The sequence below is a fragment of the Festucalex cinctus genome, chromosome 9, assembly GCF_051991245.1.
Source record: "Festucalex cinctus isolate MCC-2025b chromosome 9, RoL_Fcin_1.0, whole genome shotgun sequence".
Classification (NCBI taxonomy): domain Eukaryota; kingdom Metazoa; phylum Chordata; class Actinopteri; order Syngnathiformes; family Syngnathidae; genus Festucalex; species Festucalex cinctus.
Window position 1 is genome coordinate 7,898,614 of NC_135419.1, and position 113,916 is coordinate 8,012,529.

At 37.9% G+C, this 113,916-nt stretch overlaps 1 protein-coding gene and 1 long non-coding RNA gene across 3 annotated transcripts; both read left to right on the plus strand.

The window, feature by feature from the left end:
• Nucleotides 1-32,536: 32,536 nt before the first annotated feature.
• On the plus strand, nt 32,537-39,989 carry LOC144025737 (uncharacterized). Its single transcript, XR_013284943.1, has 3 exons — nt 32,537-32,565; nt 35,739-35,776; nt 36,552-39,989. It is a non-coding gene; the product is annotated as an uncharacterized LOC144025737 (long non-coding RNA).
• Nucleotides 39,990-40,927: 938 nt separating this feature from the next.
• Nucleotides 40,928-111,533, plus strand: spock1 (SPARC (osteonectin), cwcv and kazal like domains proteoglycan 1). Of its 2 annotated transcripts, none has more exons than XM_077532051.1 (12): nt 40,928-41,066; nt 41,479-41,616; nt 74,811-74,856; nt 84,228-84,308; nt 93,630-93,744; nt 96,789-96,921; nt 99,499-99,619; nt 105,053-105,172; nt 105,446-105,667; nt 106,329-106,391; nt 107,803-107,940; nt 110,310-111,533. In XM_077532051.1, exons 2-12 carry the CDS (start codon nt 41,482-41,484, stop codon nt 110,495-110,497), a joined length of 1,362 nt encoding a protein of 453 aa, XP_077388177.1. In that variant the 5' UTR covers nt 40,928-41,066; nt 41,479-41,481; the 3' UTR covers nt 110,498-111,533. The 2 variants fall into 2 exon arrangements, with proteins under 2 accessions (XP_077388177.1, XP_077388178.1); XM_077532052.1 differs by having other exon boundaries at nt 40,931-41,066; nt 41,482-41,616.
• The last annotated feature ends 2,383 nt before the right edge of the window (nt 111,534-113,916 follow it).

Here is a 113,916-nt window from a genome sequence, read left to right on the forward strand (position 1 = left end):
ATGGAATGGAGCCATTGGATTGTCTGCTTTAAAAATTCAGAAATATATGCTTTTATAAAGCCAGTAGGAGATAGATTTTTACACATTCATTGCACAGTTAGCAGCCAGCAGGATCGTTCATTTTTAATGGCTTCCACTGATACCCTAATGCCCACACAGCCAATGCGCACTCTGCCTGTAGGTAATGCAAGAGGTGGCCAGACTTCATTAATGTGAACTGTTTTCTACAGATTAACACAGGGGAAACTGGCAGAGAAACAAATGAGGTAAACTGCAAAACAAGCGTGTTTTCGCAATATTTTTCAGTCCTATCACGACATCAATAAAATTTTATTTGCATGACATGACTCAGAAGATGGCATGTTTGTCAAGTAATCAGACATTTCCAACAAATCCTAGCACCTCCATTTTTTCTTCCCAGAAAAGGCACTTAAGGAAAAGTAATTTTCTGATTGTGGCGTTTTCCTGAAGTTATGATCTTCGCCAGTAGTACGCAGCAGCGCGTCATTTTTGACTTAAGCAGATGGGAAAAGTATGCTCTTAAATCCTTAATAGCTCCTGACGAACAGGTTGGCAGTGTGGATGACTCCGCCACCAGTGAGTGAGTGAGTGAGTGAGTGAGTGAGTGAGTAAATACTTAGACGAAGGAACATTATAAAGCACTTTTAGCGCAGCTCAGGTGGAAAGGTGCTGCATAAACGCTGTCACTTACTGCTCTGTAACTGAACTCTTAAAAAAATAAGAAATGTAAGTGTTTTTATGAAAGACCTTTTTTACTGTGATATTACTTTTGCCAATTGAGAAAAGTGTGGCTAAAAGACTTGAGGCATTATTTGGATTTACTGCAGCAATAGCACGTTGTGGTCTAGGAAAAGGACTGCACTATTCTTGCTCTTTTAAAATCACAATCATTAGCTCCAACAACACCACTGCTAGATAATAGCATGCACTCAAAGATAATATTAGAATTGAAAATAACAATTGCAATATGTGTTATTGGAAAGCCTTTGCCTGTGTGCTCGTCAGACAAGCTTTAACTTTTGTTGCTGCCAACAATAAATGTTTTAAAAAGAACTACACAAATCAATATCAAATAGTTTTTGATTTAGGGTTTGAATCTAAGCCTTTCTGAGCGGAATTTGCAACTTTTCTTTGTGCTTGTGTGGGTTTCTCCGGCGATTCCAGGTCATCCCACATTCCAGAAAAATATGCATGTTCGGGTCAATGAAACTCTAAATTGGCCACAGGCGTGAATATGAGTGTGAATTTTTCTATATGTGCCCTATGAATGACTGCTAATCTGTCCAGGGTGTACCTTAAAAAAAATAGCTCAAGTCTGGACAAAGCTGTTCACATGAAAATGTTGATGTTTAATACTGAAACTACTTACTTTGACATTGATTTTGAATATGGACTCATTAACTTGTCTATAGAATAGCTACATTATTGTATTATCTCTATGTTTATGTGCTCTACAGTGTGTGCCTCACAATAGGCTACAAAATTAGCTTAGCTCACTTAGCTTGATTTCAGTTAGCACAGCTAACTCTATCCCATTGAGATTTCACCGCCATTAACGGTTCCCTCGGTTGGCAGTTTTCTTTGACCCCAAACTCAGTTGGTGGAATTTGCTTTTGCCCCAGTCTGATTTGATTGTAATTCAGATTTTAATGCAGTCAGTGGTTTGACTGGCTCAAATAGCTTTTTAGCATAATTAGCGTTCATCTCACCTCCTGTTTACATTTGCCAATGGTTATGACAGTTGGTGTTTATCCCAGCTAGTTCACTTTCATACCAATTAACTTTTAGCACATGTAGCTACTATTCTATCTATGTTATGTTGCCTGACTGAAGTCATTGAGTGCACTAGTCCAAACTCAAATGTGTCAATATCCATTGACTTAAACAAATGTCCATTCTGACATGAAAACAAAAGCATTACGTCATCACATGAGAATTAGATCTGCGGCAAATACAGGTAGGCTTACAGTACATGCCCCACCCACTCATACTCCAACCCTGGATCAGGTGGTGCTGAGCATAAGAGAACACTAAGAGGGAAGTGTTTTCATGCCTGACTGGTAGCTTTGGCATTAACAACCAAAAGTGATTTAACATCCTAATTCATCCAGCTTCTATATTTATGCACCAGCAAAGCTATTTAGTTGAGCACTAGTGGATCTTTTTTACTTGTTATTTTACACTCCTGAGGATCTGGTTGCAGCATTAAACTGAAATGGAGCGAAAAGTGAGATGGCAGGAGTGAGAGAACAAAATAATGTTGTAGAGCTGCGGCAATGTCACGCTTTGTTTCCAGACCGCCAGAATGATAAATTGCACTTTAGGAAAGTTGTCCTCTTTCCTTGTTCCCTGTATTCCTTTTATTTCTGTCATCTTGGCACATCTTCTAGTACATTGTCAAATATACGTTTTCTTATCAAGAAGGGACTTTTCTCTCGAAAAGTTATGCTCACTTTTTTTTCCTCCAAAACCATTAATAGTGTCCCTTTACACACACGCACACACACCCCAACTACTATCAGTAATTCTTGTTTCACTTGTGAAGAAATTAGTACACTATTTTCTACTGCACTAATTCATAATACATAAAGCAATTACTGTGCATTTTTCTACAGGTTTAGTTAAACAAATGGGCCCATACCTCGCAGCGTGCTAATTAAACTCGGCAGTGTTGAAAGTCCATCATTCGGCACACGTGTGCGTGTTAATTCAGTTGAAGTGAAGCATCTGAATAATTACGCGTGTGTGCGGCACTTAAATGCTCCCAATTCAACATCTTCCAGTGGAAACAAGTTACACATAGAAATTTTAATAATAATGGATCAAAGGGTGAGGCATTTACACGGGCATCATTTCAAGGTAAAGTTTGACCTATATAAGCCATTAATTTGTATTCGCTGATAGGCTACTTTCAAATGTGTAATTTTTCACAAGTTACTGCATTACTAAGTTACTACTATTACTATTTCTAAGTATTCTACTCTCTTATTTTTATACAAAATATGTTTTTAAAAGAAAAATTAAAAATTTAATCAGATTTATACTTGCTGTTTTCTTAGCTTGATTTAGTTCAGTGTATTTTACTGTCACTAATCTGATCCTTGGGAATTTGGCCAATGGGATTGCTTTTTTGATGTTATTGCTTTTTTTGGGGGGGTTATAGTTATAGTTATAAAAATATAATCACGTTGGTTTTCACTGAAAAATCTGCATGCAGTACTTCATATTTTTCCAAATATGTCTCATCCACAGTCTTGTGCTCAAAACAGACTGAAAGAGTTTCTTTGGTTTCACGCTTCCCTTCAATAGGCGATGCTTGTTTCTTTTTCTCATTTCATTCGCACTGTCTGGGTCTCTGTGCCAGGATGAGCTCTTCTGGACCAGCTGTGATAATGAAACACTGACTTCTATTTAATCCTTCCTTTGGCTCCCTTCACTTGATAATTTTACATGAGAGGGAAAAAAAAGGCCTAATACAGCCCCAAAGCTCTGAAATAACCAGGATGAAGTTTATAAAGTTTTTCAAATAGTTATAAAATAAATGTAAGCTCCGGCCTTCTGGACTTAACTGGAGTTATCACCATTTTTCACTCTTTGTGCTTCTGTGTGGAGGTCAGGGTTAAGGTTAGAGGCAATTTCTCGAACAACAAGTTTAATCAGAATTTCAGCAAAAAATGTGCTTTCAGTAACCCGACAGAACTTCCACTGTGTCTGCCTGTCTCACGTCACCGAGCTTCAATCGCCACAAGGATGCGCCTGTGGACACTGCTACCTTGGAAAGATGATCTGGTATCTGCCTCTGGCACAAAAGCTACAATTCATAACCTTTCAGAGATTATGTAAATCCTTGCTCCTCATCCGGGCTCAGTCGAGAGGAGCAGTGGCAGAGAAATGAATGCTTGGATGATCTGATGGGAGTTGAGCAAAATGTCTGGTTTAACCACCCGCAGGGTGAGCTCTGGCTGCGAGATACAACCCAGGTTGACCTCAGAACTGTCTGTCATCTTTTCTCCAGTTGTAGCCACACACTTGACACTCGACAGTGTGCGAGCATTAGCATTATCTGACAGACAAACAACAACAAAAAACAACCAAGTTACTTTACCCAACTAAACGAAACTTGATTTAAAGTCTTCATCAGCAAGCTGCTACCTCAGCTACTTAATTACACACCTACTAGTCTCTTGTCCTGCCTCACCCACTGACATCTGGATATACTGCCACCTCCTCTCTCGTCACCATTTCTTGGAGATAAATTAAGATTAATTAACTTTTTTTTTTATTTTTTATTTTTAGATAATTTTAACACAAACCTACCAAATAAACCTTATACGATACATATTCCTTAGAATATGGATGGATGGATTAATAAAGTACATTGTTTGAATTGCATAATAATCAGGTTAAATATACATAATAAATATACTACTATATGAAAAAACACTGAGGCTATGTCCATTCACCCCCCCAGCCCCCATTTTTTTATTTTTTTTTTATTTTTATGTTTTTAGGATGAAACTGAATGCAGACGTCCCAAAAACTTATACTTTATTAATACTTAATTAATTAATAGAAATCACAAAATACTCCTGCATGAGAACAGACTCTACTCAGCTCCTCAATTACTCATGCTATAATTAAATGTATATCAAATTGTAGGCAATGACTTCAAATGTCAGAAGTCATAGAACAGGCTATAAAAGAAGAGAGTTAGTGAGGAGCTAAAAAGGAAACAATTGCAGTATAAAACTTAAGAGTGGACCAAAGTATTGAAAAGATGTATTCAGGACATTGTGAGAGAACAAAGGAAGAGTGATTCTACTAAGGGAAAAGAGACGAGAGGGGCCGCCGGTTTCATTCAGTGTCTCAACACTGCACAACACAACAACCAGCAGAGTAGCCCTTGCAATGGAATTACCGTTTGCTTAATGAATTACCTACCTTGCAATGAATACTGTATGATTATTTTCACAATACAAAACACTATTGGGTGAGAAAAGCAATTAAACTTGCAGCACAAATAAGATGCTGATAAAAGCAGAGTGCCTTTAATTGCAAATGACTGCTTAGGAAAGAGGCACACTGGGTCGATACAGAGACAAAGGAAAATTAAAAAAAAAGAAAGAAAGAAAGAAAACAGCACAAGAATAGCATGATGAACAATTGAATTTCCTTTTATACTAGGTGTATTAAAACTATAGGTTCCAACTTCTTGCCTAATGGGAAGTGATTACTTATTTATTGTATTTAATGTAGTCACAACTCAAGCCAATCATCCGTGTTGTCTCCTTTACCATTTTTTCGGATACATACATTTGAACTCTATCCTTTAAGTAGCATTAGACAAGGCTATAAATAAACTTATTTTTAGTGTCATTGGACACAGTTGTGATTGAGCACAATGGATTCTGCCTAGCAACACGTGGCACTGCAAAGCTATCATGTGACCAGGAAAAAGTTAAAAGAAGGATGGAGATCCATCCAGATGTTGGGTGGCAACCAGAGGAGAGAAAGGGAGGAAGAGTATAAAAGATGGAGACGCTCATCTGGATTTGATCAAGTATTCATGTTTCAGACTTTGCAATTGGCAGGCCTTGTTATGAACACGCTGTTAATGCTAAATATGAATGGTTTTGGCTCACACAAACACATGCACACGCAAACACACGTTTTCTTTCATGGTCTGTGTTTGCGGGCTTTAACATTTTGTAATATATTCAGTTTAGTTTTTTGCTATGATTTCTTTCTCAATATCCCATGTTCATGTTGTGTCAGCTTTATTAGGTTTTCATGTCTGCCTGTTCCTTGTGATTACCAATCAACTCCCTCCAGCAACTCATGTCTTGTCCAGGTGTGCCTCGTTGTCTCGTCAATTTGTTTACGTTCTACACGGCTTTATTTCAGTCTTTGTTGGATCATTGTTGCTAGGGAAGAAAAATCTACTTAAAGCCTCTGGTGGTTGTTGCGGTGTTTGACACACCACCAGCTAGCTCGCTCCTTTCAACCGGCAGGCAGGTGGCTCATCAATTTATATAACGACACCAAGTTGTTCTATAAATTGTGGCATCCAGGTAAGAAGTATTTTTTGGGGTGTACATATAGCTCGCTAGCTAGCTAACTGCACGTTGTGGTAAAAATGGGCCAAGTAGTTGTAACAAAAGTAACACGCAATTGCACTGTATAAATAACAACTAATGCTAATATAGGTACTCAACTGTTATAATGCTTTACTGTAAGTAGACCCAAAAAAATTGAAAAAAAAAACAAAACAAAATGAAATGGTGCAAATCAGTTTAAAATCTCCACAATTTAGTACTACATATTCTCAGTCTTTTCTTTGCATGATTTCAGCAATTATATTCAAATGTGTAAATTAATTTGGAAATTCAATCTCTGAATTCACTGTATAGAGTCTAAAGTGGCTAGTCAAAATAGAGCACTCACATCACACCTCACTATGACATGATGGGTCAGTGCACATCTCGGCCAATCAAAGAAGAAAAAATAAATACAAATACAATAATGCACTTATAATTAATAAGTTATTTTAATCACTTATAATGTGTTAACTGTACCCAAGTAGCTGTGTATTCAAATAGAAAACAAAAAAGTGAACTTTCTCATTGTTTGTGTTCATTTTGTGTTGAGCGAAATGCACGCTGATAAAGCGGTAGCAGTTGCTGTAATTGAATGCATACATTTGCACGGATGAGATGGGAGGAGGCCCTAATGAGGGGGAGATAAGACGTAACACCAGAGGAAGAAATGGCAAATGGTGTGGGGGATTTGCAGCAAATGCAATATTGGGATGACATAATAGTCCATTTCTTCCCATTTCACAACTCTAATAGGGCTTGGTGATGAGCCAAGTACTTGATTAGCTGTACATTCAATAAGGAATGCAAGGGAGGAGCTCAAAGAGCAGCAAATGTTTTCTCCTCACTTCGAGTGTGTTGTTCTCTTTCAATGCATTGTGATTTCCTTATTTGGATGTCTTCTTTTTGTTGTTGGTGCTGCTGTGTTTCTTCTTGTGCTGTATTTTATGTACATATTGTGTATTTATTATGAATGTATATTTTGTATATTATCATATAAGCATTATTTATTTCTCTTGTAACTATTCTGTTAGATTTTATCCGTCAAATACTATACTATTGTATTTATTTATGAAAAATATGAAACTGACTGTATTTGGGCACAAGGGGTTTCCACCTGACAGTGACGACATGTAATCTGTCAACACCCCTGCTCAAAAATGGATGGATGGATATATTATTTGATTTGCGGCATAGGTGGATGAATCATTTGAGGGGAGGGATGACTGATGGATGGATGTTAGAGATAAAAATTACTTAATACCGTATTCTGGGAGACCTGGATATGCACGAAGATGATTTATTATTCAAGACGGAACTACTGTAGAGCAGAAGCAGCTTCCACCGTGTTTTTTCAATGTGATGTGAAAATAACACCCTAATTATCTTCATTAGACATGGACTGTGCTCTAACTACCACTTTTTCCTCTTATCCTTGGTCTTGTTTGACTTTGTCATTCTTGGATTTAATCAAACAGGAGCATAGTCAACAATTTAATCAATCAATCAATTTAGTCATTAAAGCACTACTATTAAGTAAGCCACTACATTTATGTAAGATCTAGTCATGCACAGTAGGAATACAGAGAAACCAACCATGATTGTATACATTTTCCATCAATGTCAATTGTAAATCCTAATCTCATATCCCCCCACTTAACTATTGATCAATATAACTATTGATTAAAAGTTCACTTAAATGTATGTATGTCAGCGATCAATGCTTCTTTGGCTGTGGCCTATTATCCACTGACAGACATCGGCAACTAAATCAGTATTTCTTTTCCTTTTTTTTCTTTCTTGTTCTTAGATTGATCTGAAATGATGGATAATTCAGATTATGTATTCACAGAAAAAGGCTGCTGGCGAAGAGAACTCCTCATGCTCTACCTCCTCCTTCCTCTCCCTCCTTCCTTTCCCTCATTTAAATAACTCATTACAAAGGCACATTTTGTGTAAATGTTGAATGATGGTTGTTTTGATGCAAAGTGCTTTGATCTAGTCTAGATTATTAATAAATGTAGTGGGAGTTTGTGACACCATTTGCTCTACTGCAACATAGAAAGTATTCATTTCATGGCAAGCGGATGCATCCATCCATTTTCTATTGCGCTTGTCATCGTTAGGGTCATGGCATGGGTGAGCTTGGAGGCTATCCAAGATTACTTGAGTGGAAAACCTGGTCCTGGCCTAGTCGCCAACCAATTGCTGGGCACGTTTAGAGAAACAACCATTAACGCTGACTATCCCATCAATGGACTACATTCAGCAGTTAGCCTAGCGTGTTTCTTTTCTTTTTTTTTTTTTTTTAATGTGGGAGAAAGCCCATGTAAGCACGGCAAGAACATGCAAATAAGCAAGCCATGTTGATCATTTCTCCTGTGACTCAAAAAACAAAAAACAATGACTTTGACACATTTCCAGGGTGACATCAATCATTACATTTTCATAAAGGCATGCCCATTTGTCTATTTTTTCCCACTCACTCCTCCTTCCTGTGACCCAGAAAAAAAGTCATTTCGGAGGGTGGTGGTAGAATACTCAGACATATTCTTCCCATATGACACTAAGCACAGACTGAACTGTCGTATGTGATATGAGTTAAGTTAAAGATCCAAAACAAAAACAAAAGCAACCACGGCATGTGCACTGATAAGTTGGCTGCTGGCATGGAAGTACTGTGACGAGTACTTATGGTGACATGTTTAAAAAAATGAGAGTAGTATTGAAACAAATAGGGATATTTTCTATCAAGGCCAAATACTAGCAAAAGACAGAAAAGGCCAAATTTGAGGTTCAGAAAGTCCCTACGGTAAGTTTGGCAGACATGGACATTCCTTAAAATGATTGCCTATTTGGCTGTAGTCTGTCAGTTTTTAGACAACAACACATGTCAAGTCTACTACTTGAAATTCCCGCTGGCAGCTTCAGCTACAAATTTGACCTATGTGAAATAATCCCTCATGGAAGAATGGGAAATAAAATCAAAATCCAAGTCTAGCTACTGATGACCCATCTAATATGATTGCCTGTGGCAAGGAGCACAAGTGGTGCCATGTGGTCAGCATTGCTCAACTTGAACATCAGTTTACACAAAGATAAAGGAAGCTGGGGGGCCATTTTAGAAGCAGCACAACTGCCGAGTCTATAATGTTATTTCCAAATTTGTTTTAATGTAACCAAAAATGTGCACACACATGCCCAATTAAAGGAATCATTGTCATGCTGTAAAGAGGAAAAAAAATGACTCAAACATAAAAGTTGGAGATAAAAAGTACAAGATGGATGCATGGCCATAGAACAAAGAGGTAAAAGAAAGGACAAGGAAAGAGCGGGTGGGGAGAAGACATAAGTGCAGAAGTGGGGCAAAACACTCTGCAACAAGAAAGGAAAAAAAAAAAAAAAGAGACATTTCTGCTTGTCTTTTCTTTCCCAATATTTCATCACTCTTATTCATTCTTTGTTCAGGTTCGGAGCCGCTCTTCTACTTTGATTGCTCCTTGTGTACATGATTTGTTCACTTCACAGAGGGTACAAATTTGCCCTGGGATTGATACATTTGTGAGTGAGGGCATCAGCCAGGTACTGAATTCATAAAGCATCACTGTCTTGACTATTCACAAATTTTCAAAACGACCATATGAATAATCAAGACATTCAAGTATGAAATGGAATGGGAATGACAGGAAATATTCATCCATCATTATTATTGTTTTTGTTACAGTCATAATTAATTTCTGAGGGTTACAATCTAGGCTCCTACCTTTATGTGGACTTTGAATGTTCTCCTTGTCCTTGCATAAGTTTTCTCCTGGTATTGACAGTTTTTCTCCCACATTCCTTAAACATACATGACAGGTTAAAAGGTGAGGTAAGTCGTCAGCAAAGTTCCTGCCCATGTGTTTTGTGTTTGTTTTTTAAAAAAGACCAAACTGCTAAACGACAAATTAGTGACGTCTGACAGCAATAATGTAACTTGAATCCATTGGGATTGTTCAACTTCAATTCATGTTCAAATTACTGACGCATCAAATTGTATACATGAACACTAATCAGAAATCTCAATTGAGGATGACTTTGGAATGGCAATAACAATATTTGGAAGAATTGAACTCAGCACAGTTTTCTGGTCACATCATTGCGTGTGCACATGGACTCATGGACAGAGACACCCCCACATACACTTTTTTTTTTTTTTGTATTTTTAACAGCAAAAGGCCGATTGTGGAAGAGATTTGAGCTTATAGCAAAAAAGATAAGAAGCTATTTAGAATGTTTACACTAACAGTAGCGAGAACAGGGGACGAGGACTCGCACAGATTACAATTACATAGTACAAACAATCCAAGATGAGAATCAATACTGTAAAACATAAAACGCCTGTGTTTACTTTTTTTCTACACGTTTGCTCTGGCTATCAAAGTGTAAAACCTTGAAAGGCTGATGGATTTGCAGAAACACAAGTACAACGAAGCGCCTGGTCTGTCAGCTTACTCAAACTGAACAAATACTGTTTGTACTTTCTCTCGATTGGAACAAGACAGAAAACAATACAGAGAAGAAACAGAGTTGGAAGATCCAAACAACAAAAGGTCTCTCAAAAATGTAAAGATTTACAATTGTCTGCCCATGGCAGCGTGCAATCTCTTTCATCACTAAAATCTAAAGATGTCAATTGGTGTAGCATTTGTTATGCAGCACTAACAAGATATTATTGGTGCACAATATCTATCTAATATCTATCTAAAGAGGCTGCAGTAAAGGCCTGGAAAAGCATTTTGAATGAAGAATGCAAGTTTGGTGAAGTCAGTGGGTTGCAGGCTTGATGCAGTAATTGTAATTGCTGAAGCATTCCCACATATGTTATTGTGATTTTTATTCTCCACATTTTTTTGCCGCCAGCAACTCCCACATTACACTTCCAATTTGCATTTTTCAAATGTCAACTAGCTTAAAACATCCACGCCACCTGCGGTATATATCGTCTAATTTCACATTACTTAGAGTATTTGCACAATTTAACATTTAATATCAACTTTTCCCCATTCATTTTCAATGGCACAGTCATTGAACTTTTCTAAGTATCACTTTCCACGGCCACTTCCATATATATAACTTATTATCATTACCAGGTGTCTGATACTGCTTGGTGGCACAGTTGGTGAAGCGCATTGTCCAGGAACCCGGAGGTTATAATTTCATAATTTATCTCTCAATATGCTTTCAGCATTCCTACACAATTTCTCCAGAAATTGCACTTAGTTTAGTTGCGCCTAAGCGTTATGTCACCAAATATTCACTTTCAATTACCCGTTCCAATACTTTTGCTCATTTGAAAAGTGGGTGGTGCTTTATGCGGAGCTGTTGAATAAATTTAAATTAAAATATAATAAAGTAAAAGCGGGAATTCCAAACTTTTGTCTCATATTCATCTGACTGAAGCACAAATGTCTTCAGCATACAAGTGTACAGTTTACATACTAGAGTTGATTCTAATAAATGAGAATGGACATAAAACGTTCAGCACATGACTCATACTCATGCTACTTATTCAAGAACATAAAGTAGATCAAAAAGAAAAATAAACATGAGCTTAGCTCTGACTGTTTATGAGTAAACAACTACGAGCAGAACCCAAACAGAGTGGATGCAGCCATTTCTCGTGTTTCCTGCTGTGACCGTGAGCATTAATTAAAAAGTTCCGTCAGGTCAGGTTAGTGCTCATCAATACTTGGAACATTTTGGAACTGTAATTGATGGGGATCTTTGATTTTCTTTGCACATCTCTTTGCCAGCGGGCCACCCCAGCCAGCTTCTTTAAAATAATGGATTTTCTTTGCTACACAGGGTAAACTTTTGAGACATGTAAATTAATGCTGGAGAAAGGATGCAAACATACTGGTAGATATTCATAGTCTCAAAAGTTGCAATTGGCAGAATTGTCCTATAATAATAATAACTTTCTGGAGCTTATAATAGAAAATTCTCAGCAAATATACCCGAGTGCAGTTGGCTCTGCGTAACTTTTTTTTTTTTTTTTTTTTTTTTTTTTTTAAATTGCGTTTGCGGTATCACTTGGACAGACATGAAACCATCATTATTGGCTCCAGCTTTGCAGTTTTTGTAAGAAAATCGTTCCCTTTCCCATTGCTCACGATTGACATTGGAATGGAACCGTGTTGCAAAATTGCCACCTGGCAAGAAATCCAGTTTAGAGGCTTTTTGAAAGACATACTGCTCCAATGTGTAGTACAATTTACCTCATCCAATAAATCCACACTTTTCTCAAAACGGGATCTGTTCTTGACAAAACACACAGCGATCGGCCTGCTACTACCGTCACTGATGAACTCTGAACTCCTAGAGCAGCCATCACTGCCTCAGCACACTGGTTGTTTGGTATCCTTGCCTGGACTAAAGTTAATAAATAAATAAATAAATAAATAAACACATAAATAAATGAATGAATAAATAAAAGTAGGTGTCCATCTGCCATAGCTTTCACAATATATTTTTTTGTCATCAGACAAAAAGTCACAACCTGATTGATTGGACAACGGCAATTCCATTACATACTAAAAGGTTTCACATGCATCAATGTTAATTGACATAACGCTTTGAGATGTCCTTGAAGATGGTGCGCTGACATCGATTTCTGGGTCACATTCGGGAGGATGAAGGACAGGACAGGACAAACAAACAGATTAGTAAAAGACCATCTCAAAGATAACGCAAGACAGTTGACATGATCTAAATGGCGCTGATGATTCTTCCCAACCTCCAGACTGGCTACGTCACACTGGACCTTGTGTTTACTTTCAAGTCAAATCATTGTGGTTTTATGAGTGTAATTCAATGCGGCTGGAGCCAGTCAGCTCTTTCACAGCAATTCATCTGGCGCTGGGTCCTACTAATGTCTGAGAGATTGATAGTGATTCAGCTATCTGCAGGCCACGCCGATCCTTATAAAGATAATCAGAGAGGACACTGGCTTGGAGGTTTCAGCAGTAAAAATCTGCATCTTCATATTACAGCACAGACTAACAGGGGAGTGATACACTCAAACATGTTTTTATATAATTTTGACTTATATATAACGTTAACCTTTACAGCTTGCGGAACATACCTACACTAAAAGTCTTCAATTTAAAGATACAGTGCAATATAAAAAGTCTACACACCCCAAAACCACATGCCTCTCTCTCTCTCTCTCTCTCTCTCTCTCTCTCTCTCTCTCTCTCTCTCTCTCTCTCTCTCTCTCTCTCTCTCTCTCTCTCTCGTACATTATCCATGCCATCATTAAATATCGTAAATAGTAGTCAAAATTTCTTCATTTCCACTTAATGTTATGGTTGTTATTAATATTAATGCTTCAGTATAACGTTATGAGACTGATCTCAAGACAGAATCAGGAAATTTCCCTGTAACAGGGTGGTGCCACAGAGGTAATTTATTGCAAATTTAATCATTTTTTCTTCATGTATAATTAAGTTTCTCCATCTATTTGATAGCCTCTCAAACAGATTCAAATTGGTTCATCTTCTAAAGGCCAGCAATACAATAAGATTTGACACAATCAACCTAGTTGTGCCACCACAATAAATCGTATACTTCTTGTGGTGTATGAATTACTCACCTCCCTTTAATGCACACTCTATTCATTTCAATTTTTGAGAAATGTCATGGACAAAGACATTGATGTGCTAAGTTGGCGTGTCTGTGTAAATTCAATAGATCATTTCCTTCCACAAAATTGCATAATTGCTTCCTCAATTACTTCTTCAATTCTCGAAAATTAGTTACTCGATTAGTTGGTTGTTGTGCTCATCCCTATGGTTTACAAGAGGGATGTCCAACTAAATGACATTCCCAGCTCTTGCTGCATCGATGTTCTGATTTTTTATTATTTTTTGCCCGTTTGTGTTGATTGTATTCTGGCACTGTTTCGACTCTGTTTCCTTTATTTCCTCTCCAAGTGGGAAAACAGTTTTCTCCTTAGAGTTGAAGGATGTGGTGATCTATAGAACTACTGACGTATGCAAGCAAGAGTGATTGGCTGCCAAGATGAGTGGTTCCACCAGCATTCCATTTCCTCACAAGAATTGTTGTTTTGCAGCCAGGTAGCAAGAAAAAAAAAAAAAAAAAAGCAGTGTGCAATGCGTATGCCCACTCGCTGTCTTTTTGAACTGCGGAAACTAAAACCTGAACATCTGCTGGCTCTCTCAAGCCTGATGCTATTCTCATTAGGCATTAGCAGTCAGACAGATCAAACCATTATTTGTTCGTAAACAGCCACAGAGTAGAACATGCAGCCGAGCTTGATTTGTTATTTTGTTTCAGTTTCGTTGTAAATTAAATAAGACGGGAAATAATTGCAGCGGTCAGGTGGTACTATAACCTTTATCTGTCCTCAAAGGTGTTGCGTGTGTGTATCCCTCCACTTTCTCAAGCAGCTATTGATTAGTTTTCAGTCGAAGCTTCTGGTTTACACAGATTAATTGATCCCTCTGTGGTGGGAGTGCTGGGAGGGGTGGGTTACTTCCTTGCCCAGTAGCTCATTCATGCAATCATCGTATTGCTGTGCACTGAGCAGCACACACACGCACACACACACACACACTGGGAAATGTACTGCATATTAGCCCTTGTGCTTCAATTGATTTTCCGTTGTCCATTTTGCCGACCTAACGCAAGCCTAAATCTTTTACCTACTCTTTGTGTTAATCACCTGACTTTGTCCCCGGGGCACGGGTGACAAAGTGTGTTTGTTTGTGTGCTACATTACAGTGCAAATGGAGTGAGACAGGACGTACTATGGCCTTTTGTATCCCTATAAGGTTCACTTTAACCCTCTTTTTTTTTTCTTTTTTTTTTTTTTACAAAGTTCAGGATATAGTAGGTCAAAGTTGTTATGAAGTATACTGAATCCGATTTGTTGAATAATAAAGAAATAAAAGTATGGTTGTAAAAACATATCATCTGTTCTAAATGTACAATAAAATGCACAATAACATATTTTTCTAAATTTTCATACACTTAACATAAAAGTGGGAAAAAAAGGTTAAACTAAAATAAATTTGTCTGCCTCTTTAGTCATTGATACAGTAATTTCATAATTCATAAACTTTAGTTAAAATTATAAAGATGTACTGTACTGTAAAAAACGAGTGTGATATTGATTTGTGTTGAGGTTAGTTTTCTGCCACTAGATGGCACAGTTACATTTGTAAGGTGTTAGGTGACAGCTCTGTGCATTTTTCTTTTCATATTAAGAACCATCTAATCTTTAACATGAAGTAATTTGTGAAATTTTTCACATTTTTAAAATTGTAAAATACAACTTGAACCCAGTCTTCACAAATATTCTTATTAAATTTATTACAGATAATTTTTTTTTTCATGGAAGTGTCTGCTGCGTTGTGACTGGTAAGTCCAAGTAAGTCATTAATCACGCATTAAAAAAAAAAAAAAAAAAAAGTGGCATTAAAGGAACTTTAAATTAACTCAAAATTACCGCACTAATTTTGACACCCCAAAATAACTGTATAAGAAAAAATGGAGTGAGATAGGACGTACTATGGCCTTTTGTATTTCTTTTAGGTTAACCTTCTTATTAATTAATTTATTTATTTATTTATTTATTTATTTATTTATTTATTTATTACCAAATGTAAATACTTCATTTTCAGAATAATAAAGAAATAACGATATAAGAAAGTGACACCAACAGTGAGATGAAAATTATGGTTTGCATATATGGTATGTCTGCAATTTAAAATAACAATAATAGATCAAATCTCTATAAATTAAGTTAGTTACCTAAGGAAATACATCTTTCAAGAGAAGACTCTTCTGTCCAGACAAAGTGAATGTGATCATTTAAAGCCTTGCAATCAATAGGGCTGCATGTTCTCATCAAATAACTAACCCTAAAGATGAATATTATTTACATATTTTATCTCATTATCCTGGCTGGATGGATGAAACAGTCAGAAGTGCCTTGCAGCTAATCAATGCTGAAACGCTACATGGTCTTTGGACACAGATTTGAATCACTAAATGAATCAACAAATCAATGAGAAGCTGAATTAGGCCTCTTTGTTCCACTTTCATTTGAATTATGGATCTGACAAGACAATTCTATCCACTAACTGTTTATTGTTGCAGCATGACTGTGCCCAGTGTTCAAAGGCAGGTCCATAAAAGGCTGCTTGAATGGGTTTGTCGTAGAGGAAACTGGGGACCCGAAAGTCAGCCAATCCAGCACATTTAAGAAGAACTAGAAGAGCAATTGAGTGAAGCTCTCGCTCACTTCCACCAACATCAGTGACAAATGTGCCTGTGACTGATGTATGGAAGAAAAAAAAAAATCCCACAGGCAGACTCTAAAATATTGTTCCTTAAAGAATGGAAGCTGTTATAGTCACAAGAGAGGACCTACTCTATATTTCCTTCTGTTTTCACTTGCTGAGTCAATATCACCATAAGGTGCCTGGGAGGCTTTCCCATTTCACCCACCAAACTTTGAGGTTTTCCATCGAATGTTATATTCATTGTATGAAGTGGATGTTATTATTGTATAAATGAATACTGATTCATCTCTAACACTTTTAAATATGTGAGCTTGCTAACAGGGTGGACCTTATGAGCACGTAGTAAACTTTCACTAAAAGTTACATGATTCGTTTCACAAGCCGATAATCTACTATTGAAAACAGGATATTTTTGAAATTCTGAAAGGATTTTTATATATAAATTTATATTTCAATATGACAGAGCTAACATGTTAATCCTTAAAACTTCCAACTACCAGTAGATGATTAAAATTACAAAAAAAAAATATCAAATAACTTGTCAACAATAAAAGAAAATGTTTTTTTTTTTTTTTTTTTACCATTTAACCACTCATTAGACACACTGTAGTTATCGTTGCATATATTGAATAAAATTGTATAAAATAAAGCAATTACGTTTTAAGGACTTGTAATTGTATTAGTATGTAGGTTTGAACTATTTGAAAATAATGATTACAATTTATTTCCTCAATATTGTGATTGTGATATAAAATGTGATTATTTTTTTCAAGTTCCTCTTCCAATGTATTTTTCAACAAACACCAGCAATATATTAATTTGCAATAATATGGATTTATTGCACGTATACAGTATTTTCATCCTAAACATGATTTATATATGTTAACTTACTAAACACTTTGACTTGCAGTCTTTGAAATGTTCACTATGATAACTTCACAAAATTTTACCAAACAAATATGGCATAAAAATGTCAGTAAATCATAAATCAGATTAATTAATTAACTAATTATAAGAACAGTAATGTGGTAATGATATAGTATATACCAGATATATAAATTCATAATATATACAAAAAAAATACCAACCAACCGAAATTAAGTTGAGATTTTTTTTTTGTCTGTTTTTTATTTACAAATTGCATTCTACTACATTGATATGCCAATTTGATGTCACTTATGCCTGAGTGAGTCTGATGAGGACATTAAAAGCACTTCATCGTGAAACCGACCTTTGTGTAATGGCCAAATGCACCAATTCTGTTGTAGATCATTCGTTTTAAATACATATGCCGAAAAGGTAACAAAAGAGTCATCCTGCTATCAGTGGACAGATACAGTATGTGGCATGTTTCAAGAAGTTTTCACTTGCCTCCCTGCATATTAAAAAAAAAACGCACACTTCACAAACAGTCAGGTGCCACCAACAGTTCGTGATGTGGGCTTCAGACAAACACATCCCCGCTCAGAGCTGATGGAATAGGAACATAAAAGTCTGTCAGCTGGAAATAAAGACAGACAATAACTGGAAAGAATACTGAGAACCACCAAGCTGAGACATCAAGCTTTGTTCTTCGCATGCACAGCTGCAAGAACAAGACAGCAAAGGCTTCTGTCGGAGTCACGATATCTGGACTTGGCAGGCGGAAGCAGCTTAAACCTGACGCTGCTTTCTTTGCTTGTTCTCTTTACTTCGAACACAGCTTTCCTCTCTTTTCCTTTTCCCTAAATTTGCCTTTCTTGCTTCAAATAATGCAATGCTAATCACCATTTTGGCCTTATATTTTGCCATTTATTTGTAAAATATTGTCAATCGTTCAAAACCTAACCTCCCTGCTGAATAAAAACGCCAACAAAAGGTTCATTTCCATATTTATGTGTCTTCATGCTATTTTATGTATAGGTCAGTTCAATTCTGTTTGAATAAAAACATGCGTATTTGTCACATTATGCACTCACATCAGATTTACTTTTCATCGTGGACTCAATTTACTGGAAAGGTCACACGTTCTGAGCTTTCCTTTCAAAGACACATTTTGGAAATAGCAACTTTCAAATGCTTGTAAATGCAATCAGTTATGACTGTTAATTCTTGATTTCCACATTTCTATATCCAAAGAGACAAAAAAAAGAAAGTATATATTAGTGATGGTTAATACTACTTTTTTAGACAAATACCAGTATGAGTACTCAACTCTTGACAAGTAACACATTTCCATATCCATAGAGACAAGCAAAAATCATTGATGACATGGGAAGAAAGTGCATTCAACCATCTTCATTGTTTTGCTTTGTTTTGTTTTTGTTTTAAATGCAATTCAATATATTCTCTCGTGTGTGTTGTTGCATCTTCTATACGTGAACTACTTGATTCAGTCTCACTTTTAATGAGACCAGTGGGATGCATCTGGATGAATGTTAAAATATAGAAAGGTTAACCTTGCAGGGTATTAAAGCAAATTATGTATTACACTGTACCGCATATTAACGCAATTATAAGACATGTTATTTAACACATATACAAGACACACGCAAATACACTTTTCCTGAAAATTCACCTTTTGGGATGTTCAAATGTTTTATTTTTCTGCCTGTCTTTGTTTATCCTGACTTGATTCATGTGTGGTGTGTCACAAACACCCTTTTCTTCTGAAAGAGAGAGAAAAAACAATTCTGTTTTTTTGTTGTTTCTTTAGGTGGAGAGAGGTCAGGGATACTGGAGGCCTCCACACTGACACGCACACAAATAAAACATGTCTGCTGCAAGACAAAACAGACCATATATGAACTTGCAGGCAAAACCTGAAAATGATTGAAGGCCTACTTCAGAAAAGTCAGCTTCTCTTTCTCAGCTATTTAATTTCCCATTGAGAGAATATAATCAGTAAAACAAATGAGGAAAATATATGACATTAAAATCCTGTCAAGTAATTAATCAGAGGTTGCACTAGACGTCTTAGTTCCACTTATTAATTCTGGATTTGGTTTATTGAATGAGTTTGTGTGGACGTACCCAAGAGCCTTGAATTGAACTTCATCAAACATAATTAAGATCGTGTCATCTCAGGTCCAACATCAGTGACAAATATAGCCAACTGCATATTTTCTTCCATTTGAATTTCCTGTGCATCTAATGGTCATTTCTTTTGTCCATGTCTTCATTTTTAATTCAAAATGGCTACTAGATTATAAATGAATCAACCTGAAGTCAGTTAATGTTTTGGGTCTTCATCCTCTTGTAGGTGATGGTGATGTTGTGAAAATTAGTGAGGACAGTCTGAGGCAGCCCAGGCAGTGTATGTGGGCATTAAATCGAATATAGTTTGAAAACTGTTTGCACATCATTGTATTCTGTTTTTAAATTTTACACAACATTCTAACTTCTGTGGAATCGGAGTTTGTACTTACAAAAACAAGTTCTTTAGCGTTAGCCTAGCTTCTTTTGCTACTCTTTCTTCTTTGTGTTTTCAATCAGTCATCTATTTGTACTTACCAAACAAGTTAGTTAGCGTTAGCCTAGCTTCTTTTGCTACTCTTTCTTCTTTGTCGTTCCATCAGTCATCTGTTTGTACTTACCAAACAAGTTAGTTAGCGTTAGCCTAGCTTCTTTTGCTACTCTTTCTTCTTCTTTCTGTTTTTCATCAGTCACCTGTTTGTACTTGCCAAACACTTTAGTTAGCGTTAGCCGAGTTTCTTTTGCTACCCTTTATTCTTCTTTGTGTTTTCCATCAGTCAGATTGCCCCATGCTGCCTTTCATTGGTTAATCAGTGTGCCTCAACAGATATCGTTGCATTATGTTATGTAAAGGATATTTATATAATACTGTTCTAGATTGTTTAAAGCTTGTCGCCAGCTGAATCGGGAAGAATCTTGGCGTCATCTTTTAACAAAATTTATCATTCAACTCCGGCACACAGCAAGTGCAACCCCACTCCCCCCCACCAATTCCAAATATTATAATTTCTTGCCACTCAATGATGCTGAAAAAGTAGGGAAAGCTCTTGTGACACCAAGGCGGGTTTATTGGAAATTGCTCATGGCAAGCTCCAGAGACTATACAATAAAGACTGAGATTTCCACTCACCTGCTGTTCGAGTGCTGACAAGAACGAGCAGAAAAGATCATATTTATAAAGTGCTAGCATCACTGCCCTGGTTTGCTCTAAGTATTAGAAATAAATTTAAAATCTTTCCCCTTACCTAATAATAATAGTATTTTACACTAGATCATACCTTAAAGTGATTTTACTGACCTTATTAACTCACTTGAGCACCAGGCTGCCAAAATTCACATATACTAAGTTGTGCTCCCCAGGATAAAATAGAATGGGAGGCAGAAACTTTAATTATCTGGCTCCTCTGCTGTGAAACCATCTTCCAGATTTGGTCTGGGAGGCAGAAACACCCACATTATTTAAGAGCAGACTTATAAACTTGCTCTTAAAAAGCTATATATAATTATGATCAGGGAAATCTATAGTCATTGTGATGATGATGATGATGATGATGATGATGATGATGATGATGATGATGATGGATAGCTATGACACTCTCTTTTTTTTTCCTTTTCTTTTTTTTTCTCCAGTTTACTGTAATGAGTTCTAGGCCATCCCTTAGTTAAGCTGCTATGTCATTTTGATTTTGACAGTATTCAGTCAAATATATTTGCCAGTCATCATAAGAATTAAGGTTATGTGCAAATAAACTGAAGAACAGTGGCGACAAATCCAAGTCCAGAGAGTAAAAACCGTGCCACAGTTTGGCTTTATAGCCGCAGGTGCTAGCTAGCTAGTTCCCCTGGTGCTCGTTTACCTGCTAGGGAGCTAGCTAGCTAGCATCAATGGCTAAAGTCAAAAGTGTTGTAGAGTTTGTACGTTCTGGACCTGGATTTGACACATCTGCTGAAGATATAAACTAAAAGCCTGACATTACGGCTCATACTAGCATTAAATAGCGGGTTCACGTTTGATTCACAAACTGTTGAAATGAGTTCATAACTAAAATTGTTAAATCACCTAATGAAGTAAACTTCAGTTTGAGTTTCTTCTTTTTTTTCTTTTCTTCCTTTTTTGTTGTTGTTTTTTTCTTAATCTGTCCAATCCTACACATGGAGCTGCAAACTTGCCAATTACCTCATCAACCTGGTAGGGGTCTGGATCGACAACTTGCGGTCGTGTGATCAATACTTCTGTCTCTCAGCAGCTGCCACTCACGTCGTTATATAATGATTGTTCAGGCGCACCCTCAAGCATTCATAATTGCCAGGACACACTTGCGCGTACACAAACACAAAACACATCTAACCACTTTGTCTCTATTCACGAGCTGTCTGGTAAAGTATCACATTCATGACAAACAGGCACAGACAATGATTTGCAAAACATTTTTATCATTTACTTGGCTACATATTCACATACATACAGTTATATTAGTTAATAAATTAATTAAAGATGACAGTTTTTGTGATCAAGAATCTAGATAAGTTGAAGATAAATTTTGATGTAGTTAAATTGTGTATTAAATAATAACAAAGGGAATACTATTGGTGTCATAAGCTGTTTTCCATTGACTGTAATGTGTTGAGGTAAATCCTCTTAGATGAATGCAGTGACTGGGAGTGGTTGGGACTATATTGTGGGAAAATGTACAATCATAGATTGATTTCTGGATATATTTTGGACAATAATGTCCCATGCAGCCCCACTAGTCTAAATATGTTATATATATTAGGTTAATGGAGTATGAGTTAAGCAGCAAAAAAAACAAACAGCCGTTTTTATCCATCTCAGGGGCGGCCATTTTGCCACTTGCTGTCGACTAAAGATGACATCAATGTTGCTCAGGTCTCAGGTAACAACCAATCACAGCTCAGCTTCAGAAAACTGGTGAGCTGTTATTGGACGTTTCCTGAATCATGAGCAACTGTGATGTCATCTTCAATCGACAGCAAGTGGCAAAATGGCCGCTCCCTGAGATGGATAAAAATGGCTGCAATGTGTTTCATAACTCATATTCCACAAATGTAATATAAATCAGAATGTCATGATTAGACTAGTGAGGTCACATAAAACATATTATTGTAAAGAAATGTTTAAGGTTGACTTCCACTTTAAGTAAGTTTACCTTTAACATAACGCCATAGAAAAATGATGCCCTTCGTATAACTTTTGATGTTAAGTTCTCATGAGAACAGGTTGCCTTAGTTTAATGTGGGGTAAGGAGCAGGCTGTCGAACGAGACCCGTGGAGGTTTGAATGTGAGCTATGGGCAGGAGGGGGATCACAGGAATGCCAAAGTCTTCTCATGGATGGGTCAAAGTCGAAAGCAGAATAAGTAAAGCAGGTCAGAGAGTTCTCTTGAGGTGTCTGTGTGTGATAATGCCCGTCACTTAAGTCGGGTACTAACGAGCCTCACAGGACCCGGCTAAAATGACAAGCTGGCTGCTATTTAAAATGGAGGCAAAGATGGACCTAGATTTGTTTTATCAGCTTCAACTTAGACAACCTTGACCTTTAAATCCACAGATCGCATTAATATCTCTCCGGAGGCTCGCCGAGTCGACTCACATTCGTTCAACCTCCATGTGAGCCATCAATCTCCTGTCTTCTCATCTCCATCACCTACTCTTTTGTTGGCATATCAGTTCCAAACCTTTTCCCAACCGCCTGTCTTGCGGCCTCCATCCTGTCTCACTCACCATTCTCTGCTCTTTTTCCTCCTTTGCTGACATTTATCTCCCGGGTTTCTCATCACTCAGTTCTGCAGACAGCTAATTTAATGTGTTGAAGATGTGAAATAGTGCCGCGCCTTTGTCAACAAATGTCATTAAGCAGCATTAGCAGTGATGTGACAGGAGGAAAATGATGGATTTAAAGCAGAATGTGAGAAATGACAGCATGTGTGTGTACATTCCTATACTTGTCTCCTTCCACTTTGAATTTAAATAACCCATTTACATTTTCATTATTTCATTTTGAGTCCTTCTGTAATTGGATTTTCCATTTTAAACTGTATTTTCCATCAGGACCTTTTTTTTTTTGCTTTTGAAGTTGAAGTATGATTTGATTAACGCACCTTGTGCTATAGATGGCATTTTATCATGCTGACGTTCAAACTTTTGATATCATAGCACACATTACAGCCACTTATCTTCCATCAATACATTTTTTTTAATTCACTTATACCAGTTCTTCTCAAATAGGTTGGACCTCAGAGACCCTTTTATTTCCTGTATTTGAATAAAGTGTATTTGCACATCCACTACAGTAGGTGGCAGTGTTATTCTCAATGGGCAAATTGAATATTTTCTTCTTCCTGGGAGGTGAAACAAAAATTAATTGAGAAGCACTGGCTTAACCTTATTAAGGTATGTTCCGGGTGAGAGGCTACATCCTGGACTGATCGCAAGCAATTGTAGGGCAGATATAGACAAAAAAAAATCACTTTGACATTCAAAACACATTGCAAATAATCAGAAATAGTTGCAGTTCTCGCTTGTAATTGTGATATTGTTCCTTTTTTCTGATGAAAAGACAAAGCTGTTAATTATAAATACAATGTACAGTATGTTTAAAAAAACAGCAACACATGCAGGCAGATACTTGAGCAAAATGTTATTTTCTTCATGAGAAAAAAAAAATACAAGGCAAGGAGCACAAAAGCACTTAATTATATTCCAGAGTTGCTTGTCAATAATAATTTCATAGGTGTGAATTCTGAAATAAATTGCAAACTCTTTCATTATTTGATTGGAAAAAAAAATCAACATAACACCCACACAATTATAGAAAGACATTTGCCCACAAATGCCCACCAGCTCTACACAGTAAAATGCTCCTTGTTATTCCTGTCGTTTCTTTTATCCTTTCGCCTTTATCTTGCTCTGTGGCCAGGGAGCAGTGCTGGAGTGAGTTACATTATTTGTCAAGGAAATAAGGAAGGACAGATCCTGGCACAGAAGTTCAAAAAGAAATCATTAGCTAAAAGAATGTGTTATGTTACGTACTACTTGATTGTGCTCTCTCACGAGGGCTCAGGTGAATCGCAGTGCACTCCGATATTGTCTTTGCTGGATGCTGGCATGCGGCCTGCTATAATTTGAATTCACATTGCGCATGTTTGACATCTGATGCGTGTGGGAGGTGAAAGAGCTGAAAGTCATTCTTGTATGACTACAAAAGAAAGACAAGCCCACAGGAGGCACAAAAGAAATGCAGCTTAACCTGTAAAATTGCAATGAAAGGCACACTTTTCTGTACCTGCAGATTGATATGGATTTTTGTTTTGTGGATGCAATATTGATGTTTTTGCTTACAAAGAGGACCAGACGTTTGGACAGTGAATTTCTTTTTAAGTAGTAAAGTAATCAAGATGTGATTGAAGCGTTTCAGCAACATGTAGCATTTTGCACAGTGGTTTGATCGAAGCCCAGGGATTCAGTGAGTCAGTCTCAGGGGTTCGGTGGAGATCACCACATACACCCGACGCCCCGCCTGGCCATCATTGGCAGCAGATGATCACACTTCATTGTTTGGCCTATTTTTGCTACAGGGATTTTGGTGCACTCAGTAGTCGACCTTTGACTGGGGTGAATGGTATGTCGTGTGATTTACTTATTGTGATCCCTTCATACTAACTGTACTAATCAGATTCCTCAGCCACTCGTGGTCTTATCCACATTTTTTTTCCTTGCATGGGTGGGGGCTGGAGAGCAGCTGATAGAGTTGATTTTGGTACACTGGGCTTTTGAAACCCTATTGAGACTACTTTGTAATTGAAAGCAATATAAATAAACTTGACTTGAATTTATAGTCAATGTAGTCTGGCGCTCATGGACATCCCTGGAGAAGCTTCGCCAGGACTTTACAGAAACAAACTGCTTTGATTTGCTGCTCATTTGTGGGTCTGTTGTCAGTAAGCGAAAAGCATGCTCTCTTTGGCTGAGATCAGGGTTGTGGAAGAATATTCATTACCAGTCACAACAGAAACCGAAGTGCAGAATATTTTGGGCATATTATTGTCAAAATCTACATTGAATAGACACCTGCATGAAATTATCTTTCCCCATTGAAATGAATGAAAATGCTAATAATCTATTCCAGACTTCCTTTAAAAAACAGCAATGAAAAAAAAATTAATGTATATTTTAATAAGGAAAATTGCATTATTGTACTTGGAAAAACCCTACAGTATTGACATAATTAAATAGAATTGAAAAATCTTGTCACTGCATGAATTGAATGACCGTTGTATATTTCACATACATTGTGTATTCCTAGGAAATTAATTATAGTAAAGGCAGAAGATTTATATAGCACTTTATATGCATCAAACTGTATGTTGTTGTAGCCCCGGAATAGTTGTTCATTTAAGTTTCAAATTAAATGGCTTACCTTAAGTAGAATCTTGCGTTCATTGTGGCCGATGGTAGGATCTGGGTCGGTTTGTGCACACTTTGGTGTTGTTAAAATCAAAATAAATAGGCTTGGGTTATCCTGCATGCTCCTTAAACAGTAGCAAGACTTTAGCTATGTTAGCTATAGGGCTATGGCTCCAATGAGGTCATTATAACTCATTGAATTCTTTAGTGATTTTGACGCTATCTAAGTATTTTTCCCTGCTTTTTCGAAACAATTGCGTAGCATTTCAAATGAATTGCTCAGCTTGGCATCTTGTTGCACTGCTGGCGTTTGAACTAACAACCGGGAAGAAGAAGGTTTTGAGATCAGCATGCACATTTGTGTTTGCGTCACATCAAATCACTGGTTTGCAGGGGTTGCCATAAAAAGATTCAGAGCATTGTAAAAAGAACATCAGCTCTGATTTCATGTGTTTGGGCTCCAAACACTTTTCTCTTTTTCAGATGCGTCAACTGACATTCGCACATTGTTTAAGTCTGTAACTGTCAAACTGTCAAAAAGTGACTAAACACTAAAGAGGTGACGTCACACCATCTGATCCAAGTCCGCAAATATGATTAGAATTTTTTAATTTGACATGCCCACTCGAACAAATGACCACCAATTCATGCCCAGCAGCACCACAAAACTGCTATAAGATGGTGCACACTTCATACCGGCGATCGCAACATTTTTACTTCAAATCCTCAACAATTCAAAATTAAAATACTCATTGACCTCACTGTACAAGTGTTTAGGAAAAAACAAAAATAAACTTAGTGCATGTGCCTCTGATAGATTGGCAGGAGTAGAACAAAACACAAAGTATTTCCGATATTAATGTTCTTCTCTCCTCTGCCTCCCTCTGAGCTGTTGAGTGAAGCAGAAACAATGAGCCAAATTTCCCCGTGGGGATTATAAACAATTCATGTTGTTACCTCCGTCAGCGAGGTTATGTTTTCCTCGCATCTGTTGGTTGGTTTGTTTGTCTTCCAGCAGAATTATGCAAATTATGTTTTTTTTTTCTTTTTTTCTTTTCTTTTATTTTTAAACAAGTTGATGGAGGGGTGCAGAAGAGGCCAAAGAGAGCCACATTGCTAACATAACTTCTTGGGAATGTAAAGTTTATTTTGATTCTTTTTTTTTTTTTTTTTTTTCCTCACAATGCCCTTAACATTGGTTAGTTTAAGCTTCACTATAGTTCTTTAATGTGTTCTGATAGGACGTGCTGTATAGTTCAAGAGCACCCTCAAGTCTCTAATGACTGAAAGGAGTTTATCGCTTCTGCATGCCAAGCCTTCTGTTTTGAACATACGTTCGTCTAGGGGATTGAAAGCTTGTGTGTGTGTGGACTGTTTGTAATTAGCATTATGAGGGATACAAACAGATATCCCCCTCATGTTAATCCACAAAAAGGAAGTGTAGGAATCACAAATTATTGAAAATCTTTTGAAAAGTACTCTGCAGTCAAGTTTATAATGCTGAACCCTCTGAGACCCACAGCACACACACACTCACACACACACACACACACCCCCACACACACACACACCCACACAATCCCAAAACTCTTTTTACAGTCTGACTACTCAGTATCGAGCAAGATGCATGCAGTTCCATTCAGTTCTGCCCAGCTCATCCTGTGGCAGCTGTAGAACAGATGAAATAGTCAGGGGGAAAAAATAACTTTCAAACAGGAGTGACATAGAATAGAAAGTCCAACCAAGAAACGGGAAGTGGGAAAGAGGGGGAAAAAAAAGGATGACAGATTGCTGAGGAAAAATTGAACAGTAGACTGTGTCTGTTGAGCACGAAGTGAGAGAAATATAAAACGTTATTCTATACATTGACTATATATCCTATAGTTCTGATTATAAGTTAAGTTATCTTGTCAGATGCCCCAACTCATGACGTCCTCGAATCCCTATGCTAACAGATAGCCATCTTTTTTTGTCCGTAGGCTGAAATTGGTAACTCAGATATTAAAAATGAAAACAAACACACAGTAGCCTTTTGCCTTCTTTTTTTTTTTTTTTTTTTTTAAACAATGCTATGTAACTTCATTTACAAGCATGTGTAAATCTGAAATAAAGAAATAAATAAAGAAAGAAAGAAAGAAAGAAAGAAAGAAAGAAAGAAATAATCCAATTGGGCACCACATTACATAGGACAGGTTCTGCATGTACTGCATTCTGTCACTTATGACATGCACAAAATATCAACATTATTATTGATTTTATTATACATTAGGGCAGGGGTTTTACCTATTTTCTATGTCTCCCTCCTCCAACACAGCTGACTCAAATGATCAGGTCATCATAAAGCTCTGTAGAAGTCTTATAAGGATCCTGTTCATCGAATCAGGTGTGTTGGTGTAGGGAGACATGGTCCCCCATTAAAAAACAAAAATAAAAGCTGATCACAGAAGGTTGGCTGCTCGAAAAGTCGATCTTGGGGCCAAAAATGGGTGTGCTTAGAACATTATGTCATTATTTATTAATTCGAGAACTAAGATTTCGAAAGTTATATATTTTTTTGTTTAATACACAGGAGACATATGTTAAAATAGTTATATAATGTATGGCATTTTTAAGTAAACTTTGAGTATTTCTAAGTATCCTCTTTTGGGGGTGAAATAAAAACATGGTCACCCTATTATACAAAGTAAGTATTTGCATATAATTTTGAGGCACAGTAACTAACTTCAGTTTACAGTCTTTGTTACATAAACTGGAATAATACATACAGCAGACGTGGTGTTTTCTTGTCTTTTTTATTGAAACTTTAGAGCTGTTATCCTGACACAGTACAATGATTTTGATATTGCATTGTACTGTATATAGCTACTGCTTCACACTGTTATTTTTAGCTTTCCCATTGAGAGCAGTTGGCAGTTAGCATTAAAAGGCGAACCAGTAGAGCCACAGAGGACCCAGCCGACTCACATCTTTGTTTCTCAACTGTTCTTTTGGAATAAATCATTGCGAAAAATACGTCTATCCCTCGAGTCAGCTGGCACTCTGTGGACATTGCACAAAACAAACAAAGAGTAGGAGATCATTTGGGAAACTAGTGGAGCCAAACAACAAATGTGTGTCATGGCAATTATCCACGTGTCTAATTATCAGTCGGTGACATGAACAAATTCCCAGCAGGATGTTGTTGACGTGAGCAAAAAGGTCTGTTTACAATATTATGTTGCTCTGCAACAAATTTGGTGCGGGGAAATAATTTAGAATTTCATTTAGAATTTATGTATATATTTGTAACTTCTAGATGCATGAATGAACTATTTCTCATAGGTCTCAAAAAAGCTTAATCAAACAACCTCAATCTATCTCAGGGGTACTCAATATTGGCCGCCAGCTGTCTATTTGTAGCCCTCGAACTGTTATGGCCATTTCCAAGATGGGATGAGATCGGCCTTTCTCAGACTAGCAGTATGGCCGTAAGCCATACTTTGCACAGCTCAGTGTGCAGTTGACCAGCCCATTTTTTGTGTATGTGAGGCTTGCGGCAGGTACACCCAAATTGAAAAATATTTTCCTTCACTATGAGTTTGATTGTGTCAGATCATGTAGACTGGGAATTGTCTCCATGCCAACAATACATGAGAGCCTGTAGAACAGGCCCCAAAGCCATTCGTTGCTATGAGAAAAGCATGGCCATGTCCACAGGTGTCTTTAGCATTTATTACTTTTATGTTCATCTATTATTCATGTGGTGCAATTCACGTGCCACTCAGTCTCTAGTGTGTGTATGGGAGCAAGCATGTTCCAGGTGAAAAATGTGAAACATGATTCACGCAGGGTGATGATTTTGAAGCTAGAAATTGAAGGTGTGATGATAAATGTTGGAAGTGGTTATGCTGCACTGGTGAGCTGTGAGTAGAATGGGAAGGTCCGGAGTGAGTTGAATGATGTTATACAGAGAATTTCTACAGGGGAGAGAGTGGTGATTAGAGCAGAATTTGGGGAATTTTGAAGGACAGATGGTGAGAGATTTTGCAAAGAGGAAGGAAATGGCTGCAATGAATACATATTCCAAAAGAGAGAGGAACACCGTGACACAAGACGGGAAGCAGGTGCACACAGGTGGACTACATGTTGAAGATACTACCTGCATGTGAGAGATTGGACACTGCAAGGTGGTGACAGGAATATGCCAACATCAGATGATAGTGTGTAACTACGGAAGTGAGAAAAGGAGAATCAAATGATGAAAATTAACTCATTGACTCCCAGCCATTTTCATTGAAGAAACCCCCGTTTGACAGATTTTGCAAGGCCCAACAGAACATTGTGTTTATTTTTTTGCTCTAAAAAAAATTGAGCATACAAAAAGAAAGATTAGTCTCTTCTTTCATCAGGAAAAAAAGGTGTATTTGTATCTGTTTCCATTTTGCAGCCATTAGCATTAAAATATATCTAAGTTTCATTAATATTCACATTCCTGGTAAAAACACTGACAAACAGAGCTTGTTGCAACATGACCCTGGCTGATCTCTTATACTCTGCTGTCACCTGCTGGCTGTGTTTTAATAACTACCATTGCTTTAAGCCACTTCTTCATGTCAGAAGCTGACATGAAGCTCTTGCATAACCCCCCCCCCCCCCCCACCCCCCACCCCCCAAAAAAAACAAACAAACGTGTAAACACGTTTTTGGGAGTGAATGACAAAGTATTAATAACGGTTTTACACGTTTTTGGGCTTGAATGAGTTAAGAAAGGAAGAACGTTGTCAGCACTTTAAGAAGGCACTTTAAGCAACTGGAGAGTGATTGGTTGATGCAGCAACAGTGACTAAGGAGACAGGTAGGAAAGTGCTTGGTGTATCCTCTGGGAACAAGAAGATTCGGGAAAATGTCAAGAAAGGAATACAACAAGACAGCGAGGGAGGTAAAGGGCGAAGTGGTAAAGACAAAAAAAAGTCGAAAATGGACACTGGTTCAGGATATACATGTAAATGTACTGATGAATGATGAAAGGCTGGCGCGTAGGTGGAAGGAGAACTTTGAGGAGTTGATGAATGAGAAAAAAATAAAGCGAAAAGGAGAGCAGAGGAGGTGAAAATGGGACAGACATGGTCATATGAAATGAGGAACTCTCTGAGGTTGATGGTGGGTCATAATCCTGTTGATCCTGATGACATACTCGTGGAAGTATGGGAGTGCCTACATCTATATTTTCATGCTTACAAAGACCACCACAGGTGACAATATTTGCATATTCTACACGTGGACTGTCCGAAGAAGCCGGATTGCGTCTTTGTGAATTCAGAAATGCTTATGACAACCTGCCAAGGCAGTAGCTGTGACATTGTATGAAGAAATCTAGAAATACGTCCAAGCCAGGACATCATCAGACGAATTGAAGACGGAGACAGAAAGGCATCCGGGATCCGCTCTAAGCCCCTTCTTGTTTGCAATGGTTTGCATTAGATTGAGGTACCTTTGACTATGGTGTTTGTTATGGAGCAGGTAGAAGGGGATCTAGAAAGGTGGAGGTATGCTCTGGAGAGAGGATGAAAAGCAAAAGAGCTACATATGTGAATGAAGGTGAGTCTAGTAGTATAGAAGGATAGAAAATTGGTTTGGTTTGGTTCATTAGTTTGATGTGATTTTAAGGAAAATGCTACATTGGTATTGAAAGTTTTTAATGAAATTATCTGTCATTGTTTTTTGGGGGGAAATGTGATGTATCAAAAGTAGTTACGTCCATATTTTGTGTTGACTATTCAACGCCTACCATACTTGCGGCCACACACATTCACGCATAGACTCAAACTGACACACACTCACACAAAGGCGGCAATGAGCACCAGCCAGATTTAAGACATGAGTCAAGTCGTGAAAATAAAGAGCAAGACGTGGTCAGAATGTAAAAGTGTTGATTCTGTGTGTTCATTGCCATGCCAACGGACGCACTTTCTGCACATTCGAGCTTGGCCTTGACTGGGTCATGTAACACTGTATAATAACTTGATGCTGTTTTTTAATGTGTGTCTGAAGTTGCCAAAAATGTAAGAATGCTCAAGGATTTCTCAAAACCAATATTATCATTAATTTACACATGATGTTTTTTTCATGTTCGAATTGCCCCCAAACTGCAAATAGTTGTTGAATCTAGGCTACAAAATTCACCTGTATCAGCCTGCATGTCTGTTTAGCCTTCATTGCTACCTTCGTTTCAGCTCTATTCGAAAAGGACCAGCGAGCATGTGGTAGTGAACATTTAAAGCTATGATAAGACAAGGAAAAACATTTCAATGAATAACAACAAATGTTTGTTAAACTTCTGGTTGATGATCAAACAACCCCAACAAATGCACAATTATATGAAACTGCTCAAATCATGATCACAGTGGCTGTTGAAAGCTTTCAGATGACACAGATCCTGCTAAGCATTTTTTTTCAAGCTCTCAGATAATTGTCAACCAACTATGCTTCATTCTTTTGAAAATGTTATCTCCATTTTTAATTAATCTGGCTATTAACAAGTATAGAGACAGGAGGAAAAGTCTTCACGGGTCTCTAGTAACAGAAGGTGCTGGATTAGATTTCACAGCTTGTGTGCGTATTTGTTTGATAAATTATTTCCCCAATAAGCGACGAGAGAATACGGAGGATCTAAGCCAGCGCCCCAGGTAGGGTTTATCACTGCCTCCAAATCGGGCTAATCCATAGATAATTCATAGAGCAGAACAAATCCTCCTAGACTCCACTCTTCACCGAGCCAGGTACTCCGTATTTATTTTCTCTTTTATATTTGTCAAGCATTGCTCTCCTTTTTTTCTGTTCTTGAACAACAGTTGAAACGGATGTAAATACAATTTAATTCATTCCGGGATTTTACACACACAAAGGTCTTGTTTGTTATATCTGGGTCCAAAATATTCTCAAAGTCGGAGTGCTCAAACACTACTTGGCTTTGTGATAGCCGGAGATTTTAGCACATATTAAAATGAATATATTGGAATCTTGAAGGTCAATATAATTCGTTCGAGGGTGCTGGTTTGATCGTATTTCATCATGTTCCCCCCCATTGGTAATAATGGTAACATAAATGTGTTCAGGGTCAACTTAATAAAAACTCAAGTCCATTCTACTGTATCATGATTTTTGAATGTGTTACATATATTTTTGATACTATGCTAAACCTGTAGATGTCACACTAGATTATAAAGTACGGCATATGGCAACTGGCAATCTACCGTGCTCAAGCATACCTCGAGTCTCGGTTATTTGATTTGCTCTCTGCACCTTGCTCAGTCATGATGACTTCTTTGATTCTGGCACAGTTGGAGGCGTTAAGCTTTCTGAGCACAACCATGCACACGAAGACGTGACATATAATCGATGCATGCCGCCGATTGTGTGCAGCCTGATTAAATGGCACCGAGTGACTCAAAATAAGACACAGAATCCGAAAAGTTGAATTAATGTTGCGTGTTAATTTACATGATGCTGAGTCGCATCCATTGAGGTGTGGTGGGAAAAGCAGAAGAGGTAGCCGTGTTTGGGGCTGGGCGGATAACTAAGCATGCTTCAGCACACTACACAGCACTTGGACCTTGAATGAGTGTGCCCTTAATTGCATTCCGAAACTGTTGTATCTATGGGGTGCTATTAGTTTAAACCATTGGGACCAACAGAGGAACAGGTCGTGTATAGGAGAGTAAATAAGCAACTGCAGAGGTAATTTATTTACGTGAGCTTTACAGCAAAGGAAGGAGGGATGAGAAAGAAAAAACTTGGGAGTTTCTGTGCCTTGAAAAATTATGTCTGAAAAAGACATAATAAGAAACTGTTTAAAGTAAAATAAAGCTTGATGACACCATCAGACTTGCAGGATCAAGTGGACAGCAAGAGGGAACAGAAAGTGGAAAGGAAAAGATTCAGCAAAGCAGCACATCAATAACTCTCGATGGGGCGAAAGCGAGGATGGGAAAATGTTAGGGAAACAAAAAACAAACCTGTTCCACCACCTGCAGAGAGTATTGATGCCAGTATCAGTAGTTTAAGAAATTATTTCTTCGGAATTTCGAAACGTTCAAACCCAATGGAGATTGGAGGACTTTCTATTTTGTAAATAGATTAGAGCTGTCAAACGATGTTTTAATCAGATTAATCACATTTTAGAATTTTTAGATTTTCTTCATTAAAAAGGATTTTTATCACCATTTTTGCAGGCCAAATTTGAAGCGCACCTGTTATGTTAATTCTTTTGACATTTAATCTTAAGAGGACGTCTTCAACATTTTTGATCCACTGCATATGCTCGTCCTCCTGTTTGTCTAATCAGTTCATTACTTGAATAATTTAAAATGAAAAAAGAAGACCCCAGTAGTTTGACATGAACATATATTCTGAATGTAATACACAAACATGTATTAAATGCTTTACTTTAATGCATATAATGTAGTTATGTTTATTGCTCAAACACAACCTGAGCTACCTTTAACGTAACCATCCGCTGTCAAGATAAAGGATAATCTGTGGTCAAAATTAATAGTGCGATTAATCTGCGTTAAAACATGATAAATGCAATATTTTTTTGTGATTAATCAATGAGTTAACACTTTATAACTTTGACAGCACTGAGATAAAAAAAAAAGAAGAAGATTTTTTCTATTGAATTGGAGTGTTGAAATTTCAATGTTAAATTTTTAGGAGTTGATTTTAGCTCCTAAAGTGCAATATTAACATGTCCATAGTTTAATGGTATTCAGAGTAAGTGTTATTTTACAGAGTTGATCACCTATTGTTATTTTAACTGCATGTAGGCTATGGTCCAATATAGACACTTTTGAAGTGTTAAATTAAACTCGGTAGGTGTTGAATTAACAATGGTGATTTTGTCGTGTGTAAGATGGGAAAAACAAGCTGGCTAACATGTCTATTTATTATATTAATACAACTCATATACATAAAGTATATGTTATGCAGAAATGTGCCAGAATATCAATCCAGCACGCTTCTGGGCAAGGAGCAGAGGCAATTGAATTTCCTGTGTGGTGCAGCTGTATGCTGCAGGGCTCAAGCGTGATTTGGCAACACAAAGCATCTCCTGAATCCTGAGTTGGATCCCCTCCCCACGCCCCCACCCCCCTCCCTCGCTGTTGCTGCAAAATGCAATTAAAGGGCAAAATATCCTCTCCTTCTGCTGCTATGGACCACCCAAATAAGTTTTTTTTCTTTTGTCTGAAATATTTTTTTTTTTATCTGTATTCAGTGTTCATATTTCATTTAAATGTTGAAATGTTTGGAGTTATGTATAATATAAAGTGAAATGTTATTTTGTATACTAAATAAACCATGTGTACCAGTTCATTTAAACCACCAGTGCTAGTTGAATGTTAAAAGCCCCTTCTCTGCAATATTAATTCATTTTTTATTAAGCATGCAAGGAATTTGTTTTGCAGATTGTCTGGTATGATACAGCGTTCATCATGAATTCTTCAGTGATTATTCTCGCCTGTGCCAAGTAATGGAAAGAAAATACATGCTGACTGAGAAAAGTCTTTTTAATTGGCTGTCAGTGGCTGTCAGCGTCTGATGCTTGAAGGAAAGAGTGATTTATCTCAGGAAGAAAAGAGCAGGTTTGGGGCATTAATCTGACTGTATTAACAGTCTATTCATAGTCCAAACTTTCTCTATCCACACTCAGGCACAGACCTCTTTTTGCCTCACATGTGTAAGTTAAAAGTAACACAACATAATGTGATTACATGCTAAACATAGCTGCAAATGCTAAGTTGAGCACAAAGTCTTGGTGGCAAAGTTCAGACATAGTGAAACATACGGGATCAGCCAGTTTTTAAAGTTGTTCCCTGAAAGCGTAATTGCCTTCCCCTGCCTCAATTATCCTTTGAGAAACCCTTGATAAGAGTAATCTATTTCTTCTCCTCAGAGGCAGCTGGCGGCCCAACTGGGGTGACAGTCACAGAGGTATTTTTTTGTTGTTGTGTTTCTTGCTAACCGTGGTCATTTTGTCCCACAAATTCTGAAGCTTTCCAGTTCTCTCCTGCCGTCCGATTGTTTCACACACAAATCCAAACAGTTCATTTGAATAAAATTATTTTACTGGCAGTGGTTGCCATTATTACAACTGAGACATTATGAAAAACATTCAATAACTAAATTATTGAATTAAGTGGAGCATTTTTGCCACATTTTTTTTTTTGCTTTAATTCAATGGAAGTTTTGCTGCTCCTTCTCATCTCTTGTCATAACTTGGCCACCATGGCTCCAGCTAAGCTCAGTAAGCTAAAGTAATACCAGTCACATTTGCAGAGGTCAAAACTGTAGGATTGTCTGTCTATGTGGTGCTCCACCTTTGTTTTCAACTTAAGTATCCATTTTTTCAAGGATTAGAATGCTGCTACACTGATGCTATTCATTAGCCCATCTATGGTATTTCCCATTATGTGTTAGCAATAAGCTAGTGGACACAAAGTTATGTGAAAGTATTTTTCCTTGTTTTATCTTTAGTCTAACAGTAAATTTCAACTTGGAGTGGCAAAAAAATAAACTTGCAACCTCTTTTTTTGAGGAATTGTTCCCTAACTGCTGCTTGTTGTGAAGTAAGTCAGGTTGAGTTCACAGCCATCGTACAGTGTTCATATATGAAAATCCTTGGCTGAACTATCGCTCGTTTCTTGAAAAACATGTAAGTTGAATCAAAGTGCTGCTGTACATTCATTTATGTGTCTTATGTTGATAGATTCCATCAAGTTATGACTGTGTAAGTGTCCCCAAAGACAAGCTCCTGAGAGAACACGTCCTCATTGGCGGCGTGAAGAAATTTTGTTGACCTTGGATGCTACATATTTATGGCTAGCCTGCAGGGAGGCCTCAGCGTTTTACCCTGCATTGCAGCACATTTGTATTGTGTCCTCTGCAAACAGGTAGCTGGTCTCAGAAGATCATCTCCCTGTGCCATTTAGAGTTTAGAACACTACACTGCTTTATTGCCTTCTCTTCTGGGATATTTCCACAAACACTCAAGGCTCTTTAGATGCTCAACAAAATGCCAACAGCAGAATATGTTATCAGAGTGCTGCTGGAATTTTTATGCTGCATTTCTGGTATCTCCTATACAGGATGCCCTTTTATATAATCTTGATGTTATATCTGAGCACAACTTTAATGGGTTCGTGGCCTGTTTGTACATTTTATTTTATGAGCCAAAAATATCTTGGATTTATCCCAGCCCATCCACTTTCGTCAGGTATATTCTACTGATCAAAAGGGAAAATATAAGCTTAAAGTTTTGTCAGGTGAGGTGACAAATTGTTATGTTTCAGCCCCACAGACTGCTCCCAGTCTGTGCCATTTGCTTGCATCATTACACCTCAATGCTGGATGAATTTCAAAACTGTCACGGCACCGTCATATTCGAAAGACTGCGGCACATCACATAAGGTTTACAAATAGCAAGCTGTTTACTTTCAATGTAAAATTTTTACAAGTTGTAGTTTTAAATGTGTTATCAGGCTGAACATTATACCTTGAGATTATTTTTAATAAGCTTCTGTTATTGAAGTCATTGATGAGGAGCTGATTAGAGTCAATATCCTCTATAGAAACATTGATCTTTATCTGATCTGCTAGTGGGTTTCATCTATGCTTTATTTGTGGATGGTAACAATTAATTTGCACTCTGGCAGGCAGATAACATCTACAAGGCTAATGTGATTAAGGCAGTTTCTCAGGAGATCTGACAAGCTGAGATCATGTACTGTACACAGTACCCCTATAGCTTTGAATTATAATTTTCCCCTTCACTTCCGTTACTTCTTTACATTTAAAATTGCTTACGCATAATTGTGCTAGAGGTGCGTTGGAAATGACTGGAATCAATCTACAATCTACATCATCAGATAGAATCCAAGATACTTCATGTGGCCGTGGGTTTAAATTCTCATTGCAGTTTTCCTCATTGCTAATTAGTATTTGGTACACCAGGATCATTGGTCTGTTTTAAGAATGGACTCCTACTTTAATGAAATAATCCCATGTAATGAGTTGCTATCGCCTTCGCCCCAATTAACAAGAGTGTGATACAGTATGTGATCATGTGTGTCATGACTGTGTTTTGTCTGTGTTTTGTTTGGGGCAAGGGTTATGTTCGGGTCACGACTGTGTGGTCAAGTGTCTGTTTTGAACTGATGCAATCAGCATGTACCGACATCTAGTTTCAACTGGTAAGAAGCTATGTGAAGTCAGAAGCTATGTGATGTCAGGAATCTTTAATCTCTTTATCTGGTCAGAAGCCAATCAGAGAAATCCATGTCAGTCCTGTTACCCACATGTCTAGCCACAGCCAATCTGATCGATTCGCTGTCTATATAAGCCTGACAGAGAAGTGTGTGTTTTCGTCGGATTATTCTTCTGTTCCTCTGTGCACTTCACAGCCCAAGTTAGCTTAGCGTCTCTTGATTCTGATCTTGATTTCTGGTCTAGTCAAGTTAGTTCCACGCCTCACGATGTTATGCGAAGAGTTAACATCTTATTTGTGTCTGCATTTTTGGGATCCAACCCCAGAACAACAATGTGAAACTATGCAACATTTTCTGTCTGTTCAACTGTGTCACCCATTTAATTTTTTATGAACTTTTACCTTGCACTCATGGAAGGCAATAATGGGAAATAATGCAATAAGCTTGTAGTGAAAAGGTTTTAGTTCTCCATGGATGAAAAGGTCAAAACACATTGCGGGTGACACGTCAGTTTTACCACTTTTCGAAAAGCAACCTTTGTCTTTGCAACAAGTTTCACAGAGCAGCAGATTTCTAGAGGAGGAAATCAAAAAATGGAGACATGAAATCCATCACAAACCATTTTTAGTATTTGAGACATTTTTCCTGCCAAATGTTTTCCAAAAGTGCGAGCAATGCAAAAGAGAAGTGTGATGTCAGCTTTCAGTGTAGAAAACATTTGATGTGAAGCTTAATGAGATAAGCCATTGTAACAACTGCTGTCTCCCCATGCACCAAAAATGGTCAATTTAACACACTCCATCTTGAGCACATAGAAGTTCGTTGCCACCCTGTCTCGTGTCTCGTCCCACATCATGCCTATGTCAGCAGACGCAGCTCAGAGCAAATCCAAGCGCGCCAAAGAGAGCGGATGAAGTGTTGCCAGTTCCCCACAGAGAGTAAAATCAGAGAGCCACAGATTAAATATTTAAACACATACCCCAATAATGAGTGCCCTAGTTCTATGCCTCAGCTTGCATTTGTCTTTTGTTATACTCGCCTGTATCGCTGTCCTTGGTGCTGAAAGTCTAGGCAGAGGTTTCACATGATTAGCTGATGGACAAAACGTAGGATGTGCATGACTAATGTGAAATTTGTGTTTGGACATCCAGAACAGCACAGCTACCAAATCCTGTCAGTGCTTTGGGGGGGCATGTAAAAAAGCTTAAAAAAAATAAAATAAATCCTCCTGCTGGAAAATCAATGACATGCATAGTGTAGGGGAGAAAAAAAGGCCTGTAACAAGTATTCTTGTGTCTAAAAATACATTTTTGCAAAGAAAATTTTGAAGGAGTTGAACAATAAAAGAGATGTATTTATACATACACAAAGTATTTTTCAATTTGGTGTCTCATAATGGTATAACTGAATTGAAAGCATTCATGAAGCAGAGGTATTTACAAAAATGCGGGGAGCACACTCTTGCCGTTGACGGAAGGTTGTCGAAGGTGAATTTGTTCCCACTTCCAGATGATTACCAGGCTGTCTGACATCGCTTTGTGATCTCTGAAGCGAGTCCTCCCTCTGTCTTCCGCCAAACAGGAAACCTGTAAAAACACGTAACATGTGATCACTGTACATGTCTGACACACTGGCATATTAAAATCTCCCAATTATTCATTGTGAATAAAAATGCTTTTAAACCGTTTTTTGTTTCCTTTGTAATATTAAAAAGAATTAATTGTTTCTGTAGTACAGTACATAGTTAATATATACGCTTGCACTCACTGGCGCCTTTTTTGGTTTGTTTTGTTCCTCGCAATGCATTTTGGTGTATGTTAACCAGTTGAGTGACCATAGATGTTCACTACTTTTCCAAGTGCACTGTGGATAATTTTGAGTACACTACATTTTTTTTTTTCTTCTTTTGGACATTCAGACACCCGTACAAAATGGCGTGACCCCCTTAGCAGTGCACTATAGTGGGGAGTAGTGTGTACATTCGAATGCAGCCAAAGTCCTTTGTTAACACCACAACAGAGCATGTCCTGTGTTGTTGTCCCCTTGCCACCCAAAATAGAGAATATGTCGATGCTGATGATGATGTTCTTCGTAGTACAGTGTTCCCTCATTTTCCGCTGGGGTTAGGTTCCAAAAAATACCCGCAATAAATGAAATCCGCGAAGTAGTTAGCTTTATGTTTTACAACTCTTATAAATGTTTTAAGGCTCTAAAATCCCCGATCGCACAATTTATACACTTTTCTCATTGAGGCATTTACATGTTCTCACATTTCTCTCTTGTTCAAACATTGACAATGTTCAAACCTTCATAAATTTTATAAAATGGGTATATTACTGTAAAAAAAATATGCAAAATTGCACTTAAAAAAAAATCCGCGATACAGCGAGACCGCGAAAAGTGAACCGCGTTATAGCGAGGGAAGACTGTACTACATTTAAAACTTTGTAGCAGTTTTAAAACCGGAACTACCCATTTAATAGTCAAAGTCTTTAATGAATTTCATTGACAGAATAAATTGTTTTACAATTTATAATTTAACCTTTCAGATAACTGGTTGTAAGAGATTACAAACGAATGAAAAAGTGCCCTGAAGTACATACATTAAAGCACAGTATTTTAGAGGAGGAATGTATTTTGTTACGTGTAGATAAGGTGGGCTGGATTCTACTTGGTCCCCCAAAATGTGTTTGTACGCCACTGCTTGACTGGAAGAGGGCAGATAGGCAGAGGGAGAAAGAGTGGGCGAGAGAGGTAGATGGAGAACGATGGAGCAGGCAGAGAGAGAGAGAGAGAGAGAGAGAGAGAGAGAGAGAGAGAGAGAGAGAGAGAGAGAGAGGGAGGGGGCGGTGTCTAGTGACAAGAGGCGAAACCTCCAGCAAGTCCGCTCGGGCTCGCCTTGTAGCCGCCTGCAGTGTGTCAGTCAGACACAGAAGAGATCGGTTTACAGCGAAGTGGTCGGAACTTGGAATTATTTCGACCAGGATTCGGATTGTGGCGACACCGAACGAACGCAGGTAAGTGACGCGTTGTTTTGTTAACAAGCGTACAAAGAGTCCCACATTGTTCGACTTTGGTTGAGTGAAGCCGATAACAAAAAAGCACTTCATCATTAGTAAATATTGTGATTTAAAAAAAAAAAAATCGAAATATTCCAAACTAGACGAACGAGGTGAGCTAATCGCTTCAAGACAACTCTCCGTTGTTTGTAATCCGATTTGAAGAGGACACAAATATGACGACACGAACCATCCTCCAAAAATAAGCTAATTCTCTCTCTTTATTTCCACTGTCATTTGGAGCGAAACATGCCACCATGTGTGTGTAAAGTGTTGCATCCCACTAGAATGCTTGAGCTCAACTCCCTCGTTGTCTCCACTCAACAGCTCAGTCCCTCATGTCCTTTTTCTTCTATGCTCTGGTTTCCAGAAGATGTTCTTCTCTCTGCTCCCTGTTGTGGCTCTAATGCTGAGCACACAGTCTGCAGTGTCTGGCAGCACCAACGACAAGCGGCTGACTACTGTGGGCCAACACTCCAAGGACAGATCCTGGAACAGATACAGAGATGTGAGTTTCTTGGGAGCCACTAAATCTCACCAAAAGGGACAAGTAATTAGATTGTGTGTGTGTGTGTGCGTGTGTCTCTATGTCCTTCATACCCTGTATGTGTGCCAGCAGGCACCATCCACCTTGTAGAGACGCAGCAGGGTAGTCTCAGATAACTTGTTTGTGTGACTTTGGTGAACACTTTTAAACATCAAAGAACTCGACTTCAATGTAGTTTCACGCTTGAACTTTTTTATTATTAGAGTGCTGAGTAGACAGCCAAATAACAGTGCCAGACAGGGAGAGATCCCTTTTTCCTTCACAGTGGTACCTTGACTTATGAGTTTAATTTGTTCCCTGATCAAGCCCTTAACTCAATTTACATAAATATAAAATATTTGATATTCCACATTTGCAATCAATTGACATTCAATATAGTCAAACCACCAAAAGACAAATTTAACTGAACTCGGCATAAAATTCACTCAAATATAACATCTAAAAATTTTAAGTTAAAAAAAAAAGTTTCTAAGTATTGCTACATGGCTGAAAGGTATCAAATTTGTGCTGTTTCTGTTTTGCACAAGATGTACACACATGCAGCAAATATGTAGATTTGTCGAAAAGAGCAGCTAAAATGCAGAAATATAGCAGAGTAGGAAGTATATATATGCCGGTGAAATTATCATCTTTCTCTATTTGTGCTTATTTAAAGGTTTATACCAGAACATCAATGCTAATTTTATTAGCTTTTTAATCACATTTTGCATTGCAGCTTTAAACTAGCGGCTTTTGTAAGAAGGCGTTATGTGTTTTGTTTGTTTCCAGTTACTCTCTACCTGGGCTGTCAATAAACAATTTTAATCATTAATATAAAAATTTGAACTACACACAGATTGATAACGTGTATCTCAATTCTCTGTTGTTTCGTGAAACTTAGTCTGGCAGATGTTTGAGTTCTTCTGGCAACAAATATCCACACAAAAACATAGGTGAAAACATCCTGGCTTTAAAGGGATACTTTACTTATTTAGCCATTTTTCGCAGTCAAACATTTATATTTTGTCTTTAATAAATTTGATATTTTCATTATTTTTCATGTACAATTAGTACCTTGAAAAACACTTGCTGTCGACTGAAAATGACATCACAAGGGCTCGGGTAACCAATCACAGGTTCTAGGTTTGGTCATGTGACATTCACAAGCTGAGCTGTGATTGGTTACCCGAGCCCTTATGATGTCATTTTCAGTCGACAGCAAGTTACAAAATGTATTTTTAAAGGTACGAATTGTACGTGAAGAATAATGAAAGTATCAAATTAATTATAGACAAAATATTAACTTTTTATTGCTATAACGGGCTAAATAAGTGACGTATATCTTTCAGCAGTCACATTCTGTAATTTGTAGACTTGAACCAGTTGATGAATGGCACATATTTTTTCATTTTAAGTTTCCCAGCCTGCAATAATAAACAAGACCCTCTCCAGTCTTAGCAGCTGTGCAATCATTGGTGTCAGCACAGTAATGACTGGCCTTATTATGCACGATGCTTCAATAGTAACAGCATGCGGCCTGCTACCATATTCTCAGGAGATTTCAGCAAAGCGGCAGCTACCTTTGGCCTTATTAGAGCTCTCTGTCCTCATCCAGTGGAGCTGTGATGTGATGACGAGAATATGTCTTGCATTCAGCTATGTGCTTCTCACCAGAGTGTATGTCCGTGTATTTAAATGTTCTTCCTACCTTTTAAAATCGCTGCATTGGCTCCCCGTGCGTTTCAGGATTGATTTGAAGGTGCTTTTATTAGTTTTTAAATGTCTTAACGGTCTCGGCCCATCTTATTAATCTGATTTGCTTTTACCCTATTACCCCTTGCGGCTTCTGAGGTCTTCTGGCAGTGGCCTTTTAACTATTCCAAAGGTGAGGACCAAGACACATGGTGAAGCTGCCTTTAGCCACTATGGTCCTCACCTATGGAATGGCCTGCCGGAGAGCATCAGGTCTGCAGAGAATATTGATGTTTTTAAGAGGAGGCTTAAGACTTATTTTTTTAGTTTGGCATTTGATTGATCTTTTTTAATTTTATTTTATGTATTTATGTTTATTATTATTATTATTATTATTATTATTTATTTTTATTTTTTTATTACTTATATTTTTTTTTAGCCCCTTTTATTTATTTAACTATTTTAATCTATATTGTCTTGTAGCTTTGTTTTTTATTTATTTATTTTTTCTATCGTGTTTAACTGTTTTCTTTTAGTGTTTAAATCTTTTTATTTGGTAGTTATTAAATTTTTAGCTCCAGTGTTTTCTCATGGGGGAGCCTCCACAGTGAGAGGGATGCTTGGTCTTCATCCATCTCACTGTGGATGAACTCCTCCTGGGTGCCTTTCCTTACAGGGTACTTCTGTGCCCCGCCATGTTGTGGTTTTCATGTGTTTGTTGGGTTTTGGGTGTGTCTGTGGGTACGATCATGGGGATGGGGGGGCTTTTTCTTTCTTTTATTTTATTGTATTATGGATGTCCAGCACTTTGAGTTGCATTTTAAATGTATGAAGGTGCTATATAAATAAAGTTGATTGATTGATTGATTGATGTGACTGAGAGTCATTACCTGCAAACTGTCTGTGGAGGTTGGAGGGTAGGATTGGATAGAAGGTACAAAGGATGAGAGAGGCTGTGACCTTTTTTTCTTTTATGGTTCAACACAGCACATTCAGGAGATGTTGACGTGCTTACGTGTATATCATTCTGTGTTGCCTTCTCCGCTGCATAGAGCGAAACAGCTAAGCGGGGCCTCTTGTTTGGTTGACAAAAAGACAGCCACATGAAAAGAAATCATTTGTCTTGACAGGGAACAGTTCTGGCTTTTCAAAAAGTACACAATTCATGAATTAGTGACAAGAAGGGGTGCAGTTTAAGTGCTAAATGTGGTTCAGTATGGATGGACTGTGATTTGTGAATCTGCGAATAGGACTACCTGGCAAAAACCTTGGCAGGCAGGGGATACAAACTCCATACAAAGATAACAACTCCTCAAGGAAGCCTCACGGATTGTTGATGCTTCAGAGGGCCATGTTTAGTGCCTATATATTCTATTTTTTAACAACTTAAAACTTTTAAATAGGGGTGTCAGGTGATTAAAATTTTTCATCGTCACTCATCGCATGACTTCAATAGATAACTCACGATTAATCGCAAGTTTTATATCTGTTCTAAATGTACAATACATTTTTTCCCCCACATTTTCATACGCTTGCTAACATAATAGTGGAAAAAATGTTAAACTAATAAAAATATGGATGCATCAATGAGTCATTGATACAGTAATTTCATAATAATTCATAAAATTGAGTTAAAATTAATAAAGCTGTACTCTACTGTAAAAAAACAGTTTGATATTGATTTGTGTATAGGTCATTTTTTCCGCCGCTAGATGGCATAATTGCATTTGTAAGACATTGGTGGCAGCTCAGTGCATTTTTCTTTTCATATTAAGAGCTATTTAATCTTTAACATGAAGTAACTTGTGAAATTCTGCACATTTTTAAAATTATAAAATACAACTTGACCACAGTTTCCCCAATACATGCATTATTATTAAATTTATTACTGCTAAATTTTGACGTGGATGTGTCTGTTGCGTTGCAACTGGATTTCCTCCAGTGCAGGCTTTCCAAGTATGGGGTGGTCATTAATTATGCTTTAAAATATTAGTGGCGTTAAAGGAACTGTAAATTAACTAAAAAAATAACGCACTAATTTTGACACAGTATTTGTAATGAATATTATTTCCATCATTTTATTGATATACACAAAAGGTACAGTACATTTACTTATCTTTTATTAAATATATAAAGGTTTGTCATTTCAACATGTGGAGGAAAAATGTCATTTCATTTTTGATGTCCGTCAATCAGCCTTTTTTGTCCTCTGCTCAAATTCTCTCGGAGTCGTGAACTCCACATTATTGCCTCTGTGTTCCTTTCATTTTCACATTTTCCTCCCTGTCTTCAGAGCAAAAAAATGACCCCTTGCTTCCTCAACCATGACACTGTCTCGTTCCTATCTGCCCTCCCCTGTTTCGTCCCCTCTTTTCTGCTCTAGCCTGCCTGCCATGTTCCACTCTACATCCCTGCTGATGAGCCACTTGGTCCCTTTCTGCATATGCATGAGTGTCCATTTATTGGCAGGGGAGCCACAGAAATAGTCTAATAGGCAGAGTTTAGATGGTGTATCCTGAAAACACAATTTAAATTGGTTCTGATTTATTCGTCCGGTTATTTATATTCTACGTAGTCCAGCTGCAATGTAGTGGAAAATAAGCTAAATATAGAGACTTTATTTGCATTTAAGGTTCCAAAATATTTTTATTTATTTTTTTTAGCTTTTCATCTGCTGCACAAATACTAATTTCACCTTCCTTCCCCAGTTTCATTTTGAGCCTTCACTTGGAGTCTCCCTGTATTCCAGTCAATGAATACAGATGAGTGATGCATTAGAGAACCAGTATAACTACATGAAGAATAACATAATGAAGGGCAGGTGCTTCTTGATTGAACAGAGAGGTCAGTGACTGGCTTTATTATGAGGTAACAACGTCTCAAATGAACTGAATAATGATATTATGGACCATCATATTTCCACACTGCTCCCCCCCATCATCATTAAAACGGAATTGAAAATGAGTTGAGGGTTGCAGTTAGCGAATATATAAAACAAAAGACATATATAGTGGATATAAAAAGTCTACACACCCCTGTTTGAATGCTAGCTTTTTGTGATATAACAAATGATAGCATACAAATAATTTCATTTTATTATTTGCAATAAAGTATCCCAAACATATTTCGGAAAATGTGTCATGGTCTGATGAAATCATAAAACCTAATTTGAACTTTTTTTTGGGACAAAATTCCAAAAGGTATTAGAGGAAAGACAACAATGTTCATCACCAGAAGAATATCATGCCTACAGTGACGTAAGCAACATCCCGCTTGGGTGATTTTTTTTAGCTGGAACAGGTGACTTAGACAAGGTGGAAATGATATGAACAGCAATCAGTCTTGAAAAAAAATAAAAATAAATAAATAAATCTGTAAAAGCCTTCTAGAACAACTGAAATTGATTTGGGATTATTAGTATTATTATTATTATTATTATTATTATTATTATTTTTATTATCATAATTAATTTTGAACAAAGCCAGTTATTATGAGCATATGCAACCACATTTTTTCAGTCCCCTGTTGAAAAGATAAAAAAAAAAAAAAAGTTTGGACATGTTTAGTGTGGTCTCATTTATTACTTTAGAAAAAAACTGACATTTGTACAAGTTTGTGTAGACTTTTTAGATCCACCAATGGACATACAGTACATATGTCGTGCAACCTTTGACCCCTGCTACATCCCTTATCTTGCATCATATACAGTATCAGTCAAAATGACGTCGATCTACTGACATATACACAAATGACCATTAAAATATAAACATATATCAATTTAATTGAATACATAGCGAGATTACAAAAACATTTTAAGATTTGTTTTTAGAAATTATGAATAACATACTGTTCTTGATTTTTCATGTAGAATAGTGAAAAGGTTGAAGAGGTTTGTGTCTATTGGCAATTAATATGAAGCACTTGGAAAATACATTCACAATGTTTAGTACAAGTGGTGTGGAGCTGCATTCATTTCATACATTCATATGACTGCTACACAGCATTGGGAAAATCCTGTACCATATATTAGAAACACGGGAGCATTATAATTTATTTGTCGACTGTCGTGTAGAGTGCAGTCGCTGTAAACGTTCATTTGCATTGCTTCCAATGCACAGTTGACTTGCTTCCGTGCTCTTTGTTGCGTTATGTTTGACAGTCCAGCTTCCAAGTTGTTCGTGACACCAAAATTGTTGTGTATTTTCTTTGAGAAGCGCGAGTCTGTCTCAGAAATGGGCTGCTAACCAATCTGTTCGGATGATTGGCTGTGGGAATTCGCTGACACACCTTATTAGATGACGTGTGGAAGGCTGAGCCAGTCTAATTGTTCTCTCTCACTCATCCACGCACGCACGCACGCACATATGCACGCCTCAGCTTTGTGTTGGTCTAATTCCTTTAGGATTGTTAGTGTTTTATTTTATGTTGATGAAAAACGACACAGCCAAGTTTCTTAAACCTGTGTTTGCGTTCTACTTTTTGGGCTAATTGGCCAAATTACTTCTACTTTGTTGCTACTGCCAACATAATTTCCGCTCATTCACAATCACCACTTTATTTTTTTATGAGTATCGCTGCAGGGAACGCAGTCAACTTAGTATGCAGCATTTACTTGGACTGATTTTTGTTTCAACTTTGGTGTTAAGCCTGTCTCACCTCCATCAGCTCGTCTTGAAAGAGAGTCTGGCCCAAACGTGGGTATGCACAGATGTGTTGTCTGTATTTATCATGCTGATGATGAATTCAATTGTTTCTTAGTTCATATTACTAATTGAAGCGCCTGACTTCAATCATCTGTACTAATATGGATCACACAATTAATTGCTGTTCATTGAGATGCATTCTAAACTGCTCCAGTAAAAAAAAAAAATCTTGCTGCAAAGCTATTATTGGATGCTAAAATGTAGAAAGAGCAAGGTTGATCGAATAGTAAAAGCTTTTGAATAATCTTGAAAGCCATTACTTTTTGGTCTCCTTTTTTTTTTTTTTTTCATAATCTCTGTCTGATAATTGTAAAGTGGCAAAAATCACCATGTAATTGGGCAGCACTATTTTCTTTAAGTGAAGTGAAGTCATTATTTTACTATTTTGCAGCCTTTTGTCTCATTTTTCGGTCCCCAAAAACAGCCTGCTTTTTGCTACAAAGCCGACTATACTTAACTTGTAAAAGGAATATGGAAATGTTTTGATGAAAGAAAATGTGGCGCTTGCACTCTTCTAAGACGTTCTACATGATTTTTGAGAGTGTCTGATGGGATTTCTCTGTTTATCGGAAAGAACAATTGAGAGGTTAGCGGACTTTTAACAAAAAACTCATTCATACTTAACTTTATGCACTTTGCTTTGTATGTTGTTAGTGTATGTTGCAACTCAAGACAGCAACAGAGCTTTCAATATACTCTTTAGTGTGGAACTTTTAAGTGTTTATCCATCTGTCCACCCATTTTCTTTTGCATTTATCCTTAACAGGGTCATCATGGGTGAGCTGGAGCCTATCCTGACTTTGGCATGAGGTGTAGTACATCCTGTACTGGTTGCCAGCCAATCACAGAGCACATATACATCCACATAATTCATCCATTTTCTGTGAAAATAAGTTGATGTCTTTGATTCACTGCCAGCCATTTTCTGCCAGTTCCTCATATAGCCAGCCATGATGGAGCATTTTGACTAATCTTTCCACACCCACAAAAAATAGACTCTTCTCTTTTTCACCAGAAAGAAGATTGTTGTTAGCTTTTTCTCTTAGAAACGGACAAAAAGTAATGTTATTTGATGGAGATGTTGAAAAATATTTGCTGGTATAACTGATTTAAGTGGGTAATAATCACCGCAGTGGCCAAAACATTCCTAATTAAAAATAAACTGCCCTAATAAACTAAGCACCCGAACTGCACAAATGGAATACAACCTCACCTTTTTAACAGATTTGCTGCTTTTAATGTTGTGACATGACGACAACGGCGATATCGTGGCCATTTATTCATATCGTGATATTTCGATATTGACGTTATCGTTATATCCCTACTGGGTGAGACCCTCTTTCATGCCTTTGTGTTGTAAAACATGCTGTAATTGATGAATGGTTGTGTCCGGGTGGATGAATATAAACATCCACAGCAGTGAATGAGTAAAATGGGTCACAAACCTTTCTAGTTTATTTTTTATTTTTGTCCAACTTTTAGACTATTTTTGTTAAAAATTGAGAGTAGTGTGGGTCCAATATACTTCGTACTCCATTTTTTTTTTTTTTTTTTAATTTGTCGGCTTTGTATATTATAAAACATAGCTAGCCTATCTGTTCTGGAGGTTCTCGGCCTGCAGGCTAAGTTTTTCCGTGGTTCCATTATAGACTTTTTTTTTAATTATGTCAATGTTAGATGGTACAATATGTTCAGGCTCATAGAAAATTCAAGGTTGTCATCATTCATATGTGTTGTTCTGTTTTATTATTCATACTAGAAAACAGTCTCATTGGCTGCCAGTCACTGTGACTGTCATGATTGTGTTTGCATGTGTGTTTTGTGTACATGCAAGGCGAGCTGGTAGACTCTGAAGTGCCACTTTTATTTTTATTTCAACCTTGGCGGATATGCTAGTGTGCCACTTTTTTTGCACCATTCATTGAAGGAGGAGATGGGCTTTGCTGAGCATTCAAAATATTGCACTGGGAAAACATTTACTGCTTCTGCTTTTAAATGTCATTTTCTGTCCCATCCGTATGTGCATCCTCGTGTGTTTGTTCCAGTATTACAGTAAGGGTGCCGGGTGCGGTTGAGAGAAGCTGAATCGACGAACCTGTGAGTCACCTTCACAAGCATATCCCCTCTGAGGAAGCACTTCTCAGGCAGCACATAGTATTTCCTTCAATTAAACGAAGACTTGGCTGAACACCTGTCACTCTTTCTTATCGCTAACCCGCACTGTCCGCCGTTTCTTTTTCTCCTGTTAAGCTGCCTCCATAGTTTTTTTCTACATGGTTTGTCATCTCCACTCTCACGCAGCTCTTCCTTCCTCTCTCGTTTTATACTCCACTAATTCCTAATGAAAGACCGCCCTTCAAAATAAACCTCCTCTCCCTCTCTAGTCGCCTTCAACCCCTTATGTGTGGCCACCCTCAATGCTTGCGTCCCTCGTCGAGCTATTGATCGCAAACGAGAAATTGCACATCCAATCTTCGGCGGAGAACTGGATAAATATTGCGCAGTGTCCCTGTTGATCCCATTTTACAGGGACTGGCTGGGCATGTGCATGTGTCTCTCCAGCTGCTGTCTCTGCATGTGTTCCACCACACCCACCCACACTCTCTCTCACACACACACACAAACACGCGCACACGCCCTTCGGCTCCCTTAGGCTGATCAGATAAATTATCGGACTCGGTAATCCTGACGTGAGCCAAAATGTAATCAATATGATTACAACACAGAAAAAGAATCGGGGGCAGTTCGGTCATAGGCCGGGCAAAGGTCACCATCCCGTATGGTGAGGATAAAATGTGTGCATGTGTGCAGGGAAGCCACAGAACAGGTGCATGCAAGGTTTGCCAGCACATTTGGGTGACGAGAAAGTGAATGGAAAGCAGAAGCGAGCATGAGAAGCTTTCATGTCACGCCCGTCGATATTGTGTGGACCGAGCAGATGAACAGAGAGAGGATGGCAGCAGAATACAATCCACCATAAATTCTGTGTTGTTTCATTCTGCTTTGTCATGGCTTCTCCTCTAAAATCTTCACTGCCTCTGTGGGGGTTTGGCATCAAGTTGAGCTCGGCTCCTGCTCGGTGGCTGATTGTTTTGAAGGCGTGATTTCTGATTTGCTTTTGTTTCAGAATTTACCAAGACGGAGAAAGCACACTTGAGCTCTTTGAAAATACCCCACAAACCTCACAAGTATTTTTGCATAGCATGTCTAAATAGAATTTGTGGCTGTTGTGATTTCTTTATTGTTGTGATCCCTTCATGCTAAGTACGCTGAGCAAAAAAAAATAAAAATAATAATTGGTCGGATGAATATGTGCATTATGAATTCACATAACGGAACGTATGGTGTTCCACAGGGTTCAATTCTGAGGCCTCTGCTGCCTTCATTGTATCTCCTAAACGTGTAGACAAGTTTTTTTTAAGTACTTTGTCCTTCCCTCCCAAAAACGTATTTACACTTTTTTTTTTATGCAAGAGCATACAGAAGGCTTTGATGCAGCTTCTGACATAAAAAGGTGGCTTAAAGCAATAGTAGTTATTTTAAAAAAAACAACAACAAAAAAACGGCCATCTGGTGGCAGTAGAGTATAAGAGATCAGCCAGGGCCAGGTTGCAACAAGCTCTTCTTCTCAGTGTTTTCAGCAGGAATATGAATATTGATGAAACTTAGCTATATTCTAATGCAAATTTCTGCAAAACGGAAACAGATACAAATATACTTTTTCTTCCCTGATGAAAGAGAGAGGTAGTGTCCATGTTTTTATAACAACAGAACACAACATTTGGTGGGTCTTCCAAAATCAGTCAAAATAAAGTAAAAAAAAATAAAAAAAATTAAAAGAGCACTTCCTGTGTGTGGCCATGCCGGCGGACTATCTGAAGGGATTATGCATTTTTGGGGCGTAGGCGTAGCTTAGCTAGCTAGCTAACCATGTTGCAGTTGTGCAGAATAACTGCTGATGTGAACAAAGGCACTCAAGTTCCTATATAGTGGGGGAGGGGCAACTCATGCCAGACTCATGCAGTATTTTAGAAAAAATAGGACAAAAAGAGGAAAACTGAAATCATGAAAAACAGACATGATTTTTCCATAGGTTACACACTGTCGATCTGTCTTTTTACAGGGGAATTGCTGAGTTTGAAAAGAAAAAAAATGTTTAAAAGAAAAAAAAAAAAGAATCATTAACATTTAGATTGTGTAAGTTGTTTGTTATGTTTTTTTTTTCCAAAACAAATATTTTATACCATTAAATTTTCATTTGCATGCACAGAAGAGTTGTTGCATGTGGCATCAGCTGCATGGATATGACAGTTCTATCATGTTCACAAGCATGGATGTCTTGTTTCATTGTTGGTAAATATACGCTAGCTTTATGTCAACATGTGCAAATCTTATTTAGATCATCTTGCTTTCTTGTCAGTGTACACGTATAAATGCCAAGATAGCTTTGTATCTCTTAGTGGTTCTGTTGCCACTAATGAAGCTGTCACCCCACAATGTGTTGGTTCTAATATGCAATCAGACGGTTCTTCCACAGGGTCTGCCGCCTCACCATCTTTCTGTTTTTAGCAGTAGAGGTTTTAAGTGGAGATGCGCCCCAGTAACCTTATTTGCTACAACATCAAAAACAAAATCTCATTTGGGAGTGTTAGAATTCGGTGTCATTGGGGAGAACGAGGCTTTTGTGTTTGAGGTCTTCTCATTGATTGATTGATTTTTTTATTATTCTTAAAAGCTGACGCCGCAATAAGTCCCAAAAGATGACCTTGCATTAAAGCGAATAATTTATTGGACATTTCTGACTGACACTGTAATGAGGTTACCCCCATAGGCTTTGTTTCTATGAGGCATTGAGTTTCAGTCGGTATTTCAGGGTGATTTTGAACTGCAAAGTACGAGTAGAGTTAGTTGGGATATGATGAGGATAATGACGATGAGTCTTGTTGTTTTAATTGTATCTTGTGTGCATCTCTTTTTTTTTTTTGCCACCTTTGTTAAACTTGGTCTCCCTGGTTCTCCCAAAACCTTTAAAAATACTTTGAGTATAAGGATAATTAGGGCTTGGTATTTGATAAAATTTGCTTGGCTGACAATGTAGAAAATTGACAATTTAATGAGATTTAATGAGATTGGAGAATCTCTGAATGTTCTGAATCTGAACTCCATTTTCACATTGAGCATAATAATGCGACCTGGATGAGTGGCCGTTGAAGAGTTCTGCGTAAATTTAGTTCAATTAGGGATAGACCGATTATTGTCCGAGAAATTTGATAGCCGATAAGAGAACAGTTTAGAACTGCATTAACGTCAGGGAACTATTATTTACATTTTCAGTTAACTTTAAAAGAGTTGCCGCAAACTATAGGGAGCTTTTTTAACAAACAAACAAACAAACAAACAAACAAACAAACCAACAAAACCTTGACTACTCATAATCGGCACCGGTATAAAAAAAATAAATAAATATCGGTCTATCACTATCTCTTTTTATAGTTGATTTCAAGTTCTTCTTAACCCTTAAATGAGATGAGGCTGAATCAACAGCACCTCTATCCATGAATCGACTTGGTGGTTGCAGTCAAGTAGTGAACTCAATTTTGTCCCAGTGGCTTGAAGACACAATCAATCAACAATCAATTCCACAAAATTGACAATTCTTAATTAGAAAGGGGCCAACTCTTATTATTTTCCTCTCCTGAACCACTACTTATCTCCCATTACATGTTGTAATTGATGCTGTCGTGTGATATACAGCGTTTGCTCGGAAGCACTGCCTAAAATAGCACATATGCAACACTAATGTGTGCTGTGCAACATTAAATTAAGGTGGATTACGGCGTGATTGATCAGTGCTGTTCATTTAGTTCTGCACAATAATCATTCTATTCCCACTTGGCTTCTCGCAATCAGTCTCAGCCACGCTCTGGGCTAGCATTGTCCTCCTCTTCCTTTCATGTAATGAGGTTTTATCTTGTGCTTTATTGTGCTGTATATTACGTTTGTATAAGGTCAACTTCTGCTTGCCGTCGCACCATCTGTACTGCTTTGCCCATAAGAATCCCTACAACAGCATCCAAACAGTCGTCAACATACAGTAAATGGCTGATGGGACTAAATGGTGCATTGTCAATCACTCATTCAGCGAATTTATTTTTGCAAGGGCGTTGTTCAGCTTGGCTCACTTTTGAAAGTGGCTCTGCCAAAGCTGAGTGTGAAATGACTCATGGGTCATTTATTTCTCTTTTTCACACTTGTCCAGGTCTCCTTTCGATCACTGACAAGAATTCTCCTCTCTCCCTCTGTCACCCTTTCCGTTTGATGTTTATGGTCTCGAAAACCATGTCAGATTGAATTGGTCATTATCTAACCGACCCCCCCGAGAACACGGATACACTTACTGTTTGTGTGTGCAAGGCTGTGCGGGTGTGAGCGATGTCTTGTCTGCTTCAATAATTCAGGAGTTTTCTGCTACTGCAGCTCGCAGGATGCTTCTCAGAGTGAGAAAGGAGGGCGGGAGATTGACACAAAGATCTCTTTCCTCGTAGCTTGTCTTCCCCATCATGTCATTTTGCAAACGTCTGCAGCAAGACGTGTCCCTGATGTACACTTGTGTTTTAATAGACAAACTGTTGGGGATGTTTGTGAATTGTAAATAATTGTTGAGCCCTGCAGGCTTGTTATGAATACTGCATGAAAAGTCATAGACCTTCTGTGAAAGTGTTGGCAGGTAAACCAATTGCCCTCTGGGTGCTGTAGTCAGAGTGGATTAGCTTGAGGAGAAAGTCAAGCTTCCAGCATATTGTTTCTTCCCTAAAGTTCCTACTGGATAGACCTTTTTTTTTTTTTTTTTTTTTTTTTTTAAATAAATTACTGCGGTGCAGATGTCTGCAAACTGATACCATGGCCTACATTTCTCATTTTTGTCTTGCGTAATGTTACTATTCAACCAAAAATAATCTATACGTGTATTTACCAATACACAGTGTGACTTACTTAAACAATGTGAGCTAGTATACTGGTTAGTATATGTAGTCATATTTTAGCAATCCAAACTCCATGTAACGCTGCAGTCCAATTGGATGCTATGGATGTCATACAATTGTTTTTTGTCCAATTGTATTTTGCCTCCTAAAAAGAAAATGGACTTTGTTGCAGTATGAATAAGTGTCCCAACTCCAAGCAAGTCACACATTTTGGCTAAGAGAGTTTGTTGAGCAATTGTGCTTCTAGATAAATAAAACAAGGAACACGGACTACACAGTTAGTGTGAATGTGTTTTCTTTTTCTCCTCAGCAGTGCCACAATTAAAAAAAAAAAAAAAAAAAAAAAAATCATCACAGATTTCTCTCATGCAGTTGCTGGATTACTGCCATCCTTGAGTTTGTCTTATTTGCGATGTGCAATGTAAGCAGGTGCAGAAAGCCTCACAAGGCTACAGAAAACTGTTTCGTCAATGTGCAGCAAAAATAAAAAAGGCGAAGACAGAGGTCACAAGGAATTCACAAAGCTCACAGCTGAGGCCTGGCTTAGCAATAAACAGGATGGAAAGAATGGCTTGAAGGGCTTGAAAAGAATGAATGGTACAAATAAGGCAAACTATGCAGACAGGCGGGATAGCACAATGGTAGGTAAAGGCCAAGCAAGAAACATGTAACACAAATAAAGAAAAACACGATGCAATCTTTGTTGTAATAATAGAAGTAAAATATACAAAAAGATCAGAGCTTGACAAAAACAATAATGGCCATGGAGAAAAGAAAAGTGTCATGTTGAAAGTGTGCTTGCTTTTCAATCCACGGAATTCTCAAGCAGAAAGATGCCCTTATTCACATGCCAAAGTAACTGCTGGCTGGCAGTTTAATGTTGACTTTCAAACCTTAAAAGACAACATAATATAACAACGTTATAGGCAATAAAAGACAAAATAACATAACAGTGATATGGTCAATTCAAAAGTAATTAAACTTTGATGCATCTTTAATGTCCGATGGACACAGTAATGTGAATCATAAGTTTAACTGTATGACAGCTCTTATTGATTTATTTATTTGCATGCACTTAAATAGCCATGCACCATCACACAAGCATGGTGAAAGCTCAACAAACAGGTTTAAATAATACCTACCGCTACCGATGAACAATCTGATCCAAAACACAATTAAATCAAGAGTCACGATAACACAATTTTCTCTTGTAAAGGGCCGTGATTTGCAGTTTTGTATGAAAACTTAGGGGGAAAATGTATGTAGAATAATCTTGCATGCCAACTGGTAGAGCTTAAATTTACATTTTAAATCCCGTGAGCCCACAGTACACCCACACTCGGAGTAGACCCTCAATTGATTTATATAACATTACCAATATGTTTCTTCTACTGTTTCAATACTGAATTATTTACCACTGAATGGCAGACGTCACGGTGTCGCGCTCAACAGTTCAAACACATTCTACGAACTACGGGTAACAAAAACACACATAAACAATCATTTATTTTGTCTACAGCTTTTAAAAGGTAGAAACTGGCTAGCTAGCTAAGGAGATATCTCTCTGGGGGTAACTCACTTCGTTTGTTGCCGTGAGAGGCCGGCAGTGAAGTAACAGCAGAGGCGTTGATACACTGTCGAGTTAGGCTTTATTATGTCTCATGCTAATGCTCATTAGCTAGCTATAAGTATTCCTGTTTGCCATCTCGGTACAAAGCAATGTGCCCCCACACCATGCAAGCACATGCACACATTATTTTTAAATGACACTATTTCCATTTTTATTTAATTCCAGCTCTCCAGAGTTACCAACCAGCATCTTTGCTTTGCCTGCGTGTGAATTGTTTTACACAGTAAAGTGAAGAATTTTTACTTCAGAGATTAAACGGAGAAAAACACTATGGAAAATTGATGACTTGGAAGCTAGACTGAATGATATTCCAGAGCAAACAAAACCACTTTGTTGCAAATACCAAAACATAATTCTGTCAAAGCAAAAAGGAGCTACAGCGTGTGCTCAAATGAGCTAGCGCTAGCTAGAAGCACCTGGAAACTGTTTGAAATTGTGAAAACACGACCAATAATAAATTGGTTGTTTTTGAGGCAGATGTTACAATGAAGCTTTTGTTAGCATCACATTCATCATTTTTTACCAATTACAGCAAACCATCTGTCACACTGTTAAGATGTTGGACAAGCATGGCTTTTTAGCACCTATCCATGAATTATAGCACACTTGCATATAACTGTAAGCAAATGCTGGATGAAGCTACTCTAACAAGCCCGAGAGACAAAAAAAAAAATAAAAAAAAAATCAATGATCAAATTTGTACTTGAATCCAGATCTACTTCTTTCCATTATAGGTCAAGTAGTGTATTTCCTTCCCTACCTTTCTCCTTTATCTCTGGCAGCAGAAAGGCTCTGTGATTGAGCAGAAGGCAGCGTGGCGACTTCAAGAATAATGAAGCCAAATGGCCAATCATGTCTCCGGAATGAATAACGGGATATTGATTATGAGAATGTCAGTCTCGGGTTGATGGGAAGGAAAGACAAATTAAGATGGGTATGAAAATACATTTATGCATGTTTGAGAGTGCCACATGGTTTGACAGTTTTAATTAAAAAGAAGCTGAGTCAGCTACAGCCCCAATCACATTTTAATGAATCACAGACATGCATGTGCATGTGTTGTGTGTGTGGCAGCATTTAATGTTTGCTCAATGAGGAGTAGAGGGAAGATTTGTCTTGGTTCACATTTTGTTGTTCACTGTGGTGGAGAGGGGTCAAAAGAGGGTTCTTATTTTTTATTTTTTTTGCTCTCCATCTTTGCCAGGACTTTTTTTCTTTCTTAGGTTATGCTTACAGAATGGTATGAGAGGCTGGCGTTAATGGCTTGTCAACCTTGTAGGGTGGTCATGTGCATGCTTGTTGGTGAGACTGTGCTCCCAAAGATAAACAATACAATCGAGAGCATGTTCTTCTACTGTATTGTGCTCTGCACACAATACTGCGCACATTAAAAACACAATGGTCTCTCTTGATAGTAAAACCAGCATGACAGTTAATGAAAATTTAAATTAAAAAAAAAAAAAAAGTCAAGAAATTGATTGGTTTCCACCAAAGACTGAACTAATCTGAGCTATAAACTAAATGCAATGGAGTTAATAGTACAAATGAGATAAGAAACTGAATTGTTATTTATGAATTGTTCTATTAAATAAATGAGATGCTTTTGAAATAGTTTACAAAGTCTGATGCTTGGATAATAAACCAGAATTACTCCAAAAATGCATTGGTGATATAGATATAATTCCAGCTAGAAATAAATCAAGACAAATCTGTTTGGAGATGTGAGTAAATGTATTTGTGTGAAGAACTCTCTAGTGCATTATTTGAACATTGTAGTCATTTAAAGGAAGACATTTTAGCCTGAGACGAACACGACTCAGTGCTAATCCTTGTTAACAGTCACTTCATATGTGAGGAAGATTTATTATGATGACCGCAGAGGTCAAGGTTATGAGAAAGATGAAGAAGATGGCTTGATAAGAAGTGATTGTGATTAGTATATGTGACGGCTACAAATGGATCAAACAGACATCAGTCCTGGCTTGATGAGAATAAGATTTGAGATAGAAGAGGAGGAGCAGAAGGAATGACTTCATTTTAAGGACATTGAGTTTAGACAATGACAGCTCTGATATTTCTATCATGTGTGAAGAGCGAGCAAAGTCATTAGAGATATAAATGAAGCAGCTGCACTCAGACAAAACAAACCCTTCGTTGATGTTGAGCCTCAAACTGAATGCCAATCAACAGCGACGTGTTGAGCTTATGATGAATAGTAATTAAGCAGTGGGAGACAGAATGAGGGTTGTCCTGTGGCATATCTTTCTGCATCGTTTCCGCAGTGTCCTCATCTCTCCTCTGGTAAGCTTTTTTTTTTTTTTTTTTTTTTTTTGTTCTCTGTATTTAAGTTATCTATCTCCTTTATCACCATTTTCCCAACATTATGTTTAAGTATTAGTGCTGAGCGATATGGCCCAAAAGTCTCACTCTGATAAATATACTGTGTTGATGTTACGTGATATATATCGCTGTATTTTCTCTAAGTTGGAAAGTGTTCAAATTTAGGTCAAAACAATGTAAGGTGTAACAAAAACCGGAACATTTATTTTTATTTTTTTATTTTATTAAGGGAAAGGGAAAAGACAATTTTTCCCTGATCTGAAAAATACGCTGGCAGCTGAACATCAGATGGTTACCGTAATTAAAAACTGAAAAAAATAAATAAATCTGTGTATCAAGTTTTTAGTGTATAACAGAGAGTGAAGTACAATTAAAGATTTGTCTTCTTACAAAATAATAACGGTGCCGATAACAAAGCATAGCAAAAATAAAGAACCAAGATCACCCTCTAATAACTTGTTAGAATAAAGAGTCCTGGTGATGTTTAATCCAGAGAAAATGTTAAATAACAAATTCTGCTCTCCTGCAAAAAAATATGCAAAGAACAATAACAGAGCTAAGAGAAAAAAAAAGAGCCTGAATTGTTGTTCCGTACGTTATTTTCCCCCCAGGAGAACCAAGTTAGTATTTCAAACGCAGCACTAATTTATACCAATCTACTGTAAACATTATTGTGTCAGAAAATATATGAATATCGCCCAAACTCTTCACTGTATACCGCCTGGTCCGACAGCTTATTACCGGTACTTTAGGGGAACAGCAGTCTCATTAAAAAAAATAAAATAAAAAAAATAAAAAAATCCAAAACCCAAATGTCCTGCTGGAATGCATTGGACAACAAGTCAGTATGCGCCTGCAGGCAATACAAATTCTGTAGTTCAGCCAATGCATATTGAACCTTATTTAAAAAAAAAAAAAAAAAAAAAAAAAGGCACATGTATAAAAAGCTGAGTTTGAGATATACAAAGTAAAAACAGGTTGTACTATGCTGGCAGCCAGCAATTTTGTAAACTCTATTAGTAGGACTTATCTGTTAACCCTCCCTTGCTTTGCATTGTGTAACGCAAATTCCACCATGAAGTAATTTTTACTTACCATCTCCGTGTTAGTTTCAACAGTGCAGTGTAAACCCACCAGTGTCTTTGTGTGAGGGATTCAATATTCCTCCGCATCTAAGCACACCCTCCCCTCTCTCAAACACACGTGATAACAGGGAGGTATGACCAATTAGTTTTTCCAGCGTGGCATCAGACAATATGAAGTCATTATTAATGGGAGACTACAACAACAGATGGCTGAGTTGCGGCGAGCTCCCTACATCATCTTTAATTGCTACAGGCATTCTTAATGACCCAGGACGACAGTCCAGGCAGAACTCACCTTTAGTTGGAGAGTGTCATTATTTCTCGCCCTACGTAATTTTGAGCGAGGTCCCCCCTCCTTGTGTGAAGAGGTTTTTAATTTAGTCTTACCTTTGAGAAAATATCACCATAAGGTGTATTTCAGACTTCCCCTTTCACCCAGGAAAATCTGAGGTCATTTTGGAAAATGACCTGAAAATTACATTGGTCAAGCTCACACAATTGCCAAAATCTCTTACATCCAATGAAAAAAATATATATATCAGAGGAAAAGCTTGTCGTTGCACTCATTTGTGGGCAAATGTTTGACCATATATAATAAGACATCAGTTTCATTATTCTGCTATATTTTTATGATGACTTGGTGATTCTGATGAGGACACCAAAGGCAATTTAAAGTGTTCCACACATTACTAAACTACTTGAAGATATTGGAATATCAAGGTACATGACAAACATTGAATTGTTTGTCCTTGATGATTTTGCTTTTTTTAAAAGTTATTTTTATTTTTATTTTTTTTTTAAAAGATGAATCAAGATGGGAAAATAATTTCAATTTAAATTGAAGACTGCATCTTGCGATCCAGCAAAAAAAACAAAAAAACAAAATTAAATTGAAGTCTGAGGAACCCAAAATGTAACGTTATTAGTAACACAGCTTTTTTTTTTTTTTTTTTTTTTTTTTACATAATTAACTTTCAAGTTTCATCAATCAGCATCCTTACACCAACTTTTTACTGTACTGTTTATGCCCAAAGAAAACTTTTTGTCCTTTGAATAAAGGTGCGAGGTTTTTTCCCCCCCATTAGGTAATAGAAATCTTTTTCATTGCCGGGATGATGTGTCTCCGTGTCGCGGCTTCTTCCTTAGTTTTTATATCCATTCTATTTGTTATTTTGACAGTTTTTCTGATGAGGTCTCTCGGGCCATTTTGATCGGGTTGTGATACGAGGAGAAATAGCTTCTGCATTTCTGTGTGTGTGTGAATACTTGTCTTTCTCTTCTTGTGTAGTCCATTGTTCACTCCAATTCTTCAGAAGAACATCTTGTAGGAAGAGACTCAATGAACAAGCCAATTTGAAGTTTGCAAAGTATATTGATAGACTCAGCAATATATCAGGATAATTACTGCGCTGGGTTTTCGCATCAACACAAAGGTTCGATGAAAAAAAGTCCGTAATTACAGAGGAAAAAGTCTTTGTAGTAAAGTAGTTGCTTGTGCCCCTTTTTGTATTAGCCGTGAAGTTTGCCCTTAAGAGATAAGAACAACTCGGACTGAGTCAGACTGTTCCTAACTGCTTGTATTATCAGAGATACGAAACTCTCAACAAAACTTGTATTGACTGTGTTCATGTCTGCCGAATCAGAGAATTAAAAAAAAAAAAAAAAAAAAAAAGTTGGCCATACAAAGTTCATAAAGGTGGAGTATTCATTATTGAATTATTATTATTAATGTTAAAGTAGTATAATGAAATGGTTTCATGCAATGTTCAAATAGATTTATTTATTTATTTATTTATTTATTCTTTTTTTAGAGAGAAAAAATTGTATTTTTCCACTCACCAGCTTGATTATTGCTCCTGTCAGCTGTATGGTAATGAAGTCAATTATGGCAGCCATAATTGTTATGACGGTGATGATTGTGTTTGTGATTACTCTGCGAATCTCGCATTCCAGATACAATCTTTCATACAACCTGTGTTTATGCTCCAACATTGCAGTTTAGAGCCCAGACTTGTCTGGACATATTTCAAGAGTTATGATACGATCCTTGTGGGAGTTTGGGTAAGCACGAAAACAAAAGTTGGGTTTTGCCGTGTGCTTTATGGTCATAAATGCTTTAGAAATGCATACAAAACTGGTAATATGTCGAAAATAAGGAAACCAAATTCTGTTATGAAACATCTTTATGTCATCATTACGCAATATTTGCACTCATGAAGAGAATTTCAGAAGTTGCATATTGTATTAAAAAAATGTGACATAATTTTATTTCTCCTTCCTGAAAGTCTTTTAGCTGCTGGGAAGTGTTGTCTACTTTCTATTGTGTCATCTTCTAACCCACACAGTCTGACTCCTGGAATTTAAATATCGGCGCTGCCGGGTGGACGTCTTGTACTGTCAAAATGGCAACTTGTGAGGGTGGGGAAAAAAAAAAAAAAAAACGGTAGCTAGCTTGTGTTCCCAGAGGCCACTTTATTCAAGTGGTCTTTATACTCGTGCAGCTAAAACAGTATTAGGTAAAGGTATGTTTTTTTTTGTTTTGCCATCTTGGGATACGATACATGCTCAAATTCTTTCTACAGTTATGGAATTTAATCTGAATCAGCTGCGCCATGCTTTTTATTACCTGCACCTCTCTTGTGGTTTGAAATATTAATCTTTTTCATTTTAAAATGTGCATTAAACATGTTGCAATAATTGGTAACTCTGCAAATAACCCCCCTTAGAAGCCCACACAGCCCTTGCGATGCACCTCGAACTGTCAATCTCAGTTTGTCACCGCAGTAGTATCAATCTTGTAGACAAACACCTATTCCTGCCAGTTTTACCTTAAACAAACTTCAAAATTAGATTAAAAGCTTCGCACTTCGCCATTTTCTCTCACTGGCTGACTTACTGATGAATTATTGCAGTGTACAGGCAAGTTTTGCGACAGAGACGCGATATCTCCACAGGGTTCTCAACATCTCAATCCAGACGAACAGCTTTTCAGTTCAATGATCCAAAAAGTGAACCTCAGTTGAGGCAAGATGTGTGATGTCGAGTTTTACTCTGACAGAGTGGAAAGTACTCACATGAACATTTTCTTTACTTGTGTGTAGGCTTTTTCTTATTCTTTACTGAGCAGAATGTTGAGGCTGTTTGGGAATCAGTAATATATATATAAAAAAAGATAGCTGATCTGATCACAAGATGCAGCAATATGTCTCTTTAATAACTTGTTTTATATATTTAAGAAACCTTTTTTTTTTTTGAAAGGGAGAGTATATTAATGAATGAATTTTCATGTAAATATGGCGGATTAAAGCATCAACAGTTTACTGTGCACCAATAGAGTTTTTGCCAGTGTTTAGAAATTTGATTATGAAAAGAAAATTCATTAACAAACGAACAAAACATGATTTTTAGTAATGAAATCGTGTTTTCAAAACATGCAATATACAAAAAAATACAAGTAAACCAATGTTAAATTCACTCCCAGCCATTTTCACAGAAGCAGAGACGTTCGCTCCCGGCTGTTTTACTGGATTTTGACTGATTTTGCAAGGCCCACATAATATTGTGTTCTATTGCTATAAAAGCACGGAACCCATCAAAAGAAAGATTAAAGTCTCTTCTTTCATCAGGAAAAAAAAGTATGTTTCTATCTGTTTCCGTTTTGCAGCAATTAGCATTAGAAGAGAGCTAAGTTTCATCAGTTTTCACAAATCTATTTAAAATTGTAAGTAATTGAGCTTTTTTTCTACATGGCCCTGGTTGATCTCCTTTGCTCTGCTGCCACCTGCTGGCCGTTTGTGTAATAACTATCATTTCTGCAACCGTTCTTTGCAGTTGAGAGGCTGCATCAAAGCCTTCTGTATGCTCTAGCATAAAAAAAACAACAACAACAAAAACGTATAAATACATCTTTGGGACACTTAGAACATTAAAAAAAACGTATTTATACGTTATTGGGAGTAAATGAGTTAAGGTGCAACTAAATTTTAAATGGAATGGTAGAAAAGGGTTTGATCGCTATTGTTGTGAAAAACTCTTTAGTTATAAAAATAAATAAATAAATCCTGTTTGATGGTAATTTAACAATATGGTACATAACTCTGTAGTGCTTATTACTTTCAGTGACTTCCATTTTAACCATTCAGGGATTGTGCGGCAATATCTTGTTTTATTATTCTGAAAACAAACTCAAAGTTTTTCTGAAATTGATGTATTACCGCCAAAATACTGTTGGGAGCAAAGTGCTATATTAAAATAGTACATAGAGAGTCTGTGACCTATACCGCATGGCCTTGTTGTTGCTACATTTTAATAGCCGTGTTTTCAAGACTCCTTCTACAAGTACTAGAGTGGATGTGATCTCCATTAAAGTTGGACTGAAAGTCAACACCCACCTCACGGTCATTGTGCCCTTTCAAATCCACTGTGCTGGGCCAAAAGAAATATGACTAGCCTAATGCTCCCCGACTGCACTGTACATCATCACTAAATCGACTGCGCAAAAGAATAGGTTTTATATGATCAGGGATTCTTGTATCACCTCTAAAGTGGAAAACAAGGCTTCATTGGACCACAGAATGCAATGGGGAGGGCTTTTCCCTGAAGGGCTCATTAAATTCTATTTTGTTTTTGTTAACTCAGAATGCCTTTTTTCCAAATACCACTTTCGCTCTCTGACTCAGACATGACATGAAAAAAAAAAAATGCATTCACCAGCAAGGGGTTGCAATCAAGGTATTTCTGGAAACTATGATCATTGGAGAGAGAGCACACCTCTCAACCGATCAGTGTCAAGATCACCGAGCTGGAAGCACCAATCCCCTTATGGACTTGTTAGAGAACTAGAGTTGTTTGTTTGTAGGAAGGTGAAAATGAAAGGCAATGGAAAGGGAAGATATTTGGATAGAATGAAAGACAAGCAGTCAAATAGCATTTCTTTCAAATAAACACTCGAGGCTTTGTTTTGTGTTGCTGAATTCATTGTTGGCAACATTTGGCTGAGGCAATTCAGACCTTCCCACCATAGATCTATCTATTTGATCTATTTTCTGGATTGTCCTCCTACTTTGGTTTTCTTTAATATTGCGACACTAGCATGGACATTTATTTCATTCCGAAGCATCAGTGCAGATGCATTGCTAATAATTCAGTGCAGTACTTTCTTTCCAAAATCTCTGCATGCTAAATGATGTGACTGTATTCATGCATTTGGATAGTGATTCCTCTCTCTAACCATGCATTTAAGAAACTAAAAGAAACAATGTCTGGTCTATTCTATCATGAAACGGGTGTTTTGTTGTAGTTTATTATTTTGTTCGAAATCTAGTTTAGGTTCAGCCACTTCTTAAATCAACAATTAATGTGTTTGAGTTTGCCTCCCTCGCTTCTTTTACTGTCACTTCTGATCCAGATTCCAGATTTGCCTTTACAACTCATTTACCTCGTTTTATTTTTCTACATCAGCAACATTTCCTCCTTTTGTTTCACTGTCTCTGCCCCTGAGTAAGCATTTTTAACCCCCATAGGAGGGGATGAAATTACCTCTAGAGGTGAATGATTATGTGAGCCACTCGCTACTTGCATTAATCTAATGCGACCAAACCTGAAACACCCTCTCATTCATCATTAAGTTAAGATGAACATACTTTAGCAGTATAAATATAATAATATTTGACTGCAAAATCCCACAAAAAAGGGGTCATTTTTAGACCACAGCCCTTTATGGGTAGATATAATTCTTACTCATCTACATTTCTCTCGTAACATGGCCGCAAATGTGACAATGAAGCACGTCAGCTCCTGCAATATATCAATACTTTTACTGATGGACCAGTAAAATGGAAGCTACACTATAGTCTAAACGGGATTATAGCTGACATAAGCATTTACTTCCCAATGATTTTCCAGAAAAGCCCACACACGCTGAACACAATAGTCGATTTCTCCATTTTTAATTCTTGATTACTCTGTGGAATGTTTAGTGGACTCGGTTTGAATATTTTCTTATGCATTCATTTGATTCACCTCTAGTTTGACCTTTACAGATACGTACCAGTTTAAAGACATACAAGTCAGCACACATGCTTTTAACAACATCCTCGCATCAATCAGTAAACAGACAAGAAAAAGGTTACCAAAACATATCAGGTCAGAATAAAGGCAAATGATGACGTAAGTATAAAGGGAATTGAAGAGCAGGTATGCATACGATTGGACATGAAGACATTGCAGGCACACTGAGGTAAGGGAAATGTGCACGAAATGAGAGAGGGGAGAGAAGAGGAGAATTAAACAGAGAAGACTAACACACTTGCAGAACAGAAAGCATATTTATCTCTTCATCCTCCTGAGCGCTTTCCTTGTTTCCCCAGTGGAGCAGTTGGATAAGAAAGTCTGTTTGATTGGCTTAACTCTTGGCCTGCAGCCATGGTGGCACGATCACAGTGGGATGCTCACAGGAGCGGAGGGATGCTGCTGGATAAGATCGTAAACACTTCAGAGTATACAAAGCAGTCGTACTCTATGTGCACAAATGTATGCTGCGCTTTATAAGGGAGAATAGTAATGCAGAATCACTTTGAAACTCTTCTGCATTTTATTGTTTATTTTTATATAGAATGTATCCAATAAGGCATTTGAGGACGGATTATCATTTGCAATGCTGACCTACAGTAAATGCTCAGGGGCAAGTATTCAGACTGATAACGACAGCCACATCTGCCGGAACGCCCAGCGAGGCATAGCGCGTCTATCAAATTCACAAATGCGCTAAACTTGCCCCAACACGGAAATGGAGATGCGCCTGTTTTTATGCCAAGCACACGGGCTCCAGTCTACCAAAATAGGATCCCTGAATCTTTGTTTCTCCCTTCAACACACTTCAGGAAAACTAACTAGAGCCTGACTGATGTAGGATTTTTGGGGCCGAAGTCGGAATCAGGGGCTAATAAAAGGACGGGTTGTCAATATAAGGACTCTAGACTATATGGCAGGGGTGTCAAACTCATGTTAGCTCAGGGGCCGCATAAAGGAAAATATACTACCCAAGTGGGCCGCATCAGTAAAATAACGGTATATAACTTTTGCCGTCAATTATACGCAGATTTTCGCTATTTGTGTGCCAGCCCTAAATTACAGAGCTCAACTGTCATCACATTGTTCCAAAAAATAATACAATTGCAAATGGAATGCGCCAACACTAAAAAAAAAAAAAAAAAAAAAAAAGGAATGCGCCAACACTGAGTCCTAGACGTGTTAAATCTACCTGTTTTGCATATATATTGTTCCAAGAATGCATTGCGTGGCGCAGTTAATGACGTTATAAGGACGCTAATCCTTGTCATATCTATTTGTGTTACCAGTAATTGAATTTGTGTCGTATTTAACACGTTTGTCGGTCTATGATTAAAATAATAATAATTAAACAAGCCGTAACTTTAAGTTGTGTGTAAAATAATGACATCAAGGACGATTCACCCGTACAAGTTGCATTGCTCATCTGACAACTGCTTGTGAAGTTACAAGTTTTATATATTTTGATTGTGACTGATTAATTAGTCTGACATTAAAATTTATTGTATTTTTTTTAACTTCACGAAATCAGCGTGCGGGCCGGGTTAAACGCCTTTGCGGGCCTGATCCGGCCCGCGGGCCTTATGTTTGACACCACTGCTATATGGTGTATCTTCTTTTCATATTGGGTACATGTTGACAGATGCCGATTCATTGGTGATACGCTATAATCAGTCCAGGTAATCAGGAAGGCTTTAAAACCAACAACCAAAAAAACAATTTGTAGCTCTGAAAATTTATTCAAGCAAATTGTAAAAAAAACTATGTGCAGTCATCCATCTGGGGACCCCAATCTTTGATACAGTATATATAATGCTGGCATAACACCACCAAAACCGGTGGATTATAACAATTTATTATTTCCCATATCTATGTCATATAACTATCTCTATATATGATGATGGTACATCACCTGTGAAAAGGTAGATGGGGCCTAATTCTTTTCACTATCGGTGAAAGGAGACCACAACAGCTTTATTTTTCACACAAAGTGGAGGTTATAGCAGCATTGCAAGAACTGGGACTGTTAACAGTGGCACCAGGAGCAGCAGAGTCAATTTATCATCTTCTGTCTTAAGGGCTACATACTTGCTGAAAGAGCTCACCTCGCAGATATGAAAATCAAGGACACTCGTCACACTCCACTAGCTAAGACACCATTTTTTACCTACAAGCAAGGGTAACAGGCAACAGGTCTTTAGTTTGTCAAGTTAATCTCTTGACATGTAGTTTTGTTTTTTGTTTTTTTTCCTCCAGTTGATAACGCTGGCGGCAATTCCAGACTGACCTCAGAGCAGTCAGCAACATGGCACTCCTTCTGCCTCTGGCAATAAGCCACCTTTTGGTTTGGCCACTTTTACACAGTGAGCTGGCATCCTCGAATCAGACTTAAATGCACGATGACAGCTGCTGTTGCGATGTATACAATATTTTGTGTCCAGCCTGAAACTTGACACTCTTTACCCACCGTTCCAACATTCACCGATTGCACGTCGGCTCAACTCTATCATGGTTTTGATGCTACCTCTGATGCTGGCGCACTGGCAGTGTGATTTAATTCTCTCCATTATGAAATAGAGCGACGTGGAATAAGGCAAATAAATCCTGAATTGATCAGGCTGTGTGAAATGTGCTTCTGGATTTATGATAACTTTAAATAAAAATGTGAAAGTTTAAATTAGACTATTAGACCATATTAAAATGTCCTTGAGAATGCTTGTATGGCAAACACTTGCATACTTGAGACAGTTGCTTCCATATTAACAGAGTACTTATTTATTGAAGGGTAGGACTTAGACTCTAATCTTTGTTGAAAGGAAAAAAAAAACTTTACAAATACCCCATATGACCTTATGCTGAGTTTGAGCACCAGCAAAAATGATAACTATGTGTAATGCCTTCAAAGTCACACTATTAAACGGCTGAGCAAAGTAATCTGCAAAGAATGTGACAATTATTGAGTTTCCATATTAAACGCTCCTTATGAAAGATTATGATTATGTGTGGCATGATCGTATAAACCCTTTGAGTCCTGTCACCTCTAACACAGACTTTTATTTGACTTGTAAACCGCTGTTGCACGTGACTTGCTTTGAAGAGTTTTAAAACAGCAGCTTCTTAATACTGTGGATTTTAATTTTGTGGGATTTTATAGTATATCTTACTTTTGGAATAAAATTCAACAATCAAATGTTTTAGTGTCAGTTCGCTATATTGCACAGAACATACAGATAATTGACATACCATTTCTCGAGCGCCACATTTTTGTAACTCCGCTTATGCTATGTATGTCGTCTCCACTTTGTGCAAGTCTTTTTTTTTTTTTTTTTTTTTTTTTTGCAAGTGGATGGGTTGCAGTCCAGGGGCAAGGGGAAGAGCAGGGAGGTAGTGTACAGAGTTCAGCATCCTGACAGCCTGATTTATGAAGCTGTTTGTTGTGAAATGGGCCTGGGGCTCAGTACCGTCTTCCTGAAGAGGAGCTTGAAGTTGGGAGTGTGAGGGGCGGCAGGTATCAACAGAAAATCTGATGGCTCTGTGGATGTTGAAAATGCCCGTGAGGGAGGGCAACAATGATATTGCTGGCTGTAATCACTATGCCTTGCAGAGTTTTTTTGGCAGAAGGTTGTCCAGCTTTCATATCATACCGTGATGAATCTCCTCATTTTTGAGAGGAAGAAGAGGAGTCTTTGACCCTTCTTGGTTAGCGGTGATGTGGTCTGGTCCTGTCTTGGTCCTTTTCGGATTCTATCTTGCCCCAGAGCATACCAGTAAAAAAAAAAAGGGCATTGTGAAGAAGAAGAAAAAAAACCCACACACTATTGCACCGAGCTTTTTAGCATTCCTGCGCAATTTCTCCAGAAATTGCACTTTGTCTACTTATACTGTGTAGTTTATTCATTGAACTGTCTTGCCTTCCACTATCAACCCTTGTCATTTAAACTGAATACACTACGTGCTGTTGTATAATTTTGGCAGACAGTTTGGTAAATCTTGAATTCTGTCTTCAAGTCAGACTTTGTCAATTGGGCTCGACTAAGCAAATTACAAAAGATGATCATTTCAAGAGTCTTCAATATTTAATGGAACTGCACAGTACACTGTGTTGCAAAAGGGGGCTTGGACCTAACCATGCAGTCAATTAGTCATAATTACAATACAGACACTATTAAATAAAATCAACCATGTAGAGTTTTAGAGTCCTAATTTCAGACAACAGATGCTGCATTGCATTTTGAATAGAATTTTAATTGAAACACGGAGATGCATAACTACTCCAATTTATGTATTTCCCAAAAATCATTCCACAGATGAATTGAAACTTAAAATGAACATTTGTCAAAATGAGCTCCTTTATTGGGAGCAAACGCCTCTATCAAAGACTAGTTTAATAACAGGCTAGTTGTGTCCCCTTGTAGTCACTTTCAAGGGTTTGCATGATATTGAGGTTGTGTCATGGCGAGTGAGATGGTCATTTAATGTTTTTTAGATGGGCCCGTTGAAATATTAATAGGGGTCATGGGAAAGGAAAGGCCATCCTTGAGACTGAGAATATTTTAAGAGAACCTGCAGATGGCGAAATAGATTGCAGAAATAGTCGTGGAAGAGGTAAACAACATTGGTACTCATTTTCATTATTATGCAATTTCCTCACAGATTTCATTATATGTTCATCAATAACAAAACAACCCATTCCATATGATCATATAATAGTTCATATATACGTTCAGTTGCAAAAAAGAGAGCAGCAGACAAAAATGAGGGATTTTGTCACATACATTGTTGGGTGTATTTAACATATGTCAGAAAAAGTGGTTGCTTTGATTACTGGAATGAAAGCTAACTCTCATAATGTCAACCACTTTCTACCATGAGCCTATTGTTTGTCAAAATAAATGCAATTTTAGCTCAAATAAGCAAAGCTATCCACTATGCAAGGTTATTGACTGAAACAGTCTTCATTTTATTTCCACTTTCACAGTTAGGCGGTGAGAGATATTTTAATTTTGTAAGGATTGTAGTTGTTTATGGCAGCCATTTTGTCATTATGTTGTATTTTTTATTTGACTTTTCGTGGATGGATATGCTCTCCCGAGATCGAAGGTGGTTGTTTTGCCACTACAGCCGTAGTTTCTCTATACTAATCCTTCAAAGAAATGAGAAAATGTAGAATATAATATAGATAATATTAACTAACTGGGGTTAACATTTATGGGTTGTTTTGACCATTTGAACTGGAACATATGTATTCATTGTCTAGATATGTGTTCCAGGCGGAAGATGACCAAAAACCTAAAGCCTGTAGTGATGACACACTTGTGTATTCTTGCACAATCATTTAACCAATGAATGACATCAGATATGGATAACACCATCAGCATAGAAGAAGGCATAATGTCTCTGTCTTCCTCGCCATGTTTCTCTCCTCTTTCTTTGTCTTTGTGCTGCTCTCCCCTCGAAGCCTCTATGAGTGCAGTTAAATTGCATGCCACATAAAATAAGGCCGTGAGTGCAAGTGTGTCTAAGTCCCGAGTCTTCTATGCTATTCCACCACCACCTGATTCATGTTAAATGAATCTCTTGGCGAATGCAATACCCAGAATGAGTATACTATATCAGATAGACATCACAACCTCTGCCATTTTATCACTGACCTTTCTTTTTCTTTTCTCTCCCCCATCTACTCCTCTGCAATCATTTAAAGGAAGCGGAGGTAAGTCGCTCCGTTATGTTTGTAATGTCATAATTCACAAGTATGTTGAAACACAGCAGACCCTATAGTGTTTTTCCGGCACTTACTATCAGGCATTGCTGTGGAGTTGGAGACGTGTTGGTCATTTGAGCGCAAAGCAGATTCAGCTTCAACCATTAGAGTGAAATAGTTCAGCTTCAAGCATTTTGCGTTTAGCATTTTTATGAAGGATCATCAGCTGTCTGTCAGACGCACATTTTTCTAATCATGTGAATTCTCATATTAGTTTTTAATGGGGGGAACATTTATTTCGCTATGCCTGACTTCAGCGGTTTGGATCATAACATTTGTGGGACGTGATGAGATTTACTCATCAACTGCATTAACGAGGTCAGTCAACATTTGAAAGGGTGTTGAAGCTTGGCTCATTTGGTGTTGAATTTGTGGAGCAGAAAGGTAATACTTTCTCAGAGTTATAAAAACATTGCTAGAATGCCAAGCTATAAAATCTGTGGACTTTACAATTAAAAAGTTTCCAACACATCTTAACAATTCTTTTAATGCATCTTTACTTGCAGAAATATTTCTCTGGTCAGTGTGTGTACCTTGTAAAGTATTACTATAAAACGCTTAATGGCTCTAAAAATAACTTCACAGAATCCACCATTTCCACATGACCACTGGAACATTCGGTAATCCTGAGCAACTGTACTCTGGGGAGAAAAAAAAAAAAGTTTGCTAACGTCATGGTAACTTTGAGAAAATATGTTATTTTTAATCATAAAAGAGTCTCAAAGTGCTTCACAAGCCTCATTTTAACCCCAAACTCTTTTTCAACCTCCATATAATGTATTCTTTTGTTCTGCTTCACTGTAAAAAGCGATTATTTTGTAGCTAGGAATAAATAAATAAACAGACACAAGAATACAGTCAGAATCAAGGCTTGTATGTATTTTGAAAAATCCTTACTTTTTGTCTAAAGAGGGAAGGCCTCAGTTTAAACTCTAATCAAAAGATTTTCCTGACATCCTGTTGGATAGGCATGAATAATTACGTAATTGTGATTGTAAGTGATGGGTATAAAACAAAGAAAAAGGAAATTTGGCTGCCACTGAATGAGACTCAAAGTAGGTTTCATCTTATTTCCACTTTGGATTAATTTCATGGTCCTCTTGTTAGCACTCTTCCCCTTATATGCAGATGAAGTTGGAGTTCCTACTTCCAAAATCAGGCAGGTTTACTCTGTCTGATGCACTTTGTGTCACCAACATAGACTCGACACACACCTCTGCTTCAGCGTCTACTTTAGATGCAGACAACATCATTCGGGCGTGCATGGGCTGGTAAAGTTGTCTGGAGCAGCTTCAGCCTGCTTCGAAGGCAAAATATTAAAAGTGTATATGTACAAATGAGAGGAGTAAAAGACTTTGTACTCTGTCCATCATATGACGAGTTTATTATTTCATTTATCTCTTTTCATCATCAAACAGAAATTTTTGAGCTTCTTTAATTTTAAATCAGAGTTTCTACTCTTTCCCCAACCGCTGAGTACTTAGGCAAAAATATAGATAGATAAATAGAAAATACATAGATATTGTTGGTAGGGCTGTGCATTAAGAAGCTCACTATATGATTCCATTTCATTTTTTTTAGTTTGTGACTCAATTCAACTTCGATTATTTCAGCTTGCGATACAGTTCGATTTGCTGTTGAGTTAAATGCTCTGATATTGATTCAGTAAGAAATAAAAAGACAGAAATAGTAAAATTTTGAAAAATTTGAAATATTTAAATGTTGCCATGTAAACTGTCATGTCACTTTCCTTTTTTTTTTTTTATTTTAGCAATAAAGCATCTAAAAAAATATTTGCACAAAAGTAAGAAAAAAAAAAAAAAAAAGAAGAAAATTGTGTATAACTCTAAAAAAGTAATATGTGTAATTGAGTAGTCACCAATACCAAGTGCCGATACCCCTAATTTTGACAGATAACATTTCTCAAAAAATAATGACAGATAATTTTAAAGAAAGACCGACGACGGTATATATCCCAATACAATATTTTTCTTAAAGCTGCATGAAATTAATGGCAAATTTCTATTCTTCCAATCTGTAATTTGCAGGGCGGCCGATACCTGGTATCGGTACTCACCCATACCTAATTCCCCTACTCTCAATGAAATGAGAAGTAAAACTTATATAGTGTATGAATCAGTCACATTGGAAGTCCAACCGTCACACGTAAGAGGTCTCTCTGTTGACTGACTTCAACAACCCCCAAAATGCTGTCTTCAGCTCTGTGTTTCCTCTTGGAGGCAATGATTTCTGATGTGTGTTTGTGTTGGTATTGTGTATCGTGGTTTGAGTGTCTGTTACCATCATCTTTGACCCCAGGTTTTCCACAACACTGTATGGTTGAGCGTCCTTGCGTGTGTGCGAACAGAGCTTGGTGGCACTTCACAGGCAAAGTTACAAAGGAATCCAAAATAACCCTCAACCCTTAATTAAGTAACCCTAAAGTAGAAGGGACTCGCTTCAAGCTGCTACTGCTTGCTTTTGTCTGAGTGTTTGTTGTTTGGACGAATGTGGTTTCCGTCCATGCAAGGCGAATCGCATGCAAAGTGTCCCCCACTGGCCAGGACTGGAATCGATTGAGATGATTTGCCGAATCAATGCTGAATTGTGAGGGGAAGTTGCTGAATCAATGCTGAATTGTGAGAGGAAGTATTCCAATGCACGCATGAATTGATAGTTTTTCCCACCCCTAATTCTCAGACAGGTTCTTTGTTGTGAGAATTTAATGTTTTTTGTTTTGTTTTTTTGATTGTTTTACAGTAGCAGGGGACTGTAACCTTAGTAATCGCTGTAGTTTCCAAACAAGTCCATCTTGGGTTGAAGTCTGCACTGTTAGCTGGTTTTCAAAATTCTAAAGACATGTTCAACGCAACGTTCTAACCATTAAATTTCTCATCTTGTGTTTCCATTCAGGATGACTACTTCAAAAGCTGGGCTCCGGCCAGGTCTCTAGACCAGGGTGAGTCTTTCATATAAGCTGAATTATAACTTTCTACATTTGTAGACACTTTCAAATACACTGTATTTTTTATTTTCAGTATACATTCTCAAATAAAAAAGGCAGGTTTTACACAGGGATTTATTGTGGCCTAATACAAACCATGGACACGGCACATACTATAATAGTCTGCACACAATAGAATGGAATGTCAATATATATTATATATAAGTACATTTTTTTTTACATTTTGTAGCGTGTTTAACAAAAACAAATATGACAAAACTACATTTGTGCTTTATTTTAATCTGGTCTACTGTATGTAATCTAGTGGTTAAACTACTACACCTGACAATGTAATTCAGAAGAGGATTATTTCAGGCTGTACCACCATTAAAACGTTTTTTTATTTTTATTTTATTTTTTTTATCATGATATGGTTGTAACATGGTCAAAAGTATCTGTTTTGTTTTTTTTTTTGCCATGAAGCCAACAAATCACCTAATTTAGCATATTGTACATCTAATAATGTGTAGCATAACTGAATAATGTAGAAAAAATTAGCACACTTCTATGATCAGGCAATGGCTTATTTTTTCAAACTTCATTTGATTTTGAACAGAAATTACACAGCCATGCCTAATGTCATGTCAATCTAGTTTACATTATGTTGTTAAAAATACTCCCGTCTTAAAGCATGTGTGTTTGTGCGTGCCTGCACCAAAAGCTGATTCAGTTATGTGGTGCTTTCAGGCTTACAATCGCAACACAGTCAAGTCTGCTATATCAATCACACCGAAGTGTGTAATGTTCTTAGACCTCAAGTAACTCTTGACTAAACTCACTTATTTCAAACACTTGCTCATTCTCTATGACACACCCACACATGACAGGACTGATTGGATTGCACCTCTTGGAGCGGCAGAACAGATCTTGGTTGGTGTGCGTATTCAACACAAAAAGGGAAAGACGTGTGCATAGATTTATCTGGGCTAGCTTGTTTCAAATAAGGTGCCGAAAAAGAATATTCTTACATTACTGTAAATTGTGGACAGAGGATTCTTGGGGAAACGAAAGGCAAAAATAAACCTGATTTTATTTTTATTACTAAAGACCAAGAATTTAAGGAAATGGATGGATGAAGTATATGTATATTTGTATATATATATATGTATATATATATATATTTTTTTTTTTTGTGTGTGTCTTTTTATGGATCCCAGGAAGATTAGCTTCTGCATTTTGCAAGAGCTAATGGGGATCCAAACAAACCAATAAACCAATGTTAACTTATTATGCGATTAAAAAGGTAAATTTAATAATATATCTAGCATATGTACATTGTATGATGCAATTATGCATAATCATAAAATTTTGTTTTGTCCCTAAATTTTTCGCCATTGAGTATTTTGAATAACCTTAGCAAAGGAGAGGCCCCATTCAACTACCTATGAGAAGCCTGCATCCAGTGAAACATCAAAAAGATGGATGTCGGTTTGGTCCACAACAAAACAGTTTTACAAGGGGAAAATATTTATTGGTGGCTTGTGATGTGTTGCCCGTGTGACAACTACAATTTTATTTCTTACGTATTAGAAATCCAGAGTAGCACTTTTGCTGAGAGGATAAAGCAAAATTTTATACCAACGCGCAGAAAGAAACGTTCTTCAATCTTGTTTGATTTTTCCATTCTGCTGCAGCACCACAATGGCTCCCTTGCTGCATAGCCGCTATGACCGCTCTGTTATTGGCACACTCACAATTCCACCATGCAGTTACTCTCATGCAAACAGTCCTCTGGAGAGTAATGGACATGAGAACTATTAGACAGCTACTGAATAAAGGAAATCAATCTGACAATTTGGGAACAATTGGTGCATTTCTGGGCCTGCATTGCTTCTCGTGAAGTTAATTTTCACCCAGCTGGTGTGGGACAATTTTCCCTGCCAACCCACAGCCGCTGAGAGCATAAAAGTCTTTGTGATACAAGGCACAATTTGGAAAATGTAGGCGTCCTTGTGTTCAACAGAGCCAAACCTGTCAAAAATGTTGGTAAATAGTGTGTAAATAAACCGGTAAATCAAGGAATCTGCTTCTTTTTGCTGTGTAGCAGCGGAAATTACTGGGCCCTGTTCACAATCTACAGTGACCATAAAAATTCTACACATCCCTGTTCAAATGTCAGGTTTTCCTGATATAAAAAGCGAGGCCAAGATAAATAATTTCAAAACCTTTTCAACAGTTAATGTGTCATTTGCCTTGTGCAACCTATTAAAAACATGTTCCAAGAGGTCAAGTAAAAATAAATAACTAAAGTTTTGTTGTTGCACGTGTGCACACTCTTATAAATGGGATGCAGCTGTGTTCAGAATGAACCAATCACATTCAAACACCTGCCATTTAAAGTGCCAATTACTACCCCCAAATACATTACAGCAGTTGTAGCGGGCTCTTTTTTTCTTTGAAAAATGAAGCTCAAATCTCACATTGCCACATTTACAAAGGCAGAAATTTGAGTATCGATAAAGAAACTCGTAAGCTTTGCTTCATTTCATAGCAAACTGATGATTGAAGCCATTTTTCTGTGTCCTGGATTACAACGATGTTCTCTTTAGAAATGCAACCGCATCCACTCTCACCGCTCTAGATTCAGCTCATCACTCCGCGCTCCGTTGTGTTTACATGTGCGCGTGAGGTCAAATTAGATAATTCAAATTAAAATGTCAAGTGTGACCACAACACTTGGCGGCAGGTCAACACACCTTAAGGGATACTGGTATCAGTCACCGCCTGCTGATCTGAGTTTGACTAATGAATCACTTGTCGCCCTTGGAGACTAATCAGTAGCTGCAAGGTTGATGGAGGAAAATCCAGTCTCTTGATGAATCACTCGGTGATTAATGCATCTCGGTAAAATCTAATGAATGAAATCAGTGGACTTGTTGGTGGTACTGAATTGTAAGCAGTCACATGATCCCCCTGTTGATAAATGAAGTGTTCTTAATTGTTCTTAACTTACTTGGTAATTGCCTTTAGCAACAGTAATTGTGATCACAAATCAACATCTTCTTCTAAAAGACTTAAAAAAATTCACTGTTCATTTTATATGCAGATTATCCTTGTCAAGGTTTGTGGTTTAGTGTTATTAAAATCAATCAGTCATCATCAAAGTGTAGTAGAATAATTGAACCCTTTGGTCTTTCAATCTCCATCCATCCATCCATCCATCCATCCATCCATCCATCCATCCATCCATCCATCCATCCATCCATCCATCCATCCATCCATTTTCTTTCACTTCAATTGGGTCACAGAGGCAGTAGCTTCAGCAGGGAAGCCCAGACTTTCCCCCAGGCACTTTTCCATCTCTTCTGGGGGATCTCAAGGCATTCCTTGATCATTCCTGTGTCCTGGGTTATCCCCGGGGCCCCCTCCTGGTGTGACATGCCCCCTCACTAGGGAGGCGTGTAGGAGGCATCCTAATCAGATGCCCGGGCCACCTCATCTGACTCATCTCAATGCGGGGGAGCTCTACTCTGAGCTCTTCCTGGAGGACTGAGCTTCTCCACTGTATCTCCAAGGGAGAGCCCAGGCACCCAATGGAGGAAATTCATTTTGGGTATTGTATCCGTGATCTCGTTATTTCGGTCATGAACCCACAGCTCGTGACCATAGCTAAGGATGAGACCTCAACCGATAAATTGAGAAATTGGGAGATCGACCGGTAAATTGAGAGTTCACCTTTCGGCTCAGCTCTTTCTTCACAACGGCATATCGATGCAGATTGCGCATCACTGCAGACACTGCACCTGTCGATCTTCCACTGCATTCTTCCCTCACTTGTGAACGAGACCCGAAGATACTCGCACTCCTCCATTTGGGACAGTATCTCATCCCTGATCTGGGATCCAGTGAGGGTTTAAGATCACAGGCTTGATGGAGACAACAGAACCACATCACCAGCACAAAGCAGAGACGCAACATTGACGCCACCAAACCACACCCCTTCAAACCCTTTGCTGTGCTGAGAAATTCTGTCCATAAAAGTTAGGAACAGAATACGTAGCAAAAGGGCAACTTTGTTGAGGTCCAACCCTGACTGGGTGCAACCATTTTGCCACTTCCTGTCGACTGAAGATGACATCACAGTTGCTACGACCAATCACAGCTCACCTGTTTTCTGATGCTGAGCTGTGATTGGTTGTTACCTGAGACCTGAGCAACTATTTTTACATGACAGCAAGTGGCAAAATGGCTGCCTTCTGATATTGATAAAAACTGCTGGATTTTGCTGCTTAACTCATATTCCACTAATACAATATTAGCTAGATTGCCGTGTTTACACTAGTGGGGTTGCATAGAACATATTATTGCCAAGAATTTTGGGGGAGGGGTTCACTTCGCTTTAAAAACTTTATTTCCATTGAATTTTTTATGTCCCACATACTGCGCTTTTATTGAAGTTTGAAGTTTGAAGTTTATTGAACATGTAAACATAACATATAAACATAAACAAATAGCAAGTAAAAATTAAGAGAAAGAAAAGAAAGAAAAAAAAATAATAATTATATAATAATTATTGTCCACAAGTTATTTGATAAATCTTGTCATTTTGATCATTTGTGATATTGCTGAACAATTTGTAATTCGTATGCCACTACAGTGACTCCGGCAGGCCTAGCAGTGACTGAATGAAAGAATAGTGAAAGAATAATGACGCTTTAATTCACCAAGATCATTACTAATTAAAGTAACTACCAAGTAATAGTTTTTTTATTAGAATACTCACGACATGGCCGGTGTGCTACTTTGTGATCATCAGTAATATGTATACAAAAAAGGTCATATATTACCCATTGAACTAGAAGAAAGGCTTTACGTGTGTTTTGTACTGATTATTCACCAGCTTTCTTGCAGTAATACGGATCTGCAATAAAAATTAGAAATGCAAACATTATTTTGTCCTCGAAACATTCAACACGTTCATGAATTTCAACTGTAGAAGCAAATGTAATTATGCACCTGTAGTCATGCTCTGGCTTGAAGCATCTTTCTGTTTTGAAAATGATGTGGGTCACATAAACTCTCTCAACCCTTCCACCGTTGGTCATGTCTTCACAACCATCACGATCAAGAGTCGCAAAATTTTCTGATGTTTCCATAGTAACAGCTCAGTGACCTATTTGGGGGTGCCAGTTGGTTAACCTGTTCGTACTCTGTAAATGTCATACTGTGATGCAGATGTCTACTTACTGCAAGGCTTCTGTGTGTGTGTGTGTTTGTGTGTGTAACAGTAGGGAAGATTGCCCAATATTAAACCTTAGATCATGCTAATGTGCATTTCTTGCGGTCAGTGAGGACATTTTTTTTATTGTATTAATCTCCAATTGTCTTTCTTTAGAAAGAGATTTCTGATTCCTTAATAGCAACTGTTAATATTATTACAGTGGCAAAAGATTGTTCCATATCCTGTACTGCATGAAACATGAACACAAAAAGCCATCATGTTATGCAGTAGCCATATTGTTCTGTAGGTGACCATATGCTCTCAGGAACACACAGTGCTTCCTTGCCTTCTCTGGCGCAACCTGTGACCAACTGCAACAATCTGTTGTACTCTGTCCATTACTTTTACAATTTGAATGCGGCAGAATGCACACTGTCAAACAATCTCCGTCGCTCACTCTCCAAACTGGGAATCTGTTGTTGGCTGTTGCCATGATGACAAGTAGATCAGACATGTTAATCCCCTCTTTGTGAAGTGTACCTAGAAAATTTACGAGTAATGGATTATTCTACACTTTATCTACGATGAACTCTTACCTCCTCACTCATACTTACTGTAGTATTTGGCTTTATCTTCAGTAGCAACATTCTTATATATCTGCCATTCTCTTTTTATATTTTCTGCTCCATCCCATCTGCAATCTTTGGAGAGTTGCCCTGAAAAGGGCTTCAACCCGGATGCATGGACAAGAGGTTTGGAGAGTCCTTGGCAGGAGATAACCATTGTACTGTGAACAAGACAAATACCAAAATCAGTATTCTAGGCTGCTTGCATTCTGGGTTCTTTTATTATCAGCTTGCCCAACAGATTTGTGAGTTTGTGATTGCAATGCATTATCCAGGGATGGGAGTCAAAGGGAGGATTGCAAATAGCAGGAAGCCATTATCACAGCCAGTGCAGAAAGGCAAAGGAGAGTCAAACTGGCACTGAGCGACTACTTGAGGACACAATGGAGACAAACAGAAGAGGGGCGAGTTTAAAGACACAATAAAGTTCATCCAAGGTCAGTTTTCAGGTGTTTACCACTCCTGTCCACTTGATTAAGTACTGTAGGTTACATGAATGAGTCACTGGGTACCACAGTCACCATGTTGGCACCTAATAAGTAAGCCCTTTGTGTTACCCCTCCAGTTTGGCACAAATGACTGGAAAAACAAAGCATTGCAGTTTCCAAATTGCCAGTCAGCCTGATTGGACGTGACATTTTCCTTTTCCGCCATTCTTGTTTTCGATTTCATCAGCTATTTCTCTGATTCATTAACCTACTGTCTCTCTGAATATATATCTGTCTGCTCCCATTTCTAATCAGTCCCTCTCCCTGCAGTCGAACCTTTCTAACTCTGTCTGCTTCACGATACAATACATTCTGGCATAACCATCTTTGATCTGCAGCGCATGGAGCTAAAAGAATTTGCAAGAGAGAAACAGATAAGAGAAGACATAGATAGGATAACAAACAATGGGCATACCCTTTCGCTGTCGAGAACGGTGTGTGAGCTGGAATGAGAACAAATATTGTATTTCAGTGTCATGTTCATAGGCTTTATAGCCTACTGGTATTCTTTAGGCACTGTTTACCACTCTGATTTTAATGGCTTGTTGGCCACATCATAAAAAACGACTCAATACCCAAGACCCTCTTATCTTGCTCTTTCAGGGGGTAAATGTGCAAGTGCGGAGTGAGGTTGCATGTACACAAAACTATCAGTTACACATACAGAGAAGTCGATGATTCTTGGAGATGCTATTTCGGTGGAATGCAGAGCAAAAAAATGCAGTCACAGAATAGATGTTACTAATTCAGATAAAGCGGAAGCCAAAAAGTCTGTAAGCAAAACATATGATGAGCACAGAATTGCCAAGAGAAATTGAGATAAAGTTGAATGATTGTGGACGGACTGCGGTGTCCCAGTGGGTAAAGTCAGTTATATTGTTGCACCTCTGGTTGTGAAAAACAGACAAAACCAGCTACAAATTCAAAGCAAAATAAAGCTTTGAATGATCTGACTACAGGATGTATGTGTGCGCGTGTTTGTATTAAGCTGTTTTCAATGGGAGAACTCACTGCTGATTGTGTATGTACAGTATGTCTTTGGTCTCAAGCTATTGTGCCCCACAGCCAAGAGACTCCAGTGATCATTGTAAATGAGGCTAAATAAACTTCAGTAAGCAGACCATCGATGCCTGCCGTCTTTGCGGCAGCCCTTCAGGCTGAATACCAGCATGTGGCAGTGACATTGGCAAAGATTAAGAAGTTAACAGTGGGAAAATATACAACAATGCCAATAGAAAAAAAAAAAAAAAAACAAGAGCTTTCCTGTCGTGATGAAAACTCCAGAGGTGAAGTAATACAGGGCCTGGAAAATCATCAAATAATGAAGATGATGCCAAATAATTGGCTTGCTGCCACCAAACATCACAATATATCTTGTTTTTATTTCGCAAACCATCCATTTTCTATACTGCTATTCAGTCACGGAGAACTGGAATCTATCCCAGCTGATTCCGGGCAAAAGGCGGACTTCACCCTAGACTGGTCGCAGTCAGTCACAGCGCATATGTAGAGCAAGATGACCATTCAATCTCAATTTCACAATGTCACTGAGTGGGTGCTTTTCCTTAATCGGTCTCAAAGTCACTCATTGGGGGAAAAAAAAAAAAAAAAGCCAAAATAATAATCAAACGGACATTTACCGTGTGACCAATGACAAACGCATTGTATGAACATGTTTGCAGATCTTGAACCTGCCTTTAAATGTCTATATCTCTGAAAACATCCTGCACTTGGGTCCTAAATGCTCCATGCAAAAGCCTGATCATAAGGTTTTTTTTGTGTGTTTTTGTTTTTGGTTCCTGGTGATAAACTAAATTTCTAACTTGGGTCTTGAACGGAAAAAGCTTCAGAAAATCATGCCTTCCTGTTGTTTTTCTGAACTTTGTTCTGTCGGCAGCAATTATTATCTAAATGTTCTGTTGCTTTTAGAAACACCTTCTGGCGCAGATGCTGTTTAATTGACCTTGTTACAGCAGACATTTTGTAATATTTATGACCATATGAAACCATCTGGATGTTTTGTGTAGGAATTAGAAGTGTTTTTTTTTTTTTTTATGAGGTCAATGACCAAAGACCTAATACTTAATTGATAGCTTCATGATGATTCACACAAGGAAAGAGAAAAACAGCCTTAGTGGTATATTTGTATTTTAACTGTCATTGTTAATGTATGTGGATGTGTTTTTAAACCAATATATTTGACTGATGCCGATAACATCAATTTTATTTAGATTTTTAACGTACGATAAAAGGAAACAAAAAGTGATACAAAGTGAGAATGAATTAGTTGCTGATAAAGATGCAAACTATTGATAGACGTGTGTGTTTTTTCAGGGCCGATACATTTTAGTAGTCAAGGGGACAAGGAATATTTGATTTGCTGTAAAAGAGAAAATATTAGCGTCAAAAATTTTAAAAATGTACTTTTGTTTTAATTTTAAAGTAACATATAAAGAGTAGACAGATTTATTTAAAAATTATAACAAAAATTACAGGGAACTTTCAAGGTCACGAGCATGTTAAGCTAAATTAAAAACTAAGCAAGTATAGTACTGTAAATAAAGTTTTCCAAAGTTTCAAAATACCTTCTTAATTAAAAAAACAAATAAAAATATATTTTTTTTAAAATAAAAAGTGTAGGGAGTTCACAGTGTCAGCATGACCTTTTATAAAGTGGGAATTTAAATAAATTCATAAATGAAATTGTGAATGTACCGGTAGTTAATTTTGGGTTTTCGTCAGGTTTGTTAAAAGGCTTAAAAAGATCTTCGCAGGCAGTGAAAATTTGTCTGAATATGTGTGAAATGTCTTTACATCCTGCTGAAAACTCTTAATTTCGCTACGTTCGCAAGCGTTCACTGCTCCGTGAGATGCCAGGACATGGATCATTCGTTCATTCTCAGCAGAATGCCCTTACATAAAAAGAAAGAAATTGAGTCTTGTGATACTTTTATGTAGACGACTCTTGCTTCAGCAATGCTGACTTTTTTTTTTCTTTTTTCTTTTTTTTTCTTTTTTTTTTTTTTTTTTTTTTCTTTGACATGTTTTTAGAGCGAGATACGAAACCTGGAAGATATGGACACCCAGGGACAAAAACGCACGTTGGTTCTGGCAAGAAGATTGTACAGGATGGTGAGTTTGAGAAATTGCTTTAATCGGGTCCAGGTGGGATTTTTCCTCACCATACTGTTTGTGTCACGTAAAAGCTTTAGCTCTAATGTAATGAATTTAGTATTGTCCATACATTTTATGGACATCCATCATTCAGCTATTCATACACACCATTGTTTGATCTATAGAGTATAACCTATAAACACCATTAACCACTGTTTAATACTTTAATTAATTAGGTATAAAGCCTTGATTGAAAGCCAATAATTTAACACAGCAGGATATAAGACTTTATTTACAATGGGCTTTAACTGTTCCGCTCCACAATTTCCGTCCCCATAAAACTGTGGGTGTAATCCAGTCATGTTTGGAGCAATTGCTTTCTGCTCTCTGTCTCAGGTAGTGTGCAGATATGTCAGTATGGAATGGAGAGATAACCAAGCACACTGTTTGTCGTCTCCCGCAGATAGAAGCATGGCTAATGCGCACAGAATTATCAAAGCCATCCCCTTTAGGAACGCGGAGCTATTTCCAGGGTTAGCTTCAGCACTAACATCATTACAGTCGAAAAACATTAAATGTCTCAAATCAAAGGAACGGGTAAAGGCGGGCAATATGCGAGGGTAACTCTCCCCCATGGACTATCTGCCAGTTCTGATGTTTGTGATTTTGCAGAGCTTGAAAAAGACAACTTCCGATGTAGTGTAGTCGATGTAGTGGGCCGTAATCATTTCTGATGTCACGTTGCGTGATAGGGGATGAACATTGCACTACATTTTTGTGATCAAGTATGTGTAAAATGAATGAATGGAGGTCAAGCTAAATGATTGCATTACGTTGTACCATAGCGTGGATGTAACTTTACATACTATACAAACTGTACATAGACTCCCGAAATAATGCGTTACTTCTTTAGATTGAGACTTTAACTCATTCATACATTTTCACAGAAGCAATCCAGTTCGCTCCCGGCTGTTTTACTGAATTTTGACTGATTTTGCAAGGCCCACAGAATATTGTGTGCAATTGCTATAAAAGCATGGAACCTATCAAAAGAAAAATTAAAGTCTCTTCTTTCATCAGAAAAAAAAGTATGTTTCTACCTCTTTCCGTTTTTGCAGCAATTAGCATTAGAAGAGAGCTAAGTTTCATCAGTTTTCACAAATCTATTTAAAATTCAAAGTAATTTAGCTTTTTTTCTAGATGGCTCTGGTTGATCGCCTTTGCTCTGCTGCCACCTGCTGGCCGTTTGTGTAATAACTACCATTTCTGCAGCCGTTCTTTGCAGTTGAGAGGCTGCATCAAAGCCTTCTGTATGCTCTAGCATAGAAAAGAAACAAAAAAAAACCCGTATAAATACGTCTTTGGGACACTTAACACATTAAAAAAACGTATTTACACGTTATTGGGAGCAAATGAGTTAAAATATATGTGATTCCATGTGTATACTGCTGGAGCTGGACTTGAATTTTCATATAACAGTAGGTTTTTAATCATGTTTAAGTAATAAGGAAACAAAAGCGATAGTTACAAAAGCTATGATAATTGATGTTTATTAACTATGATGCTCAAATGGTTTAATGATTTCCATAATATGCTGAGGTTTATAACTGATATCCAACGATGAAACCTTTTTCTATGCTACACTAACTTTATTACAAGGCTCCAGACGGCTGCTTAACTATCAACAGAGTTGGCGAATGGAAAACTGAACAAGAAAGAAATTAAAATGCAAATTGAAATTACAACTTCATTCTACGCGTTGTATTCTGCCGAATGGGTAATTAGAAAAAAGCAATTACGTGTTTTGATATAATTCAGTATGAGATAAGCTGCATGTCAACATAGGGTAATCTTAGTATCAACAGACATTGTCAGCAACATTGCGCTGCCTGTGACTGAATAATTGTTTTTTGTTTTTTTGTTTTTCTTTTCATCTGCATATGCACAAGGACTAATCAGCACTAATAAAGCGATGCTGGTTTGCAAATGTCAGAAATTACTGAGAAGCTTGTAGAACATACATTACATGTATAAATCGCAGTCTGGTAAGAAATATTGGAAGCTTGTTTTTTTTCCCCTTTTATTGTATCTAAATTGGATCTAAAAAAAATTATTTGCTTATGCTTATGCTTACTGCAGGAAAATGTGATCTTATTTTAGTCTTGTGCCTGGTTATCATATTATTAGCTATTGTTGCTCACAATTTTGCTTGATTGTAGCCTCAACTGTTTTTTTGTGAACAATGATGACCTTGTTTTTAGTAGTAGCAACTGGAAGAACAACTGAATAACCCGTATCTACTTATTTACACATGCATAGATATGAATTTAAACATGAAAAAAAGTTCCTTATCAAAATACTTCAAGCACCATGACCTCCCGCCGGGCACGAGAAAATAATTTTCTTCTTCTTCCGCCGTGTCAAGCATCACCTGTGCGCCTCTCGTGTGCCACATGTAAAAAGACTGAGAGGAGCCTCTTCGGTTTGTTGGGGACTCAAGACGGCTGTGTTCATCCAGCATAGAACGCCCTTTTTCAAATGTGTTCTTACGCCGACTTAACTGTGTCTGCGAAAATACCAAAACTCGGTCCAATATGCCTCCACGCAGATTTAGGCAGAGAGCTGCGCTAGACTTTTGCTGGTCACGAAAATACATCCCAGAACGTTATTATTTTGAAGACTTATTTATATACGTAATAAAATAATAGAAAAAAGAAACAATAACACACTTAACTTATTTGCTCCCAATAACGTGTAAATACGTTTTTTTTATGTTTTAAGTGTCCCAAAGACATAGTTATACGTTTTTTTTGTTTGTTTCTTTTCTATGCTAGAGCATACAGAAGGCTTTGATGCAGCCTCTCAACTGCAAAGAACGGTTGCAGAAATGGTAGTCATTACACAAACGGCCAGCAGGTGGCAGCAGAGCAAAGGAGATCAACCAGAGCCATGTAAAAAAAAAAAAAAAAAAAAAAAAGCTAAATTACTTACAATTTTGAATAGATTTGTGAAAACTGATGAAACTTAGCTCTCTTCTAATGCTAATTGCTGCAAAACGGAAACAGATAGAAACATACTTTTTTTTTCCTGATGAAAGAAGAGACTTTAATCTTTCTTTTGATAGGTTCCATGCCTTTATAGCAGTAGAACACAATATTCTGTGGGCCTTGCAAAAATCAGTCAAAATCCAGTAAAACAGCCGGGAGCGAACGGGATTGCGAAATGTGAAAATGGCTGGGAGTGAATGAGTTAATAGTTAATACTGAAATGACACCCAACCTATACTTATGATTACCAGTCGTAAAAATGTTTGAGACTTTTCCTCCTTGTTTGCCTTTCCTCCAAGCCAGCCAATCAACAAATGTTATTTTTATTGCATGTATGAGCAATTTGAGTGAAACACGTTTTGTTAAATTTACGTAAACCGTGACAATAAACAACTTCTACCTGAAATTAATCCTTCACGCTTTTCCACTTTGAAGCTGCCTTCAAAGCCTTGAATTTGCTCCTTAGTGCTCATCTAAAAAAAATACTTTGCTGCCAGCAACAAATTCCCGCCTCCGTGCATGCAGAAACTTTCACTATATTGTGTATGTTTATTGGTATTTTATATTGGTCTTGTAGTGATGATGAATATTGCGAATCACCCATCTTTTTTTCCCCCAGACTTTTTTTTTTCCCTGTGTAATTTTCCCACTAATATTCAAACTAAAGCGCACTGTTTATCGTCTCCTTTCTTCACTTACAACCACAATGATATGAATTGCCCGTGTTTTCAATAATTAATTTTCTGCATGGTAAAGCCATTCTGTCACTGCATCCTCCCAGAGGCCCCCTCTCCGTGTTTTCATCTCTCCATCATCCTTTGCTCCAGTGCCTCTCACAGGCCAGCAGTGAAACCCTGAGGAGTATTGACAATGCGGGCAGTGGAGGCAATTTTATCTCCTCGTCATCTGTTTGTCTTGTTTCCCCTCAGTAGCACCCCCGCGCCCCAGGTAAAACAGAAGAAAGCCCCTTTTAATTAGTCAAGGCCTTAAAATGATGCTTGTGTTTCGAACAACAGGCATGGATTTTTCCTCTGGGATTTTTTTTTTTAATCATCTTGTTTATTTAATTCTAAACTTGAGTCTATGATGCTTTGAGGAACAGTAGCTGAGGAGAGCCAACAGTGGATTGCAGGGTGGGAAAAAACAACATATTGTACAAATACACACATGTACACAGAGTCCAGAAATATGTTGTTGACCCAAGTCCACCTGTGTGGCAATTAATCTGAGGTCACCCTCCAGTGTCTGACAGGTCTTGTCAGCAACGTCGCCTCTTATATTGGACTGCACGTCCCAATCAATAGTCTCCATTCTTGCCTCCTAAAGGACATCCCCATGTTTTATCAAGCCTGGCTCGACAACAGAAGCACACCAAGTGACTAATATTTCAGTCGAATTAACTGCCAGTTGCAATTGTAGTAAAGTTTTACAACTTATATTGCATATTTTTATTCTCCAAGTCCTATTTGAAGTGTTGCAGCAGTTTAATGATGCTGGAGATGTGTTCCGGGTTGAATATTAATGACATTTTTTATTTTTATTTTTTTCATCCGCACAACAAATTGTCATGTTTTTAACTTGCTCTCATGAAAATTAGTGCAAAGATGCAAAAGGACTGTCACACCAAGGCAGTTAAGTGCTTCAGTACCTTCAGGACAATTGAAGAAGCTGTGACCTTGTGTACTAAGTTTTAAATTCTGAGTTAATTGGATGCCATAAAAGTGCTAAATGATTGTATGGTCTGTTTCGATTCATCCAGACTCTTAAGTTTGAATGACACACAACATTTGTTCATGCCATTTGAAGGGGACGTCGGTATTTTAAACCGGTTGTTTAATACTGCATTTGAATTCATAATGTGTAAATAATGTCTCAAGAGGTGTCTTGAGATATGAGTTGATTTTTTTGTTTGTAACCCTCACCACACGTTACTGAAGACACTGCAATCATCGTAGCCTAATGAAATAAATGGAAATGCTAACCTTGTGTGTTAGCATTAAGCTAGTGGAAAGCAAAGTTATGTGGTTGTTTTGAATACACAATGTGGAATTATCTTGTTTTATGTTTAGTTTGACAGTAAACTTTAAATGTGAGTGCAGAAAGCCTCTTTTTTTTTTTTAAAGAATTGTTTATCTGTCAAACTGCCGCTTGTTGTGAAGTGAGTTGAGTTCACTGCCCGTACAGTGCTCGTATGTTGTATTCTTGCTCATAAGTCAAAGTAAAAAAAAAATCTGCCAAAAACTCCTCATATCTCCAACCACTTATAAACTATAATGTTATTATAGTTTTGATTTGATTTACATACTTCATCATTGCTATGTTAGTTTTAATCCATTTGAAGGCACCGGTAAAGGTTAAACTTGATGTAACCTGACTGGTTCACTAAAAAGGTTTTACTTGGGAAATGTGCTTGCCATTCCCATAATTTTATTCTTTCTGCCTCTGCTTGCCTTACCAGTTACTGTGAACCTTTTTTCCTTACTGTATATGTAAATCAATATAGTTTCTCTTGATCTGAATGAATATCTGCAATATGACTTGTCAGTCAGGCTATGACTGTCATGCATCATTGCACATGAATGAGAATAAAGTTATATCCTGTATTAAAATAAGAGCACATAACGGTGAAGGAAGGTCGGAGCCTAGATTTGACAGTGAGCGGTAGATTAATAAACCTTATCTTTTACCTCTTTGGAGCTTCTCTCATTTGTAGCTTTCCCCATTCTCTAAAATGTACTGTATATCTCCTCATTTCAGCTGCATAAACCGTACGTCTTCCAAACCGCAGCAGGTGCAAACACATTTGAAAGCTTCTTTCACAGCTTAATTAACTCAGCGGCCCTATTTTCGTGCCACCGCAAGTCTAGTGCAAAGCGCAGTCTAACTATGCACCTGACGGGGGATTTCTTTCATTGGGTGTTTTCATGGATGAGGGCAGGTAGAAAAGGGGTGTTTGCGCCATTGTGGAAGTCAAACCAGCTAACTTGTTTCCTGTTTAATGGAAGCAGCTGCACTTGGAGACTGGCTTCCACCCTGATCGTTAGTGGCCATGTGTGATTTTTTTTTTTTTATCTCTGTGTTTATTAATTTATTTCTGACATGATTCAGAGTGTTTGATACATGATGTCATATTTCTGAATGATATCAAATGGCATCTGCCAGGGCTGTGCAATTAATCGAAATGCAATTACAATTTCAATTATTACACTCCACAATTATAAAATTGGCATAATCATAAACAAGAATACAAAATTATTAACATTATACATGTGCACCTTTTTAATTTTGAAATGACTAGTTTAATAAATCTTGTTTGGTCGAAAAAGAACTTGCGTAATTATAATGTTTCAAAGAAATGTATTTGTCTTATTATTATTTTTTTTTTTTACGTTTAAACATTTTCTTTTGTTGTACCAAAAAAAAAAAAAAAAAAAACCTGATTGTCCCAATCGTGATTTCAATTATTATCAAGTTAATTGTGATTAACTGCGATTGGTTGGCAACCAGTCCAGGGCGTCCCCCGCCTACTGCCCAGAGCCAGCTGAGATAGGCGCCAGCAGCCCCCGCGACCCTTGTGAGGAATAAGCGGTCAAGAAAATGGATGGATGGATTAATTGTGATTAATATTTTCTTCATAATCAAGCCACCCTAAAATCTGCCTTCATCTCCATTAAATCCAGCAAAATTGCGTTACACCACTTGCACCACAACTTAGACCTGCTCCAAGCTGGTCTAAGGTCCAGTTACTTTCTGTCACCAAATTGTCAGTTGCACTGGTGTTGTGTAAAAGAAAATACCTGCCATATTCCCGAACACGGTAACTAGACTTTCCCTGCCACGAAAATCGAAACACAACAGCTTTTACGCCAAGCACATGAGTGTTGTCTACGAAAATATAGCCCAACATGTTTTGGTTTTCAGAGAAAAGTTCTGACTGAGTCATTGTCGTCATATGATGTGTTGAGTGTGAGTATATTATGTGTGGCTGAGATAAAACCCCTCATTTGTGTTGCTTTGTCTTTATTTCCAATTTGTCTCAGTGCAGAGGTCACACACTAATCCTTAATTGTCCTCCAATCATCTGTTGGCTGGATTCAAACTTCATCTTTCTGCCTTCTCATCCTCTTAACTCCTCTTGCCCTCTTTGCTACACTCGTCTGTCACTCCCCTGTGGTGATAAAGTCATTTTGAAGTGAAGTGATATAAGATGGCTTTTCCCGGCACTGATAGATGGAGGTGAGGACATTTCCAAATAACCAAGTGATGGAAAGACACCACGACACGCCTGCAGGCGTCGGGTTTTTAAAACGTGTTTTTGTGTCAGTGTGTTACACAGATCGTATGAAATAAGATAGGGTACTATATAGTATGAGATTATCTAACTGTGTGGGTTCAGACTACTATCAAGATACAAAAAGCCATGAAATATTTGACAGTCACAAGTACTTGGTGGTTTTGCAAAACGATTTTACTGAGAGTAAAGCCATCATAATCGCGTCACTGTCTTTGGCAGTAATGCTGATAAAGTGGCTTGTAAACAGTGGTGCATTGTGGGATCAGGTCAGAAAGTAGTTTGATCTCATCAGATGCCAGCTGGGGCTCGAATACAAGCCATTATCCTCCTCCTAATGAAGACAAGGACGTTCATTTTTATATGATGCTAGCAGTAACATGGCAAGGACTTGTGAAGGCTTTCTCTCTAATTAGCCATCCTGAAAAAGACGTTGCAGTTGCGAACATTTTTTATTTATTTTTAAACCTGATCAGCTCTCATTGTATTTGCATGCATACATTTTAATAACTTTTGAATGAATTTGTTTCACTAGGTGTGTCGTGCAATCTGTGTGCATATAAATGAAATATACATAAATGTCCAATAATGTTGATATAGGCACTAATTTGGAATTGAGCACTAATAACATCTTACCAATACCTGGTACCAGTACTTGGCCATCCCTAATATTAACTGTACACTGTATACATATAGACATGGGCTGTTTTGGATGTGTTTGGTACGAGAGATGAATTAGTAAATTCATTTTTGACAGAAAATGAATCATGTCAATCAGTATACATGTGCCACATTTCATCCGTAGAAAGCCTTGAGAGAATGAGAGAAATGTGGGGAACCCCATCAGAACATGAAGGGCTAGCAAGGAAGCTAATGACTTAAAACTAGTGCGCCTCATGGACCCGTTGGGACTCTTGTCACCCCACGACCCGTCACTGATCCTGTGATAGACGGTGAGAAACATGGAGGGACAAAAATAACAAATATCCCATGGTGCATTATGCCTCACGCAAACAACTGCCTTGCCGCCGGAAACTGTGTAAATGTATCCTCATCTACACGTCTCCATTTTGCAGGTGGTGTTCTTTTCTTTGTTTTCTTTATTTATGCGGGTGTAAGCAAAGAGTTACTTTTTTGGGATGGGTTTAAAAAACGGAGTCATCTATAGAATCTATTTTCCTATTCAAGCCCGAACTGAACCCTTTGTTTGAAATGTTTATTTCAAATATATCAACATTATTTTAATACATACCGTATTTTCCGCACTATAAGGCGCACCTAAAAGCCTTTGATTTTTTCAAAAGCTGACCTTGCGCCTTATAATCCAGTGCGTCTTATATATGGATCAATATTGAGATGCAACAAGCCTCGCTGTCAAGACGCTATCGGTGACCCTGCACGATCGGTGACGTGCATGCACAGAAGATCCCGCCATCTTGGATCGCTAGCTAATACTAATACTTTACCTCAGAGAAAACAATAAAACAGCTGTTTTTTTCATTTTGGGTGTGAATGGAGTTGCCAGAAAGCTGGTTTGTAATCTATTAATAAAGTTTGACTGACCTATCTGACTGTTTTGTTGACATTCCCTTTAGCGCAGCACCATCTAATGGATGCATAACGTAACCGCAGCCTCTGCTGTAGCGCCTTATATATGGAAAAAGTTTTAAAATGTCATTCATTGAAGGTGCGCCTTATAATGCGGTGCACCTTATAGTGCGGAAAATACGGTACATAAAACATGCATAAAGAAAACCATAAAACTAACCAAAACAAAGAAGGAAATAGCAAACAAACAAGCAGCAAATAAACCCTTGAGAATCGCAATTGAATTGATTGAGGAAATTAGAATCGATAACCAGCTACTTTGATTTTCCACAAAAGCTCCAGTTTTGTTTCTTCTGTCCAGAGCTCAAGCTCAGGTTATTCTTGAAACAAAAACATATTTTTCTGCCTTCATTTTGAATCTCCCTCAAATATATTCGCTATTTCCCTCCTTAGGTTCTGACACCACTAAGGACCCATGTCTGAAAGTGCGCTGCCCCCCTCACAAGGTGTGTGTCAGCCATGACTACCAAACAGCCACATGCACCAATCACAAGCAGCCGACTCACAGGTAAGAAACTGCTACAAGTATTTGGCCCATTATGCGCGGTTGGTTTAAGAAAGCTGGCAAGTCGCTATTCCACAAGACTCTGCAGATAGTCGGGAAATGACTCCTCTCTGCTTCACTGAAATGCTTAAACATATTTGCAAAAGCAATTAATTCTTGTCAAACAATGCACTTATTTGTAGACTCTGCGCGCTCAGTCAACTGACAATCAGCTCTAATTTGTTTGTGCTTTCAACCTTGCAGTGATCCCAATTTTAACACTTTTCTTCCAAAATGTTTCATCTTAAAAAGTCATGATCCCCCACACTGCATCTGAAAGTAATTTTTTGTCACTTTTCTGCCTTCTGTCATTGGTTTTAATTGATTTCTCATTAGCTTCTAAGTCATTAGCTTCTAAATCAATTTGTTTTGATCCTTCCCCCTCATATTGAACTCATAACACATCCAATTTACCGCTTAATGCATCACATGATTCCAATGCAATCTGTATTTTGCGAACGCATCACTCACTTAAGCCGCAGACCGTAAAATAATTTTAGCCTGGTTTAAATTGTTTTCATGAGCCTTCTTATTTCATCATTTCTGGTTCAATAACTGTGTGGCTTTATGAATGCCATTGAGGATTTTATTTGAGCTGATGGCTTCTCATAAACGCGCACCCCATGCTGACTTGCACTGTTTATTTTGTACTTTTGGCAACATGCTTTGGTGTTTAAAAAAAAAAAATAAAAGTCCACTTTTTCCATCCTTCCATCCTACACGTCCGGGTGTTTTGATTGATTGATTGATTTTTATTTTTTATTTTTTTTAAAGAAAGAAGTGGGTGAGCTTTTTGCGTACCTCACTTCTTGATCATTCAAATAAGGGGAAGCGGAATTTAGCCCACTGGTGCTCCCAAACCGCCGACTTGGTCACGGCTCGGGTTTGATCAGAAAAAGCAGCGTTGTTCAAACACAACTTACAGCACCATTTTAACAACCTCTCCTGAACCAATGCAATAACAAATCCTGTTGGTATTTTTATAGCATACTAATTCACCTGCGCCACCGCCAAAATGTCACCCAGCCAGCTTGATTTCCTCGCAGCTCGGGATGGGAGGGAATGTTAAGTGCTACGTGAACTTGTTCCGAACCGGCTACAGGATGCTGGCTTGTTGTTGTAGCCAAAGTTTTTCCTTCCGCCAAACAGAGCCATATTTCTAAGTTACTACTCAGCTTCCGGGTGAATTTTCAGAATGAACTTTTAAGTGCACTATAATCTTTAAAAGTCAACCTAATTTGACTGTCTATAAACGTTTTAATACACGTCCATCTGTTCCATGATTGCGCAACTTTCTGTTCTCTAACAAGGAGCAGCAGCAAAATTCACAACAGGTGTTGGATCCAAGAATCAATTAGTTATTTTTCTGGTTTAATTAATTTTGGTATTTAAACAGACCTTGAACATGCTGTTCACATTTTGATATCATTTGCGATCAAGACAGCACCAAATAACTAATCAGCAGCACCTTGCTATCAAAAGACTTTAAAGAGGAGAGCCTCAGAGGAAAGCGGCCAATAAGCATGAAATGTCACACCGGGCTTATGCCCAAGCGACCAACATGCAGCTAGTTTGTTGTCTGTCTATCCGTAAGAACTTAACATAAAGTTCTCGTGTTTATTGATTTAACTTTAGACATTTCGATAAGCATCCAGCAACACTTGAAAAAGCCCGACTGAGGTTTCCAGTGATAATTCTTACCCACCTCTGTCCTGCTGTGAGGAGGCTGTAGTACCGTGAAATTAGAGCTTTTCCAAATTGGTGCAGCATGGGAGATCTCAGCAGTACGCTGGAGCAATGCGCAACGTGAGAAATCAAAAAGAAGAGAGAGAATATTTCCTCTACATTATTTTATGATAATGTGCTTAGTACATGTGTCCAGTCATCTTCACTTAATTTTCAAAGTGAAATTTCTAAGACTGACCCAATCATTTTTGGGGTGATGGAGGTACAATATTTACGGCATACTTCATAATGTATGCCAGCTGTATACAGTTTCCTGTATCTGTCAGTAGTGTTTTATTCATTGAGTTTGTGTTCTCAGTTCTGCCGTTATAATTAGTGGTTAACTCATTTGCTCCCAATAACGTGTAAATACGTTTTTTTTAAATGTTCTAAGTGTCCCAAAGACGTATTTATACGTTTTTTTTTTTTTTTTTTTTTTTTTTTTATGCTAGAGCATACAGAAGGCTTTGATGCAGCCTCTCAACTGCAAAGAACGGTTCCAGAAATGGTAGTCATTACACAAACGGCCAGCAGGTGGCAGCAGAGCAAAGGAGATCAACCAGGGCCATCTAGAAAAAAAAAGCTCAATTACTTACGATTTTGAATAGATTTGTGAAAACTGATGAAACTTAGCTCTTTTCTAATGCTAATTGCTGCAAAACGGAAACAGGGAGAAACATACTTTTTTTTCCTAATGAAAGAAGAGACTTTAATCTTTCTTTTGATAGGTTCCATGCTTTTATAGCAATAGAACACAATACTCTGTGGGCCTTGCAAAATCAGTCCAAATCCAGTAAAACAGCCGGGAGCGAACGGGACTGCTTCTGTGAAAATGGCTGGGAGTGAATGAGTTAATAGACTGTATCTGAAGGTACATCACCTTATATTTTCAGCCAATTTCCCATTATAATATCTGCAAAAAGGACTGGAATCACTGTGTTATGCATGCCAGGCCAGCTGTTGGCCGTGGCACTTTGTAAAGAAACGATTCGCACATATTTACCAATCACTTTCTCTATTCATTGGACTAGCCTTCAATTCCAAACATGTGAATACATATTTAATCAAGTCACATTACTGGACAGAGTTTAACTTTGCTGAAAAAAGCTGCAGCTCCTTAAATATGTTAGTTTTCTACTAATGACATGGTGCTATTTATTGTTTGTTTGTTGAACAAATGCTTAGCAGCAATACCTTCTCGCCTTGGAAGTTTATAACTGCTTGCACTGTATTGATTTTGTTTTTCTTGAAGACAAACATTGGTGCTTTTTCTTGTCACGTAGTGTGAAAGCCCGGAAAGGCAGCTTGGGTCACAAGCACAGGCTTGAAGCGGGCACTCACGGGAACTGTAAAGTGTGCTCATCGCTCCGTTCAAATCCAGTGTGTGGCTCCGATGGACACACCTACTCCTCCAAGGTAAAATACCCTGATATTCCTTTTTTTCCCCAATAAAAAAAAAAAAAAAAAAAAAAATCATGTTTATGATATGGGTAGAGGGAAATCAAATATTTGGATGAGACAGCAGTCCATTGCATGCTAGCATAAGAGACCCTATAATTACATTTCGGTTTGCATTTTCGAGTAAAAATGAATGCAGGACCTAGTTTGGTTGCAGTATTTCCACCCAGGACTTTACTATAAGTACAGAAATTTTTATTTGTGTGGTTCTCTGTGTTGCGATTATTGGAGGACCCCACAACACAAAACGACCAAAACTGTTAAATGCCCCTTTTTTAATATTCATGTGAGGCGTCTGCCAAAAAAATAAGATAAAAAAATCTTTTAAGATTTGAGAAATCCTTATGTGTATACCTGACCTTAGAGGGAAGAGAAAAAGAAACGCTCCTGACTTATCCACGGAGGCCAAAAGAAGAAGAAGAAGAAATCCCTGTGCTCTCTGTGGCAATTGACTTCGAATAGTTGAGTCGGTTAGCAGGCGGACTGATGGGCCCTCTTACCCCGACGTACTCTTCTCAGCAGTGAGCTGCTTTGTCACAGTCTAATCCATGCTATATTATTACATTACATGCCCCACTCATTACAACCACACACTCACGCACACACTCTGCATCATATTAAGAAGACAGTGCTCGCATTTCCCGAGACACCTCAGTGAAGTCCATTACTCCTCTCCTCTATTTTTACTCGTATGACTCCGGTGCTAAAACACAGTTTCATTAAAACCACATTAACCCCTGGAGAGTGACAACTATAAAGATTCATGGGGCGTCTCTGTGTGCAGACTGTGACTGGGGGAGGTCATCCATCCATTTCCGAGACTGTCTCGCTTACTGTCTCCCTCTCCAGGCAGCTAATTCAATATTTTGACAGAAGTACAGACTTGTACTTTTCATCAACAAATGTCGTTAAAGGCGGGCCATCGTCTAGGTCTTTTTTCAACGGAAAAACACTTGGGTCACTCAATAACAGAGGAAAGACATAAATATGGATTATGAGTAAAATTTGAAGAGTAATTTCAAAAACACCCCTCAATAAAGTTAACTCATTCACTGCCATTGACGGAAAAAGACGTCGAATGATGCATTTTTTTTTTTTGCTGGTCTGGCAATGAATGTATTAATGGGTGGGTCCCAAATGGGTACTAAAAAAGAAAAAAAAAATTACTTTTTGAGCTACGCTTTACCTACACACGATGTGAATGGCATGTAATAAGCTAGTTTGGTTATTGGCATAGGAAGGATTTGGTCATATGGCACAAAAAGATGCACTTAGCGATTTATTTACTGTTTGCATTGTATCGTTGAAAATCAATTATGACATTGGAATGTTAGTGTAGATTAATGATTACAGATGAGACAATAACACTTTATAACTTGCAGAGAAATTTTGATTACGTCACCATACTCGCCCTGTCATGTCAAATATTTAAAGTGCACCACAGGTTGGATTGGCTTTTATTTGGAAAATTATTTAAAAATATATATATATTTTCACAGGCATGTGTAAAAAAATATTACCTTGGATAGGGCATTTGATTTACTGCCAAGATTTAAGTGTCTAAAAAAAATTGTTATTGAACATCACTAATTTTTTAGCATTAAGAAATGAATTGAAACTGGAAAAGAGTCACAGTCAAATGTTCTAAAGCACATAGAAAAGATAACTTCTGTAGAAGATGATGGAAAAAAAACATAAAATATGCTTTGGGTGATTATGACTGAAATGTCAGCAGCACTATCAAAAAGTGAAAGCCAGGATTCTTGTTTTGTTGTTGTTGTAGTTCTAATATTTTGCTATGCAGAGTCATGTTCTGCAAAATGAAACAAAAACAAATGATATAACCCATCCCAGGTGTCATTTGTCCGAGAAGAAGTCAGAATTACTTACTCCTCTCTTACCTAAGATGAGATATATTCCGTCCAATTGCGTTCTGAAGCATTGCATTAGGGTTTGTGCTGCAGTGAAGAAGAATTGAACGCCACTGCATGGCCATCTTAGCTTCTAATGTTAGTTCCGGTATGGCACTTCTGCCACAAGAAGAATGACGACTCCTAACAGCAAAGTTTCTCCCTAATCAGCTTCAACTAAGTTTTATTATTGCACAGCAGAACATAATTTCAGTGGCGTTACGTCATTCCTGCCTGTCAAGCCTACATTACTTCTGTAAAGCCTTTTTTCAGCAAAAAGTGAACTGCAGCATGTCATTGAAGATGTGTGGGAAACCAACCAAAATGAGGCTGTTTTGTGCTTGCCCACTTAAAAGAAAATTGTGTAACTAGATGTCTTTATGTAAGTTGGGAAAAAAATTGAAAAGAAAACAAAGAATAAAGGAACCCCACCCTTGACTAAATTAATTAAATTTCAGTAAGTATTTAGAGCACCTGGGGAAAGAAATATGTTTAATATCCATAATAACGTTTTGTTTCCTTTTGTTTCCCTTTGCCACAAGAGACACACTTTTTTTTTGTCTTTCTGCATTTCAATATGAGTTCCCAATTATTGTTTTTTTTTTTTCTTTGAATAATTTCACAGTGTAAGCTGGAGTTTCAGAGCTGCCTCGCCGGAAAGATGATTTCAGTGAAATGTGATGGACAATGTCCGTGTTTGCCCGGACAAGTGCTTAGCATGACACCGGTGAAACCTGACAAGACAGGTGAGTGTGCTCCATATTTTTCTTGTCTGTTTACATGTCAGACCAGCTCTCCTTTTGAATTTGATTATATGGTTGGATTAATGGATGGCCAGATGGGTAGAAGTTGAGCTATACTTGAATTCACTTGTGAGTTCATCCGTTCTTTCAGCACTTTTTGAGCCTCAGACTGTGCCACCACACGCACACACAAAAAAACCCTTTGTGGTGATCCCTCAAAATATCCAGCCATTCACAACGTTTCCATCGCTTTTCCCTCAACCCTCCCCTTATTTATATTATTTTTTCCCCCGACACCATTTCTTTGACAGCTACAGCGAGCAGTGATGGAGTGAGTCTGTGTGTCTTGTTGTTTGTCACAAAAATAGGATTTTGTCTGATGGATGGAGAGATTCTGAGGGAGAAATGCAATCTAAAGTGGTGCAGCACAAAACAGGATGGATTGTTGTTGTTAGAAAATTCCTCCCTTCCCTATTTGGGAGTACTGGGATGATGATGAGGAGGGTTCTTATTTTCTACATCCGCATATCCATCATTTGACCGTCTGTCTTAGTGCCCTCACAGTGGCGAGCTGCCGCATGGTACTGACCAGACTTCATCCACCCACCACTATCACCACACTATAATAGAAACCATTCATGTTATAAAGCATGTGACATAATTTAACGAACAACATGATAAAATAGAAGCAATTTAAATAAAATGTGTTGTACTCGCCAGAAATGCTGAATAATTGTAATAATATGTTTTGTTTGTCAAACTTGGCCTGGTCTCACCAAGAACCTTTAGGACAGAAAAGTGATGTTGCTATTTTTTGGCCCTGTATCTGGCCCTCAGAAGCCAAATTAGAAATCTGATTATTTAAAGACCATGTGAAGTAGATTTGTTGATAAACACATTATACTTGTTTGAAGATAATATCAGATTTTTTTTTGAAGATCTGAGAAGTTTCTAGTAGTCAAGTTAAACAGTTTTTCACCATTTCAGTTTTCCTTTTTTTTTTTTTTTTTTTTTTTTTTTTGTGGGGCATGACTAAAATGGCGCTTTGTGACGCACTTTGTCCCACTCCACATTGCTTTAATTTTCATACACTTACATTTTTGTCTGAATTTTTGGAAAGGAATAATCACCAAAGCAGGTTTCAACAGAATATACAGTACGTGTTTGGTTTGCAGAGAGTGTGGCCTATTTACTAGTCTAGGTCTTTTCCTTTCACTCTCACACTAAGTTGGCTTTTTAAATGCAGTCCTCTCTAATGTCTCTCATTCCAATGTCCCATTTTTTTTTTTTTTATTTCTTGCTGACTCTGGCAGTAGAAGTGTCATGCTGGTGCTTATGTATATGTGTTGTCACCCAACCTGATAGAATCTCACATCAGATCAGCGGCTCCGAATGGTAAACAGATGGAGTAGGAACTAAAGGTTTGTGTGTGAGAGTTTGTGTATGTGTGACTCTCGATTCTGTTCTGATGATAAGACTCCGCAGTTTGAACTTGGGTATCAGTAAACATAGAGATGTGATCGTACAAACCAAACTGTGCATTCACACTAAGCCTGCAAAATATTGTTATTGTTGCAATGCTGTTTACACGTTTTATATTCAGAAATCAGATGGGATGGACAATAAAATGTAAATACACTTTGTTTTGATAACACCTTAGATACAAGCATTATAGCAATGCTGCTAGCTCAGGAATAATCTTGAGGAATCAAGTGCCCCGTATTCCATTGAAACATGGAAAAATACTAATACCGCTATAACAACAGTGATTATTTAAATTATTTAATTGCACCAGTATATTAATGAATGGCAAATGAGGCTAAACCTGAAATCTTTCTCAGTTAGTCTATGATATTGTAAAAATTGTTTCCCTCCTCCTGGTGACCACTCATTCCCATTCTTCCATTATTAAACCATTAGTTGTGATTGATAAAGCTTAGAGAATGTGATGGGAAAAAAACATGTCCTCAAGTACCTCATCAGAACAACCCAACTCCAGTTTTATTTATAATCCCCACAAACAAGGCACCTACTCGAGTGTGTTTGCACTGCTTACGACTATAATATGTTTCAATTTTACTGATAAATGTTTAGGGTTATCATTATATCACTGCGAAGAAGACTATGTTTGAATGCATCTAAAGGAGCGCTGTAAAACTGATGATTATCTGACTCTACTGCTGGTGATAAAGGGCAAACTAAATCTGTTGTTTCTTTTTTAATGAAAGTGACCCATGTAGCTCCCAGACCCTCATAACTTGTGAAGTGTCACCTCATCTACTGCGCCATCCGATTGTCTTACCTGCAGTGTGAAGGTCAACATTACCTTTTCGTCTGGCACAGTTTTCAGAGATTAACTCTTGAACTATACAAAAATGTACCTTTTACTCATGTGATTCATCAATAAGAGGTTGAACTATACACCTGCATTTCTTTTAAATTATTTGGAACCTTTAGGGAACAAAGGAAAGATACTTTTCCATTGCACCGTAACTGTGCAGCAGTGTAGAAAGCAAAAGCCATAAAGGTGTGCTTGGGTGAGTTTGGTGAGGGAGAACGTGAGAGCCCTGACCTCAACTACATCAAACACTTTAGGAATGAATAAAAAATAAAATACAGAGATTGTGCTTTCGACAGTTCAACCTTCCCCAAAACGTTTGGCTGGTACCCAAAACGGGCTCCAGATGATTTGTAAAGGGTACAACAATTGGCAAAAGTAACAAAGTTATTTCATTGATCATTAAGCAGGCACACATTTTATTGGCTTATGCCTCTTGCAATAATTTAGCATCTGTTGTGTTCTTTATACATTTTGCTCCTCCTGCTACTTGGAACTAGTCCCCCCCAAAAAAAATCTCTAATGTTATGTTTGGGTTATGTTTGGGTCATGACCGTGAGGCCAAGTTTCTGTTTTGAACTGATGTAACCAGCATCTAGTTTCAACTGGTAAGACGCTATGTGATGTCAGAAGCTATGTGATGTCAGGAATCTTTCATCTCTTTATCCGGTCATCAGCCAATCAGATAATTCCACATCAGTCCTATTACCCACATGTCTAGGCACAACCAATCAGATTGATTCGCTGTCGATATAAGGCTGTCTGAGAAGCGTGTGTTTTTGTCGGATTATTACTTCTGTTCCATCGGGCCACCTGCTCCTCTGTTCCTCGATGCCTTCTCGTTGTTTCTGGTCTAGTCAAGTTAGTTCCTCGCCTTTTGATATTATGCAAATAAAGTGTTAAACTCTTATTTGTGTCTGCGTGTTTGGGATCCAACCCCATAACGTAACATGTATGCTGACAGAGCTAATCTAAGACACATTAAATACCCCATAATTTATAATATATAAATTATTGTCTAAACTTGAAGCGCGGAAAAACAACAAAATTGTTGAGAACACACATGTGACAGGCCATTGTACCTCTAATATTTTTAATATATCAAATTTCATTGACAAAAAAAAAATTGTAAAGAAAGACCTTTCGTTTTGGAGCATGATCGGCAACAACTGTTGACGAGGACTTAATGTCAGATTTTGTGTGCCTGAAGTGTCGGCAGCCTCCACACCAAGTGGTTCTCTTTTCAAGACATTGGGTCTCAGAAAGCCCAAGAGAACCAGAAAGCAAAACATCCTTCGTGGATAAATGTATTTATTTCCAACATTCTTTTTTTTTTACACCCGAAAACTGTTTATGAACAGGTGACAGTGTCTGGTCTGTCAGCAGCAATTTGAGGGAGAAATCAGAGACCATCGACAGTTGTGTTGTAGTGCAAAGTGCAAGAGACTGGAGAGCATGAGATGGAGAGCTGGAGCGGTCATAGCAGTCAAATCAAAAGATGAAAAAGTGTGAAGAGGAGGAGGAGGACAGGGTGAGTGGATATCAAAGCGAGACACAGGAGCACTTATCTTTGGAGTTTATAAGGGGATGTGTTCGGGGAGAGATGGGAAATGAAGCACTCAGACCAATTTAGGTGAGCAAAAGAAACGAAGGAGACGGGAATATCAAAGTGGTTCCCTAAGTCACGAGAAATGTCAGTAAAGTATAGGCATGTGTGATAAAGCTCAGGTGAATATATGATGCTCAGAAAATGCATAGTGTGACGGTTGGATGGGAAATGAACAAGAACAAGCAGAGGATCCCAGAAGAACCCTTCCAATGTCGGCATGATAGAGAACACTGGGCAACCACCAGGGAGATTTCTTCGAAGGGGGAAAGCTTGTAGTTGTTTAGTTTGGAATTGAAATACATCTTTTATGACATCAGTCCTGGAACTTTTCTGACAAACCTCTTACACGTAAGGATTAACTATCACAACTACTGAACGTGTTTAATATTTATGACAATTGGCTATGCAGATCGGGGGAAGTCAAGTTTTAAAAAAAATTCTAACATTTTGCTGTGGACTGAACTTGACATCAAAGTGTCCTCAAGCATGCATTGTCAATGTTATGGCTCTAGGGCAGAAACGAGTCCTCGAGTAATTAGAGTACATGTACCTTGGTTTTAAAAATGTTTAAAGCATTTTATTCCTACCTTGGGCACCAGTTTTGTTTTATTTATTTATGTAGTTAGTTAGTTAGTTAGTTAGTTAGTTGACACTGCCAGGAAAAAGTCAAGCCAACAACAGCTAGCCAGCAACTAATGTTCACGATATGCATGACTGTAACACGCCACCACTGCGGTGAAAAAGCAAACTTCAAAATAAGCTTTACCTTGCCAAATAGCATATGGATATCAATGTGTTGGTACAATTTCATTTCATTTTGATTCCGGCAGCATGTCACGGTGTAACGGGCGGACTTGTCTCGTCACCGACGTCAACAACATTTTCCTGAGTCAAGTTGAAATGTTTATTACGCGAATTTGGTATTCTAGCGGCTAGCAGCGTTAGCGGCTAGTTGTGTTAGCAGCTAGCAGCGTTAAAGTGCTCCATATTGGCTGGCCAGCGCTGTCGGGTTACTTTTCAGTGTTAGTTTAATAATAAATTGCAATGCCTGACACATTTGCCATTCCTACTGAGGACCTTTTTTTACCCAAATGCCCAAATGTTTACAAAACGCTGTTTTAGCTGGCAAAATCGCTAATGTGGTTGCGACGTCACGTCGTCTCTGGACCCAAATTTATGGGGAGAGTTGTCTAAAATCTTACTAATGTATTTGGAGAGGAAAATATTGTGCTGCTCAGCAGTTTAAATTTAATTTAAAAAAAAAAAGATCACCTAAAAATTTTTGTGTTTGCCTTTTTATTTAAAATTTTCCACAAGCAAAAATATAAATATTTTTTTTATTTTTATCTGAAAAGCCAATTATTCGATTCAAGTTAAATTTTCAGTAGGATATCCGAATACCAAAATATTTGATATTTGATCACGTGCACCTGCAGTACCTGAAGTACACATTGTATTCATCTTTGTTCATGTGTGTATGTTTCTGTAGTGTGCACTGATGCGCAGCTCCACAGTCTGGCTGCCAGACTCAAGGACTGGTTTGGAGTTCTCCACCTGGATGCCAACAGAGACCTCAAATCCACTGACAGCTCTGACTCAGCCACCGGACGTGAGTACATCAGCCCTCTGAAGTGTGTGAGTGTGGCCCATTTCTGTACAGCAGCTTTTTGATCCTCATGAGAGATGCTAGTGATGTTGACAGTGACCCCGCGCTGTTCTCTGTAAGTGTCAACATGTTTCAACTCAGCCAAGCTGCACTCACGCAAAGACACACACAATTACACACTCTCGCGTGCTATCCAAAGACAAAAAAATACAAGAGGCCTGTGCGCTACACTAAACTGTTCCTGTCTCAGCTTTGATTTTTTATTTTTTTTTTTAGACTTTGACACGAGCATCTTGCCCATCTGCAAAGACTCCCTGGGATGGATGTTCAACAAGCTAGACATGAACTTTGACCTCCTCCTGGACGAGTCGGAGCTGAGCGCCATCTACATGGACAAGTACGAGCTGTGCATGAAGCCCCTCTTCAACTCGTGTGACTCCTTCAAGGACGGCAAGCTGTCGAACAACGAGTGGTGCTACTGCTTCCAGAAGCCCGAGGGTGAGCATGGACGGACGCCTTTGAATACATTTTTGAAGGATAATTGCTAATAATAGGTCATGAAAAAAAACGTGCTGCAGTTAAAAGTCATTGCAGACTAGTCAATTCTCACACAATGATCGTACAAGTAAAAAAAATGCTCACTCTGCATTTCACCTTACATCAATGCCGGCTCTCTTGTGATGTTGCCCAGGGACTGTTATTGCACAGCCAGCAAAAAATGTTTGACACGTTTCTCTTTCTTATATCTGAGGCACGAGCGGAAAGCAGAAAGCGCAAAACATTTTGACTTCCTTGCAAATGTTTGCTTAATAGCTGTTTGTAACATTCCAAATAGAGCCACTACAACAATCAATTCAAACGTCAATGAGTCCCACCCTTCTTCATTAGAGGTCTGTGGAGTTAAATTGCTCAAAATCAAACTCACAGCCACTTCCGATTTACTCACACTTTGAGGTACACTTTATTTGCCTTTTGCCTCGATCGTTAAATCAAAATAAAATGGCACCGTTACAATAATAATCATAATAATAATCATATCAGCATATCATTTCGGAATGCATGGAGAACATTAAGATCATTAAGACAATGGTGAAAACAATTTGAAATTGTTGTGATGATTGCAGAGGGTGAAAAAGTTGATGAGCTTCTTTGTGTGCAGGTTTGCCTTGCCAAGCTGAGAAGAGCAGGATCCAGAATCCGAGTCGAAGGAAGAGCCTCATAGGTCAGTTCAGTTGACAGCTGCCTACGCTTACTGGATACAGTATTGCAATGTGTACACTCACATACAGTGCATTTTAGTTTTGTTTTTTATGTGAAATAATAACACCATATCACTGATGTGATTACAGATTTTTACTTTGTTTTTGTGAAATACTGTAACTATCTGAATACTTTGTACAAATCAGACATATTTGGGGGGTTTTGATTGTCATTTTAAGACGTGAAAATAATGCCTAAACGCCTAGAAACTATCACATAACATATCTGAATCACTGCATGATTCAGAATTGTTGAAACGTTTTCCAAAAATATGCTGCTTAAACCACATAAAAAACTGCTGTCACAATACCTCAGTTCAACAAGCATCAATGAATTAATGAAAATGACTAGCCTGTTAAAAAACAAAAATGAGTGTGCAGAAACAGGATCGCTTCTGCCATATACATAAAATTGCAGTTCGTTTTCAGGAGTATATGCAAAACGTGAATTCAGCACATGGAATGCAATTTCTCAAACCTGAGAATAATTGTGATAACTGAGTTTGTGTCTTTAAATATCAAAATATCCAAATGAGAGGAGTGGAGGGGTGACTTGGAGCCAATCACAAGAAGGAGTCATGCCTTGTGAAAAGTGACAAAACTCCTTTCAGCGTATTTCCTTTCATCTGCGTTATTTCAGCTCACCATGACAATTATCTGATCCAAGTTTTGCGGCAAGCTTGTAAAGCACTGTTACAACAGGCTGGGTACTTAGGACATCCTTTATGTGGTTGCTGGCTTCCCCCAAAAAGCGAGCGAGATATTTCTTTTCTTGTAACTCATTGGTTTATCAACCCTTCATGTTACGCATGTAGCACCCTCGCAAATGTTCTATGTTGAAAACTGTCAGAGCCAAACCCTCAATGTAGCACCTACTATTTCTGACCTTAAAAAACAAATTGAGTGGACCTTAAAGTGGCAAAAAATGGATCTTATTGTTCCAATTTTTGAGGAGCATTAAAGTGTAGACACAGTGACACTGGCATAGCAAGACAACAAGTCCTGTCATACTGCAGACTATAGTGCTTACATTTTTGTTGAGTTTCCTTACTAAATTCTCCAGAGAACAGGTTTCATTTAGTGCCATCTGTCCCAGCTGCACACATAGCTAACAACACAGTTTGAAAAATGAGTCTGGCCCAGTGTTTGTTTTGTGTGTTTGTGCTTATGTGTGGAACGTGTGCGGTATTGAACCTGACTTGCCCTGCCTTTAAGCAGGATGTATGACTGTTGTCCAGCAAGCCTCTCGGCAGTAATTGCTCGCCGATCTCCCTCTGTGAATAAAAGAGCTTTGACATCTATCAGCTGGTCTCTTTCGACCAAATGGCTCTTCCTCTCTGAATCCATCCCATATATCCTCTGGTGTACCCGCAGGTTCCTATATACCTCGCTGTACTGAGGAAGGCTACTTTAAACCGACCCAGTGTCATGGCAGCACTGGACAGTGCTGGTGTGTGGACAAGTATGGTAATGAGATTGCTGGCTCCAGAAAGCAAGGCAACCCAAACTGTGGTAAGACGACGACACACGCACACTCACACAAATAAGCTCTATAGATAAATGAGGCTTTGTTGCCCTCCAGTCTCTCACAGTAAGCAGTTTCTTCCAGAAAGACCGCTGTTTCTTTTTTTATTTCATCTTAACATTGTGCTGTTTCTGATAAGAGGATTCAAAAATGGTCTTTAACCACAGCCCCAATGTTCTTCTTTTATTCTCATGTATCAGCAATTGTTTGGGAAAGTGATAATGTGAGAGATCTGCGGGTCAGTCTGATGTCGCATTGTGTCTACTTGTGATATTCTGCTCACGGATGCAGCTTTGATAAAACACCAACGCTGTGCAAGTCAAGTAGGAGAATTTGTCACACTTGTCAGCAAAGTGCAAATGTCAACATTTTCAGTCCACTTAATATGAACAAGCACTCGAGTCCAAACAACAACAAAAAAAGACACATACTGTACTGAAGTATACAACAGTATATGAATAAAAATACATTAACAAGCCATTTTTTTTAACTCAAGTTGAATGACAAATGCTGTAATGTACCTCGCACATCTCCATTTTTAAACATGATTATTGTACAGTATTACATAGCTATATTTATAGTTTCAGAGAAAGCAAAGTGTTGAAAGACTCTGTCACCAAAATGCACGTTGTCACCATTTCCCCTCTTTGTGGCAGTCCTCATCTTCCTTGACAAACGCGCCATGTGTATTTGGTTCAATGCGAAAATAATTCAGTACAGTATATTGTATGTTATGTGGGGCCTCAAAATTTGTTCACGGTATGTCACGTAATCCGGGGTTTACTCATCTTCTCATGTTCTTCCCCTCTTAACAACTGCTGTGTTCCTGCTGTTGGAGAAAGTGTCACCAAAAAGCAACAAACAAATACTTCTTTGATGCGCAGTTCAGCAACTCAGCTCTAATGATATGCTGATGTCCTGTCCATTTATTTATTTATTTGCTTATTTAGTTATTTATTTATTCATTTATTTATTTTAAATCTTGTTTAACCCATGGGTCATTTTATTTTATTTATTTATTATTGTTTTGTTTTTTGTTTTTAATTAGAACTTGTGGTATTTGAGCCCAAAATGGGGTCTGCACTTGAAGTGTGATAACTAAGTCAATTATGAATACATTTTTACTTCAACCACTCAACATTTTCAGTAGCATCAGACCTATCCATACATATAATTTTTGTTTGTTTGTTTTCTTATTTGTTTGTTTCTTTGTTTGTTTCTTTGTTTGATTGTTTGTTTTTGCTCTCTATGGACAATAAAAGCAGCATTGCGCTATGAGCAAAACTAACTATACATTTATAGTTTTTTTTATTATTCAAAATGGAATATTTCATATGACATAATTAGAGCCTTGAAAAAGTCATAACAGCAGAATTTGTTTTTTATGTGTGCCTGTTTTTTGACAATGGTTTACAGTATATCAAAAATTTGGATTTATAGTGGGAGTCAATGTGACCAAAATGGGCATTTTATAAAGAAGCATGGTATAAATGATCCTCTCCCATTTGCCATAATTTATAAATTACCACATGGTGCCATTTTTAACCTCTACATGTTATGACAATCTTCTGAAATTTTTATCTTACTAGTGTTTTCTTTTCATATTTTTTCTTTGATATAACACATCAAATACATAAAAAAAAAAAAAAGGGTGGTGAGCCCAGAGCGGGACAAATACCTCCCAGCGGTTAAATTCCATAACAGCCTTAGGATGTTCAACATCGGAGATTCTCGACTTTGAATGCCAAACCACAAAAACATTGATTCGGACGAGGGAGCGTGACTTCACCCCACATTAAACTAATAGGCAGCAGTGTGGTTGCTTTCAGCTCAGTGGCAGAAACACGAGCTGATTTGAACACAATATGTGCCACTCAGCTTGTAGTGCACTTACTGTAAACCCAGCCTGTAAAAAAAAAAAAAAAAGGAAAGAAAGACGTGTTTGTGTAAAATCTGGGGGTGTCGGGTGTAATGAGTCCCATTTTATCCTGTAGGTGCGCAGGATTAAATGTCGACTGAAAAACGTGTTCAACATCAAAGCGTGTCGAGTCCAATGTTATGTAACTGCTGCAGCTTTGCTCGAGCTATCAGGTTGAGCGTTCTTTTGTGTTTTAAAATCCGTTGACAGTTCTCAGAGGTTACTTAAATGTATAATGTGGCATACAAGTAAGTCGAGAGATCTCCCACACAATAACACAAAATCATTTTGTATTCACTATGAAGCATAAAAACTTTTTGACTATCAAGCATACGCAGCAATGTGGATGAACTGAATTGAATTAATTGTCCTCCGCTGATCTGATGGAACGTTCCCATTTCCTTTAGAGGCATTTACTGTTTGCCGAATTTATTTTAGATGAGGACCAGGAGACATCGGGAGATTTCGGCAGCGGCGGTGCAGTCATCCTCCTCGACGACCAAGAGGAAGAAGCCTCACAGGGTCGGCAGAAGAAGAGACGGGGTCGGATCCACCCCCGGGAAATCACCGAGGACGACGACGACGAGGGAGACGACAAGGATGACGAGATGGGCTACGTTTGGTAGCTCCGCCCCCTCCGTTTCTGACGCTGTCATGGGCCAAGCGGGAGAAGTCCAGCACAGATTTGAAGCCATTCCAGCGTCTCTTCCAGTGGCCATGACAGCAGTCCATCGTTTAGTTGAACTCGCTCCTGTAAACTCCGCCCTTCATCCGAATGTCTCTCGCCAGCGGACCTCATTCTTTCTTTTTCAAGTGTTTCTCTCAACACAGAGAGAAAACGGAAAGCCAGTTACATTTTAGCAGCCCCTCGTTAAGGATCAAACTCGAGCCTCTTTCTTTTCTGCTCCGACCTGCAAACGTGCAATTATTAACATCTTCACACATGGACGAACAATTTTCTTATCTCCCTCTTTTGCCTGTCTGTTTGCCCTAAATACAAAAGCCAACATCTTGGATGTAAATATGAACAGAACAGTCCCCAGTGTAGATGAACACATTTTTCAGCCATTCTGTATGTGTTCGACGATGTTCCCGCAAATCCACACATTCCGAGATGGCTCCCTCTTTCTCGCTCTTTGTTATTTCACGGAAGATTGTAAATTATTTAACTGTTGATCTTGAATGTCCCAGAAAGACCAGGTAGCAATGAGATTTAATGATGTGTCGTCGTTGTTGTTGCATGTTTCTCATCGTGTTCCTGTAAAAGAGAGATTTACCTGGCTTGGCTCAAAACAGAACGTGATGCCTATTTGGCTGCTACAATACTATGTTGCTATGTTGATGCTGTCTAGTGTCTTTTTTTTTTTTCTTTTTTTTTCTCCCAATCTCAGGAGGTAGGAAGTTGCATTGCAGAGCGATAGCAGTGGACACAAGCAAAGTGTCGTGACAGCTATTTGTATTTCTCCAATAGGTCAGCTAGGGCTCCTGAGACTGTGCATGGACACTAAGGAAGGTGCTGCCCCTGAGCTGGGAGGACTTAAGAAGTCGTGGGAGCAGAGAAGACGCTGTTCTGCCTCCCAACGCCATGTCAACCAAGTGAACTTTTCTTTGTTAGTTTGACGATTTAAGTAAAGTTGCACTTTGGGTGTCTTTTGAACCGTACTGGTCTGTTTGTGTCTGTGTGATCACTGTCGATGGATGGATGGATGGATAGATAGATAGATAGACTATTCCAGTTGCTTCAATTCAATCAACATTGTGCAGATAGATATGGAGGCATACATAGATGCTCTTCGTTAGCCTGTCCATCTATAGCATTTCTACGGTGACCAGATTGTCAAAAATAAAAACTGGGACGCTACAATTTAGATGTGGATGATGTTATTCAGCTAAAGCTAAATGTTACCTCGGTTGACAGTTCGATGCACTCACACTCACCAACCATTACTCAACCTTTTATGCTCGGTCCCGGCAGCTATTGGAAACCAGAAAAGCACAGCTTGCATTGGCTCTCATCACCAGCGACTGCAGCAGTAGGACTACAATTCCCATGATTCTTAAGACACTGAAACAGGAAGCAGTTCTAGTTCCAGTATAACAACATTTTGCCATCATGCGTTAACCTCTTCTTTCTTTTAATTTTTCATCTGCTACTTGTTTATGTTTATATATTCAATAAACAAACATAATCACGAAGTTTTCTGTGAATGTGAATTTGGAAGTAAATCAATAATTTAACAGTTAAATTCCCGTTAAATGGGTTTATCGTTTAAGTCGCTAAATAAAAGTGACACCGGGATGGAACATATGTAAAACAGGACAAAACAATGGGGCTGGGGAAATTTGCTGAGACGTGGAACCGTTGGCTCATAATTGGACTGCATGGTCACCCTCGACATTTTGCCATTATGCGTTAAGATTAGCATTTAGCTAGCAGACTGAACGACTTTGCAACTGTATGTGGCTGTTTTGAACACTCAAAACATTACATTACAAATTGTCATTCTCTTTGTTTATGTAGTTTGGCAGTAAACTAATCTGGGAGTAATAAACAGCTCGAATACTTTTAAAAGAATTGTTCTAATTTTATCTGCCAAACTGCTGCTTGCTGTGAAGTAAATCCTTCCAAAAAAAAAAAAAAATCAAGTCAGTCATATTTCAAGCTGCCACAGTAACGAGAGATACAATATAACATGTAAGGAGATAGTTCAAATACAACCTGATGGCTGCTGTCAAAGAAGTGTCTTCCTTTTTCTCCAAAAGCAAGGTCATGTACACGCACGTGGACAGACACTTATCATCTGCTTCATGCAAGTGTCTGCCCCTCCAACCCCCCCGAAACCGCAGACGTCTGGCTTTGTCTTACAGCAATTTCAGGGAGAGAGACAAGAGCAAGGTCTACATTCTAATCCTCACACTAAAACAAAAGATTATACGAGGTTATAATTAACATAGAACATGTTTTAGGGAGGAGAATCGCAAAGCCCAAAAGATTATAGAAGCCTAATGGGTGTGATACGGATCACTAAATGGGACAGCTGATCCCACTGTTTTTGAAAATTCGCACTCCACAAGCGTATGCCAAAAGAATAAGTGCTAATGTTTCTTCTGGCTTTGCTAATTTAACATATGAACATGATTGAAGGAGATGGGATTATTTTTTTCCTTCCCAACGTGCAATTTCAGCTACAAAAAGATGTGTTCATCACGCACCGGGCACTCGCTTTCAACTATTATGTGCTCATTATGTCCCTCAGCTCTCCCACTCACTTCAATCAGTTAGTTCACCTCTGGGCACTATTTTCCCCCGTTTCACCCCCTTTAGTTGTTACTTTTACTTTTTCCAGAAAAGCTCCCAAGTGGAGATCTGCAATTGGCTGCAAGTATCTCATACATATAATAAATGCTATGTAAACAGTGTGTATCACTATTTTACACAACACAAAAAGGTTATTGTGAGACAAGTAGATTTTTATTACGGTAGCAATTTAAAGCACTACTGCAGGGTTGTTTAAACTATATCCGCCAAGGGTGGCATACAAAAAAGATTTAAGGGCGCAGAGGCCATTTTGAGATTCTTTTTTCCTCTTTTTCTTTTACACCCGCAAAACCCAGTCCATTGTGGCTCTCGATATGCATATTAATTTATCCATCCATAAATTTTCTATTCCCATGTTATTCAATTTAATCCCTTGGTCATTAACTGACGGTGTTTTATTAAATAATACAAATCCAACTCTGTTGGTGGTTTAAGCGCTAACTTTGTATTTCTGCTGTAAGCCACCCTGCAGGTCATGCTGATTGTATTTTATTTTATTTTTTAATCTACTTTGCTTTAAGCTACCACCCGCTGCGACTGAAAATGATGCCAAGGAGGACTGCATGTCTGATCACTATGAGAAAATTCCAATTCATATTCCTTTGTTGTCATGCCACGGAGCGTCATACAGACTAATGACTGCAGACGTCTCTCAAGCAGCTTTCCGCCTCGCCGGCAAAATGTTAGGATTCTTTTTACTGGCAGTCATCATCGTGTCTTTTTTTG

Bases quoted from the DNA above. Each gene is read 5' to 3' on its own strand.
- spock1 (XM_077532051.1), top strand. From the start codon at position 41,482: ATGTTCTTCTCTCTGCTCCCTGTTGTGGCTCTAATGCTGAGCACACAG. The intron at 84,309-93,629 runs GTGAGTTTGAGA...TTCCCTCCTTAG, and splicing joins CAAGAAGATTGTACAGGATG to GTTCTGACACCACTAAGGAC. The intron at 106,392-107,802 runs GTCAGTTCAGTT...GTGTACCCGCAG, and splicing joins TCGAAGGAAGAGCCTCATAG to GTTCCTATATACCTCGCTGT.